Source organism: Miniopterus schreibersii (genome assembly GCF_964146895.1).
Source record: "Miniopterus schreibersii genome assembly, chromosome: 2".
NCBI lineage: Eukaryota > Metazoa > Chordata > Mammalia > Chiroptera > Miniopteridae > Miniopterus > Miniopterus schreibersii.
In genome coordinates, this window is record NC_138102.1 from 138670135 (window position 1) to 138814313 (window position 144179).

The window sequence follows — 144179 nt, forward strand, 5'->3', positions numbered from 1 at the left end:
AATCATGTAGAGACAAGTAGTGTTAGAAGCTTCAGTCTTTCTGCCCCGTTCATCCTTCCTCTTAACTGGATTCACTGAGTCCTTCCTTTACACCTTTGAGAGGAGTGCAACTTTTTTAATTGAGTCACGGAAAGCTTGCTTCACTTGCTTGTTTCTCAGTGTGTAAATAAAGGGATTTAGCATCGGTGAAATGGAAGTAATAAGGAGTGAGATCCCTTTATTCATAGCCACCTCATCCTTGGCTGAAGGTTTGACATAAATGAAGATGCAGCTGCCATAAGTAATGGAAACCACAATCATGTGGGAAGAACACGTGGAAAAGGCTTTTTTCCTTTGCTGGGCAGAGGGAAACCTTAGAATAGTCCTGATGATAAAAATGTAGGAAAGAGCCACACACATGAGGGTGATGATGAATGTCAACACGGCACATGCTATAATCATCTGTTCTATCAACCATGTGTCTGAGCAAGAGATCTTCAGCATAGGAGATGCATCGCAGCAAAAATGATCAATGACGTTCGAATCACAGAATTCCAGGCCCAAGCCCAGACTGATGGGTGGGAGAATGATGATCAGCGCTGCTACCCAGCAGAAGATGATGAAGCTCTTGCAGACCCTGCTGTTCATGATGGTGGCGTAGTGCAGGGGTTTGCAGATGGCCACGTAGCGGTCATAGGACATAACCGCCAGCAGAAAAAATTCTGTTACTGCGAAGAGATCTATAAACAAGAGTTGACTAACACAAGCGTTATAGGTAATGGACTTGTCCCCAGATAATATGCTATATAAGAATCTGGGAACACAAGCAGTTGTGAAAGAAATTTCTAAGAAGGAGAAATTTTGAAGGAAAAGATACATAGGTGTTTTAAGGTGGGAATCCATCAGAGTGAGGGCGATGATGGTTAGGTTTCCAGATATACTCAACATGTAGGAAAGAAATAGAAAGATAAAAAGCAGAGTTTTCAGTGGAGTGTCATCGGTCAGTCCCAGCAAGATGAAGGTCGTTAGTGCAGTTTGGTTTTTCATCCTTGATTATTGCCTTTCCCCCATTCTGCTTGAAACAATAAGGAAGACTGGGCATCTTCTAACCTCAAGAGTAGTAAATATGAGCGTGAGCCCTATACGATTGGTCAGTGGGGAAGCAAGCACATAACACATGCCAATGTTTGATCACCTCTTTGCGTCACACGAACTGTTCATATTTATATCACTTATTCACACTCTTGTTTCTAATTACAATTTAGTTGTAATTGGTGTCAGCTCAACATATTACCTTAAACACATCATTGAAAAAATAAGTCCTAAAAGTTGCTTTTGGATCTACTATTTTTTCTTCCCTCTACTTCCTAACTCCAGACATGGTTCTAGCAGAAAAATCCCTTAAAAAAACTAACAATAGTCTTTGTTAAGAAAATCCTTGCATTAAAGTTTACACGTGTATTAGCTATTAAACTGACAATGAGTACTTATCACATAGTTTATTCTCTTTCAGCTTATCCGGTCCAGCTTGTCTGAGGTGTGTTTAAAACATTTTTACTGGATACATGTTCTTAAAGATTCGTTTAAATGTATTACAGTCCAAACTTTTTGAGGTTTCCTCACAGAAAATTTATTTCAAATATATGTATTTTATATAATTAATATTATCCTTGGGCATATTTTACTTTTACTGTTGGAATATTTCTGTCATACATTTTTATGCTTTTTAGGATATCCTAGTGCTACAAAAAAATTTTTCCTCAGCTTGCAAGCAAAAATCTGGAATTGTATACTCTGGTTAATTAATTTCCCTTTAAATTGCTTTGACAGTGAAAACCCTAATGCTCTTTAACTAGCTGCTATAGTTTCATAATCTCTAGATCTTGAGAGCTCTTTTCCATCAAAGGGTTCTAGTTAAGACCAAATTTTTGATATTAAATTTTTTTCTTATTTATGTTTTCCTATTATCTCTTTTAAAACACATTGACAATGACATATTTCCATTCCTTGTATGTATTGTATATATTTAATTCAAAATTTATGACAGATAAGTAAGGGAACATTTGGAGTATGTTTATAGAGCTGAAGAGCAGTATGCTGACTTTATAAAGTTTTTGGTCACTCTTGTTTCAGCTCAAAAAACACTCTACCACCCATTATAAATGACATTTAGCAATATCAGGTTTAACAACGTTTAGCAATTTCTCAAATATACTTCCACATTCTCACTTAAATTTCATCTACTTGATAATTGTCTTCTTTGTCTTATTAACCACTTATACATCAACAAATGTGGTTTTGGCATCATTTAAACTACTCTAGCCAAGGTCATCACTATCCTCCCTCTTGTTTCAATCATTAAACAAAATTCAGACTTCATTTAACTCAAGTTCTCTTTTGCATATAAACTCTGAACGTATGGAAGTCTTTACAGCTTAATTTCTACCATCTCACATTATCCTGAATTTCTTCCTATCACTGTCTATTTTTTCCATTCTCCTTCATAGCTCCTTTTCCTTTTCTAATCCCTAGGGTTGTTGGTGCACCTGAAATCTCTTTTCTAGGCAGTAGCCTCTTTCACTCTGCTCTCTCTTTAGGAGGTTCTATTAAATAAGGTGACTTCAAATAGGCTGATGATTCCTAAATTTATATCTGCAGGGAAATTACATGTTGTATTCTGAATTCAACATTCACCTTATTCTTGGACATCTAGATGAAACTTAGAGGGTTTGAATTTACACATTTCTTTTTTCTGAGTCCTTGAGCAACTTGATTAATTTATTTTGTGTGTGGGGGGGGCAAAATTGAGATAAAATAATATGTACATCTTAGGGTTATACTGAAATATTTAGATAATATAGATTAAATGTCTACAGCTGCATCTGGAATGAGGTGATCGTTCATCACTATTCATTGTATTGGGCATTCCTATTTTGTTGTCTTATGATTTCCTACTTGAGAAGTGCACATCTCAAGATTTTTAATGTGGCATTCATGCTTATATTTCCTTCCTTGTCGATACTAAGTTCTTATATAAAACCATTCTTTATTGTTCTCTTTTCTTTACTCCCCTTTTCAGTTTATCACCAGGTCTTGCCATTTCTGCTGTCTTTTTAATTTGTTCCTTATATTCTCTCACTCACAACATTACGTTTACTTTTGGTGTCTTTATCTCAAAGCTGAAATATTGCAAAAGCATGCCAACTATGATTAACTATGATCTTTGCTTTTCCCATTCAGTCTTTTAAACTCAATGCAATCAGAATCATTTTTCTAAAGCCCAGATGTGGTTAATTCTTCCCTATGTGTTGTGGAAAATATTTTTGAGCTGTATTAACTGACATTCATCCCATACTATGTATTTCCTTGAAACTCTTGATCTATCTCTCAGTTAAATGGAATTTAATTCATTTTGGCTTTAGGTAAGAATTGAGAAGAGGAGAAAAATAAATACATTCATGGGTTTTGAGTTTCAAATACGTCAAGCATTTAGATTAATGAAATATTTTCAGACAATAAATTTGGAGTAATAAGAACAAAGTTTCTCATCCTTAGAGAATTTATAAAATTTCTTTATCAGGAGATAAGTTAGGGGATAGGTTAGAGGATTTAGTGGTTCTGAATAAGATCTCTATGTTTGGGAACCTTTGCTACCTTCCACTGATATGGAGCCAGAATAGCAGACAGGTAGAAACATAAGATAGATTTCTGCAGTTTCCTCTCCTTGTAGAGATCTAAGGAGAACAATAATAAATAAGTTGCTCCTTGAACATAGGCCAAACAAGCCTTAGAAAGTCACATAGTTTTCCCATTCTAAAGAATTGGTATGGCCCGGCCAGGCGTGGCTCAGCGGTTGAGCGTCCACCTAGGATCCAGGAGATTGGGGTTCGATTCCTGGTCAGGGCACATGCCCGGGTTGCGGGCTGCAGCCGATGAATGACTCTCTCATCATTGATGTTTCTATCTCTCTCTCTCCCTCTCCCTTCCTCTCTCTGAAATCAATAAAGATATATTAAAAAAAAAAAAAAAGAATTGGTATAGAATTAGCAGAAGGGTATCCTCAGGTCTAGTGTGACATGAAACTAAAGAAAAACCTTAGGTACTTGACAAATTTTCTTGTACTGCAATTTGCCACAGGACTAGAAGTGTCTTATACCTTATACAGAGAACTACTAGACCTTAAGAGTAATATGGGCAAGGGAAACAAAAGATCCACAGCAGTGATGCACAGGAATAGATGTTTGAGGACCAAAAGAGATGATGACATCTTTACTTCTTTTTTCAAAAAAATGTTTTTATTGATTTCAGAGAGAGGAAGGGAGAGGGAGAGAGAGATAGAAACATCAATGATGAGAGAGAATCATCGATTGGCTGCCTCCTGCACACCCCCAACTGGGAATTGAGCCTGAAACCCAGGTATGTGCCCTGACCGGGAATTGAACCTTGATTTCTTGGTTCGTGGGCCCACGCTCAACCACTGAGCCACGTTGGCAGGGCACATCTTTACTTCTTAACACACTGGAACAACGTAAGTGTTCCAGAATTAAGATGAACCTGGGTAGTGGGAGGCAGCACAGATATATGGACATGATTCACTAGAATGAGGTGGTGGAGTTGGGTAGAGAGGGAAGACACTGGTATAAATAAATAAGTAAGTAAATAAATAAATAAAATTTTTTTCAGAGTATAAATGGAGTTTTATAAATTAAACATTAATTTTAATTGTTTCAATCACTCTTATTTTGCTCTCATTATAAAATTTAACCTTCTTAGTTAACACATGGAGATCTTTCTAGTATTGCCAGTATCAGTTTAAACAATTTACCTCATTTCTTTTTCTGTCCTACCAGGGTGCTTTCACTGGCTGCTCGCAGGAGAGAGCCTGCCATGGTGATTAAGGGGCAGGCTACAGGGTCAGGCTGCTGGCATCATCCCCATTCGATTTGCTTCACTAGACTTATCTACTAGCAGTTCCCATTAAAAGCGATGCTTAAAATTACCTGCGGAAATTCTCATATGCTTGTCTTTTTGTCCTTAATGATCTCTACACTTGCAGTCTCTAACCTCCCTAACCCCCCCCTTTCTTTGAGAGAGAGAGAGAGAGAGAAACATTGATGTGATCGAGACACATCTATTGGTAGCTTCCTGCATGTGACTCCACCGGGCCGGGGATGGAGCCTGCAACCAAGGTACTTGCCCTTGGCCAGAATCCAGCCTGGGACCCTTCAGTCCACAGGCCGAAGTTCTAACCACTGAGCAAAACCTGCTAGAGCTCCCTATCCCTTTTTAAAGTTTTGGTTTAGGTATGAATTCCTCCAGGAGTCTATCTATAACTTTTTAAGATAGAGGTAGCTTTTCCTCTTACTATTCCCATTGTAGCCTCTGATTATTTTTATTATTGCTCTTGTGACTACATTGTCAAGCAGTGTTGACAAATTTTATTTTGACATTATTATGTCCAAAACAGCAAGCTTATCTCCAGGGGTGTAGTGTGTTCCTTAAACATTTGTGGAAATAAAGAATGACTATCACATTTACCTTATTTCTTTAAAATGTGTTTTAAAGGTATTTGCTTTGAAATGATTCAGCAGGTCTTTAAAATGACCTTTAGAGAATGTTTATTTAAATTTTTATTTAAGCTGATTGGTAAAAATGGACTGGTTTTGAAAAGACTGCCTTTAATATTATGTAGGCACTACTGACTATTGCTTTCATGTGGACTGATGCCTAGTAAGAGAAAGTATACTCCCTGTGTTTTTTACACAGTCTCTGGAATAGACTGGGGTGTTCTCATTTCCCTTTTGGGTTCAGTTACCTCCATAATATTTAGTCCATGGAATTACTGTGACTGTTGATTGAGATACTTCATGCGGAGTGCCTGACAGAGAGTAAGTTAAAGCCATTGCCGCTCCTTTCTCTCCTTTCTCCTCCTCTCCCCTCTCTCTAACTTGCTGTGATACTCATGCTAAGGCATGAGGGCACTAATCAGCGACCACTACAGCTACTGTATTTTCTTTCCTACATTCTTAATAAAGCTTGTGAATTTTGGTACCTCTGATAACCTGTCCAGTGTCCTCTGAAAACACACTAAGGGCAGAGTTCAGAGACTGCAATTTTGGACGTGAGGCAATAGGTACTTCATATTTCTTTCTCAACCATCATTAAGTAATTAATTACATGGACAGCAATTTCCTTTTGTAAATAAAGTCTATGTCTTTTGTTTTCTCTCCATTCTAAGTAAGAAAATAATTTCCCATGAAAAATTTAATTAGGTATATGAATGGTTTCACTTATTTCTAGCAATCTCTACCCCACAAGAAAGCTACAGGTGTGTTTTCCTAAGGTCTGGTGAATCGAGGCATGTTGTTTCTATCAAGACAGTAACAAATAACAGCATTAGACTACTCTAGACAGATAACTACCTATGGGTTATAGGCATCCCTGCAGAAAAGGAGCACTAATTTAGGCTCAGCAGGAGAAATAATTAGCTGATAATCAGGTACTTTTTTTAGATAGAGTCACTTAGGAATTGACCCTTTTGAACCAAACTGAGAAAATTCTTAAACCCTAAATATTTCACTGTGGCATTTTATCTCAGAGCATTGTTCCAGGTTCCCAAACTCTCCTCCCTTTCCAATCACTAATATTTACCTTCTGTGATACTGAAATGTAAGTGAATGTTCTGGTAAACACTTTCATTCAAGTGAATTTTCTATTTAGTATATTTAAAAAAAATATTTGCAATTATAATGAGCTCATTTGTCACTAATAATGACATTGCTGATAATCTGGAATTCTAATGGAGGATATTATAGTTACATCTTGATATATATATATATATATATATATACATCTTGGTAATAGTGACATTGTAGGGCAGGCCACTTCTGTTTGTCCCTCCTGTTCCTATGAATATTCATGAGTTCATTCAGAACATATTTATTGAGAACCTAGGATATGACAGGTAGTGCTATAGAAATTGAGGATAAAAAGAGTGAACAGGTCCTGCCCATCTCTAGCGATGCATGTAATAAATATTTCAAATGAGCCCAATCCCTTTAGATTTCATTTTTATAATACAAATAATAGAAATAACTATTTTCTTTTTCAGAGATGCCCAATATTGCCATCTCTGATTTTTAAATAGATTAGTATTATATATTTTTCAGACACTAAGGAACTAGAACATTGAATGAAGAAAGAAACTGAAATTACCAAAAAAGAACATACTTACTCCTATGGAGGGTAATCATGGCTTGAGTTGACTGTGTAATCCTGATAGTCCCAAAGGTGAAACTGGACGTGTATGTGAGGTCAAGTAATGTGCACAAATGCTCCTCTCATGAAGACATATACATTCATGGATTTTTTTTTCCCCCAGTAGAGAGTGCCAAAAGGCTCTCACTGAAGATTCTACTTCACTTTAAACCTAGGAAACAATTTTTTTATATCTGAAAGCTGAAATAAAGAGTCATTTACTTTAAATGTCTGAGCGATGTAAGGTGATTTTTAAAGAATATTTTGAAAAAGATGATTTCTGATTTCTCTGGGAAAAGATCTTTACACAGTGAAGGAAGATTAAGATGACTTTCATTATCTCAGACTCTTTCGGATGTATAGGGGCCCTCTGTGTGGATAAGTAAAGGGTCCTTTGTGACTAGGTTCAAACACAACTGATGAATCTAATATGCACTGAATTTTGGCAAAATACCTAGAGGTGGCAGTGGGAATAGTGTCCTGGGAGACAATAACATGCAACAATTTTATTAGACACATTCTAAGTGCAAAACAATAATTGTATGATGAAAAGATATTTCTGGCTACTCTTCAACCCAGATAAAGTGTTAACAAAAGACAACAAAATTGCTTTGTCTGTGTTTTCTATGAAAAAAAAACCAAAACACTTGAAAGTAATTAGACACAATTTCTAAGCCAAAAACTGTAATACTTTTCCATGGTAAAAATATATGTTTGCATCATTTTTTTTTTTTTTGGTATTGTACTCTTTTTATGTATAAGCCATTATTTAATAAAGCTTCCCATGTTTCACTATTATAAATTACATATTAAAAATCTTAAATATATAAGCATAATATATTTAATTATTTTAAAATAATGCATTAATAAGTGTTTTGTTTAATGATTTTTTTTCTGTTTAAATTATCAGAAGAGGAATTTCTGATGCAAAGCCCACTTACATGTTAGAATTTTAAAGCGTATTATAACATTTTGCTTCTAATGTGTAACACCACAATATATACACACAGTGTTTGGGTCTTTCTGTGTTACTGTTGGGATTGTGGGATCTGAAGGAATACCACCCTTATTCCTTGCTTGAGTTTTGAGTCAACAAGAGAGAAAAAGAGGCAAGTAAATGGAGATTAAAATAGCAGTTTTATTATAGACAGAAGAATTAAAAACAAAGCTTTGAGCATCTTGATAAGAAACTCCTGAGTTAGTCATATCTCTCAGATAGACAGTGTTAGAAACCCAAATCTACCCCACCATTTGGGGCAGACCTGTTTATTGTATGACTTTGAACATCCTGCCATCTATCTGTAGGAAAAAACAGGAGAGGGAATAGGAATAACACCTACCCATATCCTAGTTCAAAATCCACCTGCTGAGTAAGTCTCTTGTCAATCCCAGGGGAAAGATACATAGGAGAGTGGCTAGGAGATTGCACAAATAAATTATTCATAAAAAAACCTCCAAATTTTAGAAATAAATAAGAAGAACGTCTGTCTTTACAATATTATTTAACAGGGCCATCCAATAATTATTTAATTATACAGGAAAATGCACAAGCATTTGACTTGGCTGTGTACTCTTTGCTTAAACTCCAGACACTGTGAAGTGACACATTAGCTATAGATTTCTGTTCAGAAGAAAACATATCCTAAAAATCATAGTTTTATGGCACAATTGGATATTAACCACTTCAATTTATATCAGATACTGAACAGCAGTCTTCCGACTATGTAATGTTTATTCCTCAGATTCTTTTCTGAAGCATCCTTACCATCCTTCTTGTTAAATTACTTGAATACAATATTTTGCATGTGTTCATTGAATAATTGTATAAATCATGTATTTTTAACTTTTTGAAATTTATCCTTTAATAGAATGCACCTCCACATGGAGAGAAATATGAAGAGTAGGGAATATATATTTCTTCCTAACATTTACCATATTCTGTATTCACCATATTTTCTTTTAACCAAACTGGCTTAACATTAAGCTGTGGTTAACAAAGCATGTGTTTATACCCCTCAAGAGAGAGAAACTCTCCTTAAAACAGAACAGCTTTCACTTTCCCAGTTTTCTTTTCCCACTGCCAGTTCTTTTGAATATTCTTTTGGGCCTATGGTTGCCAGTTTGGAATTTACTCCAATAAAAGGTACTACATAAATGAACAAGGCCACTCTAAACCTATTGTTTAGATAGAATTTGGATTTTTTTTTTTTTCAAAAGCTAAAGCCTAAGTTAGTGTATTTTTAAAAAATTTATCTTTATTATTGAAAGTATTACAGATATCCCCCTTTCCCCCACTGATCCCCTCCACCCCGCATCCACCCCACCCCCAGGCCTTCCCCACACCAATGTCTGTGTCCATGGGTTATGCTTATAAACTTATAAGCTCTTTGATTAATCTCTCCCTGCCCACTCCCCTACGCCCACCTTCCCTCTGAGATCCCTCAGTCTGTTCCATGCTTCTATGTCTCTGAATCTATTTTGTTCATCAGTTTATTTTATTACATTCCACATATGAGTGAGAGCATGTGGTCCTTGTCTTCTTCTGACTGGCTTATTTTGCTAAGCATAATACTCTCCAATTTCCTCCATGCTGTTGCAAAGGATAAGAGATCCTTTTTTTTTTCAGCTGCATAGTATTCTGTGGTGTAAATGTGTCACAGCTTTTTTACCCGCTCATCTACTGATGAGCACTTGGGCTAAATTGGTATCTTTTAAATTGAATTACTTTCTTCAAGGACTTAAAAGAGGTGAGAGTCTAATGTGTCCACTATTTGATTAATCTCCCCCCCACTCCCCCATCCCCAAAATTTAGGGCCTGCACAAATCCTCTCTTGGTGTGAAGCATTGTCTAATGATAGGGAATATGTTTAAAGATTCTGAGGTGCTAATGAAACCAATTAATTTATTATTCCATTCTTTTAATTATTATAACACAGGAAATTTATTCAAAAACCACAATCTTTGTAGCAGTTATCCTAGGAAATGTTAATTTTCCAGAAATACTTATTGTTTTTAAAATTATCTCTATATTTAAACCCTGCAAATTATTATTATTGTTTTACACAAAAAATGTATACTTAACTTTCCAGCTTATTCTCTTATCCACTTTTCTTCATTGCTCAAGAATACATCATTACATTTCTCTGAAGAAGGCATATAGATGGCCAATAGACATATGAAAATTCACTCAACGTCACTAATCATCAGAGAAATGCAAATTAAAACCACAATGAGATATTGCCTCATATTTGTCAGAATGGCTATCATCAATAAATCAAAGAAGTGTTGGCAATGATGCAAAGAGAAGGGAACCCTAGTGCATTATTGGTGGGATTGCAACTTGGTACAGCCACTTTGGAAAACAGTATGGAGATTCCTCAAAAAAATTAAAAATATAACTACCTTATGACCCAGCAATTTCACTTCTGGGTATTTATCTAAAGAAATCCAAAACACTAATTTGAAAAGATATATGCATCTGTTATTTATAATAGCCAAGATATGAAAGCAGCCTACGTGCCCACCAAGACAATTGGATAAAAAAATTATATATATATAATGGGATATTACTCAGCTGCTGTAAAAAAGAATGAAATTTTTACCATTTGTGATAACATGGATGGACCTAGAGGGTATTATGTTAAGCAAAATAAGACAGAAAGACAAATACCATATGATTTTACTTATATGTAGAATCTAAAGAACAGTATAAACAACCAACAGAAACTGACTCATGGATACAGAGAACAAAGTGATGGTTGCCAGAAGGGAGAGGGGTTGGGGGCCTGAATGAAGAAGGTGAGGGGAGGGGACTAAGAAGGCAGTTGATAGTTACAAAGTAGTCATGGGGGGTGGAAAATACAGCATAGGAAAAATAGTCAATAATGTTGTAATAACAATGTATGGTGCCAGGTGGGTACTAGGCTTTTTGGGAGGATCACTTCATACATTATATAAATGTCTAACCACCATGCTGTACATCTGAAGCTAACATAATATTGAATGCCAACTATAGTTGAAAAACAAGAATACATGTCATTATTTTTCTTATAAGGAGCATTTTATTTTTTCTTTTAGTGTAGGTATAGTGATGAGAAATTCACTTAGAATTTGTTTTTTGGAAATTTATGTTTTACTTTTAATAATATATTGATGTATAACACATTTACAATAAGGGCACAAATTAAACTTTACTGGTTAATTAATCTTTACAAATATATACAGCCATCTAACCACCACACAGAACAAGGTATAGAATATTACCAGTAATTAAGACAACCAAAGGTAGCCACTATTCTATTATTATACAGTATATTACTCTGCCTTGTGCCTGAACTTCATGTGAAGGAATTAATGCACTATGTCTTTGTACCCATCTTCTTTTGTGCAATGTTTTGTTTTGTTTGTGACATCCAAAAACTTATGACATGTAGCAGCAGCTTGTGCATGTAGAAATATGCTAGTTTATTTGTATTGCTGTAAATGTACATTAAAGTTGCCAGTTCCTGCTTATTTCCAATAGTTCTGATAAGACTATCTTATACATGAATTTTGTTTACATATGCATACATTGCTGGTGATAATATACCTAAAATATTTATTTTATTTTATTTTTTATTTTTTTGTAATTTTAATATATTTTTATTGATTGAAGAGAGAGGAAGAGAGAGGGAGATAGAAACATGAATGAGAGAGTCATTGATTGGCTGCCTCCTGCACGGCCCCTGCTGGGGATCGAGCCCACAACCCGGGCATGTGCCCTGACAGGGAATTGAACAGAGAGCTCCTGGATCCTAGGCCGATGCTCAACCACTGAGCCATGTTGGCCAGGCAATATACCTAATTTTTTTTTTTTTTTAATATATCTTTATTGATTTCAGAGAGAGGAAAGGAGAGGGAGAGAGAGAGAGAGAGAAACATCAATGATGAGAGGGTCATTGATCGGCTGCAGCCCACAACCCGGGCATGTGCCCTGACCAGGAATCGAACCCTGATCGCCTGGATCCTAGGTCGACGCTTAACTGCTGAGCCATGCCTGGCCGGGCAATATACCTAAAATTTTTTTAAAAATTTGTTAATGAGAGAGAGAGAAACATTGATTTGCTTTTCCACTTATTTATGTATTTGTTGGTTGGTCTATGTACTCTTACCTGGGATTGAACCCACAACTTTGACATATCGGGATGATGTTCTAACTAACTGAGCTATCCAGCCAAGGCTTATACCTAAAATTTTAATTGCTACTCACATGGTATATTTTACAAAGTGGGTGTGCCAGTTACACTCCTCAGAGCAGTGTGTGAGAATTCCAAATATTAAGCCTTATTCATATCTCATTTAGACTCTGTGTCTGTATGTATGTCTGTAGTAATATATGCTTGATTGCCATTTAGATATTCCTATATGTGAAATACCTGAAGTTATTTTGCACATTCGCTTTGCTTTTTAAAAAATTTATCTTTATTGTTGAAAGTATTACAGGTGTCCCATTTTTTCCCCTCCAACTCACCCCATCTACCTCCCTCCCACTCCCTCCCCAGGCCTTCACCTGTCATTGTCTGTGTCCATGGGTTATGCATATATGCATAGAACTTGTTTGGTTAATCTCTTCCCACCCTCCACCCCCCTTCCCTCTTCCCTCTGAAATATGATCAACTGTTACATGCATCAATGTTTCTGGATCTATTTAGTTCATCAGATTCTTTCGTTCATTAGCTTCTTGTTAAAGAAGGCCCTTCAACATTTCCTGTAGTGCTGGTCTGGTGGTGATGAACTCCTTTAGCGTTTCCTTGTCTGAGAAGCTCTTTATCTGCCTTTCAATACTAAATGATAGCTTTGCTGGTAGAGTAATCTTGGTTGTAGTTCCATGTTTTTCATCACTTTGACTATTTCTTGCCACTCCCTTCTGGCCTGCAAAGTTTCTGTAGAGAAATCAGCTGACAGTGATATGGGTGCTCCCTTGTAGGTAACTAATTGCTTTTCTTTTGCTGCTTTTAAGATTCTCTCTTTGTCTTTAACCTTTGGCATTTTAATTATGATGTGTCTTGTTGTGAGCCTCTTTGGGTTCCTCTTGTTTAAGACCCTCTGTGCTTCCTGGACTTGTAAGTCTATTTCTTTCCCCAGGTAGGGGAAGTTTTCTGTAATTATTTTTTCAAATAGGTTTTCAATTCCTTGCTCTCTTTTCTCTCCTTCTGGCACCCCAATAATACAAGTGTTGGGCCTTTTGAGGTTGTCCCAGAGGCTCCTTATGCTATCTTCATATTTCTGGATTCTTTTTTCTTTTTGCTCTTCTGGTTGGGTGTTTTTTGTTTCCTCATGTTCCAAATTGCTGACTTGATTCTCAGTGTCCTCTACTCTACTGTTGATTCCCTGTAAATTATTCTTCATTTCAGTTTGTGTAGCATCGATTTTCTCAATTATTTTCATCATACTCTTACTAATATCCTTGAGCATCTTTATAACCATTATTCTGATCTCTGTATCTGTTAGCTTGCTTGGATCTATTTCATTTAGTTCCTTTTCTAGGCATTTCTTCTGTTCTTTCCTCTGTGACATGTTTCTTTGCCTCCCCATTTTGGCAGCTTCCTGGTGTTTGTTTCTATGTATTAGGTAGAGCTGCTATGTCTCCTGGAATTTGTAGAGTGGCTTTGTGTAGTAGGTATCCTGTAGGGTCCAGTGGGTTAGCCCCCCCAGTCACCTGAGCTGGGCCTTCTAGGTGCTCCCCTGTGTGGGCTGTGTGCATTGTCCTGTTGTAGTTGAGCCTTGGTTGCTGTTGGAATCACTGGGAGGAACTGACCCCCAGACTAATCAGCTGTGAGGACCAGCTGCAACTATAGCCAGAGAGCTTCTGTGCTGGAGACACCCCTGTGGAGCAGGATTTACTTCATTGGAGCTTTGGTGTTCACCAAGTGTTCCCCTTGAGTGTGTCACTCATGGATGTGGTAGGGTTGTAATTCAGTGTGGTCGAGTCTGATCACCAGGCGCACTGTCTCTGAGGCCTCCGGTGAGGTGCAAAGTCAGCCTGTGCCAGTGCCTTGCCCAGGGCCACCCAGCATGAGCTACACAGCAAACGGTAGATGGCTGCTACTTGTGCTGGGCTTGGAGGTGTCCAGGAGAGGCCAAGCTATGAGCCAATGCAGGCTGCCGCTAGTGCCAGGCCTGGGGCCGCTTATCAAGCTGTATGGGGCCCGCTGCTGCTTGTTTGAGTGATTTTAGGAAAGTCCTAAGCATGAGGCTCGAGAGGCCACTTGCACAGAAAAGGCCCTGGAAATGGCCTGGATGAGCTGCAGGTGGGGAGGGGCGGGGCCTCCGGGAATCATGGGGCGGGTCCAATGGTGCGAGTCAGGTGCTGGCGACTCAAACATGGCGCCTGCCTCAGCGGCTGTGTGCGGGGAGGACTCGCCAAAGGAGCCATGGCCTCTGCCAGCTCTTCTGCCTGGAAGAAAGCGGCCCCTCCAGCTCTCACCCGGATTTCAGGCAGGTTAGTTCCTCCCCGAGTGTCCCGGGTCCTTTCAGGCCTGGCGCTGGGCTCGGGGGGAACACGTCTGAGTCCGTGCCGGGCCCTGTAAGAGGAGCTGCTGGGGCTCTCGCAGCCTCCGCAACCCTCAGCCCCTCAGTGACAGTCCCTGCTGGTTTCACAGCCTGGAGTTGTGGGGACGTCTCTTCCCGGCCCTGGAGCCCTGGGCTGGGGGCCTGCTGTGGGGCTAGGACCCCTCACTCCTCCGGGAAACTCCTACCGCCGAGATTCCCTCCAGGGTTTAAACCGTGATATTGGGTGTGGGCCCCAGGCCAAGTCTCCAGGATTCAGCCCCGATCCGCCCAGGTCTCCGCCCCTCCTCCGGGTCTCGATGCTCCTTCAGCTCCCTGGTTGTAGGGCTTCTGTTCAGCCAGATTTCAGGAGGCTCTGGGTGATGGTTGTTCTGTATTTTAGTTGTAATTTTGATGTGGTTGCGGGAGGCGGCGGGTGCAGCTTTTACCTACGCCGCCATCTTGTTTCCTTTCCTCTGCTTTTTAAATTAACATTTCTGAGGTATAATTAATACACACTAAAATTTGAAAAATATATCCACCCAAATAATCACCATACCACAAGATGTATAATATCTTTGTTATCTCAAAACATCCCCTCATGATGCTTTGGAGGCAATACTGCTCTCTCTGATCTCCTTCAGTCACTGACTTACTTTCTGTCTATAAATTTGTTTTTCTTTTTGTAGAATTTTAAATGTATGGAATACAGCACATATTATTTTATGTCTGAAATCTTTTACTCAGCATACTGTTTTTGAAATTCTCTATTTTATTTGTTCTAGCAGTTACTCCTTTTTGTAGTTGAGTACTTTTCCATTATGTGAATGTACCAAAATATGTTTCCCCATTCATTTTTTGATGGACATTCAGGATGTTTACAGTTTTGAGCTATATGAATAAACTGCTACAAACATTCATGTGCATCATTTTCCTTTTCAATATGTATTTTCATTTTTTAGGTAAATAACTAGGAGAGCAATTGCTAAGACATATGATAAATATGATTAACTTTATATGAAGCTGCCAGAATATTTTCCCAAGTGGCTGTATCATGTTACATGTCCACCAGCAACAGATGGTACTTCCAGTTGCTCCCCCTCTTTGTCATGACTTACATCGTCAGCCTATATTACAATTGTAACCTTTTGAGTGGGTGTGTGACTTGTTTTGGTTATAATTTGAATTTTCGTGATGACTGATGAACGATATTGAGAGTCTTTCCATGCACTGTTGGCTATTCATATTTCTACCTTTATGAAGTGTCTCATGTATTTCCTGAACCAGTTTTAGTTGGTTATTCTTATTGTTGATCTGTAAGCTTTGCTAGCATATTGTTAAGGATAATTTCCATCTATGATTATGAGGGATGTTCTGTACTTTTATTCTTGTAATTTCTGTGCCTGGTAGTATCAGGCAAAGTATTGTGTTGGATTTATGCTGATTTCATAAATGTGTGAGAAAGTGTTCTCTCCTCACGTGTTCTTAAATAATTTGCATAATTTTGAGTATTCATCCCTTTGACACTGTTCACCAGTGAGGCAACATGAGTTTGGAGTTTTCTCTGTGAAAAAATTTTTAGATATTAATTCACTTTCTATAAAAGCAAAGAAGGTATGTAAGGAAGGTATGCAGATTTTCTACTTTTTTTCTTGTTAGGTTTATAATCTGTATCTTTCAAATAACTTTTCCATTTCATGTAAGTTGTCAAATATATTGATTTAACATTGTTCATAATTGTCCCTTAGTAATGTGTTAATACTAGAGGAGCATATTGATAGTCTATCCTACATTCTTTATATTGGTGTATCCATTTGGATTCAATCAGGAAACAGAAACCACATAGTGATTGAAACAGGGAAAGTATAATGTAATGAATTATTAATCTACAATAAATAAATAACAATGTGCTATAAGAGAATTCTACAAGATACCCTAAGACTTAGGAAAAATTTAACAAGGAGGGACAAGTTTGAAGGCAGACTGACTCTCCAAGAAGGGTTCAGATCTCATTGCAGAAGATGTAGCTGCAATCTACTGAATAGCAGAGAAGTTCAGGGGTTTTCTTGGGCCCAAAATAGTCTTCAGTCCTGTGCAAGGTGAAAAGGAGACGCTAGGGCACTGGCTAGTCACAGCCAGTGGGTGAACTTGAGGGTGTGCAGAGGTAGTAGGGGTACTGCTGGTGGGAGGACTCCTCCATTTCAGGAAGGATGTAAATAGTTATCACCAGCCAGACTAGGACTACAAGGCTGCTGAAGGCTATGTGTACCTGGTGAATAACTGAGGTAGATGTCCTCACACTCACACCTCTGAAAGACTGCAGTTGCCAGTACTAACGTGTTGGAGGAGGTCATAGAGAGGATGTGGCAACCGGTTGACCTGCAAGCTGGACCTCAGCAATCAGAGAGAGGCTCCCCCCCCATACCCTGTCCTTGGAATGTGCATTCTGTCCACAGTACCCACAGTATGAGCTTTATCAAGAACACAGACTTGAGGGTGTTGCTGAATAGTCTGGACTGTGCACATGACTAAACTCACTTAAGGCCTCTTATATAAACTTTTAAGATTCTGGAGGGCAGGTGAGCGATCTACTTGTTTTGCTGCTACCCTAGACAAACCTTGTGTGTAGATTCCTTGCTTATTTAAACCGACACCCACCAATCTGGAGTGGCCTGCCTCTTTCTTTGTTCTCTGCTAGCCCTCAGGGTATGTGTGTGTGTGGGGGGGGGGGGGAGCAGTTTGCAAACCAACATAGCAAGAAAATCCCCTTTTTCTTCTATTTCCCTAGTGCCCTCTACTGAGCAAGCTTAGAATCTTATGTTGCTAAGTATCTTAGTATCTTTCTCCCTGAAAATAAAGATATGATTATAAGGAATTCATTTATTTATTATAACAGATTAAAAGTTAAATTTAAAACTGAGAGGCAATAATTTAACTGGCACAATTGATAATTTGTGTTTTAATTCTTTATTTCTTGATCTTTCTAAGGAAAAGTTTATCAATTTTATTAATCTTTTAAAATTTTTCTTTACATTTCACTGATTTTTTTCTATTGCTTGTTGGATTTCTGTTTAATTGATTTATTTTTTTATCATCTTTATTTCCATCCTTCGTTATTAATATTTTCTCTATTGTTGTAGTTTCTTTCTTTCTTTTTGTTTTTGGACTTTTTTGTTTGTTTATTTTTATTTTATTTTTGTTTAAAATATTACAGATGTCCCTTTTTCTCCCCAATGACCCATTCCACCCATCCCATCCTCCTCCCCAGTCCCTCTTCCCACCATTGTCCGTGTCCTTGGGTTGTGCATATATGCATATAAATTCTTTGGTTAATCTCTCCCCCTCCACCCACTCACTCTCATCCAGGCCTCTGACATTCATCAGTCTGATCTATGCTTCCATGTCATCGAATCTATTCTGTTCATCAGTTTATTAAGTTCTCTAGATTCCACATATAAGTGAGATCATGTGATGTTTGTTTTTCTCTGCCTGGCTTATTTCACTTAGCATAATTTTCTCCAGGTCCATCCATACTGTCCCAAAGGGTACAAGAACCTTCTTTACAGCTGCATGGTATTCCATGGTGTAAATGTCCCACAGCTTTTTTTATCCACTCATCTACTGATGGGCACTTGGGCTGTTTCCAGATCTTAGCGATTGTACATTGTGCTGCTATGAACATAGGGGTGCATATATTCTTTCTGATTAGTGTTTTGGAATTCTTAGGATATATTCTTAAAAGTGGGATCACTGGGTCAAAAGGCAGCTCCACTTTTAATTTTTTCAGGAACCTCCATACTGTTTTCCATAATGGCTGCCCCTTCTAGGGCTCCCCCTTCTCCACATCCTTGCCAGCACAAGTCATTTGTTGACTTGTTGATGGAGCCATTCTGACAGGTGTGAAGTGATACCTCATTGTGGTTTTAATTTGCATCTCTCTGATGATTAGCCATGTAGAGCATTTTCTCATATGTCTCTTGGCCATCTGTATGTCCTTGTTGGACAAGTGTCTATTCAGGTCCTTTGCCCATTTCTTAATTGGATTATTTGTCTTCCTCTTGCTGAGTAGTATGAGTTCTTTGTACACTTTGGAAATTAGCCCCTTATCAGATACATCCCTGGCAAATACATTTTCCCAGACCATGGGGTTCCTTTGTATTTTGAGGCTGTTTTGCTGTGCAGAAGCTTTTTAGTTTGATGTAGTCCCATATGTTTATTTTTCTTTTGTTTCTCTTGCCCTAGGAGATATATCAGTGAAAATTCCACTACATGGGATGTCTGTGACTTTACTGCCTTTGTTTTCTTCTAGGATTTTTATGGTTTCATGACTTACATTTAGGTCTTTTATCCATTTTGAGTTTATTTTTGTGTATGGTGAAAGTTGGTGATCTAGTTTCATTTTTTTGCATGTATCTGTCCAATTTTCCCAGCACCACTTATTGAAGAGACTGTCTTTACTCCATTGTATGCTCTTGTCTCCTTTGTCAAATATTAACTGACCATAATGGCGTGGGCCTATTTCTGGGGTCTCTATTCTGTTCCATTGATCTATATGTCTGTTGTTGTACTAATACCAGGCCGTTTTGATTACAATGGCTTTGTAGTACAGTTTGATGTCTGGCAAAGTGATCCCTCCCACTCTGTTCTTCTTTCTCAAGATGGCTGCAGCTATTTGGGGTCTTTTCTGGTTCCATGTAAATTTTCAAAATGTTAAAAATATGGAACGCTTCACAAATTTGTGTGTCATCCTTGCGCAGGGGCCATGCTAATCTCTGTTTCATTTCAATTTTAGTATATGTACTGCTGAAGTGAGCACTGTTGTGGTTTCTTTATTGTCTCATGACTTGTCTCCAGGTCAAAGTATGTTACTTAATTTCTCAACATTGGAGATTTTCCAGATTTTAAAAAATTGATCTTAATAGAAGATGGCAGTTCACAGGAGACATATTTTTTACTATTTTGATTCTTTTAAACTTCTTGAGATTTGTTTCATGTTTCAGCATATGGGTTGCCTTGGTGAATATTTCATGTGTCTTTGAAAAGAATGTTCAATCTTTTGCTCTTTGGTGTATTTTTTAAATATCCTTACCTATTGTTATAGATAATTTCATTTACTTTTTAGTGAATTAAATATCTAACTATTATCCTGGTGTTTATATTAAATTGTAATGTGTTTGATTCATAGGTGCTTCCTACATATGTATGTTATTAAGTCTTTCATGTTAACCATGTCATGAAACTATTCTTTTAGCTATATTCCCTTTTTAATGATTGTCTTTAAATTTTTAAATTTTGTTACATGTATTTTAAAATTTGTTAGTTAAAGCTGTCAATTTCTTTTTAACACAGGAAGGAATTTTTGTCTTGCTTAGGAATGACTTTTCCACACCAATATTATAAAATTATCTGGGAAAATCATCTAAAAAAGAAGAAAAGGAGTGACTTAATCACGATCAGTTCTGGGTAAAGGATTGAAAGTGACATATTTTGTCCATCATTAAGCAATGCACAATAATTGGCTCTTCATTAAGTGAATTGAAGGAAAAATTAAAGATTAAATGGCTAGGAGATCAACAGCCTGATTACTCTATAGGCTAAGAAATTACAATATTGTTATCAGCTTTCTGAAAAATGTAAAGTAGATGTGCATTTTTTGAGTTAGTATATCAGCTTAGGTACATTTTACTTTCTTAAGGGAAATGGCAATGTTTTTGAGTGCATCATTAAAGCCTTGTTTAACTTGCTTATTCCTCAGAGCATATATGAAAGGGTTCAGCATTGGCGATATGGAGGAAATATGCACGGACACAGCCTTATTCGTGCTTGCTTCTTCTTTCGCAGATGGTTTAACATAGATGAATATGCAGCTGCCATAGGTGAGGGAAACCACAACCATGTGGGAAGAACAGGTAGAAAAGGCTTTTTTCCTTTGTTGAACAGAAGGGAATTTTAGAATTGTCCTTATGATATACGTGTAGGAGAGAACTACACAAAGAAGAGTTGTGATGAAGGTCAGTGCAGCACAGGCCATAACCATCTGCTCAACTAACCACGTGTCTGAGCATGAGATCTTCAGCATAGGAGCTGCATCACAGGCAAAATGATCAATGACATTAGAATCACAGAATTCCAGATGAACACCTAAGCTAAGTGGTGGGAGGATAATCACAAGTGCTCCCATCCAACAGCAGATAATTATTGTCTTGCACACTTTGTTGCTCATGATCATCATATAATGCAAGGGTTTGCAGATGGCCATATAGCGATCATATGACATGGCAGCCAAAAGAAAAAATTCTGTAACCCCAAAGAGATCTATGAAAAATAATTGAATGATACATGCATTATAGGTAATTGTTCTGTCTCCACTTGATATACTGTAAAGAAATCTTGGAATACATGCAGTTGTAAATGAGATTTCTAAGAAAGAGAAATTTTGGAGGAAAAAATACATGGGAGTTTTAAGGTGAGAATCCACCAAAGTTAGGGTAATGATGGTTAGATTTCCAGTTACACTCAAAATGTAGGTGATAAATAGAAAAATAAAAAGTAAAACCTGTAGCTGGGGATCTTCTGCCAGTCCCAGAAGGATGAATGTTGTTATTGCTGAGCGGTTTCTCATTATTGACTTCTGGATTTTGCCAAACCTACACATAAATGTCAGAGAGATTTGAACTGCAGAATTCAATGACAAAATCAGCCAATGATTAACACTTTCTTTCATATTCAGCTCATCCAACATCCATGGATTTTGTTTGTTGATCTGAGGAATATATTTCTTATTTTATACTGAGATGAGCTCCCCAATCTATTTGTATATTAGGGCCAAGTGAATTTATTTTATAAATTTTAGTTATTGAATTACAGTCTAACTTTTCCTTTATTAATCTCCTATAATTAATTTATAACAAAGTAAGCATTTTAACTTCTACCCTGGGTTATGCATTTTTAAATTATATTACATTTATCTTTTATTTTCTATATTATAGCTAGTTTTTATACTTCCAAATGTTTTCCTTCAACACATAAGCTAAATTTAAAATATGTTCACTTTAGTTTCATTCCTTTGTTTTAAAGTGTTGGAACTGTTAAAATTTTAAAATAAATTCCAAATCAGGACTAAAACAAAGCATTTCAATTGCCTCTGAAATAAATATTTATTTTCTTTCGGATTGCTGTTTAAATAGTTGATTATTACAAGGGCAAAACATGTTTTGATTCTAAAATATCCTAATTTGTAATTTTTCATGTCTCTAAGCTTCACTACCTCTCTTATATGTACACCTTGAATAACTATGCAGTACAATCTGATTATTTTGTTTTACTCTTTTATCATGCTATGAGGTAATGTTGAGTATAGTGAATGAACTGTGCTGAAGAACATAAACACTATACTTTCATTTAGCCTCTCAGATTGAAACACATTTATACAACACATTATGGAGAAAAAGTCAGGACAAAAGTTGCTAAATATCCTATGACACTGTATTTCCTCCTTTTTTATTTCCTTGAAGTTTACATCCTTTGCTTCTATTTTTACATTTTTGCATTCATTTCTCAACCTGATACTGTCTGGCTTTCTACCTCACTAGCTTTTTTGAAGCTCTCCATCTTGTATCTCCCTATGCTTTAAATCAATATAGTATCACTAATAATACACCCCTGCAGACCTCTTGCCATGTTCCATGGCACTGGCCTAATTATATTGCCTATATAATTCATACAATCTTAGGACATCCTGTGAGGTACAGATGCATATTATCTCCATTTTAAAATTGGGACATCTGGGGCACAGAGAGGTATAGTATATGTCCACTGTTTCCTAGATAATAAGTGGCCACACAGAGAGACACTGGGATCTAGGTTTTAATCATTATACTCCTTATTGATGCACGTTTACCTGAATGCTCTGGTTTCACAAAGAGTGTGTTTTCATTGCTAATTAAAACACAGGCATACTAATTGAGGTTCAGGATAGGTAAAGTTTGATGGAAATCTAATATCTCTAGTACCTTCATCAGATAGTGACTCTTGCTCTCATTGAGAATGTCTGTCCTATTTTCCTCTTTTTCATGATCTCAATTCGCCACTCAGTAGTTCTCTTGACATTGGATTCAGCCTTGCTCAAATCTTAAAACTATCTCATCTTCCATAATCAACATCTCTCTTTTACCTGAATTCAGTCATATATATAACATTTAATAATTCCAAGAGAGAGAAAGACAAAGGTAACCTGCCTGGGGGGAAGAAGAGGGAGAAGGGAAAGGGGTGGGAGTGCTCCTGACAGGAAGAGCAAACATCAAACTCCTTCTTAATATGGGCCACAATATCTTTCTCTATGTTATATTTCTCCAACACTTGTGTAGCACATTCCTCTGACAAATCAGCATTTTTTTGATCACTGCTTTTTGGTTGCACATGGTTACAGTAGAGCAGGGGCTGCCTGAAGAAAATGGTCTCTTGGGGGAGGGACTGGAGCATCTCCCTCATTCTAGTTTTTATTGGCTTTGCATAGAAAGTAAACTAGGTGACTTATTTGTATAAAATATTATTTTGCCACACGAGACAGATAAAAGAAAGATTTTCACAGTAAAAAAAATAACGCCAACATATTCATATTGACTAAATTCTGTTTTAAGAATTTAACTTAAACCCAGTTGGGTGTTGCTCAGTGGTTGAGCATCGACCTAGGATCCAGGAGATGTCAGTTTGATTCCTGATCAGGGTACATGCCGGGCTTGCGGGCTCTATTCCCAGTCGGGGGGGTGCTGGCGGCAGTCAGTCAATGGTGACTCCCTCATCATTGATGGCTCTATCTCTCCTTCCTTCTCCCTTCCTCTCTCCAAAATCAATAAAGATATATTTAAAAAATAAAATAAAATTATCTACATTTAAAAAAAGAATTTAACTTAATAAAGTATTTTAATTTTGAAAAAATAAAAATTAATAAAATCTTGGTCAGTATATCAGCCTGCTATTGGCTGTGTGTGTTTGTGTGAGCACTTGGATTTTTTTTTTTTTTTTTGCATCTATGTGTGCTTGTGGGAGATTTTATTTCTGCATCTTCCCCAGCAAAGCTTGGTAATGATTTCTAGAGCCATAATTCTGGGGGGAAAAACTGTATCTCATAAAGGACTTTAGAATATTCCCATCAAAGGCAAATATTAGTATTCACCATACTGGTTTTTAAAATCTAACTCTTTGCTTAAAGAGAGAAATATAACATTTCCCATCCAACTCCCCCCTTCTACCAGTACACATACATACATACAGTGGAAATAACTGAAGTTGTAAACATCTTTATACTTACCACTTAAGAAGTAAGTTATTGCACAGCACCAATTAACAGTTTATTTGTATATGCTCATAATGAGACACGACTTGAATGTGCCAGTGGAGACGTGTGAATGCTAAGTTTTCTCAGGAAATCCTATTCAGCTAGAAAAGGCCCTGGAAATGCCCAGAGCCCTGTACACCATACAGAGCTTCTTCTATGAGAAGGTCTTTGCCATTTTAAACCAAGAAAATATGTTCTTGTTCTCTTGCTAGCTAAAATACAAGAAGGCCTAGTCTGAAGGGCTAGGCATGCCAGGGTGATTAGGATTAGTTGATCTTATGAACTTATTGGTTAGAAGAATATATTTGGCACTAAATATTATGGCTTATTAATTGATGTATTCTATCTGTAACAAGCACCCATAAAATCATCCAACAAATGAGTCCCTGGAGACCCAAGTTAAAAGTCACTAAGGAATATTAATATAACCTTTTGGCAATCAATTGTATACAGGCAGCAATTGGGATAGTACCATTAAGGACAAGGAAATATAACAACAGCATTAGACACACTTTGATGGTCTGGGACAATATAAGTCAAATGAGAAAATGTTTGTTGTTTCCTGTATTCTTTAAAGCAATAAAACTAGCAAAGGAAACTTTTTTCTACTTTCTTTAAATTAAGTAGCTCATGGATATTATAAAAAATATTAAGGTAAAAAGAAAAAAGACACATAACTACTCTAAGTTATTTTATAAAAGTAAGGTCAGAGCCCGGCTGGGCATGGCTCAGTGGTTAAGCGTTGACCTAGGATCCAGGTGATCAGGGTTCGATTCCCGGTCAGGGCACATGCCCGGGTTGCGGGCTGCAGCCGATCAATGACTCTCTCATCATTGATGTTTCTATCTCTCTCTCCCTCTCCTCTCCTCTCTCTGAAATCAATAAAGATATATTAAAAAATAATAATAATAAAAAAATAAATGTAAGGTCAGAGATTTTCTGACTCAAATCATAAGCATATAAATTAACCTGCAAAAGTTGTAATTTACTACTTTCATTTAACCTATATATTATGGTTGTCTTTAACTATCAACATATAGAGAAATAAAACAATTTTAATGACTAAATATATATACTAATTTTAATATTGCTTTGATAATAGGTACCATCAGTTTGAAAACTTAAGCTGTTTTCTTTTTTGTAATAAAAAATACTGCTCTAAAGTTTTTCTGTAAATCTCTTTTCACACATGATGGCTTATATACCAAATCATTTTCTCTTTTTAAAAAATTATTATTTTGTTGTTATTTTTAAAAAATTACCTTTATTATTGAACATATTATAGATGTCCTCCGAGGCCTTCCCCATACAATTGTCTGTGTTCAAGGGTTATGCATATATGCATATACGTTCTTTGATTAATCTATCCCCACCCACTCCCCCACCCCCGCCTTCCCTCTGAAATTCGCCTTTCTGTTCCATGCTTCTCTGCCTCTGGATCTATTTTGTTCATCAGTTTATTTTGTTCATTAGGTTCCACATATGTGTGACTTTTTCCTTCACCAGATTCAGAAAGTTTTCTGCCATTATTTCTTCAAACAGATTATCTATCCTTTGCTTACTCTCTTCCCCTTTTGGCACACCTATGAGGTGAATATTGTTGTTTCATGTTGTCCCACTACTCCCTTAAACTGTCCTCCATTTTTTTAATTGTTTTTTCTTTTTGGATCTCTGATTGAGTGATTTTTTTTTTCTACCTCGTCTTCTAATTCACTGATCCGATCCTCAGCTTCCACTAATCTGATGTTTACTCCTTCAAATGTATTATTTCTGCTGTGTCATTCTTAATTTCCTTCATAGTTTCCATGTTTTCTCAGCACCCTTACAATCAGTATTCTGAACTCTATATCTGATAGATTGCTTATCTGCATCATGTTCTTTCCTTTGGGACTTGTTTTATTGTCTCCCCATTTTGATTGTCTGTTTGGGTTTGTTTCTATGTATTAGGTAGATCTGTTAGGACTCCTGGAGGGTCTCTGGTGCAGACCAATGAGAGGCACTGTTTGTGACTGGCCTTGAGTACCCTGTTTGGATCTATCAACACTCCACAGCTTTTGGTTCCCTTTTCTGGGGCTGAGTGCATTTGGACAGGACCAAGATGCTCACCAAGATTTGCTTCTTCAAGGCCTGGATCCAGAAGCAGATCAGGCAAAGACTCAAAGCAGCCAGAGAACCACCTTTGCCTGCAGGCTGATTAATCTGAGTCTTTTAATGAGCCTCAGGCTGTAGACCACAGCAAGGCATAAACTCCACAGGGTGGGGCAAGAGGTTTTCCAATGGGTAGGGCAATTGCTTACCCCCTCCCCCCCAGGCAAAAGCTGCCTAGCTGGCAAAAATCTGCCTGAGAGAAATGTTCTCTGCTGTATGGCAGAATGATTCAGTACAGAAATCTAGATGGCTGCTCTCTTAGCTCTATCCCTAAAGCCAGCACATCTGGCTTCTCCTCAACACAGCTGTAGTGCACTCTGCCTTCCCTCTGTCAGATCTCAAGTAGACTGGCTGCACACAGAATTTTGTGTTGGCCCTTTAATAGGGTGCCTGCATTTCCAGTCATCTCTCCTTGTCAGGCAGAAACCTTGCTGCTTTTCACAGCCAGATGTTATGTGGGCACATTTCTCAGTTCTGGGAAGCCTAGCTTGGGGTTTAGACCCCAGAGTTCTCAGTAGGAACCCCCTTCAGCTGAGATATCCCTCTAGACTTTCAGCTGCTGCCTGCGGGAGCCCATCCAGCCCTCTGGCACCTCTGCACTTCCTACCAGTCTCTATGCGGTTTCCACTTTTCGACCTTGGTATGAAGGTCTCCAGTTAGTCTTCAGTCAATGATTCAGGATGGATTTTCTATATTTTAGTTGTAATTCCAGTTTGGTCCTGGAAGAGTGTCAGTGTAGCTTCCACTTAATCTGCTGCCATCTTGGAATCTCCAAATCATTTTCATAGGAAACATTCTTAGTTGTAGGTAGAAAAGTTTTTACATTTGTATGCTTTTATACACACACACACACACACACACACACACACACACACACACACACACACACACACACACCCAACAGCTGCGTTAGTGTGTATATATACCTAATCTGGAAACGGAAATCATTAGAATGAATGTAATTGGGTGGATAATCTTAATAGATTGTCTTAGAAAAGCTTCAGCTCTTTCTTTGTACTAAAGAGTTCCCTGCAACTAAACTAAAGTAGAGGACCATTGGACAGTTTAATTCATAATTTTGCTTTCCTCAGTCTAAAGGACCATCTATAGATGGCCCTGGGAAGGATTGTCTTTAGTAACTAGAGGTGTCAGAGAATAATGAGTGAAAACACCACCTCTACACAGCAATAAGTTATTGAGAGGGTTACAAAAAAGCTAGGAATGTGCACTTAGAAATTTAGATATCATGCCAAATAAATGTGTCCAAATCTCATTCAAGTCTCTTTCTTTGTATACTCCAGCTACTATAACATTTTTCATATTCTAAAACATAGTCATTAATTTATTCTATCAAGCTTGGAGAATCTACAAGGTTGTAATATTACACCAGCAAACAAAGCAGACAAAAACACCCCTGGGCTATATATATGGAGAGAGGGAGGGAGGGAGGGAGAGAGAGAAGAAGAGAGAAAGAGAATGAGAATTTCTCAGAGGATATCAGTCTTTTAAGACCTTCAACTGACTGAATGAGGATCACCCACATTATGGAAGGTAATTTGCTTTACTCAAAGTTTACTGATTTAAATGTTAATCTAGTCTAGAAAATACTTTCATAGTAATATCTAGACTAATGCTTGACCAATATCTGGGTAGTGTGACCTAGTCAACTTAACATATAAAATTAATAATCACACACATATATTTATATTGACATAGAAAATGTAAATATTAACATTATACCATTCACATTTTCTATATCAGTATAGATATACATAGGGTATCCCCCAAAAATATATGCACACACTTTGAATAATTATAAAAGCAGTGTTTATTAAAATACATTTCATTTTAATTTAACAGCTATCAGTTGTTAAAGTGTGTATACATTTTTTGGGATACCCTGTATATATGTGCTTATTAATTTTATATGTTAACTTGCACAAAATGCAGTATACAGATAATGTATCATAGAATTGTACACTTGAAACCTATATAACTTTATTAACCAATGTCACCCTGAGAAATTTAATTAAAAATCAATTAGGTTATAATGCAATGTATCCATACTAGAAAAAGCTATTAGTTGTGTCTTTGCTTGTCTGTGTTGTTTGACTTTAAAATATATTTTTATTTTGATAACAATATGGATTAACATTATAAAGAAATAATAAATGAAACAAAAGGGTTTATATTCTCCCAAATGCCTTAAAAATGGCAACCGGTCCTAGCTGGTTTGGCTCAGTGGCTAGAGCATTGGCCTGAGGCCTGAAGGGTCTCAAGTTCGATTCCAGCCAAGGCATTTACCTTGGTTTCATGCTTGATCCCTGGTCCTGGTCAGGGTGTGTACAGGAGGCAACCAATCAATGTGTCTCTCTCACATCTATGTTTCTTTTTCTTTCTCTCTCTTTTTCTCTTTCCCCCTTCCACTCTCTGAAAAGCAATGGAAAAAAATATCTTCAGGTGAGGATTAAAAAAAAAAAAGAAACCAGTCAGATTTATGATGTGACCTACAGTATATTATTTTGAACTTCCTTATATCTTGTGATATTATTATACCTTATTGTCTTTTAAAATGCTGTCTCTATAACCAATTTTTGCATTTTTTAATTTATCAAATGTTAACACACAGTATATTTGTTCACCTTTTCGGCTTTTATGATTAAGCCTCAATTATGTCTAGGATACACCCAATTCTTATATGATCCTGCACCAAGACAGTTCTAGCTTTCCAGTTATTCACTTCTCCCTGAATATTTAAAAGTGATTCTTTCTTTGAAAGGGGCTTATAAACAATTCTTTGTAAGATGGCCCCTAGTGGATGCTGTCAGTGCCACATCAATGAAAATACCACATTTCCTCAGCTTCCAAGGATAGTCTTTTGAGGATTTTTGTGGGTGTTATTTTACAACAACCTGTTGGAAACCATTCATACAAGAAACTAATTGGGTTCTCCAGGGATATATCTGTTTCCATTAGTAATGAAAGAAAAGTCAGAGTCATGGGACATTTATTGCAGAAATGATAGCCAAAAACAACCTGTGGAATCACATTTGTATATGATATAAAAGAGTCCCTCACTATTCTCTAATGTTTATTTTCACTCCCAGGAACACTATGCAAATGAGTGTCAACAATGACCAGCTGGGCAAAAATAGGAAAACAAAACCTGTCCTATGATTGTTATGTGGTTATTTGCAAATGCATGTATTATATGACCATCATTAATAACAGCGTCTACAGAAGACAGTTTATCTGCTGTTTGATGGTAGCAGTGATATTCATCCTCATTTCAATTATTTTAGGCACCTCCTTGGAATGCTGTGAATCTTATCTTATTGATCACTTTTATATATATATTGATTTCAGAGAGAGAGAAAGGGAGAGGGAGAAAGAGATAGAGACATCAATGATGAGAGAGTCATTAATTGGCTGCCTCCTGCATGCCCCCTCTGGGGATCAAGCACACACCCGGCATGTACCCTGACCAGGATCATAGGTCCATGCTCAAACACTGAGCCATGCCCAGCTGGGCTCTTATTGATCACTTTTTCTGTAATGTATATTTTACACTAAAAACCACATGATCAGAATTATGGTTCATAAAGTATATAGTTATAGAGGTTACTGTTGTAATAGTCATTGTTACCTTATATGTGTATGTCTATCCTATTTGTACATTATTAGGACAATTGTCATAGGTTGTTGTTTTTTTGTTTTGTTTTGCCCACATGATTATATTTTCCATGACTTAAGAAACTGAGCCTTTATTTGTATTAACTTTCAAAGAGTGAAGATGTGTATACCAATAAAGATTTCAATATTAGTGTCTTTTAGTAAATTCACATTAAAGACATTTGTTTGTATCTTGAAAAATAAGCAAATGAACAGGAACCTGATAACATAATCAAATATAATTAACATTGAAAATAGAACTGCCCAGCCGGGCGCAGCTCAGCGGTTGAGCTTTGACCTGGGATCTAGGCGATTGGGGTTTGATTCCCGGTCAGGGCACATGCCCCGGTTGCAGGCTAGCTGATCAATGATTCTCTCATCATTGATGTTTCTATCTCTCTCTCTCCCTCTCCTTTCCTCTCTCTGAAATCAATAAAGACATATTTAAAGAAAAAAAAAAGATAAATAGAACTAAGCAATAAGGACAGTGTACTAGGGGACTGGAAGATACATGGCACAAATATATTTCTAAATTGTATTGCAAAAGATGTTGCTGTATTGTAATTTACATGTAATAGTTACTAATTAGTAAAACAACTTCTCAGATGTTTTTCTTTTTTCTTTAGGAATTGAAGAGCTCATGGGCTGTCCCATTTTTGAAAATTGGAGAGTTATCTTTGTCCTTATAATTTAAAAATACATTTTTATACATAATGAATAATGTGTATATCCATTATATGCACAGTTTTTGCAGTCCTCATGTAGTCCATTTGTTAGTCCTATAAATTTCAAATATTTTAATTTTTATGTATCTTGTAATATAATTTATGATATTTGATGTATTTATTAATATATAGTGCTATATATCTAAGTTTTGCTTTATAGTTTCTAAATTTCCTCTCATATTAGAAAAGCTTTATTCAATTCCTATCTTATTGTTTTAATTAAATTTATTGGGGTAACAATGGTTAGTATGAACATATAAGTTTCATGTGTGGATTTTTATGTTACAAGATCTGTATATTGCTCTGTGTGCCTATCTTATATAAGCATTTATTCATATTTCCTTTTAGAAACTTTATATTTTAATTTATTTGCATCTTTACCATTGACTTTGTATGATATTTGGCTAGAGCAGGCTAGTTGGGAAAATTGGACAGACATGCAAAGAAAAAAAAAAAAGAAAAAAGAAAAAAAAGAAACCAGACCACTTCCTTATACCACACATAAGAATAAACTCAAAAGGGATTAAAGATTATTTAAATGTTAGACTCAAAACCATAAAAATCCTAGAAAAAAATATAGGCAGAAAAATCAGGCATTTCCAGTAGTAATATTTTTTTCTGATATATCTCCTCAAGAAAGGAAAACAAAAGAAAAAATAAACAAACAGGACTACATCACACTAAAAAGTTTTTGCACAGCAAAGGAAACCATCAACAAAATGAAAAGACAATCCACTGAGTCAAATAATTTATTCACCGATACATTTGATAAGGGGTTAATATAAAAAATTTATAAAGATCTTATAAAACTGAAAACCAAAAAAAACAAACAATCCAATTAAGAAATGGGCAAGACCTGAATAGACACTTCTTCAAAGAGGAACATACAAATGGCCAATAGACATATGAAAAGATGCTCAATGTCACTAATCATCAGAAAAATGCAAATTAGGACCACAATGAGATATCACCTCACACATGTCAGAATGACTATCATCAGTAAATCAACAAACAAGTGTTGGCAAGGACATGGAGAAAGGGAACCCTCATGCACTGGTGGAAATGCAGATTGGTGCAGTCATTGTTGAAAGCAGTATGGGGTTACTTCAAAAAATTATATGTAACTGCCTTATGACCCAGCAATTGCACTTCTGGAAATTTATCCAAAGAAACCCAAAACACTAATTTGAAAGAATATATGCACTGCTATGTTCATTGCAGCATTATTTATAATAGCCAAGACTTGGAAGCAGCCCAACTATCCCTAAGTACATGAGTAGTTAAAAAAGCTATGATACATGTACACAATGGAATGCTACTTGGCCATAAAAAAGAAGGACCTTACCTTTTGCAACAGCATGGATGGCCCTGGAGAGCATTATGCTAAGTGAAATAAGCTAGTCAGAGAAAGACTACCATATGTTTTCACTCATATGTGAAATCTAATGAACAAAATGAACTAATAGGTAAAATGGAAACAGACTCATAGATAGAGAGCAGGCTGACAGCTCTCAGGGGTGGGAGTCCTGCATTGGGGGGGGGGGGTGTGAGTGAAAGGATAGAGAAAAAAAAGAAAGAAAAAAGAGAAAAAAACTCATGGACATGGACAACAGTCTGGTGATTGCCTGAGGGAAGGGGGTCTGGGGAGGTGGAGAATATAGGAAGGGACAAATGGTGATGGAAGGAGACTTATTTGAGGTGGTGAACACATAATACAGTGTATAAATGATGTGTTATAAAACTGTGTACCTGAAACCTGTATAATTTTGTTAACCAGTATCATCTTAATAAATTCAATGAAAAATAAAAAATAAAGTAAGCTTCACATAATAAGTTGTACCAACATCATTTATTAATGTTATTGCCCTATTTGTTGTGATATTAAATAACTTTAATATCTTCTTGGATTTTTAATTTATTGTCCTTGATCATTTGCCTACATAAATACATATATATTGTAAAAATTTAGGGTCTTTAATATTGCTTCCTGTCCAATGTATAAAAAGACATTTTGTTCCATATTGTACAGAATTTGGTAGACACTATTTTGGTGTAGAATAGCTGTTTTTTACTTTTAATAAAATGACATTTTAAATTATATTTGTCATTTTATATGGTCATCAAGTAGAGAAGTAAATTATGCATGTAATTCATGGTGAATAATCAGAAACTATTAATATTTCTCTACCTTTTTGGATTGGTGATCTGCTTTCTTTAGTGTTCTGTTTTACTAAAATTATTGTTTTTGTCATATTAGGAAATTTTGGTAGAAAAGACTCAGATAGTTTAACTAATTTGATATCTTGATAAATCCTTCCCCTCAGTTGTAGATTGGACGTTCTTTATTTACTTATTTTTTAAATTATTTTTTAAATCCTCACTCAAGGATATTTTTTCCATTGCTTTTTTCTATTTTTTTGGAGATTTTTTATTTTCATTGTTCAAAATATTACTGATGTCCTCCTTTTTCCCCATTGACCCCTTCCACCCTGAACCCACACCCCTCCACAGGCCTTTACCACAATATTGTCTGTGTCTGAGGGTTATACATATATGCATATTAATTCTTTGGTTAATCTCTCCCCGCCTACTCACCCCCACTTTCCCTCTGAGATTCATCAGTCTGATCCATGCTTCCATGTCACTGAATTTATTTTGTTCATCAGTTTATTATGTTCTTTAGATTGTACTTATAAGTGAGATCATGTGATTATTGTCTTTCTCTGCTTGGCTTATTTTGCTTAGCATAATATTCCCTGATCCATCCATACTGTCCCAAAGGGTGTGAGATCCTTCTTCTTTACAGCTGTATAGAATTCCATGGTGTAAATGTCTCACAGCTTTTTTAGCCACTCATCTACTGATGGGCACTTGGGCTGTTTTCAGATCTTAGCTATTGTAAATTGCACTGCTATGAATATAGGGGTACATATATTCTTTCTGATTAGTGTTTCAGGATTCTTAGGATATATTCCTAGAAGTGGGACCACAGTGTCAGAAGACAGCTCCATTTTTAATTTTTTCAGGAACTTGCGTACTGTTTTCCATAGTGGCTGCCCCAGTCTGCATTCCCACCAGCAGTGTACTAGGGTTCCCCTTTCTCCACATCCTCACTAGCACCTGTCAGTTGTTGATGGAGCCATTCTGACCAGTATGAAGTGATACCTTATTGTGGTTCTAATTTGCATCTCTCTGCTAATTAGCCACGTAGAGCATTTTCTCATGTGTCTCTTGGCCATCTGTATGTTCTCTCTGGAGAAGTGTCTATTCAGGTCCTTTGAACATTTTTTAATTGGGTTGTCTTCCTCTTGTTGAGTTGTATGAGTTCTTCGTACACTGTGGAAATTAACCCCTTATAAGATGTATACTTGGCAAATATATTCTCCCATACCATGGGGTTCCTTTGCATTTTGAGGCTTTCTTTTGCTGTGCAGAGCTTTTGAGTTTGATTTAGTCCCATTTGTTTAGTTTTTCTCTTGTTTCTCTTGCCCTAGGAGATGTGTCAATGAAAATTCCACTACTTGAGATGTCTCTGACTTTACTGCCTATGTTTCCTTCCAGGATATTTGTGGTTTCATGACTTAGATTTTTGAATTTGTTCTTGTGTATGGAGTAAGTTGGTGATCAAGTTTCATTTTTTTTGCATATACCTGTCCAATTCTCCCAGCACCATTTATTGAAGAGACTGTCTTTACTCAAGTGTATGCTTTTGCCTCCTTTGTCAAACATTAATTGACCATAATGGTGTAGGTCTATTTCTGGGGTTTCTGTTCTGTTCCATTGATCTATATGCTTGTTGCTGTATCAATATCTGGCTATTTTGATTACAATGGCTTTGTAGTATAGTTTGATATCTGGCAAAGTGATCCCTCCCACTCTGTTCTTCTTTCTCAAGATGACTGCAGCTATTTGAGGTCATTTTTGGTTCCATATAAATTTTTGGAATATTTGTTCTAGCTCTGTGAAATATGCTGTTGGTATTTTAATAGGAATTGCATTGAATTTATAAATTGCTTTGGGTAGTATGAAAATTTTAATGATATTAATCCTTCCAACCCATGAACATGGTATATTCTTCCACTTATTTATATCTCCCTCTATTTTGTTTTTCCATGTTTTGTAGTTTTTGGAGTACAGGTCTTTTACATCCTTGGTTAAGCTTATTCCAAGACATCTTATTTTTTCAGTTGCAATGGTAAACAGTATTGCTTTTTTAGTTTCTCTTTCTGAGAGTTCATTTTTGGCGTATAAAAATGCCTTTGATTTTCAGATGTTAATTTTATATCCAGCTAACTTGCTGAATCATCAAGTCTAGTCATACTTTGATGGAGTCTTTAGGGTTTTCTATGTACAATATCATGTCATCTGTGAATAATGGCAGTTTTACTTCCTCCTTTCCAATTTGGATACCTTTTATGTTTTTTCCTGTCTGATGGCTATGGCAAGGACTTTCAGTACTATGTTGAATAAGAGTGGTGAGAGCAGACAACCTTGTCTTGTTCCTGTTTTTAAGGGAAATGGTTTTAGTTTTTGCCCATTGAGTATGATGTTGGCGATAGGTTTGTCATATATGGCCTTTATCATGTTGAGGTATGTTCCCTCTATTCCCACTTTGCTGAGAGTTTTTATCAAAAATGGGTGCTGGATTTTGTCGAATGCTTTTTCTGCATCTATTGATATGATCATATAATTTTTGACCTTCATTTTGTTTATGTAATGTATCACATTTATTGATTTGCAAACATTATACCAGCCTTGCATCCTCAGAATAAATCTCACTTGGTCATGGTGTATGATCTTTTTAATGTATTGCTGGATCCGATTTGCTAGTATTTTGTTAAGGATTTTAGCATCTATGTTCATCTGGGATATTGGCCTGTAATTTTCTTTCTTTGTAGTATCTTTATCTGGTTTTGGGATTAGGATGATGCTGGCCTCATAAAAAGAGCTTGAGAGTTTTCCATCCTGTTGAATTTTCTGGAATAATTGGGGGAGAATACCTGTTAATTCTTTGAATGTTTGTTAAACTCACCTGTAAATCCATCTGGTCCTGGAGTTTTTTGTTGGGAGTTTTTTTGATTACTCCTTCAATTTCATTAGTTGTTATCAGCCTATTCATGTTTTCTGATTTTTTCTGATTCAGCTTTGGAAGATTGTATGTTTCTAGGAATTTTTCTGTTTCACCCAGGTTGTCCAGTTTGTTGACATATAGTTGCTCATCGTATTTTCTTACAATCCTTTGTATTTCTCTTGGGTCAGTTATATCTCCTTTTTCATTTCTGATTTTATTTATTTGGGTCCTCTCTCGTTGTTTCTTGGTGAGTCTGGCTAAAGTTTCATCAATCTTATTTATCTTTTCAAAGAACCAGATCTCGGTTTCATTGATTGTTTTGTATTTTTTTTTTTTTTTTTTTTAGTCTCTATGTCACTAATTTCTGTTCTGATCTTTATTATTTCCTTTCTACTTCCTCAGGGCTTTTCTTGCTGCTCTCCTTCTAGTTCTTTTAGTTGTTCTGTTAGATGGTTTAGTAGAGTTTTTTCTTGTTTCTTGAGGTATGCTTGTAATGCTATGAACTTTCCTCTCAGGACTGCTTTTGCTGTGTCCCATAGATTTGGGGTTGTTGTCTGCTCATTTTTGTTTTTTTCCAGGAAGTTTTTGATTTCTTCCTTGATCCCCTTGGTAACCCATTCATTGTTTAATAACATGCTATTTAACCTCCATGTGTTTTTTTTTTTATAGTGGTTTATTTCTATTGTCATGGCATTATGATCTGAGAAGATGCTTGATATGATTTTCATCTTCTTGAACTTATAGAGACTTGCTTTGTGCTCTAACGTGTGGTCTATTTTTGAGAATGCTCCATGTGCACTTGAGAAGAATGTGTATTCTGCTGCTTTGGGATGAAACGTTCTGTAAATGTCAATTAAATCCATTAGGTCCAGTGTGTCATTTAAGGTTTCTGTTTCCCTGTTGATATTTTGTCTTGATAACCTGTCCAGTGATGACAGTGGGAGGTTAAAGTACCCCACTATGATTGTATTGCTGTCAATCTCCCCCTTAAAGTCCACGAAGAAAATTTTCATATATTTAGGTCCTCCTCTATTGGGTGTATATATATTTATAAGGGTTATTTCCTCCTGTTGGATTGACCCCTATAGTACTATGTAGTGACCTGCTTTGTCTCTAGTTATGGTCTTTATTTTGAAGTCTATTTTGTCAACAATAAGTGTTGCTACTCCAGCTTTTTTCCTCATTCTTATTTGTATGGAATATTTTTTTCCATCCCTTCACTTTCAGCCTGTGTGAATCTTTTGCTCTCATGTGGGTTTCTTGTAGACAGCATATATTTGGGTCCTGTTTTCTTATCAATTCAGCTACCCAGTCTTTTGACTGGAGCATTTACTCCAGTTACATTTTAGGTTACTATTGATATATATGTATTTAATGCCATTTTTTTTCTCTTTATGCTGATGTACCTTTCTCTCAGTATTCTTCTTCTTAAAGCAGTTCTTTTAGCATTTCTTGCAATGCTGGTTTGGTGGTACTGAACTCCTTTAGCCTTTTTTTTTGGGGGGGGAAGTTCTTTATTTCACCTTCAATTTTAAATGATAGCCTTGCTGGATAAAGCAATCCTGGTTGCATGTTCTTGCTTTTCATTACTTTGAGAACTTCATGCCACTCCCTTCTGGCCTGAAGACTTTCTGTTGAGAAATCAGCTGTCAGCCTTATGGGGGTTCCCTTGTAGGTCACTGCTTGTCTCCCTCTTTCAGCCTTTAATATTTTCTCTTCGTCCTTGACATTTGCCATTTTAATTATGATGTGTCTTGGAGTGGGTCTCTTTGGGTCCCTCTTGTTTGGAATCCTCTGTGCTTCCTGAACTTGTGTGGCTTTCTCCCTCACCAGCCTAGGGAAGTTTTCTTTTTCTTTTTTTTTTAATATATCTTTATTGATTTCAGAGAGAGGAAAGGAGAGGGAGAGAGAGATAGAAACATTAATAATGAGAGAGTCATTGACCAAGCCCACAACCTGGGCATGTGCCCTGACCGGGAATCGATCCCCGATCGCCTGGATCCCAGGTCAAGGCTCAACCGCTGAGCCACGCATGGCCAAGCAGCCTAGGGAAGTTTTCTATCATTATTTCCTCCACCAAGTTCTCTATCCCTTGCTCTCTTTTCTCCCCCTCTAGCACTCCTATAATGCGAATGTTGTTTCACTTCATGTTGTCCCAAAGCTCCCTTAGGCTGTCCTCATGCTTTTTAAGTGTTTTTTCTTTTTGCTGCTCTGATTGATTGTTTCTACCTTGTCTTCTAAGTCACTTATTCTATCCTCTGCTTCATTGAAGATGCTTTTAATTCCTTCCAGTGTATTCTTGATATCAGATACAGCATTCTTTATTTCTGTCTGATTTTTGTTTATGTTATGTATCTCTTTTTTCATGTTTTCCCTAAAGCTCTCCATCTTATCCCCTATTGCCTTATTTTTCTCTTTAAGTTCCTTGAACATCTTCATCATCAATACTGTGAACTGTGTTTCTAATAGCTTGCTTAACTCCATCTCATCAAAGACTTCTTCTGGCAATTTTTCCTTTTCTTTAATTTGGGGATTGTTTCTTTGTCTCCCAGTTTTGGTAGGTCTTAGTGTTTGTATCTATATATTAGATATATTTGCTGTCTCCCAGTCTTGTGGGATGGGACTTTGTCTTGTGGGTCCAGTGGAGCCCAGAGGTGTGTTTTTCCTATACTTCTGAGCTCTTTGCTCTAGGCATATTCCTCTTGTGGGTGTCCCTTTTGTGGTTTCTTTATGTTCTCCTGTTGTGGTTGGGTCTAGATTGTCGTTGATCAGTCCTTGGGATGACCCTCCTCTCAGGTTGGCAAACTGTGTCTCAGCCACAACCTCGTAGTGTAAGCTGTTGTACGGGTGCTGGCAAGGCAGGACAATACACAAACTTCCAGGAAACAAGGGGTATCTTACAAAATATCTTGTCACAATGAAAACATCCTACATGAAAATAGAACTGGGAGAGTGAAGGGAGGACACACACACACACACAAAGCTTAAAAAAAGAAAAAGAGAAAGAAAAGTAATGCTTAGAGAGAGAGATGTATATTGTTGTTAATAGTGGTGAAAACTTAGAAAATAATGATAAACTAAAATGTAAAAAATAGAGAAGCTACTGTAAGATAACAGAAGCACTGAAAAGAAGGGCCAGCAAAAAATTAAGGGAGAGAATAGGAATAGGATAGTAGTTGAAAATGAGAAAATAAAAATACAATAAAGAGAATAAGAGAAACTAACAATCGAACAAAAAGACAGGAAGACAGAAGGGAGGATAACAAAAGAATGAAAGAAAAGTAGAAAAAGAAAGAAGAAGAAGAAAAAAAGTCATGCCAATGGATCAAGAGGAGAGAGAGATATAGCCCAGGCACGGAGGGAGTCTGGTAAGAGATGTGGTGGCAACTAAAGAAGAAAGCAGTAGACTTGGTTATAATGATAAAGTCCCAGTCATTAAGCAGGGATATCAAGAAAGTCTTGATTGTAGAAGCAAGGATAAAACAAAACAAAGCAAATGAACAAAACAAAACTAAAAACAAGCTAAGCAAGACAAAATTCTTTTATAAAAAAGAGACAAAAATTTAGTTAAAATTTTTTTTTAAAAAGATTTAAATAAATTATTATAAAATTTAAAAAAGAAAAAACTAAGTTTTCTCCCCTTTCTTTTCTTCCTAAGGAAAAAAGAGAACAAACAAACACACAAACCAAAAACAAAACAAAAACAAAAACCAAACCAAACCAAACCAAAACAAAAAAACAGAAGAGAAAAGACAGTCAATTAGGTGAATCTCTTCTTGGCAGCTTGTGTTGTCTGAGGGTCACTGTTTTGTATGCTGATTTCAGTTCTCCTGGGAGGTACTTGTGTATCAGCCAATGTGAGAAGCTGTCTAGGTTTGGCATCTTAGATAGATGGTTGATCTGAGGCTCTTCGTGGACCACCTCCTCTTGTCAACTATTTTGCAACCTTGTATTTGCCTGGTCTTACTCCAGAGTCTTCTGTAGAGCCTTTAGAGTGCAGGATGGCTAGTGTAGCTCAGGGTATCACTCCCCTTACTTAGACGTTTCGCTCTCAGGCACTCACTATGAGGGAGTTAGTCTCTGCTCCACAGCCAGCTCCTCAGTCCCTACCCTGTCCTCTGATTCTAGTTCCCCAGGCTCTGACCTGCTGTAGCTTCAGATTGATTTCAGCCTGTGTCCTTTTCTGTCTGGGCTGTTTCAGCAGCCTGGGCTCAGTGGTTTCCATTAAAAAAACATTCTGGTGAGCCCTTTGCCTGCCCAGCCCCCAGCAGGGGTTTTAAGCATTTCCTCCCGTTCCCAAATAGTCCCTGAGAGTCTTATTGTTGTGATGTCCTCCTGTGAGCTGCTCTCCCTTCCCCCTCAGGACTGTGCCCTGTGGGTGTGTCTGGGGTCTCAGTGATCGGGGACCCTCCCCTTTCCTGTTGGGGGCGGTGCTCCCGGCTGCAGGAGAGGCAGGTGGGCTCCGCCCCTCCCTGCTCAGCTCTGGTTGGCTGGCAGTACCAGGCCAGCCTCCCAGACCATCCACCATGCCGACCACAATCCCAGCCTCCGCTGGTCTGTCTGCCCAGTGCATGCTGGGAAGGTGGGAGCCAGTCCACAATCAGAATCAAAAACTCACAAGGGAACACACAGGCAGAGAGTCCGCCCTGCAGGGTCCCGCTTCCCGCACACCAAGGCACCCAGCGGGAGGGGACCCAAAGTCAGCTCCGCGAACTGGTGGTCTCAGGAAAGCTGGGGCGGCTCCACGCGCCACCACAGCACCCCTCAGGGCTGGTTGCAGAGCCCAGCCTCCGGGCACTGGGAGCTCAGGGCGGGAGGGCTCCTCCCCTCCCCTCCCCCGAGCCACGCAGATTCAGTGCTTTCTGGGGCTCAACACAGTGCCCCACAGGGAGGCAGAGGGTCCCCTGTGTGTGGCTACTCAGCGCAGTCCTCTGGTCCCTTACCACTCGGGTGCCACACACTTTGGGACAGCCTTTCCTATGGTCAGCACCCTGAGCACTAGACGCTGGTTGCAGCTGCCACTAGAAGCTTTGTTTCCTAGGAAGGCACCGTCCGCCATTAGAGGGTTTGTTTCCCAGGAAGGCGCCAATCCCTCCGGGACTCACCACTCCCCTGGGTCCCTCTGCCCTGTGTGCGGGGTGCTCCTTTCCCTCTCCTCCACTCCAGGTGTGAGATCCCCGCTTTTGGATGCTGGTCCATACTCCTGAGGCTAAAATACTTACTTTTATAATAACTGTTCAGGCTTGAATTGTACTTTTAATAACAAAATTCCTTCAAGGGACTGACAAGTGAAGAAGGATACGCAAATACTGTGTGTTCATTTTCATTTGTTTCTAGGGAGTTTTATTTACTTATTTTTTTATTTCATTGGTAACCCAGTCATTGTTTAATACCATGCTATTTAGCCTCCATGTGTTTGAATGTTATTGAGTGTTTTTATTATAGTTGATTTCTAGTTTCATGCCATTGTGATCTGAGAAGATGCTTGATATGATTTCAATCCTCTTGAACTTGTAGAGACTCAATTTGTCTTCTAACATGTGGTTTACCTTTGAGAATGTCCCATGTGCACTTGAGAGGCATGTATATTCTGCAGCTTTGGGGTGGAATGCTCTGTAAATGTCAATTAAATCCATCTGATCTAGTGTGTAGTTCAAGGTCTCTGTTTCCTTGTTGATGTTTTGTATGGAAGATTTACCCAGTGATGTTAGTAGGGTCTTAAATTCCCCTGTTATGACTGTATTGCAGTCAATCTCTCCCTTAAAGTCCTCCAAGATCTTTTTTATATATTTAGGTGGTCATATATTGGGCTCATATATGTTTACCAGGGTTATATCCTCTTGTATTAGTCCCTTTAGTATTATGTAGAGGCCTTCTTTGTCTCTTTTATGGCCTTTGCTTTGAAGTTTATTTTGTCAGATATAAGTTTGCTACCCCTGCTTTTTTTTTTTTTTTTTTTCATTTCCATTTGCATGGAATATTTTTTCTATCCCTTCACTTTCAGTCTGTGAGAATCTTTTTTTCTGGGGTGGGTCTCTTGTAGACAGTATATTGTATGGGTTCTGTTTTCTTATCTATTCAACTACCCTATGTCTTTTGATTGGAGCATTTAAGCCACTTAAATTTGAGGTTATTATTGATAGATACCTATTTGTTGCAATTTTTATTCTTTATGTCTGCATTCCTCTCTCTATATATATTTCTTCTTCTTACAACAGTCATTTAGCATTTCTTGCAATGCTGATTTGGCGGTAATAACTCTTTTAGCCTGTTTTTTATTTTTTGGTTTCTTTTGTCTGCAAAGCTCTTTATTTCACCTTTAATTTTAAATGATAGCCTTGGTGGATAGAGTAGTCTTGGATTCAGTCCCTTGCTTTTCATTACTTTGTATACTTCATGCCACTCCCTTCTGGCCTGAAGTGTTTCTATTGAGAAATCAATTGATAGTCTAATGGGAGCTCCCTTGTAAGTAACTTTCTGTTTCTCTCTTGAAGCCTTTAAGATTCTTTTTTTTTTCTTTAACATTTGCCATTTTAATTTTGATGTGTCTAGGTGTGGGTCTTTTTGGGTTCATCTTGATTGGGACTCTCAGTGTTTCCTGAACTTGAGTGACTTTTTTATTCACCATGTTAGGGAACTTTTCTGTCATAATTTCTTCAAACAGTTTCTCTATTCCTTGCTCAGATTTTTCTCCTTCTGGCATCCCTATGATATATAGTTGTTATCTTTCATGTTGTCCCAAAGCTCTCAAACTCTCCTTTTGCTTTTTAATTTTTTTTTTTTTTTTTACCAATTGCTGCTCTGAATGGGTGCTTTTTCCTACCTTGTCTTTGAATCTGCTTCTTCTAGTCTACTGTGGATTCCTTCCAGGATATTTTTTATTTCAGCTCTGTCATTTTTCATTTCCACATGATTCTTTTTTTTTTTTTTTTAATATATCTTTATTGATTTCAGAGAGAGGAAAGGAGAGAGAGAGAGAGACAGAAACATCAATGATGAGTGATTGATCAAGCCCACAACAGGGCATGTGCCCTGGCCAGGAATCAAACCCTGATCGCCTGGATTTTGGTTGACGCTCAACCGCTGAGCCACGCCTGGCCAGGCTCCACATGCTTTTTATTCATGGTTCTTATCTCTGTTTTTATGTGGGTGTAGTTCTCATTAAGTTCCACAAATTTCTCATTAAGTTGCTTATAGTTTTCACTAAGCTTTTGAACACCCTTATAACCATTACTTTGAATTCTTTATCTGACAAATTGCCTCCATTTCATTTAGTTCCTTTTCTTTCATTTGGGGGTTGCTTCTTTGTCTCCCTATTTTTGCTGTCTTTTTGTATTTGTTTCTGTGTATTAGATCAAACTGCTATGTCTCCCAGCCTTCGTGGGGTGATTTTATGTGGTAGGCGTTTTGTGGGACCCAGTGGTGCAGTCTGGTCTCTTAGATCTCCTGACCTGGGTGCTCTAGGAATGCCCTTATGTAAGTTATTTGGGTCCTCCTGTTGTAATTGGGTCTTGAATGTTGTTGTCCTGTTCGTCGGTGGAATTTCCACTCAGGCTGGCTGACCATGGGGCTCACCCCTGACCATGTTGTTTGAGCTGTTGTGGTGGTGCTGACAGAACAGAACAAAATTCAATGAAACAAAATAAGAAATGAAGGAAACAAAACAAAAACATATACAAGACCTCAACAACAACAACAGCAACCACAAAAGAATAGAGAATTAGGAAAGAGAAAAGAGAGCAAGACTGATAAGAGTAAAGAAAGAAGGAAAAAATATGAGGAGAAAAATGGGGAAGAAAAAGGAATATGAAGGGGCAGAGATGAAATAAAGAAAATAAGAATTAAGAATAGGGGAAGGAAACCGGTATAAAAGAAAAGAGGTAGAAAAAAATTTGAAGAGGAAAATAGAGGAGAAGACAGATAGACCTAAAATAAGAAATGGACAAAAGACGAGAAAGCAGGAGAAAAGGAAAAAAAATGGAGTAGAAAAGGGAAGAGAAAAATTAGATATATGAAAGAAATGATAGACACTTAAATAATAACAAGTCAATAAAGCAGATAATAAATAAATGAAAAAAGAAAAAAAGCAAACAAACAAAAAAGTGAAGTAGTGTTCATATCAGTAGAGTTTAGTGCCTCCTGGGAGTTCTCTTTGGATCCTGCTCTTCTTTTTCTTAATTAAAAAATTTTTTTTTAATCCTCACCAGAGGATATTTTTACATTGCTTTTCAGAGAGAGTAGGGGAGAGAGAGAGAAATATTGATGTGAGAGAGACACATAGATTGGTTGCCTCTGTCATACAGGATCCAGCCTGCAACCAAGGTATGTGTCTTTGACCAGCATGGAGCCCAAGACCCTTCAGGCCGCAGGCTGACCCTCTAACCGCTGAACCAAACTGGCTAGGGCTGGATCCTGCTTTTCTGATGGCTACCTGACTGTTCTGTCTGCCATTTCTGGGCTTCCCTTAAGGTACTTAGGTGCTAGCCACTGTCAGAAACTGTCCTCCTTTGGCTTTCAGCAGCCTGTTAAAGCTCCAAGGGATCCACAGTTTGTGTGTCACCAGGGGACTTGGCTGTGTGCAGGTGGGGCCAAGCTGCACTCTAAGGCCTGTTTGTTAGCAACACAGAGCGCAGGGCTGGGTCAGCAACCTTCTCCAGGTTCCCGGGGATCCGCCTCTGCCAGCCTTCACTTGCCAGCTGGCAATCTTAATCACTCAAAAGTCTATTTCTGAAAGAGCTTTAGGCAGAATTGGAGTATAGACCTCTGAGTCTCCCATGAGGGGGTGGTGCTATTCAGATTTCAGGAAAAGCGGTGGGTGTGTTTCCCCATCCCAGAGCTACTCCTCTAAGAGTGTCCCAGAATATTACTCTGCCCTTGGCTGGGTGGAGATCCTCATATGCAGTCCAGTGGAATCAGCTGGATACTGGGAGTTTCTTTCAGCTCTCCCATGTGGGGGAAGCACCAGACAGGTTCCCAGGATAGAGGGGTGGACGGCCCCACCCCCTACCCACTCCTGAGACTGTACAAAACAGTAGGTGTGGACTCTGCTGCTGTCTCTTCTGCAAAGGTTGCAATGCAGGCTGTGGCAGTCAGGGCTCCTGAGGGTGTGGTGAGCTGTCTCACCTAGGGCAGGAGGGCTTTTGGGAGGGGCTAGCACCTTTCAGGAAAAATGACCCTTTTGGTTTGGGTGATACTACCAAATGCAGGACTCCCAGCTGCTGCTTTTCCAGGTCTCCCTGCAATGCTTCCCACTGGCCTCTCCTTAGGCACCTCGAGTCTGCACCACCCATCCCTCTTCCAAATCCTGGGGTGGATAACTGCAGACAAAACCGTGCTCTGGGTTTTAAAAATAACAAAAACAAAAATACTACAGCTTTAATTCCTACTGGCTCCAGACTGCCCGGCAGCCAGCAGCCCTGCCGCCTTTCGTGGCTGGATGTTATGTGGGCTACTTGGTCTTGGCTCTGGTGCTCTGGTCTGTGGAGCCTGGCCTGGGTTCCAGGCCTTAATCTTCTCAGGGAAATAACTGTCCTGTAACCGAGAGATCCGTTCTCACTCTCTGCCTGCCATCCGTGGAAGCTGGGTCAGCCCCTCTCTGGACCTCGCTCTTCCTACCAGTTCCCAGGTGTTTTCTGTCTTCCCATGGGATAAGTTTCCTCCTCAGGTGGACCCCAGTTTGTTATTCCCGGTGAATGTTCTCCAATTTAGTTTTACTTCCAGTCTGGCCATGGTTACCAACAGATCTCTGTCTAATTTTGGTTTCAGGAGGCCCTGCTGCTGCTGCTCTCCAGTATGGTAGCCACTCATGACCTGTAGCTATTGAGCCCATGAAAATGTGACCAGTCCAAATTGAGTGGTACTCTCTTTGTGCTACATAAGTGATCCCACAAAAGTCACACAATCCTTTATGTTAACCTTCTTAATGCAACCTGCTGTATGGTTTTTTAGTACTAACTTCTGACTTCTCTCCAAACTGCCAGGACAGTTTGAGAAATTTAATCTGATAAAAGGTCTCTCAGTATCACATGGTAATGAGCAAGAGATGAACCATAAAGGCAAGTCAGACGACATGGTTTTTTACTTCCTTGACTGAATCATCTCCATTACCAGTATAATTTTGGCTCTTTCTCTGCTTCTATTAGCAAAAGAGATTTACTTAATTCTTGTTATTGAAATGCAAATTAAAGACAAGATTTTTTTCAATTGTTTGTTTGGTTTCTCCTTTCTAGAAAGAGTGAACTCCATTAAGTGAACTCGAAAAAAACTTTTTATTTTCTTCAACTTTCATTATTTTACTCAATCTTAGGAGACATGAGTGATTTACCAGATTGGTACACTGGGAAAAAACACAAAGGAATATTTTTGGCTTGGCTCCCGCTTTTACTTGATGGAATGGGTGTTCTTTAGCACTCTTCTTAACATCTTCAGGAGAGTGTTCAGACTTAGGGACACTACCCTAACTCAGTGTGGTCTTTGTAGTTCTGAGATTAATGTTAGGAATTTAAACCTGAGAGTAAACTTAAGTAATTTTCAATCCTAAACTTTTGTTTTTTTTGCCTTGAAGTGCAAATAATAAAATGGTAGTTATGTTTCCCAAAATTTAGATCTTTAACTTATCTAGAATTTGCCTTCTCTGACCAATATTAGGACTGAAATTTGTTTTTTTTCTGTTTGCTTGTTTAAAGAGCTATAACATAAATTCCTCCAGTGAAAAGTCATTTCTTGGCCTTGGGCTTTTTCTTTTGGAACTTTGCACATGTAGATTATTTTGATCTTTGTTGAGGAAGAAATGTTGTATACAGGTTGAATATTATCACAAAATTGCATACTTTCAGACACCTTGCCTCAGATTGAAATTTTCTCAGTTACTTTGGTTTAAGTGCCTCCTAGGCAAAAATCAGGTTGACTATCCTCAGCAGGCTCTTATTTATTTATTTATTTATTTATTTATTTATTTATTTATTTATTTATTTATTTTTTACATATATCTTTTTTTTAAAAAAAATTTCAAATATTACAGATGCCCCCTTTTCTCCCCAGTGACCCCTTCCACCTCTTCCACTCCCCTCCTCAGTCCCTCACATTGTCTGTGTCCTTGGGTTAGTTTTTCATTTTCTTTTTCCTCCATGCAGTTTACCTCCTACAATCTTCATTTCCACACCACCATCTCAACCTTTCACCCTCAATTCATAACAGTATGGTCATTGTGTTAGTTTAGTTAACTGGACAGTAATGGGGGAAAAGAGCAAGGGCAATCAGAATTATTAAGCATAATCAATTAGGAAGCATAAGCCTGCTCTATGAGTACATTGCAGCATTCATAGGCACCCCAAGGGATTACAGCACTGCCCCACAAAAGGGATGAACAACTCTCTCCCCACCAAGAAATATGAATACTATATTTAACATGTTATGCAATTTCTTTTCAAATAATATTAGAAAAGCTAATGAGAGATGAAGAAAATTTTGTTCACTGGAAACAAATTCTCATGTTCTTTTAACGATAAAAACAATTTTGAATAAGATTAAAGAGAGAAAGAAATTATTTGTTCCAAGTAGGTTCACAAATCAATATTTGAAGGATTATGAAAAGGTTAACCTGACTGAACTAGTTAGAACTTTCAGAAAAATATTAATAATTGAGTCTTTCATTTTCATTTCATTTTTCAAAATCAGTCTCTCTTGTGTAAGGTAAATGCAATTTTTTTGATTGTGTCATTGAAAGCTTGTTTCACTTGTTTGTTCCTCAAGGTATAAATGAAGGGGTTCAACAAAGGGGCAACAGATGTAGTGAGCAAAGATATCCCTTTATTGATGCCCACCTCTTCTTTGGCTGAAGGCTTGATGTAGATAAAAATACAGCTGCCATAGGTGATGGAAACAACAATCATATGAGAAGAACAGGTGGAGAAAGCTTTTTTTCTTTGCTGAGCAGAAGGGAATCTTAGAATTGCCCTGATGATATATATGTATGAAAGAACGACACCTATAAGGGTAATGATGAATGTTAATACTGCACAGATTATAACCATTTGTTCTATGAACCATGTATCTGAGCATGAAATCTTAAAAAGAGGCGATGCATCACAGCCAAAATGATCAATGGCATTGGAGTCACAGAATTCCAGCTGGAGGCCCATACCAAGCGGTGTGATGATGATCATTAACCCAGAGATCCAGCAGCAGAGGACAAGGATGGTACAGACCCTGTTGTTCATGACGGTCATGTAATGCAGGGGCTTGCAGATGGCCACATAGCGGTCATAGGACATGGCTGCCAGGAGAAAAAATTCCGTAGCACCAAAGAGTCCAATAAAAAATATCTGACTGGCACAAGCGTTATAAGTAATAGTATTGTCCCCAGTTGATAAACTGTACAGGAATCTGGGAATACAGACTGTTGTGAATGAGATTTCTAAGATGGAGAAATTTCGAAGAAAAAAATACATAGGTGTTTTAAGATGAGAATCCATGAGTGTAAGAATGATAATGGTCAGATTTCCAGTCATGCTCAGCATGTAGGTGAGAAATAAGAAGATAAAAATCAGAACTTGCTGTTGTGGGTCCTCTGTAAGTCCCAACAGAATAAATTTTGTTATTGCTGTGCGATTTCTCATTATTACCTTTGGTGTTTATAGGTAATCTACATGTAAAAAAGTCAAAAGTTGAAGAAGCATCTAGACAGAAGGAAATAATAAGGCAAAAATCAATGAAATCAATGAAATAGAAAACAGAAAAATAAGAAAGAAGATTAACAAAATCAAAAGATGAATTTTAGAGAGGATGATTAACATTGACAAAACTGTTGTGAAACTGATGTGGAAAAAAAGATAAAATTTATCAGGAATTAGAAATATGATACAATTATAAGTTATACGGATAGTAAAATGATATAGAATATTTTGAAAAGCTCTGTAAAGTAGATTTGACAACTTAAATAAAATGAACCAATTATTTAAAAGATTCAATCTGCCAAAGCCAATTCAAGATAAAATATCTAACCTACATATCCTTATATCTGTTAAAGAAATATATACTGAAATCATCTTAAAAAGATAACTCCAGATGCAGATGTCTATATTGTACTACTTAGAGTTCTACCAAATTTTTTACCAAACATTCAAAAATAAACAAAAATACCAATTCTACACAAATCCTTTCATAAAATAGATTGTTGAAATAAAAAAATATAACGTTATCTAATGGAGTTTCCAATGTATATAGAAATAATATAAAAAATAAATACAGTAGAAAGGGGAAGAGTAAATGGTGTTATAGAGTAATAAATATGCTATATTCTACCTCCAGTGGTTCCAATGGTTAAATATTGATCTAAGATGTATGTGAAATATTCAGATGTATATTATAATTCATAAGCAACAGACATTTATAATTTTAAATGTTTATATTAGAAAATAAATATTTCACTCAGGTATATAATCTTTGAAAATAAAAAACTGGAAAAAAATAAACCCAAAACATGAAAGTGAAGCAAAGATAAGACCAGAAATCAACAATTGGAAATAAAAAGACCATAAAGAAAGTTAGTGAAACCAAAGTTGGTTCTTTAATGATTAATAATATTGATGAACTTATAACCAGACTGACAAACAAAACAAAACACTGGGAGAAAGAAAACACACTAGAAATATCAGAAATGAAAGATATCACCCCAGACCTCAGATATTAAAAGGATAATAAGAAGATACTATGAGCAACTCAAACAAATATTTTGGGCAACTTAAGAGAAACATATGAAAATTTAAAGTTCACGAACACATCTGAGAAGAGATAGCCTAATAGTGCTACAACTATTAAAGAAATTGAATTTGTAGTTAACTTAATTCTAAAGTAAAATTTCCAGGAATATATACTTAAACATAAAACATCAGCAATTCTACACAATCTCTTTAAGACAACAGGAGTAGAGAACATATTCCACCTTGTTTTTTGAGGACTTAAAAATAATTGTAAAATTTATATAAAATGCCAGCCCCAAAATTAAAAGTCACATTTGAAGACCATAAAGAATGATGGGGAGATGGGGTGGAACGGGTCATTGGGGAAAAAACAGGACATCTGTAATATTTTAAACAAAACAAAACCAAACAAAAAATAAAAGAATGATGGGAAATTTACACTATGGATATTAAGATTTACTTTAAAGAAACCATAATTAAGATAGAATTCTGCTAAAAATAGTTGTAGACAGATTTCTTCAGAAAACAGAAATTATTAGCAGACTCCATCTCCTTTTATAAGGTGAGTATTACCTTGATACCAAAACCAAATAAAAACATTACAAAAAAAAGAGAAAGAAATTCTAAACAAAACCCTCTATGAACATAGATTAAAACTTCAATAAAAAATAGCAAATAAAATTCAGCAATAACATTGTAAGTATAATATATCATGAGAAGGTGACATTTATCCTAGGAATTCAAGATTGGTTTAAGCCCGGCCGGTGTGGCTCAGAGGTTGAGCATCGACCTATGATCCAGGCAATCTCAGCTCAAATCCCAGTCAGGACACATGTCTGGCTTGTGGGCTCGATCCCTAGTGGGGGGAAGAGGGAGGAGGTACAGGAGGCAGCTGATCAATGATTCTCTTTCATCACTGATGTGTGTATCTCTCCCTCTCCTTTTCTCTCTCTGAAATCATAAAAACACATTAAAAAAAGAGATTGGTTTAATATTTTAAATGGATCAATTTTATTCTCCATAATAATAGAAAAAGAGAGAATCTGTATTTTCTTCTGAATAGTTTCACACACAAAAAAATCTTTGACAAAATTCAACACCTATTTATGCTAAAGATCTCTCAGTAAAGTGAAAGTAGAGGAAACTTCCTCAATGCGATAAAGGACATCTACTCATAAAACAAACAAACAAAACTTCTGCTAATATCAAATATAAAGAGAAAAGCTTGAAAGCTTTTCCCTATAATGAACCATGCAAGGATGACTACTTCATAACTCTTATTCAACAATGTGTTGGAGTTCCTAGCTCATAAAGTGAGAAAAAAATGGTGACATTGTGATTACAAATAAAGAAGTTAAATTGTTTTCCCTGTAGATGGCATAACTGGGTAGATAAAGAATCCTAAGTAATCTACAAAATAACTACTTGAATAACTGAGTTTAGCAAAGTCACAAGATAGAGAATCAATACATATACATGAAATTGTATTCATGTATACCAACAATGAGCATTTGGAACTTGAAATTTTTTAAACTATCATTTACGGCATTATTTTAAAGTGAAATACTTGGGGATAAATTGAACAAATTAGAATAGCAATGCAATGGAAATTACAAAAAAGTAATATTGAGATAAGGATAAGCATATAACTCATTGGAAAAGAACAGTGTGTACTGGAATAGAGTAACATAAGACAAGTTGAGGGGAAACAGTCTTATCCTAAATGGTGCTGCTACCATAAAATATACTTGGAACTGCCATTTGACCCAGTGATCCCACTTCTAGGAATATATCCTAAGAAACCCAAAACACCAATTAGAACTTATGTACCCCTATGTCCATAGCAGTGCAATTTACAACAGCTAAGATCTGGAAACAGCCCAAGTGCCCATCAGTAGATGAATGGATAAAAAAGCTGTGGTACTTTTATACCATGGAATACTATGCAGCTGTTAAAAAGAAGGACCTCTTATCCTTTGGAACAGCATGGATGGAACTGGAAAAGATTATGCTAAGTGAAATAAGGCAGTCAGAGATAGACAAGTACCACATGATCTCACTCAGATGTGTAATCTAATGAACAAAATAAACTAATGAACAAGAGATCCAGAGACATAGAACTAGAGAGCAGTCAGATGAATTTCAGAGGGAAGGTTGGGATGGGGAGTGGGGAGGGGGGGAGTAATCAAGAACTTAGACGCATATATACATGACCTATGGACACAGATAATAATGTGGAGAAGACTTGGGGTGGGGGTGAGGGGGTTGGAGAAGTGGATGCCAGGTGGAGGGGATTAATGAGGGAAAAAAGACATCTGTAATACTTTCAACAATAATAAAAAAATCGATAATAAATCAATAAATTAAAAGAAATTTAATGAAAGAAAATGACACCACAAAAAATAAACTTGAAATAGATCATAGACCTAATAAAAAACTCTATGCTTTTTGAAAGATAGTGTTAAAAAGTGAAAAGTCATGCACTAGAAAGTCGTACATACTAGAAATCATGCATCTGACAAAGATCTTGTACTTCACATATATGTATGCAATATACATTTTAGTAAATACATATCATATATTTAATGCAATACAAAGATAAATATATCTGTATGTATTTATATATACACACACAATTTACTCATAAAAGAGAGACAGCCCAATAAAAATGGTCAAAGATTTGAACATATACATCACAAAGGAAGATGCACGAATGGCAAATGTGCACAAGAAGAGATGCTCAAACATCATTAGTTGTTAAGGAAATGAAAACTAAAATGACAATAAGATATTACTAAACATGCATTAGGATAGTCAAAATTAAATGTACTAACAAGAGAAAGTGGGGGATAACATCAGGCAATTAAGATTTTTATATATTGCTACTAGAAATATAAATTAATAAAACCACTTGGGGGTGCAGTACTTATATGACATAGTAAATCCATTCTGAAGTATTTACCCCAAAGGAAAAAAAAAAAGCATATGTCTACAGGAAGACTTTATAATTGCAACTTTACTCATAATAACCCAAGTGGAATGAAATACAAATAAACATAGGTGAATAAATAAACACATTGTGATATATTTATACAGGGAATGCTATATAGCGATAAAAAGAATAAAGAATTCATATGTGACACATGGATAAATCATAACGTAGTATGCCAAGGGAAAATATATACAAAGCAAAGCGAAAGTACTATAAAATTTAATTTATATGCAGTTCTAGAAAAGACAACCAATCTATTATGAGGGATTAATTAAGGAGCACAAACACTTTTTTATATATTTTGATTTCATCGTGGTTTTAAGGATGTATATATACATTTGTCAAAACCCATTGGAATGCTACACTTAACACACATGCACTTTATTGTATGTAAGTTGTATTTTAATAAAATTGATTTATACAAGATGTCATGGAGTGGGAGAAGATATTTGCCACAACTGTTAAGGACTGCAATCCACATTTATAAAATACTACTACAAATCAATAAGAAAACAAAACCCAACCTAATAACAATTAGATGCATTTCTTCACAAAAGAATATATCTAAAGCCCAGTGAGCATATTAAAAATGTGATGTTTTAGTACTTAGGGAAAAAGGAATTAAGTTCACAACTAATACACAATCTTCAGAATAACTAACATTAAATAGGTGAACCATACCATCTTTTTTGAGAATATGGGGTAAATAGAACACTAACATATTGAAGATTAGTGTGTACATTCCTATAAACACTATAAAAACTTTTTGAATATATTTATTAAGTGGAATGTCCAGATATCTATAAAAAAAGAAATTTCAATTCTAGGTGTTTACCCAATAGAAATGTGTACGTATGTATACTAAATATATGCATGTTTAAGAAAGTTTATAAGAGTATTATTCTCAATAATCTCAAGCCATAGAAAACCAAAATGTCCATTAATGATAGAAACAATTTTTAAGTTGTGATATATTCATAAAATGGAAGACTATAATAATGAAGATAAAAATACTGCTACATGCAAGAACATGGAAAGTTCTCACACTCAGAATGAAACATTCATGCTCTAACTGGACTTCCTGTCTCCTGTTTTGATCATTTTGATCCACTTTCCTCAGTGCATCTAGAATAAATTCTGAGATTCTATCTCAGTTCCTCCAGACTAGGCTAGATACATCTCCAATGTGTTCCTGTATCCATCATCCTTATATCAGAACCACATCATATTACTTATTTGTTTGTCACCCAATTAGATGGTTGATAGTCTTGAGCTCAGGGCCTATCTTATTCTCAGTAATATACTCAGATCTTATCACCTCTCCAGGAATATAATAGTTTCTCAGTATATTACTTAAACACATAGATATTTATGAACAAAGACCAGGATACACTCTTTACTTATATTTCAAGATTCTACCTGGCAGAAGCTTTTATTCCTGTGGTTCATCTGGATTCTAGAAGATAGCACACTAATGTTGATGGTACTTCTTTCAGTATAAGAGTTTGAATCATGCTCCCTTGACCTTTAGGCCACCACTTTTTGAAAGGTAGACTACAGTCACCCGGATTGTAAAAAGTCCACAGAAATTTTCATTTATATTCTTTCTAATATTGATCATGTGGAAAAATGGGGATATAAAAAAGTATAAGGTAAGGAGGTATTTTAAAAGTTCTAGATATGAGCTAATGATTATTTTTTATTGTTTTATACTTACCTGATCCTTTTTCTAGAAAGTTCCTTAGTTCTGTGAAGATATGCTTCATAATTTTACTGGTAGTATATAGGGCAAACTACTTAGACTATAGTCCAGTTAGACTAGAGTTAGCATTTCTTTTGTATGGTGTATTACTAGATGGCTAGTTTCAACCAAATCTTGTTCCTAGGATTTTCTTTGACAAATGGTCTTAGATGGAGCCTATGTAACAAAAAGCAGCCTTAGGAGTATCTAGACACCATCAGAGATGACAAACATTGATATAGGCTCATGGGCAAAATTTTTTTATCTAAATGCTGTTATCCTATCCTGTTCTTCAGATCCACACTTTGCAAATTGAGAAACACCAGATTGTTGTTCACCAGAGCCCACCCTTCTTTCTTCCTTTCTTCTCTTCATGTGCTATTGGAATTTCTAGCAAAAGTCCCCACTGATCCTGGGTATTATTTCAGGATGCAAAACAACCCTTTTGTCCTCTAGTTACCTTCTTCAGAATCATGTTGCAGAAACATTCTGACAGCCCCACTGGCATGGCTCAGTGGTTGAGCATCAACTTATGAACCAGGAAATTGAGGTTCGATTTACAGTCAGGGCACATGCCTGGGTTGTGGGCTCGATCCCCAGTAGGGGGTATGCAGGAGGCAGCTGATCAATGACTCTCTCATCATTGATATTTCTCTCTCTCCCTCTCCTTTTCTCTCTATGAAACCAATAAAGACATATTTAAAGAAAAAGAAAAGTTCTGACTAATTAATTATATTGCAGGTATAACTTACTAATTTTTGTTTAATATGCCTATACATAAAAAAGTATTTATGTTTTTAAAAAGACAAGATTTTTTTTTAGATAAAATGTTACACCGAGTTTAATTAAGTTGGAACAGATGTATTTATGTAATTGAGATTGTGTGTGGTAGCAATGGGGGCAATAGATGTTACATTATATGCCCATCAAATTTGACTATTTTATTGCCCACATAAATAACATAAAACAGGCATAGAAACTTTCTCATTTGCTTCAATAATTAACTTTCTTGAAAATGACATTCAAAAAGTGAAATTAATTCCTCATCTCTTTATGAACTGTTCAAATTTTAGAAAATACACACACATATATTTACATATATACACACACACTTAGAAAAGTGACAGGAAATATTTTAATTATTTTTCCAAATTTCAGAATAGAAAAAATTTAATTTGAGAAATACAAACATACTTACTCTATAGTCTCTCATTTGGGCTTCAGTTTTTCTTTTTATCACAGATCCCTAGTGGAACTCACAATTAAACAAGAATTATTATTAGTAGTAATGTGGATACAATCTAGTCATGCTTTCTCACTTAACTTTCACTCAAAGTTGCAGTGGAAATGCATCCACAAGCTATGTCAACTTTTGCATCCCTATGTCTAACACTTATTAGGAATTACAATATCAATCTAAATTAAAAAAGAAACTACTATATATCTGCGTAATCTGAATGGCTAGAAAGAAGGAAAAACTAGTAAACAGGCAAAGGAAAATGAGAAATTCTCTTTGCTTCTTGAGAAATTGATTGCCCAGCAATTTTAACACAGAAAGCCTCCCTTAAAAATTTCAACACAGATATGATTGAGGATGCTTTATATGGCCAACTGGTATTAGTTAGTAGCAACTAAGTTAAAAATAAAGTGTCACTGGTGACCCTGCTTCAAAGTGACTAATGAATGTAAAATATAATTAATATAGATAAACAAAACAAAACAAAATTAACTAATGCATCTAGGAATTGGGACCATGTCCTTGGAGACTGAAAGATGCATTAATAACACCAAGGTCAAACTGTATTATCAGTGTACTTAAATCTTTACTGAAATGAGTCAAATAATATTTTGTTATTTTGTTTACTTTCATTCCCAAATGATATACAGCAAATGATATATAGCAAATTTCAAATGTTTATCGGTAATTTATGCTATATTTATGAACAGAATATTCCTACACTTTCATTGTTTTTGAAAAAAAATTCCTTGTTCTTTTCTAAAATATTTGTGTATATTCATGATGTTACCTCTTTGCAGGTATTATATGTTACAAACCCTATTGAATAATTTGTTATTTAACATTTAAGACAACTTATGGCAGTGCTATAAAGAAAATTTTGTTAATGTGCAGAAAAACATATTTTCCTTTCATTTTATTATCTCAGAATCTGTTGCCATTATTTGAGACACTACTCATCTCAACCTTGTCTATATTTTCTTCCAGTAATTTTATGATCTCCTTTATTTACATTAATATCTGCACTCTATCTGGATTATTGCTGGTATAAGGTATGAATATATTGAATTTACCCCCAAATGATTAGGCAGTTGTTCCAATGCCATTTAATTAAAAATCAACCATTATAATTCTTTATTGGCTTCATCTTCAAATTTTCTTTTAGAATTTTTCTTAAATTTCTTTATTTGGAAAGAAATAAAGGGAGCCATAATCAGCCCACAAGTTTTAAAGAGCTTCTAAATGACAGAAGGAAGATGTTTCCCTGCACACTCTCATTTCAGTTTCACTCCATATTTATATCATTTTGTTTTTATCACTACTGGATGGGAACCAAGGGAAAAGAGACGGGATACTTGATATTTAATATTTGATTATCCAATATTAACCATAAGGGTCAAGAAGAATAGTCACAAGGATGTAAGGTACAGCATAGGGAATATAGTCGATACTATTTTAATATTTATGTATGGTGCCAGGTGGGTACTAGATTTATCAGGGTGATCACTTAGTAAGATATGTAATGTCTAATCACTGGTTGTACACCTAAAACTAATATAATCTTTTATGTTAACTGTAATTGAAAAATTAAGATTATTTAAAGTAAAAAGAAAAAAAAAAAAAGAAAAACTCCTGTGTACCTTCCAACCCACCATTTTATATTATTAGAGAAGGTCTTGATGTCCCACTTATGTAGGATAAAGTGAGAGCATTTTAAATGTTCACAGCTGATAGAATATTAAAGTAAATAAAAGCTAGAATATTAAAGTAAATAAAAGCATCTTTTTAAATTATGAAAAAGGAAAATACCTATTTATATTTTATTTAGATATAGCTGGACTATAGTAAAATTACATGTGGTCTAGTTTCATACTGATACGAAAGCCTAATACAGAAAGTCTCAAAGCCAGAAAAAAGTGCTAAAACTAAAATTTAATTAAGTTTCTTGAGTGAAACAATGAGAATATTGCTCATTGCCTACTGGCATCTTGTATTTTCTTTCCATCACCCTCTCTTCAAATCTACCACATATGGTAGTCTGATTCTCTTTAAGGCTGAGAAAGATAAAATCTGAGCAGAAAAGCCTGTGGTGATAATTAGCACTGTTATACAAATGCTAATTTTTATCAGTATATTAACCAAAGTTGAAAATTAAAAAAACCCTAGTATATATCATGGATTGATGGTCAATACTAGTTTCTCATATGCTATGAGTTCAATCTCAACATCTTTGCCTACTAAAGTAGTAAAATGTCAAATAAATAATAAATAAGTAAATAAGGTTTTAACCAGAAAAATGGCAATGGAAATGGTGAGACGTGGTTATGTTCCAATATATAGGTGGAGTTTTCAAACGTGAGACTAAATGGGAACACCTTGGGAATAAGTGTAGAAAGAAAACACAACAGATCCAGAGACTGGGCTTTGGGCGAATTCAACATGCAGAAGTCAGAAAAATAAGGAGGGATTAGCAGATAATATCTAGGAAGAGCACAAAGTGCATGCAGTAGGAGTGTGGTATTAAGAAAATTAAGTGAAGAAAGGGTTTCAGGCAAATAAAAGGCTGCCAGTGTTCTCTGGCCCAACAGAAAAAGAAAAGAGAAAAAATTCTCTCTGGAGTAGATAAAATCATATGTAGCCCCCAGTTTTTTTATGTAAGAAAAACTTCAAATGCAGTGTCCTGCAAATAATCAGACATGAAACAATTAGGGGAAAAAAACCCAGAAATCTAGAAACAAATTGTATCTCGAGATGTTGGAATTATCTGACTACCATAACAAACTATGTGCACTGTGTTAAAGAACAAAATTGGAGATCTAATCTCTAGATAGTTAACCTATATTCTTTTTTAAAAACAAACAAACAAACAAACATATATTCATGGTGGCCAAGACATGCAAACAACGAAAGTGTTCTTTGATAAATGATTGGATAAAGAAGGTGTGGTACAGATATACAATGGAATACTACTCAGCCACAAGAAAGGATGAAATACTGCTGTTTGCAACAAGAGGGATGAGTATCGAGAATGTTATGCTAAGCCAAATAAGTCACACAGAAAAAATCAAGAACCATGATTTTATTCATATGTGGGATATAAAACTGAAAGTAATAAATAAACAAACAAGAAAAGCAAGCAAACAAGAGCTCATAGACGCAGTCAACAGTATGGTAGTTACCGGAGGGAAGGGCGGTGAGAGGATAGTAAAGAACACAGGGGGTCAAATATATTATGGTGATGGAATAAAATTTGACTTTGGGTGATGCTGTCAAAATACTTTCTAGGATCTTTCAAAAGACAAAGCTAGGGGGAAAAAAATCCATTAAGAAATCACTCAAGCACCTCACACCTGCCAGAATGGCTATCATCAATAAATCAACAAACAACAAGCGCTGGCCAGGGTGTGGAGAAAGGGGAACCCTTGTGTACTGTTGGTGAGAGTGCAGATTGGTGCAGCCACTGTGGAAAGCAGTATGGAGATATCTCGACAAATAGACATGGAACTGCCTTATGACCCAGTGATTCCACTTCTGGGAATTCAACGGGAGAAACCTGAAACACTAATTGGAAAGAATATATGAACCCCTACATTCATTGCAGTGTTATTTACAATAGCCAAGATTTGGAAGCCAAGTGTCCATCAGTAAATGAGTGGATAAAAGAGCAGGGGTATATTTACAATAGGATACTATTCAGCCATAAAAAGGAAGAAAATTTTACACTTTGCAACAGCATGGATGAACCTGGAGAACATTATGCTAAGTGAAATAAGCCAGTCAGAGAAAGACAAGTACCATATGATTTCACTTATATGAGGAATCTAATGAACAAACAAAATAGTGACAGACTCAAAGAACAGGCAGACAGCTCAGGGTGGGGGTTCTGCTGGGGTGGAGATTGAGCAAAAAAGAAAAAAAAATTCATGGACATGAACAACAGTGTGTAATTGTCTGGGGGTACAGGAGGGATAAATGGTGATAAAAAAATATATATATATATATATATATATATATATATATATATAATTTTTTTAAAAGTAAACCTATACAAGTAATGGAACACTTCCCCACATGCCTCTGAAGTTCCCAATTCCCATCTACAGGGACCCAGGACTACCGCATTCCTACAGGTGTCTCAGTATAACAGGAGCCTGTGTTTACTAAACACATGGTCAGTGATGTCCTGCTTACTCATTGTTTATTAGAAACAAATGTTTGCTATTCATGAATATAAGAATATGGAGAACATTTTATTTATGTCAATCTTTGGGAAGATGCAATATTTTTTAAAATTATTTTTTAAAAGTTATATAGCCTGGAAAATCTCAAAGGAGTAGAAGCAGAACTCCTCCCAGCCTCTGGCTGGCCTGGCTCCAAGTTTTCAAAGGAGAAGTAAAGGGATTCGACATCACTAATGGAAAGTAAGTAGATGAATCAGTATAGGGGGAATTCTTTTCTTTAATCTCAAAGCAATGGTATTTGATAATGTTTCTGTTCTTATTTTTATCCTTTTTGCCTCAAATGTCTTTTTTGAACAAAATGTAAGATGACCTGAGTAATCTTTATTTGTGGCCTTTGGAGTACACTCTGTTTTAGGATTTAGGAAAGTTTAACATGGTAGAGGTCAGGATTTGATTCCACAGCCTGTGTTCTTGGCTGCTCGGCTAGGTTTTCTTCCATGATGATAAATGTGATATTCCTAAGAACACTCGATTTTTTTCTTTCTTTCTTTTTTAAGTATATGAAAACAGCAAGCACACTCAGGTAAGAACACTCATTTCTTAAGAGTTATCAGCTCTTCATACTGTATAGCATTGCTTGAATTTCCTGGCATAGGAGATGTCCATGTTGAGGCTGGGAGGTCACTAGTTGAAATGTTGTAAAGGAGATTTCTTTCTTTCTTTCTTTTACTGTTTGTTAATCTTTACCCAAGGATTTTTTTTCCCATTAATTCTTTTAGAGAGAGTGGAAGGGAGGGGGAGAGACATAGAGAGAGAGAGAAAAAAAAAAAAAAAAAAAGGAAAGAAATCACTCAAGGTCACTAATCATCAGACAAATGCAAATTAAAGCCACAATGATATATCACTGCAAACCTGTCAGAATGGCTGTCATCAATAAATCAATAAACAAGTGTTGGCAAGGATGCTGAGAAAAAGGAATCCTTATGCACCGTTGATGGGAATGCAGATTGGTTCAGTCACTGTGGTAAACAGTATGGAGTTTCCTCAAAATACTAAAAATTGACCTGCCTTATGACCCAGCCATTCCACTTCTAGGAATATATCTGAATAAATCTGAAACACTAATTTGAAAGGTTATATGCACCCCTGTGTTAATTAAAATTTTTTTTTTAAATATACCTTTATTGATTTCAGAGAGAGGAAAGGAGAGGGAGAGAGAGAGAGAAACATCAATGATGAGAGAGTCATTGATCAAGCCCAAAACCCGGGCATGTGCCCTGACCGGGAATTGAACCCCAATCGCCTGGATCCTAGGTCGATGCTCAACTGCTGAGCCATGCCCGGCTGGGCCCCCTGTGTTAATTAAAGCTTTATTTACAATATCCAAGATTTGGGAGCAGCTCAAGTACCTATAAGTAGATGAGTGGATAAAAAACTGTGGTACATTTGCACATGGAATACTATGCGGCTGTAAAAAAGAAGGAAATCAGAAATCAGCCTCAAAATACAAAGGAAGCCCACGGTATGGGAGAATATATTTACCAAGGATGTATCTCATAAGGGGCTAATTTCCAAAGCGTACAAAGAACTCATACAAGTCAACAAGAGGAAGACAACCCAATTAAAAAATGGACAAAGGACCTGAATAGATACTTCTCCAAAGAGGAGATACAGATGGCCGACACATGAGAAAATGCTCAACGTCACTAATCATCAGAGCGATGCAAATTAAAACCACAATGAGGTATCACTTCACACCTGCCAGAATGGCTGCCATCAACAAATCAACGAACAACATGTGCTGGCGAGGGTGTGGAGAAAGGGGAACCCTGGTACACTGCTGGTGGGAATGCAGACTGGTGCAACCACTATGGAAAACAGTATGGAGGTTCCTCAAAAAATTAAAAATGAAACTGCCTTTTGACCCAGTGATCCCACTCCTAGGAATATATCCTAAGAATCCTGAAACACTAATCAGAAAGAACATATGCACCCCTATGTTCATAACAGCACAATTTACAACAGCTAAGATCTAGAAACAGCCCAAATCCCTATTCAGTAGATGAGTGGATAAAAAAGCTGTGGGACATTTACACCATGGCATACTACGTAGCTGTAAAGAAGAAGGACCTCGTACCCTTTGGGACAGTATGGATGGACCTGGAGAATATTATGCTAAATGAAATAAGCCAGGCAGAGAAAGACAGAACATCACATGATCTCACTTATATGTGGAATCTAAAGAACTTAATAAATTGATGAAGAAAATAGATTCAGTGACATGGAAACATGGATTAGACTGATAAATATCAGAGGGAGGGTGGGTGGGGAGAGATTAACCAAAGAATTTATGTGCATATATGCATAACCCAAGGACACAGACAATAGTGTGGTGTGGGACTGGGGAGGGCACTGGGGGCAAGGTAGAAGGGGTCAATGGAGAGAAAAAGGGACATCTGTAATATTTTGAACAATAAAAAAAGAGAAGGAAATCTCACCTTTTGCAACAGCGTGGATGGACCTGGAGAGTATTATGCTAAGTGAAATAAGCCAGTTAGAGAAAGACAAGTACCGTATGATTTCTCTTATGTGTGAAATCTAATGAGCAAAATAAACAAAATAGAAACAGACTCATCGATATAGAAAACAGACTGACGGCTATTAGAAGGGAGGAGGGTTGGAGGGTTAGGTGAAAAAGGTGAAGGGCTTTAGCAAAAAGAACAACAACTCATAGACACAGACAACAATATGGTAATTACCAGATAGAAAGGGAGTGGGGGCAGGTAGAAGTGGGAGAAGGGGGAATAAATGGTGATGGAAGGAGACTTCCTTTGGGTGGTGAACACACACAATATGCAGATGATGTATTATAGAACTGTACACCTGAAACTTATATAATTTTTTAAACCAATGTCACCCCAATAAATTCAATAAAAATTTAAAAAAGAACCTAAATTTAACATAGTACTTGGCATAATAAATGGTAGCTATTAAAATAAAAAAATCATTAGTTTACATTGCTGTCTCTAATTATAATTCAACACTAAATTTTCCCCCATTCATGTTTGATTCCCCTTTTTTTCTACAGAGATTCCTAGTTCTCAATGTTAATATATTTATTAATTTTCCCAATGTTAAAATTTACACAAAATCAAATCAGAACTACTCCACCCATATTATGAATGATACACACACTCGGTGAGCAAGTAAAATAATTTCCCCAATTCTCAGTTTTTTCAAGAGCAAAAGTTCATAATTATGTATATTTTGCCTATTATGATGATAAACTAGGTAATGTATGTACAACAATTAGCACAATACTTCATGCATAGTAAATGTTTAATACATGATAGGTGTTATAATTAGTAATATTTCAGAATGGTTAGACTTAGATGCACAGTCTCAAATCACTGAAAAAAGTATTCTTTCTTAAATCATAGTAGTATGCAGAGTTCTATTTTTTCTTAATATTGAACACAGTTGCTTTTTAAAAAAATAGGTAGAACTTGATCCTTTGCTGTCTGTAAAGGGGAGGTGATAATGATGCATACTACACTCTTCTTAGGGCTGTGGTATAAATAAAATAAAATAAAATAAAATAATAAAATAAAATAAAATAAAATAAAATAAATATAGGTAGAAGTAGTATTTGTGTTAGGACCCACATGCTGTTCTCTTAGTGAAAGAGTCACATAGTGGGGAAAAAACCAGCAAATCCTCAAAAGGAATTATCTTGGCATCTTGGCCCACATTTATTCCTTATGATTCAAAATAATTTGCTAGCTTTCAGTGTCTACATGATTGCCTTAAAATGCATATTTTTAAATGTCACAACCCTAATGGTACTTTATATCATCATTCTTGAAACAATAAGCTTTTTAAAATTAATGCTACTGGTGTAGGCTCTATTGAATATTTTTTTACCCTTCTTGTTTCTACTTAGAGACACGATCCCCTTAGATTTCTTATAGAGAGGCATTCACTCCTTTTAAGTAATTTGAAACCAGCAAATATTTCCTAAGTTTCAAGCTAATCATCTCAGTTATGATAATTCTTTTGAATGTTTGGGGTTAGTTGGACACACATCTTATAAATTATTTTGGTATCAAAAAAGAAGAGTTTATAAGAAACCTTTATTATCCAAAGCATAGATACTACCATATGATAGAGAAGAAAAATTACATTATTAAAATAGTCACACTTTAGGTCTGTGATGTGAATTAACTTGAGAAATTACATTAATTTTCCTACTACAAATTAAATACTGCTTTCCAATAAGTACATTGGGCCTTCATTATAGTTGATCCTTGCTCATGTAATCTAGAGAAAAAGAAGATACCAACACATACTGTTAGTGGTAAGTAAAATAGTGCTGTTACTTTTCTTTCAAAAATTTAAGAATAATTACAAATGCCATGTAAGCTACATACAAATATATATCAGTGATTTAAAGGTGATATTTTATTATTCCTTTTTAAATAAAACATTATTTGTCATTTTATAAATTGTGAATGCAAGAGCATGTGCTTTTGATTTATGCACTCGCACCTGCATTTCTAATACATTAGTGTTTAAACCATACACAGCACTGTAGAATGGTGGATAATGGTGATTATTTTACTGTTCTCTATGTAAAAAGAGCCTGAACAACCCTAGGGTTGGAGGATATTTTTCCGGAAGAATTGCCTTCACATGTTTTGCCACATTTTTAAAAATAGAAAAAATAACTTTTTTGGAAGTGCTAGTTAAAAAAAAATTATTTATCTTTTTATTGATTGATTTTGGTAAAATCAATGCTCTTGCATTCACAATTTATAAAAGAGCCAGAGAAGAAGGGGGAGGAGAGAGAAAGAGGAACATCAAAAATTTTTTAAATTTGATTTCAGAGAGGAAGGGAGAGGGAGAGAGAGAGAGACACATCAATGCTGAGAGAGGATCATTGATCAGCTGCCTCCTGCATGCTCCCTACGGGGGATGGAGCCTGAAACCTGGGCGTGTGCCCTTCCTGGGAATCAAACCATGATCTCCTGGTTCACGGGTCAATGCTCAGTCACAGAGCAATGCCGGCTGGTGAGAAACATCAATTTGTTGTTCCACTTACTTGTGCATTCATCGATTGGTTCTTGTATGCTTGTATGTGCCCTCACCAGGGATAAAACCCACAACCTTGGGGTATTTGGAGGACTCTCTGACCAACTGAGCTACGTAGCCAGGGCTGAAGTGCTAATTTTAATCAACCCTTAGAGCCATGAGAACTTACCACTGATAATTATTGATTGCCAAATCTACACTGGTTGCAGAACCAGTGTTGTGGTTTGAAATTACTCTGATACCAACATTGAATTGACAGGAATGCTCAATGTGCTTAGCAGAAAGAGTGGAAGTTAGAGCAAGGACATACTAAAAATGAACAGGGCCAAAAGAAGATGAGATCAAGGAAGAGACATTTAGATTCTGTGCTTCTCTAGGATCTACCATTTCCATCAAGAGCCTGGAGGTAACTCACTGAAAAACTAAAATAAGAGAGGAAATATGCTAAGAAATATAAAATGAAAAACCATGATTTGCTAAAGGAATAAAATAGTTAACCTAAATAAGGTGGGTTTTGTGAATTAACTTATGAAGTAATGGACTAAATCATGTAGAAGAGAAAATATTATGTACGTAATAATAAAAAGAAGAAAAAGTACAAAACAGGCAAAGGTATTGGTTGGCAAAATTAAGTTAATAAGAAGGAATGTAATTTAAATATTTTTATTTAAAGGAAAACATTTTATGCTATATGCTTTAGTTTATTTTTCTCTCTCTATCAGTCCTTACGTTCTAAGTTTATTTGAAAATAGTTTACCTATTTTGCAAATTGGCGACAAAGATTTCCTCAGTGTAAGAAGAAAACTAAGTGTATCACTGGATTTATTTTAGTTGAAAATATGACCCAAAAATATTTGACCATCAATGATCTGAATTCATTAACAGTTTTTTTTTCTTTTATAGATTAGAGAAGTTTGAACAAATGTCTTATTGGATAATGTTGTTTGGTAAGACGTTATTAAGAATGAATTAATTTTTATGAAAAATATAAATGCACTATGATTTAATATCCCACTGAAAGTATTAATTACTTTATTAATAATTAAAAATAATTAATTAATTATTTTTATGTATTTGCAGAAATCATATCTGAATGTGTCATATTAGACATAAAATGGGGTCAATTTTATAAATCTTTTTGTAATTTTGTACCTAAAATAATTTAAGAATATTTTAAATTAGAATATATATTCATCAATGTCCTCATTTAAAAATGGAATTTTCTGAAAGAATAAAAGTTTTTAAAGAATTGCTTATTTGTAACTATTTAGACTGTTTTCTATTTTTCACTCTTAAAGTATGCCATGCCATACAGCTTATGTTTAATACAGATGTTGAATTACTTTTTGAGAAAAGTAAATTTTCCATTATATATTCTAAACATTTATTTTCTTCTTAGAAATGTATTTAGTCTATTCACATTACTGAACTCTCTTATTGTTATAATAGTTTCAGTTTATTATTTATATATTCTAAGGACCCAATCAGATCAATAGAAAGTAAATCTATTTTATTTACCAATCCAGTCTTTAATTGAATTTTATAATTTCTCTTTCTAGTCTTGTTTAATTGGTTAGAGATTTTTAGGATATTGATGATTTTAGGATATTTAAGGATCATTAGCATCCTTGTGTCAGATTCCAGTAAAAAAATCTGCTAGAATTTAGCTAATTATTAATTCCCACCCATAGTCCTCCTATTCTCAGAAACATTAATACTGCTTTAATTAAGGAATCTATATCTGATTTTAAGGTATGAAGTGGCATCCTCTAAAATATTGCTACACATTTACAGTTTTTATGTGTATTGATCTCTTCACTGATTATTAAGCAGTTACTAGACATTGATATATGCTGTGCACATCTCATTTAATTCTTATAACTGAGGCCAAAACTATTTTCTCTTTTTTTATAGATGAAAATTTAAAACAAAGAAATTAATTTTATCAAGACTATCTGACTGGTAATAAGTAACAGAGTAAATATGCAAAAGGATCTCTTTGATTCTAAACTCTCGATTTAGCCATATTACACTGTTTCTTATTTTTTATTTTTCTGTGTGAACTTAACTTTAAAACTTGCATTCTTAAACAATAAGAAGAATGTCCAAACTTTTAACCTTAAGAGTGAATTGTCATTTGTCTAATTAGCCATTACTATGTTTTTGTTTCTCAAATACCTAGCTGGATTTTGTGTGGATTAGCAGTTTTAAATTCAGTTTCTAATTTCTAACAGGCTCCCACTTTGCTATACTTTGGTTCTATTATTCATCCGTTTTCCTTATTGGCCACCCAAGATTCTGAAAACCTGCAATTGCAAACATAAAATGCTAGCAGAAAGTACTTGTCCTACACAAATCATCACACACTTTCTTTTTGCCAATACTTCCTTGGATTAATAGTCACCGATTAGTTATATGAGTGATTGCGGTGGACGTGAGGACAGAGGCAATGCTACAAGAAAGCAGAAGTTTTCACTGTCACAGAGCTGTGCCTGGAAAGCAGGATTAGGTTCTAGATACCTATAAATGGGTGGAGGTTGTGAAGAGATGCAATGCATTTTCCACATTTTCTCTTATGGTCTCAGTTACATGTACCAAATGTTGAATTCCTGAATAGGATATTATTATTTTTTGTAAATGTGGCCATATATGTTTTATATTGCCTTAATTTTTCTACCTGCTCTTCTCAGCTATATTTATTTTGTTGTGATATAACAGTCTTACATCCCTTTTTTTTGTTATTTCTTACATATTCAGGAGTAGTTCATAGAGAAGTTGCAAGAGGCTACAATGGGATGCTAAGTAAATGCCATTTCAATATGAAAGAAAAAGTTTCAGAATTTAATTATAGATCTTAATTCATTATATATGGTATAATTTTATTTTGATGAAATTAATTAAAAATGAATGGATTATTTTTGAACCTAGAAGCAAGATTTTATCTAATGTCTTTTACAAAGAGAAAAATTTGAAATTAGTTACAAATGACTAGGAGTTTGTAAGTAAGGGTGAAAAAGCCAACAACTATGGGTAGTGCTGGTCAGTTTCCAAAACTAAGTTGATTTCAATGGTGGTTTTTTAAATAGTTTCTGTTGCATAGTTCCAGATTGTATCTTCACATCACAAAGTATTACATTGTAAATGGGTATGTTTGTGAATATGGATCCTTTTATATATCATTTCTTGGATATAAAGCTACTCATGTAGTTTCTTATTTTTGTATCTTTTTCTTTCTAGAATTTGAAATCTCAAAAGAGAAATGAAGAACCACACAAAGCAGATAGAGTTTATCCTTCTGGGACTGACAGATAATTCTCAGTTACAGATTGTAATTTTTTTATTTCTATTTCTGAATTACATGTTGAGCATGATTGGGAACCTAACCATTATTGCACTCTCTCTGCTGGATTCCCACCTTGAGACCCCAATGTATTTCTTCCTCCGAAATTTCTCTTTTCTGGAGATTTCATTCACAAGTGCTTGCATCCCCAGGTTCCTAATCACCATTGTAACCAGGGAAAAGGCCATTTCCTATAATAGTTGTATAACTCAGTTATTTTTTTACATATTCTTGGGGGTTACAGAATTTTTCCTTTTGGCAGCTATGTCCTATGACCGCTATGTTGCCATCTGCAAACCTTTGCATTATACGTCCATCATGAGCAGCAGAGTTTGTCATCAGCTTGTACTCAGTTCTTGGGTAACTGGATTCCTGGTTATTTTCCTTTTATTGATTTTGGTTCTTAATTTGGACTTCTGTGCTTCAAATATCATTGATCATTTCATTTGTGATATTTTTCCTGTCTTGCAACTTTCTTGCTCAGACACACATTTAGTGGAACTGATTACTTTCTTCTTAGCTGTGATGACCCTCATTGTTACATTGGTATTGGTAATCCTTTCTTACTCTTACATCATCAAGACAATCCTAAAATTCCCCTCAGCTCAGCAAAAGAAAAAAGCCTTTTCTACCTGCTCTTCTCATATGATTGTTATATCCATCACTTATGGTAGTTGTATATTCATCTACATAAAGCCATCAGCAAATGAAAGAATCACTTTAAGCAAAGGAGTAGCTGTGCTCAATACTTCTATTGCTCCTTTGTTGAACCCATTCATTTATACTCTGAGGAACCAGCAAGTTAAACAAGCCTTCAGAGATGTATTCAGAAAGATATTTTCTCCTGTAGACAAGTAATATTATTTATTAAAATAATTAACATAAAAACATAAAAGGAACATGGAACACAACTAATTTTGACTCTTTTAGTTTAAGAATTAATCTCTAATAATTAATTAGTTGGAATACTTTGTTTACTCAAGCTTATAAACTCTCTTTATTCTATACATTCTGAATTTAACTTTCTGTTCTTCAACGTGAAACCTTACTATGTTAGAAATATAAAAAAAAATAAAACAGCAAAATTTATTTCCTCTAAAAGCATGTTAGAATAAAATGAAGAGTTTTGATTTTATCATAGACTCTAAGTTCTCTGAGAGCTGTAAATAAATATACCATGTTTTATTTAAAAGTCATATTCTCAGTGACATAAAAGCATGGAACAGACTAACGAACCCAGAGGGAAGGTATGTGTGGGGGGGTCTGGGGGAGAGATTAACCAAAGAATTTATATGCATAAATGCATAACCCATGGACACAGACAATAGTGTGGTGAAGGCCTGGGGCAGGGGGGATGTGGAGTAGAAGGTGTCAATGGGGGGAAAAAAGGGACATTTGTAATTCTTTCAACAATAAAGATAAATTTTTAAAAAAGCCATGTTCTTTAAAATTCTTAGATGAAATGAATTTTGTCATTATGAAATATGCTTAAGATGCTTCAAGAAACTTTACACTTTAAAATAATAATTTAAAGAATTCTTTTGTAAAGTGATCTTTTGAAATGTCAATTGTCAAGATAGTAATAAAGCATAATTTCCTTTGAAATGAAACATGCATTTCATTTGTGTGATTTTATTTTAGTTATTATTTGGGTTGATTTAAAAACTTGCAGTAGAAAATAAAATGTGATTTAATAAGCAAGTAGTTGATTTCTCACATAATTTTTCAAGAATATATAAGCAAGTTTAATCTCTTGAACATGTCAATGAACATATTGAAAAAATGGAAATAGATGATAAATTTTATGACCTGTTATATAATTATTAGTTTTTAATTCTGTGTAAGTTTCCTACTCTAAATGATATCAAATATCAATTTCTCAAAATTCAAATAATGCTTTAAAGAAAAACAGCATTTATTTGCAAAGACATCTGCACCCCTATGTTCATTGCAGCATTATTCACAGTTCTCAAGACATGGAAATAACCAAAATGTCCTTTGATAGATGATTGGATAAAGAAGATGTGGTACAGATACACGAAGGAATACTACTCAGCCATAAGATGAAATACTGCCATCTGCAATAGCATGGATAGACCTTGAGAATATCATGTTAAGCGTAATTAAGTCAGACAGAAAAAGTCAAGTACCATATGATTTCACTCGTATGTGGGATATAAAACTGAAAGCAACAAATGATCAAACAGGAAAAGCAAACAAACAAAAACTCATAGACAGACAACAGTATGGTGGTTACCAGAGGGAAGGGGTGGCGGAGGTAATACAAGGTAAAGGGGTAAAATATACGGTAATGTAAGATTTGACTTTGGGTGGTGTGCACACAGTGCAATGTACAGATGATGCATTATGGAATTGTACACTTGAAACCTGTACAATTTTATTAACTAATGTCACGCCAATAAATTTAATAAAAAGAAAAAAGATAAAACTATGTTTCATTTCCTCCAAAACTGGGTTATGAAATTATATTTTTTCTTCTTCAAGTGTCAGCTTTTAGAACACATAGATGCCACAATTCTTTTTTTGTGTGTATGTTTATTTTTGTTTAGAATATTACAGATGTCCCTTTTTCTTCCCAATGACCCATTCCATCCCTTCCCACCCCCCTTGCCAGTCCCTCTCCACACCATTGTCTGTGTCCTTGGGCTGTGCATATATGCATATAAATTCTTTGGTTATTCTCTCCCCCTCCATCCACCTGCCCTCCTCCATCCCTCTGACATTCGTCAGTCCCATCTATGCTTCCATGTCATTGAATCTATTCTGTTTATCAGTTTATTAAGTTCTTTAGATTCCACATATAAGTGAGATCATGTGATGTTTGTCTTGCTCTGCCTGGCTTATTTCACTTAGCATAATTTTCTCCAGGTCCATCCATACTGTCCCAAAGGGTACGAGATCCTTCTTCTTTACAGCTGCATAGTATTCCATGGTGTAAATGTCCCACAGCTTTTTTATCCACTCATCTACTGATGGGCACTTGGGCTGTTTCCAGATCTTGGCTATTGTAAACTGTGCTGCTATGCACATCGGGGTACATATATTCTTTCTGATTAGTGTTTCAGGATTCTTAGGATGCATTCCTAGGAGTGGAATCACTGGGTCAAAAAGCAGTTCCATTTTTAATTTTTTGAGGAATCTCCATACTGTTTTCCATAGTGGCTGCACCAGTCTGCATTCCCACCAGCAGTGTACTAGGGTCCCCTTTCTCCACACCCTCGCCGGCACATGTTGTTTGTTGATTTGTTGATGGAGCCATTCTGGCAGGTGTGAAGTGGTACCTCATTGTGATTTTAATTTTCATCTCTCTGATGATTAGCGACATTGAGCATTTTCTCATGTGTCTCTTGGCCATCTGTATGTCCTCTTTGGAGAAGTGTCTGTTTAAGTCCTTTGCCCATTTCTTAATTGGGTTGTTTGTCTTCCTCTTGCTGAGTGCTATGAGTTCTTTGTACACTTTGGAAATTAGCCCCTTATCAGATTCATCCTTGGCAAATAGGTTTTCCCAGACCGTGGGGTTCCTTTTATTTTGAGGCTGTTTTCTTTTGCTGTGCAGAAGCTTTTTAGTTTGATGAAGTCCCATATGTTTATTTTTCCTTTTGTTTCTCTTGCCCTAGAAGATGTATCAGTGAAAAGTCCACTACGTGGGATGTCTGTGACTTTACTGCCTATGTTTTCTTCCAGGATTTTTATGGTTTCGTGACTTACATTTAAGTCTTTTATCCATTTTGAGTTTATTTTTGTGTATGGTGAAAGTTGGTGGTCTAGTTTCATTCTTTTGCATGTATCTGTCCAATTTTCCCAGCACCACTTATTGAAGAGACTGTCTTTACTCCATTGTATGCTCTTGTCTCCTTTGTCAAATATTAACTGACCATAGTGGCGTGGGTCTATTTCTGGGGTCTCTGTTCTGTTCTATTGATCTATAAGCCTGTTGTTGTACCAATACCGGGCCGTTTTGATTACAGCGGCTTTGTAATATAGTTTGAAGTCTGGTAATGTGATCCCTCCCACTCCTTTCTTTTTTCTCAAGATGGCTGCAGCTATTCGGGGTCTTTTTTGGTTCCATATAAATTTTCGAAATGTTTGTTCTAGGTCTGTGAAATATGCTGTTGGTATTTTCATAGGAATTGCATTAAATTTGTAAATTACTTTGGGTAGTATAGACATTTTAATGATATTAATTCTTCCAATCCATGAGCATGGTATCTTCTTCCACTTGTTTAAATCTTCCTCTATTTCTTTTTTCAGTGTCACATAGTTTTCTGAGTACAGGTCTTTTACATCCTTGGTTAAGTTTATTCCTAGGTATCTTATTTTTTTAGTTGCTGTAGTTTCTCTCTCTGAAAATTCATTGTTGGTGTATAAGAATGTCATTGATTTCCAGATGTTGATTTTGTATCCAGCTACCTTGCCAAATTCATTTATCAAATCTAGTAGTACTTTGATGGAGTCTTTAGGGTTTTCTATGTACAGTATCATGTCATCTGCAAATAATGACAGTTTTACTTCCTCCTTTCCAATTTGGATACCTTTATGTTTTCTTCCTGTCTGATGGCTATGGCGAGGACTTCCAGTACTATGTTGAATAAGAGTGGTGAAAGTGGACACCCCTGTTATGTTCCGGTTTTTAATGGAAATGATTTTAGTTTTTGCCCATTGAGTATGATGTTGGCTGTAGGTCTGTCATATACGGCCTGTATTATGTTGAGGTATGTTCCCTCTATTCCCACTTTGCTGAGAGTTTTTATCAGAAATGGGTGCTGGATTTTTTTGAATGCTTTTTCTGCATCTATTGATACAATCATATGATTTTTGTCCTTCATTTTGTTTATGTGATATATCACATTTATTGATTTGCAGATGTTGTACCAGCCTTGCATCCCCGGAATAAATCCCATTTGGTAGTGGTGTATGATCTTTTTAATGTATTGCTGGATCTGGTTTGCTAGTATTTTAGTGAGGATTTTAGCATCTATGTTCATCAGGGATATTGGCCTGTAATTTTCTTTCTTTGTAGTGTCTTTATCTTACTTTGGGATTAGGATGATGCTGGTCTCATAAAAAGAGTTTGGGAGTTTTCCCTCCTCTTAAATTTTCTGGAATAGTTTGAATAGAATAAGGGTAGATTTGATTTATTTTTCAACATCTTTGCTATTGCTCTTTTCTATTTTTTATTTGATTCTTAGATTTATAATATTAATTTTGATAACTTTGTCTTAGAAAAACTAATACTATTACTACATAATGTATCTTTTATATAATTTATATACTTTATTTGGTGGTTGTTAATCTTCACAGAGGATATTTTTTCCATTGATTTAGAGAGAGTGGAAGGGAGGGAGAGAGGTAGAGGGAGAGAAACATGAATGTGACAGAGACGTATCTATTGGTTGCCTCCTGCACTTGCCCTGACCAGGGCTGGGGATGGAACCTGCAACCCAGGTACATGCCCTTGACCAGGAATGGAACCCATGACCTTTTGGTGCATGGGCTGATGCTCCAACCACTGAGCAACACTGGCCAGGGCTACTTTAAAAATGTATATTTATTGACTTTAGAAAGAGTGAAAGGGAGAGGGAGAGAAACAAACATCGATGCGAGAGAGACACATTGATCAGTTGTCTCACCCTACACACTGGGGATTGAGCTAGTAACCTGAGTATGTGCCCTGACTGGGAATCAAACCAGCAACCTTTTGGTGCCCGAGACGACACTCAACCAACTGAGCCACATTGGCCAGGGATAATTTTTATACTTCTAAATATCACTACTCTTTTTTCTTTACAGAACACTGACAAAAAGACTAGGTCAGAAATAGAGGCAATTTCAATTACTTGGAAATATATTTTATAGGTTCACAATGAGAGAAAAGATGATGTATGAGTTTGGTTTGAAAGAAGAGGAAGCAATTGATTAAGGTGAGATAGAATGCAGTATTAAATGTCTTTGAGAAGGTTAATAGGGGTAAAGTGTAGGCACAAAGCAATGAAATAAATGAAGCTCTTAAATATTTAGAGGACTTTCTTCTGTCATTTTACTCTGCTTCATCAAAGCTTCTGTTTCGTTGAGAGAAATATTATCCTCTTTATGAAGTCACTGAAGGCTTGTTTCACTTGCTTATTCCTCAGGGTGTAAATGAAGGGGTTCAACAAGGGTGCAACTGAAGTAGTGAGCATGAACACACCTTTATTTATGGCCACCTCATCCTTTGCAGAGGGCTTGATGTAGATGAAGATGCAGCTGCCATAGGTGATGGAAACCACAATCATGTGGGATGAGCAAGTAGAAAAGGCCTTTTTTCTCTGTTGGACAGAGGGAAACCTCAAAATTGTCCTAATGATGTATGTGTAGGACAGGAACACACACACTAGGGTGATAATGAGTGCAAATACAGCCACAAGGATAACCATTTGTTCTATTACCCATGTATCTGAGCAGGAGATCTTTAGGAGGGGACCTGCATCACAGCTAAAATGATCAATGGCATTGGAGTCACAGAATTCCAGCTGGAGGCCCAGGCTAAGGGGTGGGAGGATGATCATCAAGCCAGACACCCAGTAGCAGAGGACTAATAAGGTACAGACCCTATTGTTCATGATGGTCATGTAATGAAGGGGTTTACAGATAGCAACGTAGCGGTCATAGGACATGGCTGCCAGGAGAAAAAATTCTGTTGCTCCGAAGAAAATAACAAAAAATATTTGGCTTGCACAAGCATTATAGCTAATGGTATTATCCCCAGTTGATATACTGTACAGGAATCTAGGAATGCAGACAGTGGTAAATGAGACTTCTAAGAAGGAAAAATTTCTGAGGAAAAAGTACATGGGAGTTTTAAGATGGGAGTCCAACAATGTGAGGGTGATAATAGTCAGATTCCCTATTACACTGAATACGTAGGTGAGAAATAGGAAGATAAAAAGCAGAATTTGTAATTGTGGGTCATCTGTTAATCCCAGCAGGATAAAAGTTGTTATTGGTGTGTCGTTTCTCATTACTGACTTTTGAAATCTACCCAATCACATGTAAAAATAAGAGATCTTATGAGGACACAGATATTCAAATTCTGTAGCAAAAGACTATGCGTTTAAATACCAAGCAAAGCAGTCTACATTTATTTTCTTATTTCTCATCATAATCAATATTGTCACTATTTCAATAGACTTCCTGAATATTACTTGTATGAGCAAATTATTATTCCTTTAGGATTCCTGTTATTGTTTCATAATCCAGCTGTTTCTCGGATCATTATTTGCTCCTCAAAATTTATAAATGTAGTTGATTATAATTTAGTACATTAATTGGATTTAAAAATAAGTTAGGAAAAATGATGATATTACTTAAGCCTTCTTTATCCAAGACAAACCTTAGATATAGGACATATCCAGATAATTAAGAACGTGAATTCTCTTCTGTTGTTCCAATAAAAGGATTGTTTTAAGAGTAGGATGCATTTCTCCTGGAAAAACAAACAAATAAGAATGACAACAAAATATAACACTGGATCTTGAGATTTTTGTCTATTTATTCTTCTCTATTTGGTTTCCTTCTTAACCCTAAGACGGTTTTATGTAAAATTATTTTATCTATAATGTGAGAAAATACTGTGTTCAAGATATTTACAAAAGGAGTCTCTTCATATGCATTCATGTTATTTTTCAGTTAATTGACTCTGGTACCATTTCTCTCAAAGTCCCTGAAGCTAAAACTACATTTAATATCACTAAATATAGTCTGTCAGGTAGTGCCTTTTTTGTTATGTTTTTAATTTCTTTAAAAAGAGATTAGCATTTCTACCTGCTCATCTTACCTCTGCTTAGTTTAGGCTTTAAGCCTCTGCAAACTTTCACTTCCAACCCTACTCTATAAATTTTCTAACACCTACAGGAACTTTATTACTGTTGAAGCCAATGGCACTTTTTTTTTTTGGTAGTTATTTTGCCTGGTATCCCCACAATATTTTTTTAAAACCCAAAGTTCAGTCATTCTTCCAATGATCTCAGTCCCTTGTAAACAGACTATTGGTGAATCACAACTACAATTATTAGAGAAACAATATTACTTGGAAAGGAGAATAAAATGCTAATTCTAAGTGCCTTAGGGACAAAATATACCTATTTATTTGACCTGTAGTTTGCTTTTTAAATTTCTTCAATTTTTTAAACTTGATCCTTTATTAAACTTTAAATTTAACCTGCTTCTGTTCTCTTTTCCTCTTCAGAAACACAATATCACTTTTAATCCTCTTTTTAATTTTCATATTTTATTAAATAAGGCTGACTATATCTTCTCCTTTTTCAGAAGACAAGAATCCTCTTATTCTCTTAATTTATCTGGGTCTTGCTTTCAGAAATCTTTCCACAAATGTAGGGTAAGCAAAATTATGACAAAAGTGATGCTTGCCTCCACAGCCTTCGTTGTCCATACTCACGCACCTCCTTTGGTTTGACTCCGCAAGGTGTACTGATTGGCCTATGCCTTGATTGCGTTGTCCTGTAAGACCTGACAGCTGGCTTTTCTTTTTGTAATGTGAGTGCATGACTTAAGCTTTGATTGCTGAGGCACCCAATTCAAAGAAGCATCCACTTCAAAGCTGGCTATCTCCAATAAACACAGGACTAGATAGAATCACCCTGGAACAGCCCCACCATCCCTTCCTTTGCTTTAGAGATCTTGTTTAGGCCACTTGTTTTTTCTCCTTCTACACTTTACATTCCTACTGTTATGTTTTAAATTCACCAATAAAGAGAGAGAACAGGAAGTCCCAGGTTCCCACCATCAAACCCAGGAAAGCAGAACTCTAACTCCTCTAACCCTTCCTCTTCCATGACCTCCTTGTGTGACCCCAGATGTACCATGTGCTTTCCAGAACCTGTGAGTAATAAACTTTCCTGATGGTTATTACTGAAGGTCTTGCAATAATAAGAACTACAAGGGCCAGTCCAACCACAAAATTGGTTATCTTTAGGCTGAGACCGCTCCAAAACATGTGGAGTGCTTCACTCTGACATTCTTGTGAGCTCTTTCTCACTAATGATGCAACTCTCTCTCCTTCTTCCTATTAGAACACACCCACTTGCCCAGCCGCACGTGGTTCAGCAGTTGAGCACCGACCTAGGATCCAGGAGATCGAGGTTCGATTCCCGGTCAGGGCACATGCCTGGGTTGCGGGCTGCAGCCAATCAATGACTCTCTCATCATTGATGTTTCTATCTCTCTCTTTCCCCCTTCCTCTCTCTGAAATCAATAAAGATATATTTAAAAAACAACAACAAAGAACACACCCACTTAATAATTCTATGTCAGAACTTACTTCCACCTGGCTATTTGAAAATCCAAGACAAGCTATTTTAAGTGGAACTGTTCCATCCAGTGTCTACTATTTGCCAGGCACAGTGTTAGGCTCTGTATCATAAAGTGTATAACTCTCTGAATTAGAATCATGAAGGAAACTTTCACTATATAGATCCCTGAACTCAGAGAGACTTAAAAAATTTTAGCCAGGCAGTGGATGAGGTGACAGTGGAGAAATTAAAAATCAGAATATTATTAGTATGGTGATCAAGAGTTTCATACACATGTTAATGTTATACGTCCACCCAGACAGTTAAGGAAGTTATTGCCCAAACTTGACATCATCATTTATATTCACACCTCCCTTCCAATTGGTGCTGTCCATTATATCATTATAATCACTTAAGTTATATATTTATATTATATTTTCAGATACACATGAAGAATGAGTAGAATATTAACTGGCTTCTTTTTCCTGTATTATGAATCTTATTTTGTTGATATTATCTTTGATTATTATGCATATTCTTTAGTAAGAGGAGCTTCTAACTGCTCCCAATCCTTAACCGTCATTAATTATTTATAATGATAGCTATGAAAATATGTCCTACATGAATAATAGTCTTTAGGGTTCCTGTTATTTTTTTTATCACCAAATAAAATATTATCTTCCCAGGAGACACTAATTAGTTTGTTATATGAATGATTTTTCACCTAGTTGGCTTTAAAATATACCCTGAAACGATGGCCCTCTGAGTCTGGAAAAATTGATTCCTTTGGTCTATGCATGTGCCTTATAAAAATCCCATGAGGTACATATAGCAAGGCCAAACTTGCTTTAAAGGGACTAACACAGGAAAATAGACAGTCATACAGGGAAACTCTATGGAAAAAACCAAAACTATGAAAAAAAAACCTCTGATAAGGGAGATGATGCAGACTTGACACAACTAAGATGAAGACAATAACAAAGCTCCTTGCCTACATTATATAATGATAGCCTGTCACATACACTTACTTCATGTCAAACCCTCAAAGTTTCTCAAGAAATAGATTAATGATAAAAACTCTTTCCTTTGATGACCCTTCGGCTCCCAAAAGAGCGGTCTCTGTGAGCCTCTCATATCAATCAACAGCTTATGCAAGGAAAGAAAAATGGTGCTTTGCTTTCCAATTCTCTGAGATTTTTTCATAACCCCTCAGTCCTCCTTCTTTATGCAAATTCTATTTTTGCCTTTATTAGATAAGATCAATTTATTAATGGTTTCTCTTATATGCAAGTTGTGAAGATTAATAAACAGAAACCTCATTTAAATTAGAATTGAGAGGGCCTGTAGGTGAAGCTCTTACACCCTACCACTCGTCGTCAGTTACCTCCAACAAGAAGATGTTTGTCTACTCTGACAGGAAGAAAGAAGATCTCCTCCTCAACAATCACTCAGCCAAGGAAAGATTGTTAAAAATCAGCCAATGAAAAGCCACTATATGTTAAATTGCCATTTTCCTCCATTGGACTTCTGGTTTACAACAGCCCCTCTGAATTTCCCCTATTCTCTATAAAGAATTTCCTCTCTTTTGTTTCTTTGGACTTGAGTGTGGCTGGCCATTAGATCACATGCCCCAAATTGCAATTCTTTTTTTTTTTTTAATTAAATATTAAAGTTTATTGAAATAAAATATAATCTATAATAAAAACTACTAAGGGTGTTATCACTGACTACAGTTTTAAGTATGTTAACAAGAAAACCAACATTTTATCCATTAATGACACCATCTTTATGGTATAGTAACAAACATGAAATTAAATGTTGAATACCAAGTTGTGATTCTTGTTGTTCCTGAAAAAATCCATTTTTCTGGAGAAATATCTGACTGTGTTTTTGTTTAAGGTCAAAAAAGTGAAATTGTGTGCTAATAATTTACTGTGCTTTACTTATTCTTTGCCTTGTCCTTTAAATTTAATTTATCTAAGAATTAATTTTCTCTCAATTACTCTAACATTATAAAAAGGGCAATAATTAGAAGAAACTATAAAGTAGCTAATAATTGACAACCTTGCTGTCATTTTCTTTTTCATATTTCCTCTTTTGAATACACACCAGGTAAAAATGGTCATAGTGAAATATACTTTTTGATTTTGGAAAATTGTCTTATTCTTGGAAATTGTAGAGAGAACAGTAATCTGAGAGTTTACCCAAAAGAACCAGAATAGTATGTGCATGTGTGTGATTAACATTAAAGATCTGGCATTACCTTTACCATTTTTTTTTGGAATATATCTTAAGTCGCATGTTACAATGAATAAAATTTAATTATGTTTTCATAACTCTGAATGGGTCATGCTTTTTGCACCAACACAGTTTTATCACACCTCTGCAGGGTATTTCTTAAGCAATGCACCCTTAGGTTGTCTATTGATTGCCATGTGTATTTAAAATCACTTTTTCCTCCCTATTTTCCTCTTTCCCCAGCCTTTTACAAAAAATATTCTTCTTTCTATTTCTAGTAATTTGTTTTAGATACTTCTAATATTTAGAATCATATAGTAAAAAAATAAATAAAAATACTCTTTTCAACCTTGCTAACCTGTGAAACAAAAAGTGCCTCTCTCTCCTAAGTCATTGAGTTACTTTCCAGTGAGTAATCTAGATTTTAAGGGAACATTTCTGTCGAACTGCTAGATGCTTAGGAAGGATGGAATTGTTTCTGCTTCATTTTTTCATCATAAAAGAATATTTACAATTTAGAAAACGTTCAAATTTTCCCTGGCCAGGTATCTCAGTTGGTTAGAGCATAGTCCTGATACACCAAGGCTGCAGTTTTAATGCCCCATCAGGACACATACAAGAATCAATCAATGAATGCATAAATAAGTGGAAAACATATTGATATTTCTCTCTCTCTCAAATCAACAAATAAAAATTGAAAAAAGAAAATTTTCACATTTTAAGCAATGTAGTATTAATCTTTTGAGTATAAATTCCAGGAATTTGGAAAGTATGTTTCTGTATGTTCTTGATATTATACTGCATGGGTGACTACTTATGAATAAAAAATATAGTCCTAGCTGTGCCATTAGTCTTATAAAGGACTATTGTATAATTCATAACATGTTTATTACAATTTTTCGTATTAAAAATTGATATAAGGTTAACCATGTTACAGAAAGATATGTCAACAAATATTTCTTCTTCTTATCTCTCAGAAGGGAAAGTAATTATCATATTTATCTTATGGTACTTACTATTTAAGAAATTTTCATGGTTTCAGCCGGCAGCTCCTTATTTTTTTAACTGTGCTGTGTTCAGGGAGACATGCCCCTACACTGGTCTAAAAGGGTTATCAACCTACACTTACTCTCTGGGCACTTCTCGAGTGTCTTGGGTTCTTCAAGTTTTCCATTTTCATATCATATAAAGACTCTCATTAGAGGCTCTTTCTTATTGTAAACCTTGGAAACATTTTCCTTTGATCTCTGTCACAAAGGGAAGAAAACCTAATGTAAGGGAGGATAATAAAAGATCTTCCTCTGGGTTTTGGAAGAGCTATAATGGTTTTGAACAGGAAGTTGGCTTTCCTACTCCAAAAATAATTACATTTATGTTTTTCTGCCCAGTCTTCTGCAGGTGCACTGGGATCAGCTGAATGAACAAAAATAAGGAATCCTTGGAGACCGAGGTTCTGACGTCACTAATAAATCTTTTGCATCATGAACTTTGGCAAAGCAACTGAAATAAGCAGCATCAGGAACACTGTCCTTTGAGACAGTAAGAGAGAATAGCAACGGACAAGGCCAAGTGCTCATTCTACTAATGAGAAAAAAAGCACATGCCTGATATAAGTATAAGCAATTTTAATAGTTGAAATATTTTGCTTTATCAAATTTCTCATGACATAATTGCTTGTAAAGTGTCTATTTAATATGAAAATACACATTGAGAAAAATTCCTATGTATTCAATAATATTGTAAGTTAAATTTATATTTTTTAAATCATAGAAGCATTTATCTACTTTTGAAAAACTGGAAAAAATATGGCATACATATTCTTTATTCTGCCTACAGGCAATGCTTTGTAAGACCATGGTTACATGGATAACTCACTCATTTAAAAACTACTGATCTAATGATTTTGGCTTTGAAATAACTGCCCCTGAAGTTTGGAAATATTTTCAAAAAAAAACCCATCTAAGAATATTTGAAGGCATAAACTAAGGTTTGGAAGACTGATTTAATAATGTCCAATTAAAAAAGAAATAAAAATTACAGTAACTTGAGATGACAGTTTAAAAACTTTGTATGGTTACATATTAGTTGCTTTAAGAATTTATGGTTTGATGATGGTAGGTCAGGGCACATGATTAATAAATTTGTTAAGATTAAGAAAGAAAGCTCCTATGGTAAAGGAAGCTGGGGAAAATGTCCTTGTTGCATGTTGCTTGAATAAATAAAGCTGCTCTCCTTTTTATTGGTTTTTATTATAGCACCATTGCTTTCGTGGATTTTCTTCCTAATTTTTATTTTATATTTTAATGAAGACAAGCATTTGTTTTTCAATTATCATTGATGCTCATATTTTTTACATTAGGTAAAGTTTTATTTATTATTAGGATTTTTTTGTAAGAGACAATATATTAGAGGAATAGGCTCTTACCATGCCACAAAATACTAAAAATTTTTATCTGGTGCATTGAAAGAGGTTGAAACATTGAATTTAATTAAGATTCATCAAAAGTATGACTTTATATGTTGGATTTGAATGATGAAAATGAATTGTGCCAAATAAGTAATATTGTGCAACTACAAAAAGCTTAGTCCTAGATATTTTATTTTATTTTTTAAAAATTAATTTTTAAATTAACAGTTGATGTACAATATTATATTAGTTTTAGGTGTAAAACCCCATGATTACACAGTTACATAACTTATGAAGCGATCACCCCTATAAATCTTATGCCCATCTGACACTATACATAGTTATTACAGCGTTATTGACTATATTCCATATCTGCACTTTACATCCCCGTGACTATTCTGTAACTACCAATTTCTACTTCTTGATCCCTTTATCTTTTTCACATCCCCTCAACCCACTCCTATCTGAAAACCTTGAAAATGTTCTCTGTATTTATGAGTGTGCTTCTGTTCTGCTTCTTATTTTGTTTTTTAGAGTCCACAAATAAGTAAAATCATCTGGCATTTGTCTTCCTCTGTCTGACTGATTTCACTCAGTACAATACCCTCTTAGTCCACCCATGTTGCTGATGGAAAGATTTTATTCTTTTTTATGGCTCAGTCATATATATTCCATTGTATATATGCACCACTTTATTTTTTAATTTATTCATCTATTGATGGACACTTGGGTTGCTTTCATATCTTGGCTATTGTAAATAATGCTGCAAGGAACATATGGACTCATATGTCTTTTCAATTCAGTGTTTTGAGTTTCTTCAGCTGAATATCCAGAGGTGGAGTTGCTGGGTCCTTCTTTGTCTCTTGTTATAGCCTTTGTTTTAATGTTATTTTGTCTGGTATAAGCTGCCCTAGCTTTTTAAAAAATTTCCATTTTCATGAAATATCTTTTTCATCCTTTTACTTCCAATCTGTGTGTGTCTTTATGAAGACAGTCTCTTGTTGACAGCATATGTAAGGGTCTTGTTTTGTTATCCAGCCACTGTATGGCTTTTGATTTGAGCACTTAATTTATTTTCATTTAAAGTAATTGTTGAGAGTCCAGCTGGTGTGGCTCTTTGGTTGACCATCGACCCAGGAACCAAGAGGTCGAGGTTCAATTCACAGTCAGGGCATATACTCAGGTTGTGGGCTCAATTCCCAGTAGGGGGCATGAAGGAGGCAGCTGATTGATGATCTCTCATCGGCCTTTCTTTCTCTTTATCCCTCTCCCTTCCTCTCTCTCTAAAAATCAATTAAAAAATTAAAAAAATAAAGTAATTATCGAGAGATATGTAGTTATTGGCATTTTATTATTCATATTTTTTATCTTTATTTTCTCTTTAGTTTCTTCTTAAAGAAGATCCTTTACCATTTCTTGGAATACTGGTTTGGGGGTAATGAATTTCTTTAGCTTTTTGTTGTCTGGGTAGCTCTTTATCTGTCCTTTGATTCTAAATGATAGATTTGCTGGATAGTAACCTTGGTTATAGGTCCTTTATCACTTTGAATATTTCGTACCAATCCCTTCTGGCCTGCAAACTTTCTGTTGTAAACTCAACTGACATCCTTATGGGAGCATCCTTGTAGGTAACTAACTGCTTTTCTCTTATTGCTTTCAAGATTCTTTCTCTTTGTTTTTAACCTTTGGCATTTTAATTATGATGTGTCTTGGTGTGGGCCTTATTGGGCTCATCTTGTTTGGGAATCTCAGTGTTTCCTAGACTTGTATATCTATTTTCTTTACCAGATTAGGGAAATTTTCTGTCATTAATGTTTTCAAATAAGTTTTCAATTTCTTGCTCTCTCTCTTTTCCTTCCAACACCCCCATAATATGAATGTTGGTACATTTGAAGAGGCTCCTTACACTAGCCTCATTTTTTTAATGAACCAGTTAGAAATGAAGAATACACTAACTGATATGAAGTCTACATTATAGGGAACCAACAGTAGAGTAGATGAAGCAGAAGATCAAGTCAGCAATTTGGAAGACAAGGAAGCATAAAACACCCAATCAGAATAGTAAAAATTTAAAAATAATATTAAAAAAAATGAGGAAGATCTTTTGGCTTTCTACCTAAGTATTTCATTTTTTGGTCACTAATGGCATGGTTTACTTTATTTTGAATTTCAATATTTATTGCTATCATAAAGAAATAAATTTATCAATAATACTGTAATAACTATGTATGGTGCCAGTTGAGTACTGAAAATATCAATGGGAACACTTTGTAAAGTATATGATTGCCTAACCACTATGTCATACACCTGAAACTAATACAAAATATTGAATGTAAACTGTAATTTAAAAAATTAAAAAGATTATTTTTGTAGATTGGCTTTCTGTCTGGTCAACTACTAAACTCACTTATTAAATTGAACTTGCTTGTAGATTCTGTCTTGTCAGTAGTATTCTAAGTAAGAACCATGTAAGAAAGGTGCTCATGGGATTTGGAATATGGGAAAATAAGGAGAAGACAACAACTCAGGATAAAGAGTACAAACAGAAACAAGCAGCTGTTGGCAGTAGGAAAAAGTCAGTAGTCAGTCAACATGAGATTTTGCCGACATGAGAATTGCCAGCTCCATTGCCGAAGATTGCCAACATCACTGTTGGGCATTTTCTCATACTCAAGCACTCTATGCAATTGTATAACTTCCTTAGCTTCTCTAGTTCTTCCACAGGTTATGCATCCTCTAATTTCCTGCCCTTTATTAACTATCTTACCAACTGAAACAGCTTAAGTATTTTTTATTTTCCTTCCATAATTACACTTAGTACAGAGTTATTTTAGCAGCCAGAACATTGACTCACTCCAGATAATAAATTTTAAAGAAGCAAACGAACATATTAAGAGTGAGAAATGAGAACATTAGAAAGATCAGAACATGAAGAAGTTAACCCTACAAGATTTGATGGACAATTTGATGTAAGCAAGAGATGAATTCCAGGTTTCTGGTTTCCCAAGTTGAGTAAGGTGATATTCATCAAATAACAGGCAGAGAGCAGATCTGATAGAAGGGAGATCATACTTTCAGTTTTTCAACCCTAATTTTATCAAAAGATAGTCAACTTCCGTAGTATAATGATGTCAAGCATGTGGCTCCCTACACATGAAATATTTTTTAAGTGATTAATTTACATTGTCTTATACATTTGACTATTTTTTGACTATGATTGGTCAGAAAATCTGATAAAATATGACAGTTGGACAAGGCAAAGTGCCAATTTTTTTGCTACCATAAATTTATCAAGTCTATGCTACCCTTTAAAGAATATCCATAGGTGGTCATTTCCTTGGGAAGTGCCTCTGTATCTGCAGGTATACTTTCCATACAACCAAATTATCCAAATGGAGTTGGCTGAAATAAACTTGAATCATTTGTTTATGCCCAACAACTATTTCCCTCTCACTGTCAAGCAAGGTTAGCTGTCACTCCATCACCTCACCTCTACTTCTTTACTTTATAATATGACACAAACTATGTGAATAAAAGTAATTATTATAACAATAACAATAATTATTAACATTACTGAGCACTTACTATATTACTGGTTGTGTTTTAGAGGTTTAACCTATATGTAATTATAACAACAAATCTATGATTAAGTACAATTACTGTACCTCCTGTACATGTAAAAAATCTGAACCTTAGTTTAAAATTTTCTCAAAAGCTCAAGGTTGTAAATGACAGAGCCAGAGTACAGATCTATACAGCTTAACTTTAGCACACACAAAACTTAACCAACACACTGTGGCTATGAAACATGTAACTGATGCTCAGGGATCAAAGACATTGTTCAATGATTGCTACTTATTTAAAGGTGTATCAATTAACATCTTCTAACTGATGCTTTTATTGAACTTGGTGGCAAGGAGTCTCCTGCTTTTTAACATGAACTGAAAAGAGTGAAATGAAGTCTAAAAGGTAGTGTACCATTTATTACATGATAGAAGATGATCTGTTATGGAGGAAGAAAACAAAATAGAACCAAATAAAGATACATATTAAAAACAGAGAGACGGGAAAGCATGTGAGAAAAATTATAAGCAATAAATAGTCATAGTATAAAGGAATTTATCTTTCCAGCTCCTGAGCTAAGTAGAATTTTTATGTCTCTTATGTGTCTTCCTAAGATTTTTCAATTTATTTAATCTTTTTTTCTCTATCTGATTTTATTTTTAATGTTTATCTGGCAACTAGTATAATCTCACAAAATACAATGATCAAAACTTACCAAAGTTAGAGTGAGACTCTGATAAGAGAGAAAACAATACTATTAGCTAGTATTTATATGGTTAAAGAGTCCTAAATCACAATCTTGGGTAAATTAGGGTCTTCAGAGAGGACAGTATTATTCCCAAGCCAAATGTTGCTAGCTTCCTATAAGAGTATTTTATAGAAATGTGCTTACATGCTATTGCCTTTTAAGTATTAATTCCAATTATAAAAATTTTACATTCATGAAATTGTTCTTAAAGTTGTAGCTTGTTGTATTAGTTTTTTTTTTTTTCATATTTAAGCACACATTCATTAAATTGCTCTAAAAATAATAAATAACTCAGCAAAAATATTTTTCCTGTAATGGTTTTCTGTCATGATAAATATGTAATGTATTTTTAAATTTTTTATATAGAATATAAGTAAACTATGATTTAAATTTCATTTTCAACATAAAAATGAACATCCTGTTTTTCCACATTCAGTCTTATTTTACTGTTTATTTTATACAAGTTATTTCTTATTCACAAGGCTGATTTACCTCTATGTTTCATTTTTTAAAAAGCATATATATGTATATATATATACATATACACATATACATATGTACTTTTATATATGTTTGTACATAAATATATATGTACATTTCAATTTAGACCTACATGCAAGTAATAACTAAAGAAACTTTATTTGGCTCAAATATTTTAGAAGTGATTTATATCATCACTTTGTAGATATTTTTGAAGTACATATATGAAGTAACTTTAGTTCTAACTTTGAGTTGTATCACATGAAAGTATGCAAGATCATTCCATAATAGATTTTTTGCTAAACTTATTTAAGAAGAATTTGCAATGTAAGAATTTTATATCCAAAATAGCATAAACAATTGTATTTCTAAGAAGAAATAAAAGAGACAGAAGATATTTTAAAAAATTATTCACTGGCTCTCTGGTTAAAATTGTATATATTTCAATAATAAATTACAGTTGCATCCATGTTTTTGAGGAGTGTAACTTTCTCACAAAATCCTTAAATGCTTGTTTCACCTGCTGGTTCCTTAAGGTGTAAATAAATGGATTCAGCATAGGAGCGACAGAGGTATTGAGCATAGCCACCCCCTTTGTCAAAGCAACCCTTTGCTTTGCTGATGTTTTCACATACATGAAGATGCAGCTTCCATAAGAGATAGAGACAACAATCATATGGGAGGAACAGGTTGAAAAGGCCTTTTTTCTTTGTTGAGCTGAGGGGATCTTCAGAATTGTTCTGAGGATGTAAGAATAGGAGATAATTATTAACGTCAAAGTGGACATAAGAGTAAGCACAGCTAGAACAAAGCTCATGAGCTCTAGCGTGCTTGTGTCTGTGCAAGAAATTTGCAGTAAAGGAGTGGAATCACAGGTGAAGTGGTCAATGACATTGGAGCCACAGAAATCCAGCTGCAGGCCCACGGTCAGTGGTGGAAAGATGACCAAGAAACCAGCCAGCCAAGAGCTGCCTACAAGCTGGTAGCAGATCCTGTTACTCATAATGGTTGTGTAATGCAGGGGTCTGCAGATAGCTACATAACGATCATAGGACATAGAGGCCAGAAGGAAAAACTCTGTTGAGCCAAGGAAGATAAAGAAAAACAGCTGAGTTGCACAAGCATTATAGGAAATAGATTTGTCTCCGCTTAGGATGCTGATCAAAAACCTGGGGTTACAGACAGAAGTAAATGAAATCTCTAAGAAGGAGAAATTCCTGAGGAAAAAAATACATAGGGGTCTTCAGGTGGGAATCCAGCAGGGTAAGGATGATGATAGTGAGATTTCCAGCAACACTCAGTATGTATGTGAGTGATAAAAAGAAGAAAATCACGACCTGTATCACTGGATTGTCTGTCAGGCCCAGGAGAATGAAACCTGTCACGGATGTTCGATTTGTCATTTCTGGTGGGTGATTTCTGACAAGTCTGGCTGGCAAGAATCAAAGCGGACAACAATAAATCAGTTAGACAAGTGTAAGTATCTGCACCTGTTTTTAAAGTGGTGCTTTTATTTTCACAAGAGGTATCTGAGCCTTAAAAAATTATTTTAATACATTCTATGCAATCCCCATGTCCCTTAATTCTATTATACTTTTTATGGGTGTATCTTCTGTGCTTAACATCAGTGGTATTACTCTGAACAATGTCCTCTGATTCCTTGCTACCTGTTTACTGTACCTCCACTACTCACAGTTGTCACATGGAAAATCTATTGATTGAGCATGAACTATTCTCATGCTTCATTGTTTAGCTAAAATGTAGAAGACATAATGCTTTTCTTATGTCATCTTTTCCAGGCATGAAATTCCTATTGATGATGGAAATCAATGATCAACCCGACTCTAATTAATATTTTCCAGTGAAAATTCTTTTCGAGGAGTAGTAAATACTATATTTATTTCTTTACTGCCCTTTTCCTCATAAAAAATTAGAGACCAAGTCATTCTAACATTGTATTATAAACTTTTATTTATATAAACAGAAGTTTGTATAAATAGTATCCATATGTTTTCAATCTACTACACATTCATTTCCAGGTATCAATGGACACTCTGAACCCCTCTCTTTTTATCTTTATTTTCTAAAAAAGATGTCTTTCCGTGAAAATTCAATAAAACTTAAGTTTTTCACTTTATTGTTTCAAAATTCCCAATAAAAGTTTTAAAAAATCTAGTCAACAATTGAGCATCAAGCAACATATTCACTAAATATGTTAATGAACTTCAGAACTACTCATATATATATATAAAGTTTAGACATGAAATATGCAAACACTTTACATATGTTATTTAGAACTATCTTGAACACTCACACCAGGAATATGCATCAGGTCTTTCTAAGTGTAAATGTACCAATATTAAGGAAACCATGCCATATTCCACATATTTCAGTTAATTTATAGAAATCACCATTTTAAATATTTTTCCCATTTCTGTTTATTGATTTACCTATTTAATATATATAATATATTATACACATACACACATATATATGTATACAGAATGAGAGAAAAATACACTAGGGGTGGTAATCAATGCTGTATAATGAACAGAAGTTGAAACATCAAATAAAAACAAACTAAGAATACTTACATATTGTGAAAAGATTGATGGTTAATGTTAAATATTGGATGCAAACTAATGTGCGCAATATCTTAAATCAAAAGCCAAGCAGTAGGCTAACAGTTCATGGAGAAGCAACTGTTTCCCTCTCTTCCCGTGAAGCTGTATATTCCTTCATAAAAACCTGATGTCTCATCTTAAAACATCTAATGAAGGAGTTTCCTCATGTTTTTCCTCACCATTGTTTCGAATCTGAAATCCTGAAATATTCCACCTGCCTTCTTAACACCAAATCTTCAGATAAAATTTATGAAATAAAACAAATTCAGAATTATTTTTTGATAAGCTATCCTAATATTTTACCGAAGGCCAATGCCATTTATTTTCCTTAGGCAAAAAGTAAGCCTAGCACCTTTAATGTGTTTTGCTACAGAAATTTTTTTTCTTAGAAATATTCTTTGAAATAAATTCTTAATGACCTTTGGGAAAATAATAATAGGGCACTGATGAATCATGCACAAGAAAAACTTTGGCAAGTATATTTTAATTGGTTTATTATGAGATCTGTGTCCCAGGAGAAGTTTTGGGAAGTAATCCAGCAGAATGTTGGCCAAATATTTGGGGACGTGGAGAAACTTAGCAAAAATAAAACAACATTTTCAGATGTTCATATTCCTGTGATCCATGTATCATTCTTAACACTGTGGGCAATCAGTTTAAAATACGAAAGGCAAAACAGGCAGAGGACTAGTAAGGAAACAACTCAAATTTCACCTTTACGTTTCTATATAATTTTCAACATTAACATAAACCCAAGATATGTTTTAATAATGCGTATCAAAGCTATTTTTTAATAATAAGAAAACTTAGCATACTTCATTTCATAGTGAATAAATTCAATGCTAAAAAATATAACTTCTTTGAAATAGTATCTTATTGTTGAACATATTATAAGCAAAAACTAGCATATTTAAATAACTTTTGTGTAATTATAATGGTACTTTAGAAACAGAGGTTTTGTTAATAATTGAATTATTAGAGACTTCATCACCAGACAAATATTATTTTAGAGACAAATATAATTTTAGAAAAATTACAACACGGATATTTTTATTTTAAAGGAGTTGGCTTTGTATTTATTTATTTATTTGTTTGTTTATTTATTTATTTATTTATATAAAATTTTAAGCACTTGATACCTAATTAGGAAATCTTCATTTTAAGCAATAGGTAACCATTTGATATTAATGTATACATTTCCAGCATCAGTTGGAGGCCCATAATCACAGAGGGACAGATAATGAGGAAACCAGCCAGCCAGGAGCTGGTTACAAGTTGGTTAGACTTTGTTACTCATGATAGTTGTGTAATGTAGAGGTTTGCAGATAGCCACATGGTGGTCATAGGACATGGTAGCCCAGAAGAATTTTAAAAATGCTTGTGTCACACAAGCATTATAGAAAAACAGTTGTGTCTCCTGTAGTGATGCTGACCAGAAACCTGGGAATACAGATTGTTTTGAATGATATTTCTAAGAAAGAGAAATTCCTGAAGAAGAAATACGTGGGAGTCTTCAAACTAACATTTGAAAGTGTTAACATGATGATGGTAAGATTTCCAGTTACTCTCAATAAGTAGGTGAACAGCAGAAAGAATATCACAGCTTGTAACTCTGTGTCATCTCTAAGTCCCAGAGAATGAATTCTCTAATTGATGTCTTATTTAACATAGATAAACTCTAAATTCTTAGGTCTGTAGGTAAAAGTAATCATGGATGCCAACTCTTGATATGATTTCAAATACATTTGTAGTGTTCTTCTGCACAAAGAACAACAAAACATGTATTAACAAAAAGTGACAACATAGATATCCATCAAAATTGCAAACTCATACCAGCAATTAATCTGGTTTTTATTACGTAAAAATCTTAGGTTTTAATCAGAGCTTTTATAATTCCTTGTTATATCTTTTGATTGCTTACTTAACACAGAGAAAACTTTATTTTTAAAGTCATAAAAATGGCTAATAATGATAAATACTTAGTTTACTTCATTGTGGAAGTACTTCATTTGGTAAGATTAAACAAGTTATTGAAACACATAGGCTTTTTAAAAACAATGTCCACAGAATTCTATTTGCTAATTTTGCCAGTGGAAAAATTATTATTGAGTCAGAATGCAATCTTTTTCTAAATATGTCTTGGTTTCTTTTTTTAATAATGCTTCTTAAATTTATTGGGGTGACAATGGTTAATATGAACCTATAAGTTTCAGGTATGGGTTTCTATGTTACAAGACCTGTATATGGCTCTGTGTGCCCACCACCCAAAGTCAGATCTTCTCCCATCAGCATATATTAAGACCCCCTTCACCCTCTACCTCCCTACCCCCATCCCTCTGGCAACTACCACACTCCTGTTTGTGCCCACGAGATGCAGTTTTATATCCCACATATGAGTGAAATCATATGGTTCTTAGCTTTTTCTGACTGAGTTATTTCACTTAGTATAATATTTTCAAGGTACATCCATGTTGTTAGAAATGGCAGTATCTCAGCCTTTCTTATGGCTGAGTAGTATTCCATTGTGTACATGTACCACATTTTCTCATCCAGTCATCTATTAAAGGACACTTTGGTTGTTTCCATGTCTTGGCTACCATGAATAATGCTACAATGAACATAGGGGTACATATATCTTTTCACATACATGTTGTCAAGTTTTTCAGGTATATGCCCAGGAGAGGGATTGCTGGGTCATATGGTAGCTCTATTCTTAATTTTTTGAGGAATTGCCAGACTGCTTTCCATAGTGGCTGTACCAGTTTACATTCCCACGAGCAGTTTACGAGGGTTCCCTTTTCTCCACAACTTCTCCAACAGATGTTATTGCCTGTCTTGTTGATAATAGCCACTCTAACAGGCATGCGGTGGTATCTCATTGTAGTTTTGATTTGCATTTCCCTAATTGCTAGTGAGGTCAAACATTTTTCAGATATCTATTTGCTGTTTGTATGTCTTCTTGGGAGAAGTGTCTGTTCAGGTCCTCTGCCCACTTTTTGATTGGGTTGCTTGTTTGGTGTTGAGTTTTATGAGATCTTTTAAGATTCTCTCTTTGTTTTTAACCTTTGGCATTTTAATTATGATGCGTGTTGCTGTGAGCCTCTTTGGGTTCTTCTTGTTTGGGACCCTCTGTGCTTCCTGGACTTGTAAGTCTATTTCTTTCCCCAGGTAGGGGAAGTTTTCTGTAACTATTTTTTCAAATAGGTTTTCAATTCCTTGCTCTCTTTCCTCTCCTTCTGGCACCCCAATAATACAAATGTTGGGCCTCTTGAAGTCATCCCAGAGGCTCCTTATGCTATCTTCATATTTCTGGATTCTTTTTTCTTTTTGCTCTTCTGGTCTGGTGTTTTTTTTAAAAATTTAATTTTTGTTTAAAATATTACAGATGTCCCTTTTTCTCCCCAATGACCCGTTCCACCCCGCCCCATCCCTCTCCCCATTCCCTCTCCCCACCATTGTCCGTGTCCTTCGGTTGTGCATATATGCATATAAATTCTTTAGTTGGTTGGGTGTTTTTTGTTTCTTCCTGTTCCAAATTGCTGATTTGATTCTCAGCGTCCTCTACTCTATTGTTGATTCCCTGTAAATTATTCTTCATTTCAGTTCCTGTAGCCTTCATTTCAAATTAGTCCTTTATTATGTCATTGATTTTCTCAATTATTTTCGTTATACTCTTACTAATATCCTTGAGCATCCTTATAACAATTATTCTGAACTTTGTATCTGTTAGTTTGCTTGGATCTATTTCATTTAGTTCCTTTTCTAGAGATTTCTTCTGTTCTTTCTTTGTGACATGTTTCTTTCTCTCTGCATTTTGGCTGCTTCCAGGTGTTTGTTTCTATATATTAGGTAGAGCTGCTATGTCTCCTGGAATTTGTAGAGTGGCTTTGTGTAGTAGGTGTCCTATAGGGCCCAGTGGCTCAGCCTCCCCAGTCACCTGAGCTAGGCCTTCTAGGTGCTCCCCTGTGTGGGCTGTGTGCACTGTCCTATTGTAGTTGAGCCTTGGTTGCTGTTGGCGTCACTGGGAGGAACTGACCCCCACATCAATCAGCGGTGAGGACCAGCTGCAACTACAGCCAAAGAGCTGCTGTGCTGGAGACACCCCTATGGAGCAGGATTTACTTCAGTGGAGCTTTGGTTCACCAAGTGCGCCCCTTGAGTGTGTCACTCGTGGCTGTGGTAGGGTTGTAATCCAGCGTGGTCAAGTCTGACCACCAGGTGCACTGTCTCTGGGGCCTCCCAGGAGGTGCAAAGTCAGCCTGTGCCAGTGCCTTGCCCAGGGCCACCCAGCATGAGCTGCACAGCAAACCGTAGTTGGCTGCTACTTGTGCTGGGCTTGGAGGTGTCCAGGAGAGGCCAAGCTATGAGCCAATGCAGGCTGCCACTAGTGCCAGGCCTGAGGCCACTTACCAAGCTATATGGGGCCCTCTGCTGCTTGTTTGAGAGATTTTAGGAAAGTCCTAAGCATGAGGCTGGAGAGGCCACTTGCACAGAAAAGCCCCTGGAAATGGCCTGGATGAGGTGCAGGTGGGGAGGGGCGGGGCCTCCGGGAATCACGGGGCGGGGCCAAAGGTGTGAGTCAGGTGCTGGTGATTCAAACATGGCGCCTGCCTGCCGGCTGTGCGGGGAGGACTCGCCAAAGGAGCCATGGCCTCCTCCAGCCCTTCTGCCTGGGAGGAAGCCGCCCCTCCGCCTCTCGCCCGGATTCCAGGCAGGTTAGTTCCCCCCCGAGTGTCCCGGGTCCTTTCAGGCTGCTGCCCGGCGCTGGGCTCAGAGGGAGCGTCCGAGTGAGTCCGTGCCGGGCCCTTTAGAGGAGCTGCTGGGGCTCCTGCAGCCTCCGCGATCCTCAGGGACAGTCCCCGCTGGTTTCACAGCCCATAGTTGTGGGGACCTCTCTTCTGGCCCTGGAGCCGGGACCCCTCACTCCTCCAGGAAACCCTCACCACCAAGATTCCCTCTGGGGTTTCAACCGCGGCACCGGGTGTGCGCCGGCGGCTGTGTCTCTGGGATTCAGCCCCGATCCTCCCGCGTCTCCGCCCACTCCTCCTGGTCTCGATGCTCCTTCAGCTCCCTGGTTGTGGGGCTTCTGTTCAGCCAGATCTCAGGAGGTTCTGAGTGATGGTTGTTCTGTATTTTAGTTGTAATTTTGATGTGGTTGCGGGAGGCGGCAGGTGCAGCTGTTACCTACGCCGCCATCTTGTTTTCCCCCATTAATTAATTTTTGCCTTTACTTCCCTTGCTTCATTTCCAGGATTTTTGATTGGTTCTTTTTAAAAGTTTCAATCTCTTTGATAAAGTACTCATTTTGTTCATTGATTTGTTTTCTGAGTGCACTGAATTGTCTGTCTGTATTTTCTTGCATCACGTTGAGTATTTTCAGAACTGCAATCTTGAAATCTCTTTCATTTATATCACATATTTCCATGTTTTTCAGCTTGCTCTCTGGGGATTTTTCATTTTCTTTCTGATCATCCTTTTTACTGTGGTTGCTCTTGGCATTTACTCATCCCCTTTGTCTAGGCATAAATGTCCCTTGTATAGCAGCATTCTCTGAAGAGGTCTTTCTACTATTTTCCAGTAGATGGTGCTGAATCAAGATTTTTTTTACCTCTGTGATCTCCCAGACTTCACCTCTAAGGGCTTCTGTAAGACAATACAGTCATGCTGCTTGGAGGTGGGTTTGTTTAGCACCAGACCTGGAGATCAGAAGCAGAGGGAAATAGTGGTTCTACTGTAATAGCTCTTGGTTTACAAATAAAATGTTCCTTGACCTGACTCTGAGGGCAGTGGGAGGCAAGTTTTGGGAACCCAAGGGGCAGCAGGGCTCTGTGGTTCCATTTCTTTGTCAGAAACACCCCCACCTGACAGTGGAGAGCCGTGAGGCAGAACTCCCAAACTCTGACAGGTGTCTCCTGGCTGAGTCATTTTTCACTCTGCTTGCCCTGTTGGGCTACCTCCTGCAGCTTTCTCTTCCTCCTGGCCAGCTGAGGGAAGTGCCTGCTACCACTGGCTTCGTCCCCTCTACTGGCCCCTGTGAGCTCCTGGATGCAAGGCTGGGTCTGAGGTCTCTTCCCTTCTCACCTCCCACTTATTCCTGGTTTCCCACTTTTAGATGTTTCAGTGTGCAGGTCTCTCAGGCGTGCCTCTGTGTTGAGTAGGGGATTCTTTGTTGAGGTATAATTGGTTAATTTGTTGAAATTTCAGGGAGCGAGGACAAGAGTATCTCTCATGCCACCATTGCTCTGACATCACTCCTTGGTTTCTATCTATAGTAAAAATTAAGCAGAAAATACTGTAGTTATAGGCAGTTCATTGAAATTCATTCCCATTTTCCTTTAGTCAAAATTGACCCTATTTTCTCCTTTTTGACTAAAGTTTGTACAACACAATGCCAGACCTTATTAATAAACAAGGTTATAATGTAAAAGTTCTATTTTGAGTCTTTAAATATAATCAGGCAAATAAACAATGAAAAAAAATCATAACATTCCTTGTAAGATTAAATAATTATTTTAGAAAGTTGTTACATGAAGTCTTTATCAAGCTCAGCTTTCAAAAATAATAACTAGATAACATTCCTGCTTACCAAACTGTAGTTTTGGAGGATGTGATAGAGAAAGGAAATATATTGGAAGGAAGAAAATAACAACAGCAATGAGAGTAATAACTAATTTTATAGAAAATATGTTTTATTATTATTATTATTATATTCATTATTATTCATATTACACTAAAGATCTAAACAGCTTTTAACCTGTGGCCCCAAATGCTTTCAGGAGGCCCTGTTAAGAACCTCATTTTGTAAATGAGGAACTTGAGGCATTGAGGGCTTATATAACTTGTCCAAGGTTACATAGGTGGTATATGTGGATAGGTTAGCATCAAGGTCTGTCTCCTACCTTATCATTTGTAGCGCTTAATACAGATTTTGATTCCATTTTATTTGATGAATTAAATAATGAGTTAATGATTGAATAACATGTATGCAACCCAGATTAGAACTGTTCTCAAAATCCAGAGATTTCTTTAGCTGTATGGGCTTAGCTCTGCATCCATGAATCAATTATTCTGAACCAGTCAATCCTGACATAAAGATACCAGAAGTGGTATGTGTCAACAAAATGGGCCCTTTAGGTAATGAGAATTTTGGAATCCTGGGGAAGTTAGGTTTTCAATCTCCTGAGCGATATTTACCTATCTAGTTCAGCATTGTGTGGTGCTACCCATATTAGAAAAAGAGAAACCAGATTGGTGATAACTGAGTGAATTGTGAGGGTAGTCTAGTTTAATAGCATTGTCAAAGTGTGAGATGTTAGGATGTGCAGATGACAGTGGTATGGGGTGATGCATCCTGTGACTGGTATGGCTATACTTGGTTATACAAGATAAGGTCTGGCTGAAAATATGCTACAATGATATACCACCTTCACACCTGACAGAATGTCTACTATCAATAAGACAAGTAATAACAAATGTCGGAGAGGTTGTAGAGAAAAAGAAACCCTTATTCACTGCTGGTGGAAACATAAACTGGTACAGCCACTATGGTAAACAGTATGGAGGTGCCTCAAAAATTAAGAATAAAGTTACCACATGAACCATTATCCCCTCTTCTGGATATCTACCAAAAAAAGTTGAAAACATTTATTCACAAAGACATATGCACCACTATTGCAATTGCAGCATTAGTCACAGTGCCCAAGACATGGAAACAACTGAAGTGTCCTTCACTAGATAATTGGATAAAAAAGATGTAGTACATATATACAGTGGAATACCATTTAGCCATAAGAAAAGATGCAATACTGCCATTTGTGACAACATGGATGGTCCTAGAGAATATCATGCTAAATGAAATAACTCAGACAGAAAAAGTGAAGAACCATATGATTTCATTTATGTTAGGCTATAAAACTGAAAGCCACAAATGAACAAACAAGAAAAACAAACAAAAACTCATAGACACAAACAATAGTATGGTGGTTACCAGAGGGAAGGGGAGTGGAGGGTAGGAAAGGGGGTCAAATATTTGGTGACAGAAGATTTGGCTTTGGGTGGTGGGCACACAATGCAATATACAGGTGATGTACCATAAAATTGTACACTTGAAACCTATAAAATGTCACTCCAATAAATTTAATTTTAAAAAAATCAGAAAAAAATGCTACCAAACTCCTCCTTGAAGCAAGCCAGATATATTTATGAGCTCAACTGTGACAAATTTAGAAAGCTATTGGCAGAGCAAATAATTCAAGAATTGACAAAAGTCATTTCAAAGGGAGAAATTGTTTAAGTTCTATGATTTAGAAAGTTAAATGAACAATGTGGATAAAGAGAAAACAGACTCACTTTTATGATAGTCCATGATGGATCTGAGTCATAGTTTACATTCAGTATTTTTCTGATTACATATTAACAATAAGAGAAATATAATGTTTTAGATAGAAAATGATTCCTTCATTTTTACATATTTTATAAAACTAATTCATTTTTGTAAACTCACTATTTTAAATTTAAAGATTTTGTTCAGAACCCTCCTTGTCATAAACTGTCAATTTCTCAATCAAAAATCCAATCTGTGAAGATGAGAAAATACAATGAGCATATTTCCAAAAATATTTTGTTTTGGAATTTAAATGTCATGCATTTTATGATTTTACTGATATTGCTTAATAACATAGATTTTCAAAAAAGCTTTTATCCAAAAGAAACAGTCACACTTTATGTGGTTTTGAGTATAGAGTTATAGAATGGTTTGTTTTTAAATGAAACATTATAGAAATCTCTTTGGAAACAGAAAAATTAGTGCATCTGTAATGGAATTAATTTTGGCAACACTTTTTAACTGGGTTCTCATGGGAGTCATTAAATATTGGAGGAATATAGAATTCTACCTATAATATTAGAATTTTCATGAAGCAGAGAGAATGACTGATGAAAAAATTATCTCTTCCTTGAGTATTTTTCAAACATTTCCCCTGATTATTTTTGTAAAAAAGATTCTCCTCAGCTCTCTTGTAAATATCAATGAGAAATCATAAATTAGGAGGTATTATTTTAATTGACACCTACGAGTAATTCCCAACTAGGTGATTCTATAGTACAAACAAAGATGAAGAAGTATATTTTTGAGTAGAGCTGAGGTTCTCTTTGCGGAAGACCATGCATGTTTAGTGATTTAGCAAACTATTACAGATTTCTTAAAATAAATACTAGCATACTTGTATTTTTATAGACTTTATAAAATGTGTGACCCAAGATTGGGTACTTTATAGTTTAATTTTCCTTAGGTCATTAGCATAATGGATTTCAAGCTTTGATTAACGGTGTCATTGGAATACCAGACCATATGGTCTATCCTCTACCATGATAATTAAGTTAAAACAATAGCTGTTAGCTTGCATAATTGAAGCATTTGGAGGGCTGGAGGTAATGATTATGGTAAACAGTGCTCTCATAATATCAGGCAGTGGTAAAGACAAAACAAAGCCTGACAGCATGAGTCTATCTAGAGAAGTTATCTCACTCTTATGCCAATATTAGCCAGGAAATTCCTGACCTTTGAACAGTGGATATACTCGGTGATATTCAACTGAATTTAAATTTTTGCTTGCTTTTTTTAAAAAAATAGTCTTCCTTCCTTCCTTCCTTCCTTCCTTCCTTCCTTCCTTCCTTCCTTCCTTCCTTCCTTCCTTCTTCTTTCTTTCTTCTCTCTCTCTCTCTTCTTTTCTTCTTTCTTTTTAATTAAATATATTGGAGTGACATTTGTTGATAAAATTATAGGGGTTTCAAATGTACATTTCTTTTCTTTTTTTAATCCTCACCTGAGGATATTTTTTCCATTGTTTTTCAGAGAGTGGAAGGGAGAGAGAGAGAGAGAAACACCGATGTGAGAGAGACACATCCATTGGTTGCCTCCCAACCAGGGCTAGGGGTTGAGCCTGCAACCGAGGTAAGTGTCCTTGACCAAAATCAAACCCAGACCCTTCAGTCTGAAGGCCGATGCTCTAGCCCTGAGCCAAACTGGCTAGGGGCAAATGTACATTTCTGTGATACATCACCTGTATATTTCATAGTGTGCTTACCACTCAACGTCAAATCTTTTTTCACCATATATTTGACCCCCTTTACCCTTTACTACCCTCCTACCCCCCTTCCTTCTGGTAACCACCATACTGTTGTCTGTGTCTATGAGTTTTTATTTGTTTTACTTGTTTGTTTATTTGTTGCATTCAGTTTGATATCCCACCTATGAGTGAAATCATGTGGTTCTTTACTTTTTCTGTCTGACTTATTTCACTTAGAATGATATTCTCAAGATCCACTGCAAACTACAGCTCCAACAAGGGGTTACTATCTAAAATATATTTTTAAAAAAAACTCAAACAACTCAATATCAAAAAACCAAACAATCCAATTAAAAAATGTTATCCATTTAATAACTATAGAATATCAGTGATATGATCTTGGTCATCCCTAATACTGTTAATTTATATTTTCTCTGTATTTTTTCAGTGTCAGTGTGGCTAAAAATTTATCTTTTTTAAAAAAAGGTTTGCTAGTATCTTCTTTAAAAAAAAAAAAATCTTTATTGTTGAAAGAATTACAGATGTCCCCTTTTGTCCCCATTGACCCCTTCTACCCCTCACCCACCTCCCACACCAGGCCTTCACCACACTACTGTCTGTGTCCATGGGTTATGCATTTATGCATACAAATTCTTTGGTTAATCTCTCCCTTCCTCACACTCCCACCTTCCCTCTGAGATTCAACAGTCTGTTCCATGCTTCTGTGTCACTGGTTCCCACTTCTAGGAATATATCCTAAGAAACCCAAAACACTTATCAGAAACAACTTATGCACCCCTATGTTCATAGCAGCACAATTTATAATAGCTAAGATCTGGAAACAGCTCAAATGCCCATCAGTAGATGAGTGGATAAAAAAGCTGTGGGACATTTACACCATGGAATATTATGCAGCTATAAAAAAGGATCTTGTACCCTTTGGGACAGTATGGAAGGACCTGGAGAATATTATGCTAAGCAAAATAAGCCAGGTAGAGAAAGGCAAATATCACATGATCTCACTTATATGTGGAATAGTATCTTCTTTTTAAAATTAAATTTATTTGGGTGACATTGGTTAATAAGATTATATAAGTTTCAAGTGTACATTTCTATGTGGAATACAACTCAGACATAAGAAAAAATGAAATACTACCATTTAAGACAACATGTATGGACCTTGAGAACATTATGGTAAGCAAAATAAGTCAGTCAGAAAAAGCTAAGAACCATATGACTTCACTCATACGTGGGATATAAAACTGAAACTCATAGGCACAGACAACAATATGGTGGTTACCAGAGAGATGGGGGTGAGAGGTTAATAAAAGTTAAAGGTGGCCAAATGTATGGTGATGGAGATTATTTGACTTTGGGTGGTGGGCGGACAATGAAAAATTGATCAATTTTGTGATGTTCTTTAGTAGCCAGGTTTGGTTTCACTGATATTTAAAATTTTATTTTTCTGGTTTTTATTTCATTGATTCCCACATTGATCTTTATTATTCCCTTTCATGTTTTGTGTGATACTGAAAAGAATGAGTCTTCTGTTGATGTTGGGTAGAATATTTTAAAATTTTAAATTAGGTCAATTTGGATCATAATGTTGATGAAGTCTTCCATACCCTTACCTGTTCTTTTTCAAAATTTTTTTCTATAAGTTATTGAGTGTATTGAAACATCTGACTATACTTCTGCATTTGAGTGCTAAATACAACTACGTAGTGTTAAGTTCAACTACATTTGTCAAACTGGTTGATTTGCAAATCCATTAGTTGGTTTTGGATATATAATTGGTAGAAATCAATGAAATAATTTTGTGAAAATCTATTGGTTATATAGGATTTACAATGAAGTTTATCATATATATTATTATTTGTAAATTATATTTGTAAAATTTATAATATGTCTGCATATTTTTTCCTGATAACTGGTTGTTAAACACTTACTAGCACACTATTTCTCTCTGCCCATTGAAGGACCTGGACTTTATTGAGAACTAGATTGTTTGAGTAATGTCTCCATCAGTAGATGCAAAGCAAGCATTTGGATTTATGTAGAATCTTCAAAGCAACAACTGGATAAATGAAAAGCCTTGTAATGCAAAGAGAGAAAAAAACTCCATAATTCTGGGGTAGCAGGAAAATTCACATCTGTGCTGTCTAATAAGAGAGTCCATTATACTTCTCAGTTCTCACTGAAGTTACTATCAGATTGAACAAAACACTTTTTACAAACAGATGTAGCAAATGTTTTTGCTAAGACACAAAAACGTAAATATAGGGATGTTTTAGGCATTAATACTCTCCAACATTGTGTTTTTACTTGCTTTTGATTAAGTGTAACCATGTGTCTATAAGTACTTGTTAGAAGAAGTCACTTTTTAATGGTGAAAAAAGAGAATCTAAGCACTGAGAGTTTAAATGAATGTTAAGGAATAGTGTCCTGACAATAAATTAAATGATCTTATGTGATCATGTATAACTTGTGAAAGAAGATAGGAAAGAAGTAAATAGATATTAAATGAAGTTTTATTCTTATAAATGTAGAGCTATAATTAAGAACTTTGTATAGGAAAGATGTGTGTCAAGGTTCGAACAAAGCAAACATGCTTAAATCCACACCTTCCAATATCCACAGAGATTCTGAAAGAGATATATACTTTTAAAAATAATGAAACCATACAAACACTAAAAAACATTTTAGGGTATCATCGGTATACCAGAACATTTAAGAACTATCTGGGAGATAGAAAGCAGATGGTTTTAATTGCCAACAAAGTCAAAAGACAGGATATTGGATATTAGGAAACTGAAGATATGCCAGGTTATTCCCGAGAGAACCTCAGATGAGCTCCAGGCTCAGCATCAACAAATTAAAAGAAAGTAATAGGCTATGGAGCATTCATCAGTGTAGTTTATTAAAGATGTTTCGTGGTGAGAGTATTGGGGTCTTACAGAAATATCAATGCCATACTTGTAGTAACTTTGAAATTTGGTCCAAAAAAGCATTAAATAAGACATGGTATAATATTAACGAATGGAATTGACAATGAAGATATAACACCTATGTCCTAAGTAGCATAGATTAACATTTTTAAAGTAAAAACCTTAGGAGAAACAAGGAAAAAAATAGGGACATTAGAGGTAGGAGACTTTACCTACAGAAAATCTTATTTTAATACCCTGTGCATATCCACTGGGAGAAATAATTTCTTAGAATTCCTTGATGATAACTTTTATTTAACTTTTTATTAGTGTCCAAAGGGAAAGTTCTTCAATGATTTTTAAAACTAAATTCTGGCACTCTTTTTAAATGTCATTCTCATCTATGTAACAACAAATTACTCATGCTCAGAAAAATTTCAGGGCATGTGCATTTAAAAAGATAGTTGAGCCAAGTGAGGTCAAAATGGTGTAAATAGAGAATAAAACTTGAAGGAAAAAGAAGTAGAATATAATAGTGGATGGAAAGATATAACAATATTAATATTATGTTAGGCATAAGGCTTCATTTAAATACAGTTCAGGCCATAAATTTTTTATGATGAAAATTTATTTGAAAAACATTTTTTTGACCAAGTTCTTAAAGGACTGCTTTACCTGCTGGTTTCTTAAGGAGTAAATAAATGGATTTAGCATTGGTGCAACAGAGGTATTGAGCACTGCTATACTCTTGGACAAAGCCACTCCTTCTTTTGCTGAAGTTTTTACATACATGAAAATGCAACTTCCGTAAGAAATAGAGACAACAATCATATGTGAGGAACAAGTAGAAAAAGCCTTTTTTCTTTGCTCAGCAGAGGGGATTCTCAGAATGGTTTTAAGGATGAATACATAAGAAAGAATCACTAATGTTAAGGTTACCATGAGTGTGAATACTGCCAGGAAAAATCCCATGAGCTCTAGGAATGCTGTGTCTGTGCAAGAGATCAGTAGCATAGGAGAAGAGTCACAGGTGAAGTGGTCAATGATGTTGGAGTCACAGAAATCCAGTTGCAGTCCCATGATCACAGGTGGAAAGATAATGAGGAATCCAGCCAGCCAAGAACTAATTACAAGCTGGTTGCAGATTCTGCTATTCATTATTACTCCGTAATGCAGTGGCTTACAGATAGCGACATACCGATCATAGGACATAGCAGTCAAAAGGAAAAATTCTGTTGAACCAAGGAGAATGAAGAAAAATACCTGGGCCATGCAAGAATTATAGGAAATGGTCATATCCCCTGTTACAATACTGACCAGGAATCTAGGAATGCAAACTGTTGTAAATAAGATTTCTAGGAAAGAGAAATTCCTAAGGAAAAAATACATGGGGGTTTTCGAATCTATCAGAGTAAGGGTGATGATTGACATGTTTCCAGTTATACTCAGAATATATGTGAAAAATAGAAATAGAAAAATCAAAACATTTAGCTCTGGGTCATCTGTCAATCCCAGGAGAATGAACTCTTTTACAGATGTTTGATTTTTCATTTCTTGTTCCCGACTTTTTCCACCTCTGTAAATGCAAACAAGAAACAGTGATTTAGTGAGTACAGGATTATTTTTTTAATCAATATATAATATAATGGGCCAATTCATTTGCTACCAAGTTTTACTGAATTCTGAAAATATATGTGAGTCAGGACAAAGAAAGTTATACCTAGTATCTGCCTTGTAAATCACTAGCCATTTAATGTTAAGTGATCACTTGACAGCCTATGTATCTATACAAGAAAAATATACCTATCAAATATATTTTACTTTCTTTTAAAAATTTGATCATATGTGTATGAAAATTAGGTATAAAATGTAAAATATTATTTTACTTCTATTAGAATATTTTACAAATAACCACATGTTCTAATGATTCTTTGAAAAGGAAACATTTTAAAGTTCGTTTTTTAAGAGACTTTTTCCCCACAATTTTTTCAGGATGTTTCATGTCAGCTCTACCTAAATAGAAAATTAATAACTTAACAAAAGAATCAGGGCCATTAAAACTAATGTGTGTGTGTATACACACACACACACACACACACACACACACATATATACACATATATATACATGGTGGTTTTGAGGTGCGAATCTATCAGAGTAAGGATGATAACTGTCATACACACACACACACACACACACACACACACGTATACCTATATATTCCCAAAAAAGCAGAATATAAAGTTTTTCTTTCTGAATTAAATAATAATCTATTTCTTTTTAGAAGAGATTCTAACAGCCAAAGTTAAGTCATCTGTTATAAACTGATTAGAAAATGGAAAAGATAAATGAGGTGAGAAATGAAAAATATACTTACAATTATATAATTCCATGTAGTAGCAATTTTATTACTGAAACCCAAATACTGTTACTTTACTTTAATTGTCAGTGTTTGATGCTTATTTTGGGGCATTTAATATATTTTAAAACTTGTTTCTGCCTTTGATTTTCTTACATAACAACATACTTACCTAGTATGTAGGTGGAATTTGGCAGGATGATCTGATTACATACAGTGAGATGAAATATATAGAAGAATAAGTCCCGTATGAAATGTATTCTTGAAGTAGGGAGACCCTGATAGAAAGGTGACATAGTCCCAGTTGCTGGTAGAAAATGCTACATCCAGACTGCAGGCGAAGTATTCAAGAAGTCTTCTAACTTGTGATCAGTGAAAGAGCTGGTGGTGACATGGTGGCTAAAGCTCTATGCGCAATCTCAACTAGTCAGTCTATATTAAGTCTCAAGTCTGAGATTTAAGTAGCATTGAAAATTTTTTTCCTTGAGTAACTATGGCTCTGGTACTAACTCATTTAGAAGCAGAGCCGTAAGTCCTGGAAATGGGAGAGGGCAGCAGAAAATAGAGCCCTGTCTTAAGTTTTGAACTGATGACACAGCAAAATCAGAGGCTAACCTTTCTTGGAGTGTGGGTATAACTCTCCAAAAAACTAAATACATAAAATAAAAATAACAATGTGGGATCAGGAAAATAGTTAGCAGTGAAATAGGTAAATAAAGTTGAGGAAGTTCTGTATTTTGCAAGTTAATTAAGTAAAGCTCTGAGTCATAAGAAGAGGGCTCAAAACCATGAGTAAAAATCAAGAAATAACAACTATAGAAAATAGGTGAACTGCATGGCATAGGAGTAAAAGTTTGTGAGAAAGGAAATCCTTGAAATATAAAGAACTATCTCCTGGCACAATTAAGAGCCAGGCATTTAGTTAGCTCTTGTTTTCCAAAACTTACATAAAAATAACATTTTAACTTTAGATGCTAGAAAAATCTTACTTGGTTCTCAGTAACTTTAGTAAAAGGAAAATGGGTTATAATTTCATTATACATCCTTTACCTTCCAGCAGGAAGCCTTGATTTTCTAACTATTGTTTCCAAAACAGGTTGGTTTTATTTTTATTTTTTTCAAAATAGTCACAGGGGATTTTTGCAGAAAAACAGAATTAAAATGTCTCTAGAGAGGAATAGTACTGATGAATGAATGCTAGTTTAGTTGAATGATTTTAATTAGGTATCCTTGAGAAATCGTTATTTTTTTAAACATTAAACATAAGAGAGGTGTATAATGCAAAGAACAGTGAAAAATATAAATCCATCACCTGGCAAGGATAACACACACATACACACACACACACAAACAAACAAAAAACCAACAACTACAGACCAATATTTCCGATGAATACAGATACAAAAAATTCTGACCAAAATACTAGCAAATCAAATACAACAATACATTACAAAAATAATACATCACAATCAAGTGGGGCTCATTCCAACGGAACAAGGATGGCTTAACATACATAAATCAATCAATGCAATATACCACATTAACAAAATAAAGGATAAAAATTATATGATATTATCAATAGGTGTAGAAAAAAACATTTGATAAGATACAACATCATTTATGATTAAAACAATCAATAACATGGGCATAAAAGGAAAGTATCTCCACTTAATGAAGGCCATATATGAAAACCCTCAGCTAATATCATAGCCAATGGTGAGAAATGAAAAGCTTTTCCTGTAAGATCAGGAACAAGACAAGGATGTCCACTTTCACCACTCTTATTCAACTGGAAGTCCTAGCCAGAGTGATAAGGCAAGAGAAAGGAATAAAAGGCATCCAGATTGGGAAGGAAGAAGTAAAACTGTCACTTTTTGCAGATGACACGATTCTTTATATAGAAAGCCCTAAAGACTCCACCAAAAAACTATTAGAAACAATAAACAAATACAGTTAAGTTGCAGGATAAAAAATCAATGTACAAAAATTTATTTCATTCCTATATACTAACAATGAAATTTCAGAAAAAGAAATGAAAAAACAATTCCTTTTACAATTGCACCAAAAAGAATAAAATACCTAGGAATAAACTTAACAAAGGATGTTAAGGACCTACAAATACTGAAAACTACAAAACATTATTAAGAGAGATTGAAAAAGACAATAAAATGGAAAGATATCCATGTTCATAGATTGAAAGAATCAACATAGTTATAATGACCATATCACCCAACGCAATACACAGACTTAATGCAATTCCCATAAAAATCCCAATGACATTTTTTAAAGAAACAGAAAAAAATTATCAGATTTGTGTGGAACCACTAAAGACGCCAAATAGCCAAAGCAATCCTGAAAAAAAAGAACAAAGGCAGACGTATCACACTCCCTCATTTCAAATTACACTACCAAGTGACAATAATCAAAACAGCATGGTATTGGCAACACACACACACACACACACGCACACACAAAACAAACAAAAAACCCAGAAATACAGACCAATGACACAGAATTGAGAGCCCAGAAATAAAAGCACATATATATGGGGAAATTATTTTTGACAAAGGAGCAAAAAACACACAATGGAGAAAAGAAAGCCTCTTTAATAAATGGTGCTGAGAAAATTGGAAAGCCACATGTAAAAGAATGAAAATAGACTACAGTTTGCCCCCTTGTACAAAAAATTAACTCAAAATGGGTTAAAGACCTAAATATAAGATGTGAACAATAAATTACATAGAGGAAAAGATAGGTACTAAAGTTATGAACCTTGATCTTAGAGAAGACTTTATGAAATTTGACCCCAAAGACAAAAGAAATAAATAAAAAAGAAACGAATGGATCTATATAAAACTAAAAAGCTTCTGCACAGCAAAAGAAACCACCAACCAAACAAAAAGGGAACCAGCCAGATGGGAGAAGATATTTGCAAACAACAACTCTGATTAGGGGTTAATATCCAATATATATATATAAAGAACACATATAACTCAGCACCAAACAAACGATTTAATTAAAAATGGGCTTATCCAACATGGCTCAGCTGATGAGCATCGACCTATGATCTAGGAGATCATGATTCAATTCCGGTCAGGGCACATGCCTGTGTCTCAGGCTCCATCCCCAGTAGGGGGTGTGCAGGAAACAGCATATCAATGACTCTCTCATCATTGGTGTTTCTTTCTCTCTCTCCCTCTCCCTTCCTCTCACTCTGAAATCAATAAAAATATATTTTAAAAAATGGGCAGAGGACCTGAACAGACACTTCTCCCAAGAAAATATACAAATGGCCAACAGGTATATGAAAAGATGCTCAATTTCTCCAGCTATTAGGAAAATTCAAATCAAAACTACAATGAGATACCACCTCATACCTGTTAGAATGGCTATTGTCAACAAGACAAGAATAACAAATGTTGGAGAGGTTGTGGAGAAAAAAAAACCCTCATTCACTGATGATAGGGATGTAAACCAGTACAGCCACTATGGAAAGCAATATGGAAGCTCCTCAAAATATTAAGAATAGAGTTATCATATGACTCAGTACCCCCACTTTGGGGTATGTACCCCAAAATTTTGAAAACATTAATTCCCCCAAATTTTTACACCCCTTTGTTCATTCATGATGGGTGGTGGATGCACAATGCAATATACATATCATGTATCATAAAATTATACACTTGACATCTATATAATCTTATTAACTAATGTCACCCCAATAAATTTAATTTTAAAAAAGAAAAGTGAGAAAATAGTAATCTTTAAATTATTTTTGATTTTGTATTTTCAAAGTTTTTTTTATTTTTACCTGAATAAAAGCCAAAGCAATATAATCCAGTTACATCAACTTATTTTTCACCATGAAAAACCATACAGTAGTGACAATATTCATTCTTTTAGGGTGACTAGTGCCCCAAACTGGCAAATTGTAATTTTTTTTCTATTTTTACTGTATTTATTGAGTGTCATTGTAAATCTGGTCATTATCCTACTCACCATGCTAGATGCTCAACTCAGTGCACCCATGTATTTCTTCCTACAGAATTTTTTTTTTAGGAACACCATTGACATCTGTCTGCATCCCTAGGTTCCTGGTCAGCATGGTGACTATTGGTAGAATGATTTCCTATGATGCCTGTTTGACACAACTACTTTTTATGCCATCTTTTTTACTGTACCAGAATGTTTCCTACTGACTGCCATGTCGTATGACTGCTATGTAGCCATCTGAAAAATCCCTGCGTTATGCAACCACTGAAAACAACAGAGTCTGCAGTCAACTGATTGCTACCTCTTGGTTGGCTGGGTTGTTCATCTCTCCTGGACTTATAGGTCTGAAGTTGGAATTCTGGGAGGCCAATGCTATTGACTGCCTTGCCTATGAATACTCTCCTGAAACTCTCTTGCATGAACACAAGGGTTATAGAATTGTTAAATTTTGTTTTAGCCACAGTCGCATTCCTGATTACATTGGCACTGATAATGCTTTCTTATGCAAATAAAATTAAGAACAGTTCTGAAGATCCCTTCTAGCCAGCAAAAAAGAAGGCATTTTCTTCTTGTTCCTCCCAAATGATCGTTGTCTCTATCTCTTGACAGCTGTATTTTTATGTTTATTAAACCTTCTGCAGAGGAAAGGATAACTTTAAACAAGAGGGCAGAACTACTTTTCACTTCAATTTCATCTGTATTAAACTTTTTATATATAATCTAAAAAATAAACAAGTGAAAGAACCCCAAAGAATATAGTAAAGAGCCCGGTCAGGCGTAGCTCAGCGGTTGAGAGTCGACCTAGGATCCAAGGGATCGAGGTTCGATTCCTGGTCAGGGCACATGCCCGGGTTGCAGGCTCGATCAATGACTCTCTCATCATTGATGTTTCTATCTCTCTCTCTCCCTCTCCTTTCCTCTCTCTGAAATCAATAAAGATATATATATATATAAAGATATATTAAAAAAATAGAATATAGTAAAGAATGCATCTTTACTACTTTAAAGTAGTATCTTTGGTATTTATAAAAGAATACTACAAAGCTTATTGAAAATGGCAGCCTATATCAGCTGCCCTTTAAATACATTCTTTTCTAAAAAAATTTAAAACAAAAAATAAATATATATTCTTTTCTTGTATTTTTATATTATGATAGTGACTACCTTCACCCACAAAAAGCCCTATAATCTATTGCTGATTTGTTCATCTTTAAAATATTCCACTATGATTCATTTTAAAAAGCAAATACCTCTATATTTTTTAAATGTATGAGCTCAAAGTACAGATCACTTGTGAACTCTATTAATTTGATCTTATGACTCGCTAAAAAATATTTTACTAAATAAGTATTGTTTCCAGAAACATAATAGTGAACTCAAATAGAAAGTTCACATAATAGTGAACCTAAATAGAAGGTTCATGTTCAAGCTTAGTGATGATACTTAAAAGATATTTCCAAATCTACATTCTACAGTATATCAAAGAAGGCTTTTTTAATTAGGAAAGATGGTTTTATATAGGAAGTTAAAAGAGCCTAGGTAGATTACCCTAATGCCGTACTGTAAGTAAATGTAAGATATTAAATTTGCATGTAAGTTTTAAAATCCAAGTAAAAACTGGGAAATAATGACTTTTTATGTAAGTGTATTGAAATTGACTAACTTGGAAAAACTTGAGAGTACATAACAGTTGTCTTAAAATATTTGGATAGCCATTCTTGGAGGCAGAAAAATTGGTTCTGTAGAAGTCTAGGGACACAATTGAACTCTATTTTTGAGATTTTCAATATATATATTTTTACTAACATAGAACTATTTCTATTTTTCCATGTGCCTTATTTTCTCTCACTAGGGTGTCTTTCCACATGCATCCTTGGCAAATATGTTCTCCCATACCATGGGGTCCTGTGTATTTTGAGGCTGATTTCTTTTGCTGTGCAGAAGCTTTTTAGTTTTATGTAGTCCTATTTGTTTATGTTTTCTTTAGCTTCTCTTGCTCTAGGAGATGTATCAGTTAAAAATTCCACTATGTGAGATGTCTGTGACTTTACTGCCTAGGTTTTCTTCCAGGATTTTTATGATTTCACCACTTATGTTTAAGTCTTTTATGCATTTTGAGTTTATTCTTGTGTATGGTGAAAGTTGGTGGTCTAGTTTCATTTTTTTTCATGTACTTGTCCAATTTTCCCAACACCATTTATTGAAGAGACTGTCTTTACTCCATTGTATGCTCTTGCCTCCTTTGTCAAATTTAACTGACCATAATGGCGTGGGTCTATTTCTGGGGTTTCTGTTCTGTTCCATTGATCTATACGTCTGTTGTTGTTCCAATACCAGGCTGTTTTGATTACAATGGTTTTGTAGTGTAGGGTGATATCTGGTAAAGTGAACCCTCCAACTCTGTTCTTCTGTCTCAAGATGGCTGCAGCTATTAGGTGTCTTTTTGGGTTCCATATAAATTTTGGGGATATTTGTTCTAGCTCTTTGAAATATGCTGTTGATATTTTAATAGGAATTGCATTGAATTTATAGATTGCTTTGGGTAGTATAGACATTTTAATGATATTAATTCTTCAATCCATTAGCATGGTATATTTTTCCACTTGTTTATATCTTCCTCTATTTCTTTTTTCAGTGTCCTGTAGTTTTCAAAGTACAGATCTTTTACATCCTTGGTTAAGTTTATTCCAAGGTGTCTTAATTTTTTACTTGCAGTTGTAAATGGTGTTTTGTTTATTTTTAGTTTCTCTTTCTGAGAATTCATTGTTGGTGTATAAAAATGTCATTGATTTTCAATGTTAATTTTGTATCCAGCTACCTTGCTAAATTTATTTATCAAAGCTAGTAGTACTTTGATGGAGTCTTTAGGGTTTCCTATGTACAATATCATGTCACCTGCAAATAATGACAGTTTTACTTTCTCCTTTTATGTTTTCTTTCTGTCTGATGGCTGTGGCAAGGACTTCCAGTACTATGTTGAATATTTGCCCTGACTGGTGTGGCTCAGTTGCTTGGGCATCGTCCTGTGCACTGAGAGGTTGCCAGTTGGATTCCCAGTCAGGTTACATGCCTGGGTTGCTGGCTTGATCCCCCTACCCTGGCAGGGGGAGTGGGGAGTGCAGGAGGCAGATGATCAATGTTTGGTTTTCACATAGATGTTTTTCTCTCTCCCTCTCCCTTCCTCTGTCTCTAAAAATCAATTAAAAATAGTATTTTATTTTAAAACATAATAATAATCCTTTTGGAAAGATTTATAGTGATTTCCATATGTTTACACTTATTGACTTAGAATATGAGAATCAACTTCTTTATGTAATTTTCTTTTGATCAACAGTATCAACTTTCTCTTATCCTTTTATTTTCCTCTTTCTTTCCTGTCTACCTACATACCCATCTATCATGTTTCATACATGTAGTGTACATTCATTTGGTTAACATTTGCATGTTGCTTTCCCACACTCTTGATTTTCACTTTGCATTTCTGCTTACTTATTATAGTCTTATAAAAGCAAACTTGTACTGTTTCATTTATTTATAAAATACTCTAATAAACAATCTATAATCAAATAAAATTGTTTTTAATTTTCATTTTGTTGTAGTATTGTGCTAAGTATGTTTAAAAAAACCCCAAAAACCCATCCCTTGAAAGTACAATGGTAAGAAAGAGGTGAATGCTTAAGGACACTCCTGTCTATGAGCAATAAAATGAGGCATTTCTATTGTGGACTTGAAAAATATGTAGAGATTTAACATTCGCCTACATATCAGACCAAGCTGCAAATCAAGAAACCAAAGTCAAATTCAATTACCCTGTATTTAGTTAGACATAACTACTGTCCCAAGACAACCATTTTTAAAAAGAGATTCATTAGAGTAGAGGGGCTCATTAACTACAGGAATTAGACTTGAACACATTTTTTTTTTTTTTTTTTTACCTCTGAGTCATTTTCTCAGATATAAGTGAGGGAGGTAGATCCATCTGTGAAAATGACAATGGAAAGATAAAGGTAGTACTGTAGATTTTCTAATTAAAACAAACAAACTAGGACATAAGTAATTTACATATTATCACTTCTAGGATACTCCCTGGAGTCAATATCTCACACCAATCTCGGTTCTGAGTTTGTCATTTTTTCATGTCAGTAAGAAAGACCATTTTTTGGTATCATTTGAAAAACTTTGAATATAAAGTAAATTTTATCAAGATAACTTGCCTTTATAGACTACAGTTTTCCTTTTCAAACATGACTGGCAGATATAGAGAAATCTTCAGTTAAATAATGTATTATTTTAGGAAATATTATCAAAGAAAACTAAGGTAAATTTTGTCTCCTCTATTGCACCAAAACTTTGCTATTTTTTTCTAGGAAAACTGATACAAAAATCAATACAACCTCATTTCCAATTGCAAATATAATATTTTTGACAGCACATTAATTTAATTTCTATTTCATTTTTCTAATCTTTTAACTAAATTTTATTGATAAATTCTAGTAGACATGTTTAATAATTATTTTAATCATATAACATGTTTTCTTGGTGACAGAGAAGAATACATTTGAGAGATATCATTTAATATATATATTTTTATTTATTTCACATAAGTTTTATATTTGTATGAGGTTTCTAGTAAGCTTCTCACATTATAGCAATGTTTAAATGTTTTTAATGAAGTCATAATCTACCTTGCTATGCTATGAAAAACCATAAAGATTATTGATTTATCTAAGATTTAATTACAGAGGTGAGAGATTTACCATCATCTATATAACTTTAAATACTTAGGACCCAGTTTTTAGGCAAATAAGAAAAACAGGTATTGCTGGTATATAAACATATCTAACTAAAAGGAAGAATTTAGGTGTCTGAAGAATTTACCTAGAGAAGGGCAGAAGGTTTTAATTCAGCTTTGCTTTCAGGGGTACATATTTCACATAATCACTTATTTGAAGGAAAGGCCATTCTTTGGACCATGTTCTTGAAGGCTTGTTTCACTTGCTGATTTCTTAGTGTATATATGAAAGGATTCAAGAGAGGAGCCACTGAGGTATTGAGCACAGCTACTCCTTTGCTTAAAGTCACCCTCTCCCTTGCAGAAGGCTTAATGTACATGAAAATGCAGCTGCCGTAAGAGAGGGAGACAACTATCATGTGGGAGGAACAAGTGGAAAAAGCTTTTTTCTTTTGACTCATGGAAGGAATTCTCAGAATTGTCCGGATAATATATGTGTAGGAGAAAGTAACTAGTGTTAAGGAGACCATGATTGTTACAACAGCTAAAGAAAATGCCATGAGTTCTAGAAAGTGAGTGTTTGTGCAAGAAAGCTGCAGAATTGGAGAAGAGTCACAGAGAAAATGATCAATTATATTGGAGGCACAGAAATCCAATTGCAGAAGCAGAATTATTGGTGGGCAGATGATCAGCAATCCTATAAACCAGGAGCTAAAGACAAGAAGGGTACAGACTCTGCTGCTCATGATGGTGGTGTAGTGCAGAGGTTTGCAGATGGCCACATAGCGGTCATAGGACATGGCAGCCAGGAAGTAAAATTCTGTCACCCCAAATAAAATGAAAAAAAATAGCTGAGCCACGCAACCATCATAGGAAATGGATCTGTCCCCCGTCACAATACTGACAAGGAATCTGGGAATGCAGACTGACGTGAATAATATTTCTAGGACTGAGAAATTTCGAAGGAAGAAGTACATTGGAGTCTGCAAGTGGGGATCAGAAAGGGTGAGGGCAATAATGATCAGGTTCCCAGCCACACTTAGAATGTAGTTAGCAAGGAGGAACATGAAAAGTACCGCCTGCCACTGTGGGTCATTTGTCAATCCAAGAAGAATAAACTCTGTTACTTCTGTGTAATTTCTCATTATATGCCTTCTTTTCAATTATATTCTTTGATTTAGCTGTAAAATAAATGAAGAATAAGAAAGCTATGACACCAACAAAGAGACACACACATATGCACACACTTAAAAAAAATTGCTGCCTTTTTCTTTTAAAGAAAAAAATGATTTTTTAGTACATAGAAACAAAATACTTTAAAAATTCTGTTATGTATTATGGTGTATATTAATTCATTATTCCTATATTTTCTTCATTGTATTGTTATACATTTCAGTGTAAATCTCCTTCCTCTGAATATTTTGATATATTCCTAAAAACAAGACAATAAGAGGCTATTACCTTATCAAACAAAACTCTGAGAGCTTCCCCCCCCCATACTACATAGTTGTTGAAGATACACATTTTTAATTTTACTATTGAATAAGCATTTCTCTTCTTTTTCTCAATTCACACTGTTACAATCTAAGGAGACAACTCAGTGGCCTATCTGGCACAGTAATGTGCTTCTGAAAATAGCATCAGAGGCATTTAGTGAATGGGAGGGTACCCAGTCTAATTTCCATACCTGCACACAAAGCATTCTAATTTTAATCAATAATCTGTTATAATGGTCTTTTGTAAGATAGTAAGTATATTCTTGAGTGTATTGTTATTTACCACCTATTGTGAGTCTGCTCCTGATATTAAAGCAAGACTTTTACTTAAGTCCTAATTTTATTTTTGTAAACTGCAAGTGTTCTTACTTATTTCTAAACTGATTTAGAACTCTCCCACAAAGTTGCCTGTTCTTTTTTGAGGGGTAAAAAAAGGTAATAGCTTAACATTAAGGTTAAGTTTGGGGGAGGCAAAGATGATTACTTTTTTCTTTTTTTTTTTCCATTTATGACTTCCAAAATAATTATTTTTATTTTAAACAGGAGAAAATAAAATGTTAACACATGTACATGGGGTATTCACACAGACACAAAAAATCCATGAAAATTCCCAAAATGGTGAGGCAACAATAGGTAAACAAGACATTTTTGGGCAAAGGAGAAAGAAGGGGAAATGGGGTATTCAATTTCAGAAGTGAAAATGGGCTATTTACAGGTAGTTGAGGAAGGGTGGAACATGATAATTCTTGACGTAAAACAAGATTTGCTTAATTGTGTTTCCTGTTTAAACTTATTATTTTCCATAAAAACTTTAGCTGTGTTGTCATCTAAGATCATTTTAAAAAATACTTAAATGTTTAGTCACTGTTTAGTGAAGGGTGCTAACCTTCACTATGTATAAAATTTACATTGTGCATAACTAAAGCATAAAGTATATCTGCCTAGTGTTAAGCATATTAAATAAAGCTTTTGAAATCTAGTACAAAAATAATTACATGGTGTCTTGAATTTATTATTCTAAAACTGGTATTAGAGGATATCTAGATAAGAACACAAAAAATCATGTAGTTTTATCAATCACAAAATATGTATGTCATAATGAACAATAATGTTGTATAAAACAAATAAATTATAGTAGTTTTAAAATTTGCTTAATTTACATATTTTGTAAAATTTGTGAGATTCAGTTTCTTTTATACATAGTGTTGAGATTACTCGTATAAAGCAAAAATATATACTTTTGAGGCAAAAACATATTTCTGAAAGAAACTATCAAAGATGTACTTACGTTTTTGGTAAATATGACTGGTATTTGCCAATGTCATTAAAATGCCTCTTGACTTGTTTAAACATAAGTGCTCTGGGATTTTTCAAAAGCCTTTGAAATTCTTCTTCTTTGTCATTTTATGTTTGTAACCAAATATCCAAAATTATGATAATAAAAAATAATTCTAACAGCTCCCCTACAATGTTAATTTAAAAGAGCATACATCAACTCATTTCTATATATAAATCCAAATTTCTCTAAAAGTCTGGGGTGCCAGATATTTCCTATCTAGGCCATTTAAAGAAGTATTATCTTGACACTTGAAGTAAGCTATGGTTAAAATGAAAGCTTATGTCATATCTTTCCAAGCTTGGTGGGCAAGGCGATGTGATCTTTTGTGCAGAAGTGGTTATTCAAGCTGGCCATAATTTTATCCGCTCCTTTTACACTGGGCTCAGGGGATCAGTTGATGAGTAAACAAAAGGCACCACGGAGCTGGTGACCTCACGACGCCAATATTAAACAATGTTCTAAATGAGTACACAATTTAGAATAGAATACTTAAGTGACAGTGGCCTCAAATCAGAGCAAAAACTATGTAGAAGGATTTGCATTTCTATAATAATTGATAATTTCACAAGAAGAAACATAATAAAATGAAACAGACATTAGCAGTTTATAAATGACACCTAAATTGTGAACAAGCGGGGTTTTCTCTAATCTTAGGGAAAATATTAAGAATTCATGGCGATGTTTTAGAATGAGGCTGAGGTTTCCATTATTCTACACCATCAGAGATGTCAGGCTTGTCTTTAATGTTTTACATATTTCCAGTGAATGATAACATAGAAAAACCTGATCATGATTAGAATCACTACCACTTATTCATTCAAACATTATTTGTTGTATCCTGATGTGTTGCCCTCAAGCTTAGTTTCTGAGAATGCAGAAATGACAAAGATAGCTTTTTGCATAATTTCTAAGTCTTACAGGAAAGTGTGAGAATTCTACATTACAATATTTTTGAAATCTCAGATTCCCTTTCTCATGTGTAATATAAGCAATATTCTTCCTAGGCATCATCTTACTATTCACTCTTTCATCTTAGAAGACATTTATAATATCCCATTTACATTCATTACTTGAGAAATATTTAGTTTTTATTTAATCTGTGAGTTCCATAAAACATTTTGTTCCTTGAAATAGTTTAAATTAAATAGAAATTGTGATTATTTAGTGCTTTTAAATGTTAGACACTCTCTGCATAAAAATTTTAAGATTATTTTTACTATTTCTTTGGGAGACAAATGAAGCTATTCTATGTAAATAGTTAACCAATGCAAAATGCATCCTGAAGTAGAGACTATTAAGCATAACGGCTGTTTAAATTCAAAGTATGTTGTTTTATTAATGACCAAAGTCAAGCACTTGAATAGTGTGCTATAAGCATGATGTTGAATTACAAACATTGCACACACATAGTGTTTATATGATGTTTCCCTGTAGGCTTAGTATTATTTAAAATTATACATTATGGAGAACCTGTTATAAAATAAAGATACATGGAAACTTGCTTTATTTATTTATTTTTAAATTTTATTTCAATTTTTAACTCATCATTTACCCCCTCTATGCCCTCTCCCACCTCCACCCTGGCCCCACAGTCACCACATTGCTGTTCACATCCGTGACTTTTTTCTCAATCCCAACACCACCACACCAACCGCACTCCCCGCCCCCCCCCAAGAGCTGCCTGTTGCTATCTATGAGTCTGTCTCTATATTGAGTGGTAGTTCAGTTTGTTCATTAAATTCCACATATGAGTGAAATCTTATGGTACCTGTCTTTCTCTGGCTGGCTTATTTCACTTAGCATAATGTCCTCCAGGTCCATCCATGCTATCGCAAAGAATCCTTTTCTTCCTTGTTATGGCAGAGTAGCATTCCATTGTGTAAATATGCCACAGCTTTTTTTATCGATTCATCTTCTGATGGACACTTGGGCTGCTTCCAAATCTTAGCTATTGTAAATAACACTGCATTGAACATAAGGGTACATATGTTGTTTCAAATTAGTGTTTTGTGTTGTTTTGGATAAATTCCAAAATTTATCCAAAGTGATTTTCTATATTTAAATTTAGAAGTTTAAGTTTTTTAAATTAAACTTACTGGGGTAGCATTGGTTAATAAGATTATATAGGTTTCCAGTGTACAATTCTATGATACATCATCTGTATGTTGCACTGAGTGCCCACCACCCAAAGTCAAATCTTCCGTCACCATATATTTGACCCCTTTACCCTTTGCTGTCTCCCCACCTGCCTCCCCTCTGGCAACCACCATACTGTTGTCTGTGTCTATGAGTCTTAATTCCAAAAGAGTAATTGTCTTCTGAAGGTTTAATTTTCTGGGTTATGAAATCATCATAAGTCAACCCTTGCATTTAAGATGGGCTCGTTTAGTAGTTTTGTGAAATAATAAATTATCTAAGTAGCATTTTATTCTGAAATTCTAAGATTCCCTTGCATACATTTATTTTGCAAGGCTTCTCCCCTCCCCAGGGAATTGGTAAGTGGTTTATTTGGGGAGCATACCCTATTTTGAATCACTGTTCCTGTGTTTATTGGCCATATATAAGTTCCTATGAGTTTTTATGTCTCATTCTTTTAAAAGAAGAGAAAATCACATTCACTTAAAGAGACTGTTAAAATCTTAGAGAGATAGGTAAAACATTTACCATATTTAAAAACAATATTCACATGAGGAAAGTCCATATTGCTTTTCTAGAATTATTATTTTTTGTATAATAAATTAAATCCATCAAATAGCTCTTTCAGAGAAAGGAAATAATTATTACTTGTTGCTTTCTGTTTCTTTCCACATGATTCACTATACACTTCTCTAATTTTTACAACTGTTATTTGCAATCATGATTCTCTTTGTCCAGAATATCCATTTAATTATATTTATTATTTTACTTAGAATTCTTACTGGATTACTGCAAATGTTGTGAGCAAACCCATTTTCATATTGATATAGCACTTAGTATGCTTTATAAAAGATTAACTCATTAAGGTTTACCTTTTAAACTGTTACCTGAAATCCCATGGGGTGAAGATGGTATATTTTATTAATTCAAATGGCTAACATATGCTTGCAACTTAGTTACTTTAAAATATTTAAAAATAATGTCTGAATGAATTTTCACAATCATGTGAGAATTAGAAAGAAATTATATCGACAAGATTCTTATTCTGCTTATCCAAAGCTGTTAATATCCACAAATAGATATTAAATTAAGAAAAATACTACATGAAAACACTTACTTTATTATTTACAAGGTATCATCCTGGAGTGTTCAATATATAGTATTATTATTGGTTTTCTTTGATTTGTACATGGACTTAATTTGAGAAATATGTATCAGTGTTTCCTGGATGTAGAATAATAAGTGCTTGAAATAATTTGACATCTCCTAGTAATCTAGACTGTGGTCATTAGTATAAATTCTTTCACACAGACCTGAGAGAATAACATAAAGAGTGGTCCGCAGGCCCCAGCCAGTTTTCCTGTGGTTAGAGCGTCCCAGGTTTGATCTGGCCAAAGGCACATACCTCGGTTGCAGGCTCAGTGTCTCTCTTACATCGATGTTTCTCTCTCTTTCTCCCTCTCTCTTCCACTCTCTATGAAAAGCAATGGAAAAAATATCCTCAGGTGAAAATTTTTTTAAAAAAGGAGTGGTACACAGGTAAAACTAAATTGATGACCAATCCATGATTCACAATACAGGCTGGGGCTAGAGGGAGCCATACTGGAGGAAGTTTTTGTGACCATCCTAATTCTATTCCCAGTAACCTTATTTACTCAGGAAATAATTTGATTTTTTAATAATGCATAATATAACAACCAAGAAAGAAAATAGAAGTGAAAACTAAGATGACATCCAAAGCAGAGAAGGGTTATCAAATGCTTGTGACTTAAGGGTTAAAATGAACAAACATTTAGCAATTATTGTGCAATTGACCATAATTCTGCTAGAAGAGGTAGAAGAACTGACTTTTTTTTTTTTTTTGTCAATGATAACATTATCTGGCCTATAGGTAACTTAGACCTAAATTGTTGCAATTTATCAAATTAAATTTTAATTATGTTATTTTGTTCTCCCTGTTAGAATATGAGATAACTTAGGGCAAGAATCATTCTTTTTCATCACTATATCCCCAGCACCTGTCGTAAGTAAGTAAAACCTGAGTGAGTTAATCACACATTAGAAAATCCTTTAACAATTCTAATATTTAATATGAATTACTCATAATTGTTACTAGTGAAAGCCAGTATAAAAATCAAAGTAATCCTATTACTCTGGCTTTTGAGATTAAAGAAAAGTGATTTAAACCCCAGTTTGAAAACTACAATCTCTGTGACAATGAACTCTTAACCTCAAATTACTTCAGTTCATTCACTTATAAATGAGAAATAATGTTTGCTTTCTAAGAGGTTTTTAAAAATAAATATTGATAAAAATTAAAAAACAAAATGAGGTAAATGAGGCAAATATATAAACAAGATGTGATATTGAATGTGTGATTTTGAGTGTGTGATATTGAATTTGATTTAGTTTATGACTCTTCTATGATTGTACAAGGAGTCCTTATTTTCCTCATAGAAATTCTAGACTTAAGCTAGGAAGGTTAAATGCTTATATGCCCTGAATTTTGGCAAACTAGAGGAGAGTTTTTTGTGATACCAGAATGAAATGGTAGAAAACACTGCTTTGGATTTCTGGTATGACTTGATTGTCTTCTGAAATGGACAACATATTAAAGACTGATGAGGAGTTTTATTCCAATATTGACTCTGAATTGAGGAAAACCCTTCCCATGGTGCACGACTAATACCATAGCAATATTTGCTATGCGTTCCTTTTATTACTTTTGACTACTTTCCTTCACTGTATCATTTACTTCCATTAAATCCTAACATTAAATTCCTTTGCCTATATTTGTGAATATGACCTCTTTTCATTGTGAGAATATTTATAAACCAAGAAAATAAATATTTGGCAATCAGGCATTGTATATTTTTAACTTGTTTATTTTCACATTTTATGCAACAAGAGATATACATTTTATAACGAGAATATAATACTCATATACTGTATATACACATGTGTAGTATGAACTTTACATTTAGCAATTTAGCCTTATTTCTCCACAGTTATAAGTATGGACATAAACCATGTGTGCATTTAATGCCAGGTGTGAAGATTATTTATAGTATTGAAAGGTGAGAATATATGAAATTGGGACAGAAGAAAAAAATAAGAAAGAATGAACACAGCACTAGTTAACACATAGGACAATACATAGACATCAAGATGTGTTGAATTTATAAGCGATACATGTTAAAATAGACGTTAAAAGTATTTACTCAACATATTTCACTAGATATAGTGAAACTAATTTTCTACTTATGAAAACTCTTTTCATTTGCCTTTATTTTTGTACCCAAATAATAACTCTATTTATATTTTGTATCTTAAACCCTTTAACAATAATACAGGTAGCAATATTTTTTGAAATTTTATTGATTACCAGGCATTGACTATACACTTAAATTATCTCATTTTCCTCCCCAAAACAGACAACAAAAAAACCTTTGAGGTAAGCATTATTATTATTTGTATAAAGAGTCTGACACAGAAAGAAGTTAAGTGTCTTTTCTTCATCACATATGTATTTGTGAGCAACTCAGTCTTTATTGGTTTTCTTACAGGAAAGGGGAGTGAGTTTCTATCTCACAAAGCACTGCATTTCATTTGAAAAATTCTATTAGACATGTTTCTTTTCCATATCTTTTCTCAGACTCTTAGATGCTGAATTGCCTGTCTCTCTTCCTCAATCACTCTCATTCTCTAATTTTCTACCTTTTTTTAAAAATTTATTCCTAGTTCCTAGTAGCTTTCCAGCTTTAGAATGACTTATACCCATTATACTTCTCTCCACAAGCTAGTAGGACATGTGATTTTTTTTAAAAAAATTATCTTTATCATTGAAAGAATTATATATGTCCCCTTTTCTTCCCCATTGACCCTTTCTACCCACTGCCCTGCCTAGGACATCTGCTTTTAAATATTGTATCCAATTATGTTCAAGCATTTATGAGGTTGATCAGTGACTAGGTTTTAAACTAATGAAATGCATAGTTCAACTACCAGGTTTCACTCTCTGCAGAGAGTGGAGGAAGAAATTCAATTACAAATAATATTTTGCTGTAACATGTTCAAAATCCAAAAATTACATTTATTAAATCAGAGTGATTAAAGTATCCAAATATTTTAATACTTCTCTGAAAACCACGCAGACTTATCACAATATTATTGACTGTATTTCCCTTCACCTTTTTCACCCATCTCCCACTCCCGCCCCTCTGGTAACCATTCCCTTTGGTCTCTGTTTCTATGACTGTGTTTTTGTTTTGTTTTGTTTTGTTTGTTCATTTATTTTATTTTTTTAGATTCCAAATATAAGTGAAACCACACAGTATTTGTCTTTCTCTGTCTGACTTATTTCACTTAGCATAATACCCTCTAGGTCCATACATGTTGTCACAAATGGCAATATTTCATTCTTTTCTATGGCTAATAGATTAATATCCCATTACATACATACATACATATATATATATATACACACACACACACACACACACACACACACACACACACACACACACACACACATGATATGTTCTTTATCCATTCATCTATTAATGGGCACCTAGGTTGCTTAAGTAACTTAACTATTGTAAATAACACTGCAATGAACATAGAGGGTGGATGAATCTTTTCAAATTAGAGTTTTTGCTTTCTTTGGATAAATGACCAGAAGTGGGATTGCCGAGTCATATTGTAGGTCTATTTTTAGGTGTGTTTTTTTGAGGAATCTCCATACAGTTTTCCACAGTGACTGCACCATCTTTCAGTCCCACCAACAGTGCACAAGGGCTCCCTTTTCTCTATATCCTAGCCAACAGGTTCTTTTCTTTTATTTTTTTATTGTTGACACTAGCACATATGTCCCCAATTTCCTCCTCTCTTTGCCCATCTTCACCCAGCTCCCTCCCCTTGTTCCCTCTGGCTATCACCATATCTTTGTCTATGGGTTATGGCCCCATGTTGTTTGTCTAATCCCTTCAACTTCTTTCATCCAACCAACAAGTTCTTTGTTGACTTTTTGATGATAACTTTTTTGACAGGTGTGAGGTGATATCTCATTGTGGTTTGGATTTGTGTTCCCCTGATGATTAGTGATGTTGAGCATCTTTTCATTTGTCTGTTGGCCATATCTCCAGTTCTCAGAGGTTATTTTTAGCAAGAGGTGGTACCTGGAGCCTAAGATCTGGATGCTTTGTGGGCTCCTTGCTATTGGGTTATCATTATTCTTTGGAAATTTCATGGACAAATCATGAGAAAATAAATGCATTTACAAAAATAAAAGTCTTACATCAACATTTCTTATTCCAGTCCATTAACATAGAATTTTTCCACTTTTCTTATACCACTTTTGTATCTCTTTTCTTCTGCACTGAGAAATCTGTCTCCAACAATCTATTTACTTATCACTTAATTCTGACACACACACACATAAATAGTTTCTGAATTGTTATACTCTTATTATTATTATTAAAAATCTGCTAAATAAAGTTTAAAAAAATTTTTGCAGTGTCAGTACTACTAATGACCAATTATCAGAATACTATCTTGAAAATTTATTTGTATCAATTATTTATTTTTCCTCCTACAGGATTATTGATTTATTTTACAATTATGTTCACTTGTATAAGGTTCCCCCCCCCCCATTCTTGCTCATTTAATTTTGTCTTTGGAATATGTGAAACAATAAGAATATTTTTAAAGTTAAAACTATTTAAATAGGTATACTCAACATGTACCACTTATATTTATACTACATTAATTTATCTCTCTTCATGCCCGAGTGCATGATTATAGAAGCTTTATGTTATACTTTAATATCTCTATGGTTAGTTCTCTTATATTGCTCATTTGCCAAGATATCTTAATTATTACTGCATGCTTGATTTTCCATATAAAATTTATTATTTGAAGTGTCAATGACAAATAGGGATGCTATATGGCACTTCTACTTTGCCACAACTGGGAGATTCATAGCATGGACTGCAGTTATGGAGCAATGTATTGCAGATATACATTCTTCTTTTAAACAGTGCTTTCTGGCTTGCTACTAGGACCTAGTAGAGTCTAAAGGTCAAGTCATAGGACATCATCAATTGACAATTAGATTTGAGCTTACTCTAATGAACTGAATGTTATTGGACCCTCTGAGTTATAATGCTAATCATTCACAGCAGCGATCTATCATCAAGGGAGATAGTGCTTTGGAGATCAAATTTGAACTAGTCCAGAAGGCACAAGTAAGGCTATGAACAGATGACTCAGACTTCTTTGAATCAAATTTCTCCTGTATTTACATTCTCTCCCTCTATTCACATATACGGCCTTATTGGGAGTACCTAATAACAAGTTAACCAAGAAATAAAAATATATACTTAGTTACAAATGTTCTGTACAATATGCTAGCATCCACTCAAAAGCAAATTATTGATAAATAAAATATATGCGATGTAAACAATATATATTTTTTAAATGCTAGTACAGCTAGCCCTGCCAGCATGGATCAGTAGTTGAGCATTGACCCATGAACCAGGAGTTCACAGTTTGATTCCCAGTCAGGGTACATGCCAAAGTTGTGGGCTCAATCCCCAGTAGGGGTATGTAGGAAGCAGCTGATCAATGACTCTCTCATCACTGATGTTTCTACCTCTCCTTTCCTCTCTCTGAAATCAATTAAAAAAGAATACTGGTATAGCTATATCAATATTAGTCAATGTAGAAGTTACTGAAAAAGTGTACTTCAGAAAGAGAACTGGTGGTTTTTCATAATGATAAAAAAAAAAGCTATGTTCACTGAGAAGATAACAGTTTCAAATTTGTGTCTGCATAAAAACAGTATTAATATTTAAAAAAATAAAAAATTGATATTACTACAAAGAGAAACAACTCCATAGCTGTATAAGGAGATTTAAAGAACTCAGTAGTGATACAAACAGTTAAAGTACATATCTAAATAATGTGATTAATAAACTTAACCTAGTTGACTTATATAGAACACTGCACTCAACTATCATTACATATAATTTTCAAATGTACAAGAAATGTTTACAAAACTCTGACCATATTCTAGGCCATCAAGTCAGATTCAGCTAATTTAGAAGGATTTAATTTAAAGAAAGTATGTTTTGTGACACTGTATGAGGATTTTTTGAAAATTTTATGCTTCACAGAACATATTTATAGTAGCAGATTGAGGCCAATATAGCTCAGTGGCCCTCCCCCAGGAGGAAAAGAGAAGAGTAGACCATGTGTCCAATGTTTGGGCTTTTCAGGGGCTGTCTGAGGAATGGTGTCTGTCTAGCCTGTCTTGGAACACTTATGGTACACTAGATGCCTGAAAGCTGCTGAGAACAAAATGAGCTGGGTGGCACGCTATTGCTTCAAAGAGCTGAGTTATAGACAGAAACAGAGAGAGCAAGAGATTAGGAGCGTTATTTAAAAAAAAAAAAAAAAAAAGGGCAAAATCTTCTCATTGGGAATCTCCAAACACAAGTCTGAGATGTTGTCCTCAGAAAAGATTTGAGAGGCTCCCAGAATCTCTAGGTGGCCTGAATAGTGATGGTCTTCTCCTGTGTGAATCCAGTTTAAAAAGACTAGGGGAGGAGGTTGTTTTTTCAAATGTGTAGATAAATGTCCCAGTCTAAGAAATGAAATAAATCTTTATTAAACGGACCCTTAAGAAGTGAAGGTAGAGGAACACTTAACAAATAATTCAAAATAACTGTCATAAAGCTGCTCAATGAGTTCAAGGCAGCAGCATGTGTTTTAGTTTTATTGCATCTATTCTGAAAATTGTAAATGCAAATATTCTCTAAAAAATGCTAGAAACACAAACTTTCTATAAATAATACTTAACATCATGATCACTACTTATCTTGCAAATATGAACTAATTTTTACAAAGTATAAAGCTCTACATTTAAAGTGCATGCACTAATACATATTACCTCATACAACTGTATTTAACATATAATAATACAGAACATTTAGATCCTTTAAATGTTAAAAAATTACCAATGTCATCTTGAAAATACACAAGAACTCTGCTTTTAATATACAATGTGATATTATATGCACTTTTTAGGGACTGATATTAACAGAATTATATTTTTTACATTACACTCTAGAGTATTTCTCAAAGAAATATACTGCATTTCCAGAAAATTCTATAGGAGACATAAACTTAACTATATTTTTAAATAAGTCAATTAAGAATGTATTGGATAAATAGTATGGAAGTGGAAGAAATGAGAAAACGTTAAATTAACTGTAATGTGGCATATAAAGAGACTATATAGACCAAGCATACTTACACATATGTTTAGGAATTTCAAGATTTTACTTAATTACTCTTTGGGAGTGCCCTTTATTTATGACAAAATAAAAAATTATTTATTTATAGAAAATACTACTCTATAGACCATGTCTTTGAAGGCTTGTTTTACTTGCTGGTTTCTCAGGGTGTAAATGAAGGGGTTGAGCATGGGGGCAACAGAGGTATTGAGAATAGCTACTCCCTTGGTCAATGATGCCTTTTCTTTGGCAGAGGGATTAGCATACATGAATATACAGCTTCCATAAGAAATGGAAATGACAATCATATGAGAGGAACAAGTGGAGAAAGCCTTTTTTCTCTGACTGGCTGATGGAATTCTGAAAATAGTCCTGATAATGTACATATAAGATAAAATCACCAATGCCAAAGTAAATAACAAAGTAATCAAAGCATAGTAAAAACCAATTACTTCTAGGAGCCATGTATCTGAGCAAGATAGTTGTAAAAGTGGAAAATAGTCACACGCAAAGTGATCAATGATATTGGAAGCACAATAATCCAGCTGGAGGAGAAGCATGAGGGGAGGGAAAATGGTCAGAAAGCCTCCCATCCACGCACACAGCACAAGCAGGGTGCAGAGTTTCCTGTTCATGATGGTTGAATAATGAAGGGGCTTGCAGATAGCAACGTAGCGGTCATAGGACATGGCAGTTAGAATGTAAAATTCAGTCACCCCCATGAAAATAAAGAAAAATAGTTGGGCTGCACAGTTATTATAGGAAATAGTCTTATCCCTGGTGATAATTGCCCCTAGAAACCTAGGAATACATACAGTTGTAAATGAGATTTCTAAGAAAGAGAAGTTCCGGAGGAAGAAATACATAGGCGTCTGTAGATGGGAGTCCACCAAGGTTAGGGCGATGATAGTCAGGTTTCCAGTGACACTTAAAATATACGTGATAAACAAAAAGAGAAAAATCACAATCTGAAGGTCAGGATCATCAGATAGACCTAGGAGGACAAACTCTGTGATTACTGTGTGGTTCATTTCTCTCTCTCTCTCTCTCTCTCTCGCTCTCTCTCTCTCTGTCTGTCTCTCTCCCTTTAAAGGTATTTAGGTGGAAAAAGTATTAAAGAGAGGAGATGAAAGATATGATTCATCAGGATCAATATCATCATTGATACAATTTGAAAACATGTTTTATAATCCATGCTGATTTTATTTCATTTTTTTTTGGCCATCTCATTTGCATTATGTCTTAATACATATTTATGAGTTCTGCTTTATTTACTAGTTCTCTCATTTTAAATCTAGCAGAAGTGAGGAAATTTCTTCATACAATAAATCACATCATTGAGAGATGGTAAATAAAATGAATACTTCTTGCAAATCATATTTTTCTTGAAACAATCATGAAATTTTCATGTTCTTTTTTTCTGTTATGTATTTATTAGAGGGTACTGCCACCTAAAAACAAAAATGAATGATCTTAATTCTATCAAAAGGTAAAAGTGAAATTTGGAAGACTAAAGTAACAACCCATTACATTTTTTATAATATAAGAAGTCAATGAATGATTTTCTTAAAAAATAAAATAGAATTTTAATTTTTAATTATTAATTATTTTATTTAATTATTTTATCTTTAACATTAATATTTATAAGTGTAATTATCAAGATAATATAGAACATTCTATACATATTATGTAATAATATATAATAAATGTACACATTACATACATATTATGCAACAATGTGTATATTTATTTTAAGATAGAATAATTAACCTAATTATCTTATTTAACAAATAGTGAACATATTCACTTACTGGTTTTTCTTATAATTCCATCAAAATCATTAATGTTTGGCATCTTCTATGATTTTTTGTAAATGTACATATAGGAATATTTTTATTTTTGAGCTTAAAGGAACATGCAGTATTTATCTATCTATTTTTCATTTTGCACTGAAGCACAAATTGGAAAAATAACTACTTGCCTCAGATCTTAGCAGCTCTGTCACTCAGATTGTAGCTTGGTGCATTTTCCATTTGAATATTCTTCTTTCTGAGATATTAAACTTTATGAAAAAAATGGTTTATTCTCTTGTAATTTGGCCCCACATTTTTCTTATATATGAAACCTCTGATCCATAAAGATATTTTAGAACTATATATATATATATATATATACGAAAACTCCCCCACTCTTCCTAACCTATTCAGTTAATTCCCAGCTGTGCTAGATATACCATGCTGTAGAGTTGGCTTGCTAAAGTTGTCAGTTACCTTCTTCATATATTAGATTCAAATTTCTGCTGTGAAAGATAGAATGTAAAATCATTATTTTTCTGCCAGACACTAGCAAATTCACACTAATCAAATTTGATTTGATTTTTTCTCTATTTTATGATGGTTCAAGGGAAACAGCTCAGGAAGTAGAAATGGAAAGTCAGAAATCTTAAGAAGATGTGGAAATGCACTATAGTCCTCTTCAATACTGCTGACCTAGAAGTTTAAGAAAACAACATTTGAAGAGAGAACTGAGAGAGATATTCCAACATTGGGTATTATGAGTATAGACTCTTAAACTAGGATCTGGCTTTTCTCCAGTGGCACTATAGTTCAAATACTCCAAGTCTACTTGTTTTGACCTCAGAAAAAAGTTATGCATGGATCTCTTGGGGACAAGACAAGGTCCAGGCCACATTTTGGCTACATTATAGACCATGAGGGATTTCTGGAAGCCATCCTTAGATTTGTCAATAGCCTCCTACCTCTTCTCATAGTGAATATCCCTTGAGAAAGGTTATGTTCACCTTTGAATCCCACAGAAGACTTAAAATGTTGACTTTTACAAAATAATTACTTCCATTAATCACAATTACTTAATATTTCATGAGTAATAAACATAGTTGTGATCTCCACTTTCTTACAAAAATACAACTCTTTATTTATATTTAATAATCTTGAAATATAAAAATTTTCTACATATACCTTTTTATTATTTATCTTTTGGCTTTGTTAATATTGGGGCATCAAGAAATGATGTTATTTTATAATTCTAAGTTAAACAATAACTATTATAATGCACATATTGTGCTCACAGTATTTTCCTCACAATTTTTAATGCTGTTGCAGAGCTTAGCTAACTTAGCTCTCACTACAAATAGCAGTACTTAACTGCAGTGTCAGTTTTGGCCTTCTTTTCTGCATCTTGGCCTTTACATTTATTTATCACATTTTTAACACTCTAATGAGAAATATTACAAAACACTATTTTTATTTATTTGAAATTCTGGTTAATGAATTATTAATTATTTTTGAGTTAATGTTATGTATTCTGGTAAAACACAATGAATATTTTATGTTAAGTGAAATAATCAGTTTTTATTGTTGTTCTTTATCTTTCCCAAATATTTTGATAATAAAAATTATATGTAATCAGTTAATAAGCCATACATTTGTTATGTAATTATATAAACTAATAATAGAAATTATATAATTTAATGTTATATATTAAAATAAATAACTAAACATGCATTTTAACATAAAAAATACAATAATGAATTTATACAATCAAATAATAATACAGTCATCAATGCAGAATTAAATCATGGCTGGGATGCCAGTCTGTTTGGGAATTACTGGAAGAGAGGAATTAGAAAAGAGTGTGGAGAAAAATAAAAGAAAAAGGTAGATATAACTCAAATCCATGACAGTGCATGTGTGTTATGTGCCATTGAGTTGGCTCAGACTCTGAGCAACCTTATGAATGAATGAATGATATCTACAATGTCCTGTCCTCAATAGCCCTGCTCAGCTCCTATGGACTCATGCCCTTGGCTTCTTTTATGGAGTCAATTAACCTCATTCTTGGTCTTCCTCTTTTCCTGCTGCCTTCTCATTCCTTTCCTACTTCCAAATTTTCTTCTTCTTTTTTTGGTTTCTGACAATTTGATTATAGTGTGTTTCAGTGTGGATTTCTTTAGCAAATTTTAAGTATACAACATAATTATTAGTAACTATAGTCACCATGTAGTACATTAGATCTCCAGAACTTGTACATCCCACATAAATGAACCTTTTTCCCTTTGACTACCACCTCTCCATTTGCCAGTCACCATTCCACTCTGTTTTTGAGTTCAAGTTTTTAAGACTCCACATATAAGTGAAATCATGTAGTATTTTTCTGGGTCTGGCTTATATTTCACTTACCATAATGTCTTTCAGATTCATTATGTTGTAGCATACAATAGGATTTCTTTACTTTTTAAGGCTGAATTATATATAGAAATATATAAACTCATTTTTAACCCATTTATTAGTTGATGGACACAAGGTGCTTTTATATCTTGGCCCTTATAACTAATGTTGTAATGAAAATGAGAATGCAGATACCTCTTTGAAGTATAATTTCATTGGTTATATATGAAAAAATAAGACTATTGGATCATATAGTAGGTCTATTTTTAACTTGGGGGGAACCTCCATACTGTTTCCCATAATGGCTGCATCAATTTACATTCCCACCTCAAATGTTTCTGAGGATTCCCTTTTCTCCATGACCTTGCCAAAATTTATCTTTTGTGTGAGGTGAATCTTATTATGGTTTTTAATTTTCTATAAAACTTAAATGATTTTGTTTAGAAATAGAATAATTTGGGTATATGCCCAGTTTCAAACAAATCAAAAACTTGAGGACACTCTATATATATAGAGTATCTCCCCAAAAATGTACACACACTTTAATAGGTGATGACTCACTTAATTTTTGCTTCTTTTCAGTGTTAATAAGCACTGACTTTATAATCACTCAAAGTGTGTATACATTTTTTGGGACACCCTGTATATATTAGTGAGAAAGCAGAACTTAACCTTCTATGGAATTAGAATAAACTTATCCTACATATCTAATGGCTGCTATTTCTATTAGATAATTTATATAGACATATTCTATTAAAGTGAGAAACAAGTAATATTTCTCAGTGTTTAAATGAAAGCATTTACATTTTTCAATAAATTATAAGTAATTTAAATTTTTTTCCTCGAGAAACTCCAAGATAGTGAAGAGAAGAATATTCTTCACTGTCAAATATAAATAAAAAATCATAAAATTATATTTTTGTGTATAATAAGTAAAAATGTATAAATATTTTAAAAGTATCTCTGCCATTCCTGGTGACTATTTTTTCCTACACAAAGCTCAAAATACAATTTTACTTTTAAAAATAATTATTGTTTAAGAATTTGTAATATTGTATACCTAATACTAATATAACCAATATAAGATTGTATACCAACTATATATAAATTAAAAAATAACTTTATTGGATGAAAGAAGGTGAAGGGATTAGCCAAAGAACATACATGCATCACTCATGGACACAGATAGCAATGTGGTGATGGCCAGAGGGAAGGGTGTGGGGCTGGGTGAAGAGGGGTAAAGGGGGGAAATGGGAACATCTATAATAGTCAACAATAAAAATAAAGAAAAAAATTAATTTTTTCAAAGTTGTGACTAAGTGTTTAGAAGAATGAGAGTCAGAAAGACATAAGAAAAGTAGTTTAAATTAAATGGGAAATATATAAAACAAAAAGAATTATTGGAAAAAAACAAAGGGAATGAACAAGGACGACAGGGAGTTTATTGTGATTTGAAGAAGATACTGAAATGCCATGTTTATATTTTTTAAATTTCCCTTTCCCTCAATGCGTCTCCGATTCATTACACCACATTATTTCATTTGTTTGTGAAGAATGGTCTTCCTTGCTATGTTCATGAAGGCTTGCTTGACTTGCTGATTTCTTAAGCTGTAAATAAAGGGGTTCAGCATAGGGGCTACTGAGGTGTTTAGCACAGCAACTCCCTTGCTCAAAGACACCCTATCTTTTGCTGAAGGTTTGATATACATAAAAATGCAGCTGCCATAAGAGATGGAGATGACAATCATGTGAGATGAACACGTAGAAAAGGCCTTTGTCCTCTGACTAGTAGAAGGAATTCTTAAAATTGTTCTGATGATATATATGTAGGACAGACATATCAATGCCAAAGTGAACATTAGAGTAAACACAGCACAGGCAAACCCCATTATCTCTAGGAATTCTGTGTCTGAACAAGAAAGTTGCAGCAGGGGGAAGTAATCACAGGTAAAATGGTCAATAATATTTGTCCTGCAGTAATCTAGGTTTAAGAGCAGCATGAGTGCAGGGAATATGATGAAGAATGAAATTAGCCACGAAGAGAAGACAAAGAGTGTACAGATTCTTCGATTCATGATGGTCATGTAATGCAGAGGTTTGCAGATGGCCACATAACGATCATAGGACATGGCAGCCAGAAGGTAAAATTCAGTGACTCCCAAGAGAATGAAAAAAAATAACTGAGCAATGCAATCATTAAAAGAAATGGTTTTATCTCCTGAAATAATGGTGGCCAAGAACTTGGGTATACTGACAGTTGTGAATGAAATCTCCAATAAGGAGAAATTTCTGAGGAAGAAGTACATGGGGGTCTGGAGGTGGGAATCCAGTAGGGTGAGGGTTATAATGGTCAGGTTCCCCGTGATGCTGAGCATGTAGGTGATGAAGAGAAAGACAAAGATCAACACCTGGAGCTCGGGGTCATCCGACAGTCCCAGGAGGATAAACTCTGTCACTTCTGTGTGGTTTCTCATCTTCAGTTGCTTTTCTGTTTTTCTCCTGCCTGATCTATAGGACAAAGCACAGGAAAAAAACGCATGAATTGTGGATTAACAAATACCCATGTGTAGAACCAGAATTGGACTGAAATAGTACGTTATTTCACCTTCAGGGGAAATTTAAAGGAAACTGATAATAGCAATGATCCTTCATTTCTTCTTTTTTACTGATGAAAGCTCTTTGGTAAGGCAGGTGTTAAAAAATTCAGTATCACAAAGCCTGAAGTGACAGGTCTGGGATTTGTTCCTAGACTTTTCTGACTCCAAATACAACCTGTGAAGTTTCAGAGATGTGTCCACATAGTTTCTTCCCAATGAGACTGAGCTTCATGCTATTGCTCCATTCCCTATATCCCTATATGTTTCCCATTCTGTGTAAGTTAAAAGTTTAATTACAGGCCTGGTAGCCTTGGCTCAATGGTTAGAGCATCAGCCCGCAGACTGAAGGGTCTCAGGTTAGATTCCCGGTCAAGGGCATGTACCTACATACCTTGTACCTCGGTTGCAGGCTCCCTGACCCTGTCGGGGCCTGTGCTGGAGGCAGTCAATCTATGTGTCTCTCTCACATCGATGTTTCTCTCTCTTTTTCTCTCTCTTCCCCCCCTTCCACTCTCTCTAGAAACCGATGGAGAAAATGTCCTCGGGTGAGGATTAATAAAAAAAGTTCAATTACATTGAGAATCCTCAAAAATGAGAAAGATATTGTATTCTTAAATAAAAAGTGACTTTTGCCCTTAGCCATTTATCAATTTTGTTAACACTCAGTTTTATCAACTCCTGCTGCACCTCACTGGTAGTCAGAAACACTAATGCCATTGTCACAGGCCATCTCAGGTGTGAGGCATAGAGAGGACAAAGAGGTAGAAAATAATGTAAGTAAAAAGCATTTAAAACTGAGGCTGATTACATCTGAATTATTTTATGACATTTCAGCATACCTATGTGCCATTTGTATGGCCTTTATTCCTATGCAACCTATTTCCTTTTATATTTAAAATCATAATTATTATTGTTATCATTATTAAAATTTTCCTTTCAGTTAAAGAATTAGAGAAGTGCTCTCCAGGAGTACTTAGTAACTCCAAGAATGCTGGTGTTAATAGTTTAATTTCTTGATTTGTATGTGTTTTATTTTTTTATTAATTTTTAGAGAGGGGAAGGAAGAGGGAGGAGACAGAGAGGAGAGAGAGAGAGAAACATAGATGTGAAAGTGAAACATCGATCGGTTGCCTCCTGAATGTGCCCTGACCAGAAATCAAACCCGCCACCTTTTGATGTTCGGGAGGATGTTTCAACCAACTGACTCATACTGGCCAGGGCTATTTGTATGTGTTTTTAAAATACTAAATTTTAATTTTTGTTCTTTTAAAAGTAAAATTTAAATGATATTACCATAGATATTTTCATAAGGAGAGTGAGGATATCTAGATGCCAAGTGAATCTTAGTTTTGTTCTTCCATTTTGTGTGCATACTGACCTCTCCCATCATGGTGCGTCTGTCTTCTCTACCCTGTCACCACCACCTACCTCCCCTATACAATCCTCCTGTCACTCCTGTCACATCTTGAGCTAGAATTTGATCACCACATTTGAAGCATGTTAGGTATTTGCAGCATGTCCACATTGCTACCAGTGGCCAGTTTTGGTGCTTGTTTTTTTTCTCCTCATTAGTAATAGCAATCTTTCTGAGAAAGATTGTGAAGCTTGCATTAAATGAAATATATGTGTGGCCTAACCTATGTGGCTCAGTGGTTGAGCATCAACCTATTATCCAGGAGATTGCAGTTCGATTCTGGGTCAAGGCACATGCTGGGGTCGTGGGCTCCATCCCCAGTAGGGACATGCAGGAGGCAGCCGATCAATGACTCTCTCAACACTGATGTTTCTATCTCTCTTTCTCCCTCTCTCTTCCTCTCCCTGAAATCAATAAAGATATATATGTATATATGTATATATATAAAAATATATATATAAAGATATATATGTATATATGTATATATATATCAATAAAGATATATATGTATATATATATATATATTTAAAAATAAAATATATTTGTGTAAAAGTATTTGTACTTAACAAATTTCAATGACACCCAAAATCATCTCCTTCCTTATTTCCACATTAGGTTTAGTACCCATTGTATGAGTTCCATAAGAGTCTTGTATTCATTCTTCCCAACCCACCACATACATTATGCTGAAATCTCTTGTGAACTCTTTCACTACTCTTTGCATTTATGAAAGTTAAGACAGTCTTACCTTCAAAGATATTGCAACACAATCCATTGCCTAGTGTAGTCATAGTAAATTTACAATAAACACTTTTCTAATTAGTTCCTTAATTGATGTTGAGTTTGCTACTGAGTCACATACTGCCATCAGGTGCAGTTCTCCATCTTATATTAAATTCTAGGCTTTATTTTATGTACGTTGTGTCTTTGTTTTGCAAGATGTGTTTTCCTATTTTACCAACTTTTCAAGATGTATTCATCTACTTAGCTAAATTATCTGTATTGAGTACATTTATAACAAAAGACATGTAAAGAAAGCAATTTTTTTAACCTATAATTCAAAAGGAAACTTCATAAAACATTATTTTAAAACCAAAGGAGCTCTATATTACAGGATACATAAAGTTTAAAGGATCAAAGGATGTTCCTCTGAGAGACTGAGATAAGAGACTGAAACTGATTCCATTTATTTCTGGTGTGTTTTGTTGTTGTTTTTAATAATGTTAAATGTTGCAGTGGGTGGAAATATCCCTTAGTAATGCAATAACTTTGAAAGTTTAATTGCTTCAATTTTTTTTCTACGTTTATTGAACTCTCTCTTCTATGGTTAAATCTCATTAGAGGCTAGGCATTAGAAAAATTTTGCAAACCATATTTCCAAAGCAATGTGCTTTATTGACTATATAGCTATGTGTTTTTCTACTTTATGAGCTTAAAGAGCTGTTCTCAGGTTTAGGTTAATATATTAGAGAAAAGGGAAATTGTTTAATTCAGCGTTGTGGCAAAGTTCTAGTTTGGATTCATAATTGCTCTAAATTTATGTTGGGCACTGCTCCATGATCTTGAGCTTTGGAACATGAACTTCTCTTTACCTGAATGAAGCAAAGACTCCTCAGGAGGATCTATCAAGTGGTGGGAAGGATTATTTTATTAGATGCTTTTTACTTTTTTACAGTTATTTTAGATGACTATTTCCTGGAGAAATCGGAATAATTTATATTTCATCACTTCAAGAATGATGGGCAGATTCAATTCCCAGCATTCATACCAGTGTTCACAAAAGCAAATCAAGAGAAAGTAGATATCATCAAATCACATTCAATAATAATTTTAGAAATACGTAGTAACACATATCTGTACGGGTTTATGATGAATATCAACTAATAACCTCACACTTTCAATTCATTAGCTAGACATTTATAATTTGAACAAGAAAGAAAAAGTTAATTGATAAAAAGTTATGGTATCAAAACATTATTTCTTATTTATGACATTCTAGGGTAAATTATTAATACAGAAAGTATATGGATTTTGCAGTGAAAGAAATATGGATTAAAATACAAATAGACTGCTTAATGGATTTGTGACTGTAGACGAACTAATATCTTTAAGCCTTAATTTCTTTAAGCTTCAGTTTTCTCTGTTTAAAATGAGGTTGACTACCATGAATAATGCTGAAATGAACATAGTGGTACATATATGTTTATGAATAAATATTTTCAAGAATTTGGGGTAGACATCAAGAAGAGGGCTTGCTGGGTCATATGGTAGCTCTATTCTTAATTTTTTGAGGTACCTCCATACTGGTCTCCATAGTAGCTGTACCAATTTACATCCCTAACAGCAGTTGAAGCCTATATAATGATATCAACCAACATTACCACAATAAATTGAAGTTTTAAAAAATGAAGTTGAAATTTCAAGGGTGTTTGTGAGAACTAATTTGAATAATGTAAATAAAAGTGTTCTATAAAACATGTGGCACTTAATATACTTTAAGAGCTGTTTTATTTACTTTTTTAAAATTTAGAATTAATTGAATTGGATATTCATAGTAATTGTGATTTAGCAAAAAATTATTTATTTTAGTGAAATACTAAGGACTTTTTTTTTTAAAGGACTTTTAAATTTTTTCATTTAGCCCTTGTAACACACCTATGAAACTCTGCTTTATTCTCAAATGAAGAACTGAGGCTCAGAGAGGTTGTGTACCTTAGATATATTCATATAGCTGGTAAAAGTCAAATATAACTGCAGACTATCTGAAATTAAAATCTGTCCTCTTAAAGTACTGCATAGCCTATATTCAGTTAGAAACACACAGACACAGAGATCATAATGTCCTGCCTTTATTTAGTAATGAATCAATTGATATAATAAAACAAAATATGCTAAAGTTGTTTTTTATTTTTTAATATATAAAGTTACAAAATATAACTCAAATCTATCTTATTTAATTTAATTAAAAGTTGAGCTAATAAGTAGTTAATCAATGATAAGATATGAGAAACTTCCATTGCCTTCTTTCTGCCCGACTTACCTCCGATTTTCAGAAAAGCTCACTAACAGTCAGAATGGCTGGAATGTGAAAAATATTGGCAGCTGTCCTTGTATTCCAGGGAGACCAATATTTCTGAAAATATATTCTCTCATTTAATAAATTTGCTTTTTATTGCCAATGTTTTTGACTTAAATTTCCCATTATCTAAAGGGGATAGATTACTTTGACTATAGTGAGAAAGAAGCAAATATATAAAAGAAAAAAATTATCAAGTGGTGTTTTAAAACTCTCTGGTATGATTTCTATGTAGATTTTACTTGCATAAGCTAGTCTCTCTGACGCTGGCTCAAGGGGACTAATTTAGTGAATCGAGATTTCCGGAACAGGAATATATACAACACACTAATGAGTCTAATGGATAATACACACTAGTATTAAAATGTGAAAGGAAGCTTGGTGGACAGTGTCCAGTGAGACAGAAAAAAATAACAAACAAACAACAAAACTAAATGTGAAATTTGTTTTCCTCCACATTATTTTTCAGAGATTAGCAAACAAATATCTTGATTCCCAGTGAAGAGCTCTCCTATTATGCCATGCCATTTTTAAAAATCTGGTAATCTATCACATTGTACTAAGTGCATCTACGTGCATTCATTAGCTCTGCTATTTTTAATCTGTCTTCTAAAATAATTTTGGTAGTCCCATAATACTGCTAATATATTATGCCTCCCCGCCCCCGCTCAGTTGAAGAGGCTCTTATTTTGATTGATTTATGTAATTTATATGCCAAGTATAATAGTAAGAGTTAGTACCTTCTGTCACTAGACTATAATAATATAAGCATGCCCAGATAAGTTTTAAAAGCCCCAAAAATAAGAAAAAAGAGAAAAAAGTTCATGGACACAGATTGCTGGAGGGAGGGCGGTGAGAGAGGTGGGAGAGGGTGCGGGGGATAACTGGTGATGGACAGGGACTTGGCTTGGGTGGTGAACATGCCATAAAGAGCATAGATGTGCTATGGAACTGTGCACCTGGGTCATTTTGTTAACCATGTTACCCCAATAAATTCAATTTAAAATGCCAGTAAATTGATGCAGGTTATTAGTAAAAGCTATGCAAAATTTGTAGGTCCTTACAGAGTTTCAAATTTGTATAAAATAGAGCAAACACAAGTTTTGTGCTTTGTTTTGTTGTTTCAAGTCAGGCTATCATATTGGCTGTTAAAGCTTAAGACCGCTGGCAGGTTATTCAACTTTTCTGAGGAGCAATTTACAGATTTGTAAAAAAGGGAGATATTTCTAATTTGCCAGACAGCTGTGAAGATTAAGTAATATATGGTATAATATATCTAGTTCAGCATATGATACAGAATAAATGCTCTCTATGAGAGAGATGTTATTTATGAAATTCCTATCAAACTTCCAGGGAGCGTAAGAGTAATGATGGCTGCCTAAATATTCTTCTTTTACATATTTTTAAACATAACACAAACAAGGAGAATTTATAAAATAAGACATACATGCCTTCAGAAATACAGGATATAATGAACTTCAAATTATTTGTAAGTAGAAAAATAAATATCCAAACCCATTAAATGAGTGGGAATAATTGAACACATACTACAGTTAGTGTGAAAAAACATTGTTGCCTCAGATCTTTAAATAATTTTGCCCTGCCAGGCATGACTCAGCGGTTGAGCGTCGACCTAGGATCCAGGCGATCAGGATTCAGTTCCTGGTCAGGGCACATGCCCGGGTTGCAGGCTCAATCCCCAGTGAGGGGTGTGCAGGAGGCAGCCGATCAATGACTCTTTCATCATTGATGTTTCTATCTCGCTCTCTCCTTCTCCTTTCCTCTCTCTGAAATCAATAAAGATATATATTTTTTAAAAATTTTTAAAAGTTTAAATAATTTTACATTTCATATAACTTTATGAAAGAAACCTTTTTTATTAGTAACAAGAGAAAATTTAAAAGTAAGTTGATTAAAGCAGTGTACACTCTTTTAGCTATTACAGTATAAAATATTATTTATAAGCATCAGCAAAATGATTTATATTCTATAGCCAAGAATTTTCTATCCAGATATAATCAATGATTACATGGAACCTACCAGACAGTTTGAAAGGGAGACACAAAAAAGTCCCTTTCAGGTGGAAAAGAAAGCTTAAGCAAATGAGATCAGCAAGGCAGGTATCTGTGAGACAGACACAGGAGGATAGTGTAGAAGTTACACTTTCATTTTTCCTTTATTGAATCTTCACAATGACATTCTTTCATGCTAATATATACTTTCATTTGTTTCTAGAAAACACTACTTTATAAACCAAGTTTTTTAATGCTTGTTGATTCCTCAGGGTACAAATAAAAGGGTTCTATATGGGGGCAATTGAAGTGTTGAGAATAGCTACTCCTTTGGTCAACAATGCTCTTTCTTTTGCTGAAGGTTTGACATACATGAATATAGAGCTTCTAAAAGAGACAGAAATGACAACCATGTGAGAAGAGCATATGGAGAAAGTCTTTTTCCTTTGACCAGCAGACAGGGTTCTCAGAATGGTGCTAATGATGCACATGTGGGACGGTCACTAATGCCAATGCAAAGAGCAGAGTAACAGAAACCTCTCCAAAAGCCTTGTATCTGAGTACGAGAGTTGAACATGGGGAAACAGGCACAAAAGAAGTGACCAATTACATTGGAAGCACAAAAATCTGGATCAGCGTGAGTGGTGGAAAAATGGTAAGAAATCCTCCTAGCCGTGAATTAAAGACTAGCAGGGGGCAGATCTTCTTGTTCATGATAGTGACATAATGAAGGGGCTTGCAGATGGCAACATAACAGTCAAAACACAGGGAGGAAACCCTCGTGCACTGCTGGGGGCAATGCAGACTGGGACAGCCACTAAGGAAAAAAGCTTGGCGATTCCTCAAAAAATTAAAAATAGATTTACCGTATGTCCCAGCAATTCCTCTTTTGGGTATTATATACCAAAAAAAACCTCAAAAACATTCGCAAAGCTATAACACCCGTATGTTCATTGCAGAATTATTCACAGTGGCCAAGACATGGAGACAACCAAAGTGTCCTGAGATAGAGGACTGGATAAAGAAGATGTGGTACATGTACACAATGGAATACTTCTCAGCCATAAAAAATTATGAAATACTGCCATTTGTAACATCGTGAATGGACCTTGAGAATATTTTGCTAAGTAAAATAAGTCAGAAAAAGCTAAGAGCCATATGATTTCACTCATATGTGGGACATAAAACTGAAACTTGTAGACACAAACAGCAAGGTGATGGCTGCCAGAGGAAATTGGGTTAGGGGGGTGGGAGGGTGAAAGGGGCCTTATATATGGTGACAGAAGATGATTTGACTTTGGGTGGTGGGCACACAGTGCAATATACAGATCTTCAAACTCCTATTTTCTTCATGAGAAAAAAATGTAAGAGCTGCATCAATTTTGAAAGAGATAAATCAAGACTTAAATTTCTCCCATGCAGTAATCATTCACAGTGTGCCAAGAGCATTGTGATAACTGCGTTTATATTCTATATAGTTTTCCATACTTACATGTGCTAAGCACTGTTCTAAGTTACATGAACAAAACTTCATAAACTAGGTAGTTTTATCACTCACTTCCATTACACAGGCGAAGAAAAAGAGCCACAGAGAGCTTAAGAATTTTTCCATGGAACAGACTGACAGAATGTCAGCGGGGAGGGGATTGGTGGGGACTGGATGGAGAGGGGGAAGAAATTAGCCAAAGAACACTTGCATAGCCCATGGACACAGAGGACAGTGCAGTGATGGCCAGGGGGCGGGAGAGGTCTATAATAGTGCCATCCATCCATCCATCCATCCATCCATCCATCCATCCATCCATCCATCCAACAAATAAAAGCCAGACCATGGCTCACCTCTGGTTTAAGAGGAGAGAGAGAGAGATTGAGATTTTTTCCAGAATTACCCGGGCTTTTAAAGTGGCAAATTTAGGATGACTGCACAGATATTTCTCTTAACAAATGTACTGTACTGCCTAATCTATTTAATTCCCTCATGATTTTTTGTTGATTACTATTGACAAAATAAATAAATAAATAAATAATTTATTTTGGGTTATCAAGAAAAGGAAGGAGCTGAGGTACCATGTCTTAATTCACAGCAATACTTAGTGAGGAAAATAACTACAAGCGTTAAAATGATCCATGGTTCCTGTTTAAAAAAAAAAAAAGACAAAAATGAGATGAGTCTTGCAGACTGTACTGAACAAAAAAGATGCACATTACAAGCCAATTTACAGCTGAAAAGGGGTCCTGGACAAGGGAAGAAAAATTTAATAAAATTGTTTTACACATGTATTTCTACTTTTCCTCTTGTGTCAATACCCTGCACTGTTTTCTTGGAGAAAATACAGGAAAAAGACAGTTTCTAAAGACATGAGTAAGAAAAATATTTCCCTTTGGCAGTGTTTTTTGCTTTAATTCAGATAAAACTCATGTAAAATAAAATTCACCAATTAAACTATTTTAAAATGCACAATTAATTGGTTTTTAGTATATAGTCGTGTGCTGCTTAATAATGGGAAGGCATTCTGAGAAATGTGTCCTTAGGTGACTTTGGCATTGTGTGAACATCATAGAGTGTATTTACACAAACCTAGATGGTATAGCTTATTACACACCTGGCTGTATTGTATAACCTATAGCTCCTAGGCTACAAGCCTGTACAGTAGGTTATTGCACAAAACAGCATGAGGTTAAATCAAGCATAAGAGAAAATGATACAATTAAGAGACACAGTAAACATGAGATGTATGAGGCTGCTGCTAGCATAACATGACATACTGCTTTACAGCAAATATTTTTTACTATTAGAATTAATACACTTTAAAATAATCATTAAAACTATTGTAAAGTAAATTCGTAAATCAGCAACATAGTTGTTTATTATTGTAAGTGTTATCTACTGTACATAATTGATTATATGTACTATACTTTTATATGACTGGCAGCACAGTAGGTTTGCTTATACCAGCATCACCACAAACAGTGAGTAATGTGTTGTGATATGATATTGTAATGACTATAATGTCATTAGGTGATAGGATTCTTCAGCTCCATTATAATCTTATGGGACCAACACTGTATATATGGTCCTTTGTTGACCAAAACATCCTTATTCTGCACATAACTGTATTTACATTATGCAAACTTCACCACTGTACTATAATTCCAGAATATTTTTATAACTCCAAAAAGAAATCCCATACCCATTAAAGAGCCATATCCCCATATTCCTTCCCTCCAGCCTTAGACAACCACTAACTGAGCTTCTGTCTCTGTGGACTGACTCTTCTGAACATTTCACATAAATGAAATCACATATTATGTGGACTTTTGTGTCTGACTTTCTTCACTAATGTGATGTTTACAAGGTTCATCCATGCTGCAGCATGTATAGGTACTTCATTCCTTTTTATGGCCAAATGTTCTGTTGCATGGATATGCCACATTTTGTTTATCCATTCATCACTTGAAAGATATTCGGGTTATTTCCACTTCTTGGCTATTATGCATCATGCTTCTATGCACACTTGTGTTCAGTTATTTTTGTGAACATGTGTTTTCAAATCCTAGAAGTAGAATTGTTGGATTATTGAGTCATAAGGTAACTCTATATTTTTTTTGAGGAACTGTCAAACTCTTTCATGAGTACCTGCACCATTTTACAGTCCCACCAACAATGTATGAGAGTTTTAATTTCTGTACATTATCAGCAACACCTTATATATTTCCTAGCAGCTCTGAAGTGACTGTCATTGTGATTTTTTATTTGCATTTCCATAATGACTACTGATGTTGAGCATTTTTTCATGTGTTTATATATCTTCTTTGGATAAATGTCCACTCAAATCCTTTTCCTATTTTTGTTGAGTTTTTGTCTTTTTATTGTTCACGTGTAAGAGTTATTTTATATAAATTTAACCAAGAGAGGGCAATACTTGTGCAAAGAAAATGAAAAAACTTTTAAAAAGACATTAAAGAAGAACTAAGTAAATAAAAAGACATCCATGTTCATGGATAGTAGACTTAACAGTGTTATACATATATAGCAATATTTCCCAAGCTGATTTACAGCTTCATTGTAATTCTTATATAAATTTCAACTGCTCTTTTTGCATAAATAAACAATTGAATCCAAAACTGTAAATGGAATTGTAAGCAGCCCTGAAAAGCCAAAACAAAACTGCAAAAGAGA

At 35.1% G+C, this 144179-nt stretch overlaps 9 protein-coding genes and 1 pseudogene across 10 annotated transcripts; 2 read left to right on the plus strand and 8 right to left on the minus strand.

The window, feature by feature from the left end:
- Positions 1-87: 87 nt before the first annotated feature.
- On the minus strand, positions 88-1026 carry LOC308552541 (olfactory receptor 6C2-like; the record flags this gene model as incomplete). Its single annotated transcript, XM_081127774.1, has 1 exon — positions 88-1026. The coding sequence occupies one exon, from the start codon at positions 1024-1026 to the stop codon at positions 88-90; it is 939 nt and encodes a 312-aa protein (XP_080983900.1).
- A 19408-nt stretch (positions 1027-20434) lies between these two features.
- On the minus strand, positions 20435-21385 carry LOC308552542 (olfactory receptor 6C68-like; the record flags this gene model as incomplete). Its single annotated transcript, XM_081127775.1, has 1 exon — positions 20435-21385. The coding sequence occupies one exon, from the start codon at positions 21383-21385 to the stop codon at positions 20435-20437; it is 951 nt and encodes a 316-aa protein (XP_080983901.1).
- Positions 21386-47388: 26003 nt separating this feature from the next.
- Positions 47389-75017, minus strand: LOC308552543 (olfactory receptor 6C2-like; the record flags this gene model as incomplete). The annotated part of the gene is made up of 2 exons (XM_081127776.1): positions 47389-48131; positions 74774-75017. 2 exons carry the CDS (start codon positions 75015-75017, stop codon positions 47389-47391), a joined length of 987 nt encoding a protein of 328 aa, XP_080983902.1.
- On the plus strand, positions 67918-68856 carry LOC308552870 (olfactory receptor 6C70; the record flags this gene model as incomplete). The annotated part of the gene is made up of 1 exon (XM_081128257.1): positions 67918-68856. The coding sequence occupies one exon, from the start codon at positions 67918-67920 to the stop codon at positions 68854-68856; it is 939 nt and encodes a 312-aa protein (XP_080984383.1).
- A 12180-nt stretch (positions 75018-87197) lies between the features above and the next one.
- Positions 87198-88146, minus strand: LOC308552544 (olfactory receptor 6C76-like; the record flags this gene model as incomplete). The annotated part of the gene is given in 2 exon segments (XM_081127777.1): positions 87198-87971; positions 87973-88146. Coding segments are annotated over 2 exon segments (948 nt in total).
- Positions 88147-102988: 14842 nt separating this feature from the next.
- Positions 102989-103912, minus strand: LOC308552879 (olfactory receptor 6C76-like; the record flags this gene model as incomplete). Its single annotated transcript, XM_081128266.1, has 1 exon — positions 102989-103912. The coding sequence occupies one exon, from the start codon at positions 103910-103912 to the stop codon at positions 102989-102991; it is 924 nt and encodes a 307-aa protein (XP_080984392.1).
- A 4671-nt stretch (positions 103913-108583) lies between these two features.
- On the plus strand, positions 108584-109437 carry LOC308552545 (olfactory receptor 6C75-like; annotated as a pseudogene). Its single transcript has one exon. The product of its transcript is annotated as an olfactory receptor 6C75-like (transcript).
- Positions 109438-113651: 4214 nt separating this feature from the next.
- Positions 113652-114590, minus strand: LOC308552868 (olfactory receptor 6C75-like; the record flags this gene model as incomplete). Its single annotated transcript, XM_081128255.1, has 1 exon — positions 113652-114590. One exon carries the CDS (start codon positions 114588-114590, stop codon positions 113652-113654), a length of 939 nt encoding a protein of 312 aa, XP_080984381.1.
- A 12222-nt stretch (positions 114591-126812) lies between these two features.
- LOC308552877 (olfactory receptor 6C3-like) lies at positions 126813-127744 on the minus strand (the record flags this gene model as incomplete). The annotated part of the gene is given in 2 exon segments (XM_081128264.1): positions 126813-126829; positions 126832-127744. Coding segments are annotated over 2 exon segments (930 nt in total).
- A 4688-nt stretch (positions 127745-132432) lies between these two features.
- Positions 132433-133374, minus strand: LOC308552863 (olfactory receptor 6C1; the record flags this gene model as incomplete). The annotated part of the gene is made up of 1 exon (XM_081128250.1): positions 132433-133374. The coding sequence occupies one exon, from the start codon at positions 133372-133374 to the stop codon at positions 132433-132435; it is 942 nt and encodes a 313-aa protein (XP_080984376.1).
- Positions 133375-144179: the final 10805 nt, after the last annotated feature.